This window comes from Sminthopsis crassicaudata, chromosome 6 (genome assembly GCF_048593235.1).
Source record: "Sminthopsis crassicaudata isolate SCR6 chromosome 6, ASM4859323v1, whole genome shotgun sequence".
NCBI classification, from domain to species: domain Eukaryota; kingdom Metazoa; phylum Chordata; class Mammalia; order Dasyuromorphia; family Dasyuridae; genus Sminthopsis; species Sminthopsis crassicaudata.
In genome coordinates, this window is record NC_133622.1 from 208,903,464 (window position 1) to 209,047,642 (window position 144,179).

At 36.4% G+C, this 144,179-nt stretch overlaps 2 protein-coding genes, 2 long non-coding RNA genes and 1 pseudogene across 5 annotated transcripts; 2 read left to right on the top strand and 3 right to left on the bottom strand.

Annotated features, from left to right (window-relative positions):
* Nucleotides 1-4,240: 4,240 nt before the first annotated feature.
* On the bottom strand, nucleotides 4,241-12,388 carry EIF3F (eukaryotic translation initiation factor 3 subunit F). Its single transcript, XM_074275509.1, has 8 exons — nucleotides 12,027-12,388; nucleotides 10,085-10,155; nucleotides 9,704-9,783; nucleotides 7,739-7,876; nucleotides 6,747-6,838; nucleotides 5,907-6,043; nucleotides 5,621-5,734; nucleotides 4,241-4,845 (listed from the first exon to the last, which is right to left on the bottom strand). Exons 1-8 carry the CDS (start codon nucleotides 12,352-12,354, stop codon nucleotides 4,768-4,770), a joined length of 1,038 nt encoding a protein of 345 aa, XP_074131610.1. The 5' UTR covers nucleotides 12,355-12,388; the 3' UTR covers nucleotides 4,241-4,767.
* A 3,734-nt stretch (nucleotides 12,389-16,122) lies between these two features.
* On the bottom strand, nucleotides 16,123-26,328 carry LOC141547125 (uncharacterized). The gene is made up of 5 exons (XR_012483518.1): nucleotides 26,185-26,328; nucleotides 20,253-20,305; nucleotides 17,840-18,062; nucleotides 17,170-17,240; nucleotides 16,123-16,303 (listed from the first exon to the last, which is right to left on the bottom strand). It is a non-coding gene; the product is annotated as an uncharacterized LOC141547125 (long non-coding RNA).
* Nucleotides 26,329-26,431: 103 nt separating this feature from the next.
* On the top strand, nucleotides 26,432-85,713 carry LOC141546975 (uncharacterized). Of its 2 annotated transcripts, XR_012483477.1 has the most exons (4): nucleotides 26,432-26,520; nucleotides 44,761-44,845; nucleotides 78,246-78,342; nucleotides 85,317-85,713. It is a non-coding gene; the product is annotated as an uncharacterized LOC141546975 (long non-coding RNA). The 2 variants fall into 2 exon arrangements; XR_012483478.1 differs by lacking the exon at nucleotides 44,761-44,845.
* On the bottom strand, nucleotides 60,504-72,131 carry LOC141546235 (uncharacterized). Its single transcript, XM_074273917.1, has 8 exons — nucleotides 72,040-72,131; nucleotides 70,729-70,786; nucleotides 68,727-68,954; nucleotides 64,178-64,417; nucleotides 63,221-63,394; nucleotides 62,749-62,867; nucleotides 62,298-62,378; nucleotides 60,504-60,818 (listed from the first exon to the last, which is right to left on the bottom strand). Exons 1-8 carry the CDS (start codon nucleotides 72,061-72,063, stop codon nucleotides 60,768-60,770), a joined length of 975 nt encoding a protein of 324 aa, XP_074130018.1. The 5' UTR covers nucleotides 72,064-72,131; the 3' UTR covers nucleotides 60,504-60,767.
* Nucleotides 85,714-100,011: 14,298 nt separating the features above from the next.
* On the top strand, nucleotides 100,012-103,824 carry LOC141547332 (regulation of nuclear pre-mRNA domain-containing protein 1A pseudogene; annotated as a pseudogene).
* Nucleotides 103,825-144,179: the final 40,355 nt, after the last annotated feature.

The window sequence follows — 144,179 nt, forward strand, 5'->3', positions numbered from 1 at the left end:
AAACCGTCTATTAAAGAATCCCTAATATAACACATTCACTAAATGGCCATTCATTTGCTTGAAAACTCCTAGTGAGAAGGTCACTACATCTCAAGGCAGCCAACTCCTCTTTTGGACAGTTTTAATACAAAATTCTCTTGGGAAGTATGAGGGGAATTGTGGTAGTTGTGACCCTTTGGCCCTATTTCTGGTCATCTCCCAGCCTGGCATCCAGAGTTTTTGTGTTGTCTCAGGAGTTATAGCCACTCCTGAGATACTTGTAGGCTACAAGTATCCCGCTCCTGGTTCTTCCAAAAGTTAAGTACCAGGGAGCCTAGCACCCCCCTCCTCCATGACAGCTGCCCCTACTGCTTGTCAAATGGACAAGCCAAGTAGGCTCTTAGAATGACATCATTTGGTCTCTGGACAGTTTTCAATCATCTTAAAACTGACCACTCTTACACCTCTACCAGAGGCCACCTCAGCTGGCCCCGGGAACTCTCCCATGGACGACATTCAGAAGCACAAGGTGCCACTAAAGCCCAAGAGGGCAAGAACGGGGCAGTGCCAATGTCCACAAGGAGCACCTTGAAGGTGGGCGAGATGGGAACCGTCTAGCTGTGGATACACAGGGAAATATTACTCCAAGGCTAGATCATGGCTCACTGCCACTGCCCCCACCATTCTCTGGATCAGAATTTACAAGGGCTCCTTGACAACAGCCTCCTGGACAAAGCTGGCCCATCTCACAGGCTTTAGACAACCAACATCCTTTCTACTTTTACTCCCCAACTAAAGCAGTATGGTGGGGTGGAGAGCTGAGCTTATTGCCAAGATTCGGGCTCAAATCTTGCATCTTATACTTAGGCTGTGCCACTTAGCTTTTTGGGGTTTGTTTCTTTGAGGGTAATGGGGGAAGTGCCCACTCAGGGGAGTTCCAAGGTTGAAGTGATGAAATACTAAGTACCACTTTTGTAAGAAAGACATTGATGACCTTGAGGGCTACAAGGATAGGACACAAACTGGCATCACGTGAAGAATATGGCATCCCCCCTACAAAATAGCTTGTCCAGAGAAGTGAGGGACAACCTAAAGGAATTTTTATTTGCATTCATTTACATATGGGGCAGGTAACAAAGAAAAGCAGCATGGCATCCTGATGGCTCAAGCACCAGACCCAAGTTAGAAGTTAGAAGACCTGGAGTTAAACGCTAACTCAGACTGTGAATGTCACAATTTGAGAGCAGTTTTCTTATCCATAAAATGGAGATAATAGCACTTATCTCAGAGGGTCATAAGACTTAAATGAGGTAAGTGTAAGGGACTTTTCATACCTACAAGTTCTTTATGTGAGATGACTCCTTTCTCCCACATTCCCTTTCTCTCTTGGGTCAGTCTAGATTGCATTCTTATCAGCATCCTGTATGCTCATCAAAGGTGTTCCCCTGGGATGAGACAATCCAGCAAAATCCAAGTTCAAGAGGATGATTCCCAATGCATGGTGAAGTCCTCTGTAATGTCCAGGCCCATAACATCTGTAAGAATCCTAAGTCCTCCAGATATTTGTTTGTTTAGGACATTATGTTCATTGCACTAAGTCTTGAATTGGTGCTTAGCTTCCTAGAAGAGATTTGTCACAACTCAAGAGTTTGGCTCGACTATCTGCATAGGATGAAGCAGATGAAGAATGTCTTATTGCCTCAACTAACAACTGGACTAACGTGCAAGTGGCTAACAGACACAAGAGAGTCTGTCCACCAGCATATGGAATAAAAAGTAAGGTTCAGTGACCTTCATGAAAATGCAAACCTTCTTTAGTGACCCCAATCTTCTTCCAGAAACAAAGATCTGTGTTTTTAATTGCAATATTCTACTTGTAGAATTGTATGGTTATAGAATATAGAACACAATAGTCATTAAAGAATCATGGAGCAGAAATTCATAACCAATGAAGAGGATGAAACATAAAACCAATGAGAATTAAAGGGTTCCATTAAGGAAACATATGACAGAAATTGAAGGTGGACTGGTCACAGAGCAAGTAACGACAGACAGCAGCATTGTTCCTCACAACATAAAGCCCCTCCAGCACATCAGGGGGATGCTCTGGAAAGGACAAGAGCAAGTCTCAGCCTGGGCAGGTAGGGAAGGAAGAATAAGCCAAGACCAGAGAAGTACCAGCATCAGGACAACTACTTAACAAATCTGAGATTTTAGAGAAATTCCAGAGTTTCATAAAGAATGCCCCATTTGTTTCAAAGTTGCAAGAATAGGCACTAATTCCATTTGAGGAGATTAGACATTTGCTTAGGACAATTGCACAGGTACTATACGGAAGGAAGCACATTTTTAATGTGCTTTAAATGATATCACACTTCATATTTCCAATTTGGTGACATCCCTCTCAAACTGGTCCTCAAGGTTCAGATAGCCTCCCCTGCACTTGCTGTTATAGGCATTGAAAACTAAGGGATTTCCTAGACACAAGGATTTAAGAATAAGAGTTTAAATGAAGTAAACAACTTCATATGTACAAAGAGCTAGATTCCATTATTCTGAAGGTCCCAGTTATACCAGAATTCATACCTCATATCCTGATCTAGCCAAATGTCTTGTTGAAATCCAGCTATGAGGGGGCAGCTAGGTGGCGCAGTGGATAGAGCACCAGCCCTGAATTCAGGAGGACCCGAGTTCAAATTTGATCTCAGACACTTAACACTTCCTAGCTGTGTGACCCTGGGCAAGTCACTTAACCCCAGCCTCAGGAAAAAAAAAGAAATCCAGGTATTATGTTTAAGACATCCCTCATGCTGTCAGCTGTACCTGATGAGTCTTATTTTTAATGCTCAGGTCAAAAGGTGCTCAGGATCAGAGGTTTAGAACTGGAAAAGCCCTTAGAAGTAATTCATTTAGTCCCACCTCATTTTATTCCTGAGGAAACTGAGACCCAAACGAAGAAATGATATGCCCTGAGTTACAAATGGAGTAAATGGCAGAGCTATGATTGGAATTCAATCACTTCAATTAAATAAAAATAAAATACATTAAAAATATTTCCACTGAGCCATGCTCAGTATTAAAATGTCAGAACAAATGGGGTTTTCATGATTTGACTTAATTCCTTCATAAATTAAATGCAAGAATCAAGAAATTGATTTCTTCCAATTCTAATTCTCTTTTTCTTCCTACCAACTCAACATTCCTTTATGATTGCCCACTTCTTCTCATCCTTTAAAGCTTCGCTCTCTGTACCTGTTACATTAAATCCTGGCTTTTTGTCCTCTGGACACCAACAAGCTCCACCAACGATTTTTGGGGGGTTAGCTTCACACACATGCTCAACCTTGACAAATAGAGGACAACTTCCTTGAAGGCAAAGAGTATTTCTCAGTATCCTCCACTTCTCCCACAAAGGCAGACATGAAACACAAGCACAAGGAATACATAGACAAAATAAATAATCATTTGGACTTCCCTACTATCTGTTTCAAAAAGCAAGCACTTAACATCTGTTGCAGGCTCCAAACTCACACTTAAGTATACAAGACACTTCATCTCTATTACGAAATGCTGGCCTAGATCTGAGACCCTGAAAACATTTGCATCCAGAACTGTGCTTGGCAAGTGTTAGAGAATAGCAGGGCAATAGTCACAAACTTGGTTTTAACATAATGTTCTTTTAAAATGGCTGTTTATGGGGATCCACTGTTTTGTTTTCACTTTGTATCCCTAGCACCCAGGACCTAGTGCCTTTGTAAACACTGGGAACTTAATGAAGGTGATTTCATACAATTCACTCAACACCTGTCACTGTGCATCACATAAAATAGCTAACATATGCTTGTTATAGGTGAATAGGATTTGTTTAGAACCTGTTTTATAAATACCTTCTCTGAAAAATATTGTGTAAAATAAGAAATACCATTATGAAGGGTGGCTAAGAGAAAAAAAGAAAAAAGATTTTCTAAGTCTATAAGAAAAATCTCTTAAGGGGCAAATGGGGACAAATTTTCAGCAGCAAATACAATGAGGGACACTATCCACTTGGGGAACTCAAACTCCCTGGACCAGTTTCCTTCTCTGTAAAGTAAGATTAGAGAAAGGACTTCTGAGGTACCCTCCTCCTCTAGACTCTTAGCCCAGTGTCTCCAGGACAGCCCTAAAAGATGGGTACAATGTGGTTAGAAGGCAAGGGCACAGCAAAAAAGGGGCAGGGAGTCCTACACCAGTGGCAGAAGAATTACACATGGAAAGAGACTGCTATGGTTCTCTAGCTCAATCTCTAATTTTACATGTCTTCTGGATGATATAAAGCAGGCAATGTTATAACAGGATAAGGAATAGAAGCAGTTAACCTGTCACCTTAGTCCATCAACTAAACTTGGCTGGCTGAACATAAAGACTTTGGGGCTTGGGGTGAAGGGCTGGGAAGAAGAGAAATGACTTCCCCTGCTGGTGGAGATCAGGATTTTGAAGAGCTTTCCAGTGTCCAAGATATCCTTCCTTGCCCCAACACCTCCAAAAGTACTCACTTCTTGATTTCAAGACAGTCTCCAAGTTAGTATCCCCCTCCCCCAAGGGAAAGGTCACAATCAGTCCCTTACCCAGGGGGAAAAGGGATGTCTGTGGTTTATTTGGAGTTATAAACAGCTCATCTACAGAAACAGGCAACTTAAAGATGATGGTTAAAGAAGAATCCATTTTTCTTCTACTCTATCCTGTGTTAGACCAAAGGAGGACCCATATCAGGTGGAGTTGCTGGCTGTAGCTGCTGCTCACTGGGCTTCCTCACAGGCTCACAAGTTTCTCATTGAGAGCAATCTGGGACTGCGTTAAGTTGGCAAGGTAGGTCACCATCAACAGGTCCTGTTGAGGAAAGACAATGTATTTAGAAGGCAGGAAAAGAGTAAACAAGACACAAAAGTGTTCTTCCCTAAGATGTTGTGCCTGCCAGGTAAGGAAGGATGTCTGTGGGGAAGGGGAGCCAAGAAGATTGATTAAAGAAGAAAGTGGACAAAGAACAGCTTTCTGGTTCAGCTTGTGGGGTTAGCAATGATACAGACATTAGGGAGAGGCACATTTTTGAAATTACAGATCCCAGAACAATCTTAGGGCCTCAGGAAGCAACGCTGAATTTAAATTATATTCCATTCAAATATCAGCTTTGTATGGTGAATCAGTATTAAAAAAGGCTAAAAGATCTTTCTGGAAGTCTGTTCAAGAAGTTTGCCTTGATATCAATTGCCCAGTTCTACTCAATCTCTTGCTTAGACCCTGAAGTCACAAAAGGAGCCAAGAGGAGACAAGGAGGGAAGGTAGACTGCTACACTGTAACGATCCCATAAACTCCTGAGAAGCCTATGTAAATATATGTACGTGTATGTGTGTGTCTCTGTACATATATAGCTGTCTTACACATCGATATTGTTACACAGCATATCACAATGTAGTTCATAGGGATTGAAAGGTTCTAAATGAATTATTTCCAGGCATATGGGATGCTTTACCCTGTACTCCCAAAGGGAGCGGAAGCTATTCTCATTGGGTTTTTCTAAGGAGCTACCTCTCTGCCCCCCCCCCAAAAAAACCCCCCAACATGACTAAGGATGGGTAGGCTACAAGACTTGAGAAGGGAGCTCACATTGATGTTGCTGTTCAGCATGGTCTCGAAATCCTCAGGAGCAATTTTGGGAACTTGGTTAACCAGGCCCATCAGGAAGCGGCCCACGGTATTGTCAGCTGACACCTTTCCAGACTGAATACAGAAGGAGATTTTATTACAACAGAACACATGCATTCTCTAGTCTGTGGAAAGCCTAAGTAACTCAGATGGCCTGGCCCCCCACTGGGATGCCTCTCATCCCCTTCTCTCCCATGTTACTCTCCTCTGACATCTTAGTCCCATTTTCCCATTTCCCCCCCCTCACCAGCACATCTTCGGCATACTGCAACACTGTGCTGAGGGCATCTTGTATCCGGGCAGATGCCCCACCAACTTGTTGTAGATCACTTGAAAGGCCAATCACACGGTTGGGGCTGAAACATGTCTTCATGATCAGGTCAACTGTGAGTCAGGGGGAAGGAAAGTTGATCTAGATTGGTTACCTCTGGGACTAATAAAAGGCTTGTCTCCTTCCAGCTAGGCCCCCCACAATGTCCTACAGGAAAAGAGGAGTACAGAGTTCCAGCCTCCATGAAAAATACATTTAATCCAGATCTCAAAGACTGCTACTAGAAAAGGAGGGTATAAGGAATTAGCAAAGCACATGAGAAAAGGGCCCCATTAACTTCTACCTCCCTCTGCAGAGCCAACTACCACAAAACTAGCTAGGACACCCACCAGACAGACAAACCTATATGAACTCAGAGCACTTTTTCTGACTACTTTGTATTTTTTTTTCCCTTGGTATTAAGGGATTAAAAGGGGAAGTATATATTAAAGAATAAGGAGGAACACAAAAGCTTCCTGGTACAGGTTGGGACCAGAAAGACAGTTTCTCTTTAGCATAGCCTAGTTTCCCATAATGACGGGAGATGCAGCAATAGCAACAGCAAACACAAGAATTGAAAACACTGCTAATTGTTAGATTTAGGGGTTGCCCATTTAGGAATAGTTCAGATGGAGCTGTTGTGGTAGGAACAGCTACCTATGTAATCTCTAGCACCCCACCTCACACACCTGCCAGATTAAATGCCTATGTCTGTGACAATCCCTCTGCCCTCACATCTAAGGGCTCCACAGAGACTATAGGAGAAAAGCTACTCACTTCCAATCCGCTCAGTGTCATAGTAGACATATTTCACTGTCAGTGGAGTGAACATCACTCCCATCGTTTTTCCAGGAACACCCATGGAAGCACTGGGAAGTGAGAATATCATTATTGTAAATACCTGTCAGATTTGTTTAAATCAAGCAGACTCTGGATAGTCTGGGTCCTTATAGTTATCATATGATTTTGGGGACAACCAGCAGCACCAGAGTAATTGAGAAATTGAGAAAAAGAAAGCCCTCAAGGTGTAAGCAAATCTGTGGAAACATTCAAGATTTCCCTGCTAAGGGAAGAAAAGTTTCTGGACACATTTCAATACACCAGACCTATTATAACAGTTTTTTTTTTTTTTGTTTTGTTTTGTTTTGCTGCATGTTCCCTTTGAGACTATGCTGATTTGAATGGCTCCAAACTTATTCATCAAGGCATTCTCATCCCTTCCCTTTTAGTCTCCACCAACCTCTAGGATGCCCAAATATAATGTGCCTGCTCACATCTGGATGAGCTGGGACTCTTCCTCACCACCAAGCCTTATTTTCTTATTTTCTGTCCTTTCCCCAAGCCCTCTACAATTGAGAACATTGTCAGATGACTGTCCCTTCCATGCATCTCAGGGTGGGTGCTCCTTGATTAAAGACTACTTGGCCTGGTCTATTAGTATGTTCTGCACTTAGTATAGTGCTTGGCACAAAGTAAATACTTTTTAATCCACTCATACAAGGAGTTGTTTGGTAGGTCCCAGGGAGGAGACACAAAGCCACAAGGTTTTTTTTTTAAGAAACCACATGGCTATGCAGACAATTATTTGTGTAGTCCAGCTGGGGATTCAAAGGCCTAGATGACAGATCAGGCAGCTAGTTCAAAAGCAGGTATATAAACAAAGTTAACTAATGCACAAAGTTCACACTGCTTATAACTAAGGTCTCATCTAACAGCACACTGTCTGGACTGTTTTCCAAACCGCCTCCTGGATCCTCCAAGCATCATACCTGACATAGGCCTTGATGCTCATTCGTCCATTCTGGAGGCTGGTGTCCACAGTGAGATGGATGGGGCTGTGGGCCTCTCGGCTGTAGTACTCATGAATCAGCACTGAGTGTTCTGTGATGTCATGGCCTGTGGCATACCTGGAGAAATAGGAGAGGACTGATAATTCAACAAGCATATATTAAGTCTTATTATGCATCAGACACTAGTGGGTGAAAGTAATTCAAAACAAACATTAAGAGTGTTGGGAGGAGCTTCAAATGTCATCTAGTCCAAACCCCTCATTCTATGGATGAGCAACCTGTGGCCTGTAGAAATCAAGTGACCTGCCTACGTCCACAAAGATAAGGAGCAAGGCCATGGGAAACCTGCATCAGATGGACTCTTACATCCAATGAATTGATATTAAACATATATACGTGAATTACTTTTTTTTTTTTTTTTTTTTTACTAATCCTCCCCATGAAATTAAATAGCTCTTTCCCTGTCTTGGATACCACAAGATTCTCCTGACCTGTTGATATTCCCAAGACAAGTATTAAAATTCATTTTGTATTTAAACACTTTTCAATTTCAATCCAATTTTTCATAGCCACTCTTAGCACGAGTGAGTTACACCCAGGCCCTGAACAGAATATTCTCAATTGTACACATACAAGGTCACTGGTTGTCTCAACCTAATCATCATATGATCAGCATCCGCCTAAACAAAGACCTGGCAGCAGAACTATGTTAGATGAGAAGTGGTTTTTATCTCTTCATTTTTTGGAGAAAGAGTACAGAATAGTAATTAGGGGAGCAATTCTCAAAATGTAATCCATGGTACCTTGGGATGTCTTTGAAACTAAAGGAGGTCTGAGAAGTCAAAAGTATTTTCATACTACTAAAATATTACTTGCCTACTAAAATATGCTTCTCTTTTCCAACAAAAATCTCTGTGCAGCTGGATATTTCATATCCAAGTCAATATATCATAACTGACATTGTAAAAACAGATATTAAAAACAATGCCAGTTCTATTCTTGTTTTTGTAAAGTTACTATAAATTAAAATTTTAATGTTAAGTTTTTTATTTTTAGATGCATAAATGAATATTATAAGAGTATCTGTTTTAATTTCAAATAGATATAAACCACCAAACCAGCTGCTCTTTCCCCTCCAGAAAAAGCTTAGGAATGGCTGGTATAGGAAGCTCCTGATGAAGACACTCCCTCTAAGCAATTGCCCTGCAATCAAGAAGTTAAATGACTTACAGAAACACAGAAAAAGTCTACACAAATTCAGAACTTGAACCTAAGATTTCCTGACTCCAGTAGTAAGAAAAATCCTAAAAGACCAGAAGAAAATGGAAAATGATAATACACGAGGAAATTACCTCATTCTAAACATAACTATCAAACACAGAATCCTAAAGTGTGCTGAAACTTTGGGCAAGAATCCCTGACAAGCTGGTTTACCCCCACAGACAGGTCTAAAAAATGGGTTTGTCCTTAGCCTTATCTTTACTCTTTCTTTTGGGATTCAATAGCTCCCACACTTCTCATTTCAACTCTGCCTCCCTGAGATCTGGTCTTGCATCAATAATTGTTTAATGGACACTTCCTAATTAATGAATTAAAAATCATTTAAGTGCTTAGTTTATACTTATTTTATGTATATTTCTCAAGTACTTACTTGATCCCACATTAGAATGTAAACTTCTTGAGAAGTTGTTTATTCATTCTTTCTATATCCTGAATACTCAGCACAGTGACAAGCATATAGCAGATGCTTAATAAACATTTCTTGGTTAATTGATCCTCTAAGCAAATTGCCTCAGTTTTAACTTACTCCAGGGAAAAATACAGAGCTGGGCCTAGGATATCTAAGTCCCAAAGGCAGCATTGTTCATTACCAATATTTCACCAACTAGTACTGAAAAACTTTCAGTCTTGTCCTGCCCTGCCCCAATTTGGAGCCTGACTTACCATCCGAGAATAAGCTCACTTGGAGAGACTTTCTTGTGTAATTCATACATATTTTTAGCAAATTCCATGTCCACAGCAACCTGTAGAGGACAATGTGAATTTCATGGTTAAAACCCAAGCAACCCATCCCTTGGTGATGAAACTCAGGAGGCAGAAGAATGACAAAAAGGACACCTAAAGAAGCAGTGTCTATTTTTTTAAGTGATAATATCAGACTCACACAAAAGCAATAAATCTATAAGACTATAGTTTTAGAAGGTCTAACCTTGTGTTTTACTGCAGGGAAGGTAAGAGTAGTTCCTATGGGCACCCTGATCAGAGACTAGCTAAGGTGAAGGAGGAGCGCTGCCAATCATGATCCTTGCCCAAATTTCTACTCACCTCATCTTCAGACTCATTATGTGGTACAGAAAAACAGTTGGTTACTTCTACTGAGTGTTTGTCGATTGTTCCTACAAGAGAAAGAAAACCAGTAAACTGTCAATGCAAGTGTCTGACAAACTTATGATGCTAATCCCACAACCTTCATCTCTCTTGTGACTGGGGAAAAACTGAGCACTTGCCAGTCCTGTATTAAGTATCAAGAGGGTAAGGAGTCATCCTGGCCCCAAGGACCTTATGATCTTAACTTTGAGAAGCAAAGAGAAAGCCTTAAGAATAGATAGCATTTACCTGACAGTTAAAGGTCAACTAAGTGCTTTACATAGACTACCTCATTTTATTTTCAAAACCTTCAGTCTATTATCCCAATTTGTAGATGGGAAACTGAAAGTGAGGAAGGCTAATGAATTGCCCAAGTCACAGAACAAATAAGAACCCAAGGCAGAAGACCAGCAGCTATACAAGTATTTTAATTCTAGCAGCACTATGCTCTACTGGTAGAAACAGCATGTTGAGTAAATGAAGTGAAAATTCCTATTCAGAACTTTTTGGATTTTTTTTTTTTTTCTTTTTCTGAGGCTGGGGTTAAGTGACTTGCCCAGGGTCACACAGCTAGGAAGTGTTAAGTGTCTGAGATTAGATTTGAACTCAGGTCCTCCTGAATTCAAGGCTGGGGCTCTATCCATTGCGCCACCTAGCTGCATCCACTTTTTGGATCTTGATTCTACGGCTGAATGGAGCATCTTCAAAATATTTTTTGATTGTGAATTCCTATCAACAAATTTTAAGAGTACATCCCCCCAACATGTGTATATTGACTACCATGTAATTTACATGAGATGTTGCACTAGTAATTGTGTATATTATATGAGTCAAAAACAGTTTAAAAGGCGTGGGACACAGCCAGAATTATGCTACAAGAAAACCACTTTGGCAGCCACGTATGAGATGGATCAGAGAGCAGAAAGGTGGCTAATTAGGAAGCTGCTGCAGATAGCATAAGGGTGGTGGCTTTGAGGGATATGTTAATAAAAATGACAAGATATGGCCACTAGGAATGCCTGCCATCTAGAGGAGAGGGTGGAGGGGAAAAAGGGTTTGCAAATGGGCTGAGGGGTGGAGACAGAGTGTGAGCTTTTGTTTTTGCTTTTACCATCCGGCCCTCCCACAATCTGAGGGACTGTGAACTGGCCCCTACTAAAAAAGTTTGAGGACCACTAGGAGCTCCTACCTTTCAATTCCGTCTACAAGGATGTCAAAAACTCACGAAAGGAGATCTAATTTAACCAAGGATTTACTAAGCACCTTGTATATGCCCTGATTGGGCCATAGACCCAAATTCTACTGAAAGCAATGTAAAATCTGCTAAACTGCATGTGACTTCCCTTCACCTAATAAACATGTCTAAGAAAAAAGACATGATTCATAATGTGATAGCTTCTGACTGCCCCTACACTGTGCTTTTAAAAAGGATTCTAAATTTAAGCGAGTTGAATTCGCCCAGGCTTGCGGGTTCGGATCTCCCAGCATTCTGTCACCCACGCTAAAGAGTTAGTTACAGGCTTTCCAGGAATCCGGCCCTTTGGGAAGGGGGGAGGGGAGGGAGGCAGGACAATCAATTAGTGTTAATTGAGGACTTCCTGGGCACCAATCAGAACGCAAAGAAAAGCAAAGGCTATAAGAGCTGACGGGTGGTTAGGAGGGATGGCGCCAAGGCGCGGGGAGCGTGGGGGAGGTTTGCGATACCAGGGGCTTTAGTTGGGAGTCGGAGGCAGGAAGGGGCTGGCCCGCTCCGGGAGGTCCGGAAAGATGGGCGTGAGGGAGCTTGGGCAGGGCTTTGAAGGCCGGACAAACCGGCCCATCCTTTGGGCATCGTGCAGGGCGACCTCGGCGGAGACTTGGAGCAGATGGGATCGGAGGCCGGGCCCGGGGCGCCGCTTACCCAGCAAGGTGCCGATGACGCGGCCCGCGCCCTCGTTGCGGCGCTCGTAGCTATCTACGATGGAAGCGAGGATGACCGGGTGCAGTCGGACCACGCGGCCGCCGGGGAACGGCCCAGGGAGTCCAGGCCCGAGGGGCGCCGGCGCCGGCGCCGGGGTCGGAGCTGCCGGCGGAGGTGCGGATGCCGGGGCCTGTCCCTGGGCCTGTGGCGGGGCCGGGGCGGGAGCCGGGGCGGAGGCTGGCGCGGGATCCGGGTTAGACACCGGAGTTGGGGTCGGGGCCGGAGTCGAAGTTGGAGAGGAACCCGAGGCGGCCGTCGCAGCCGCCATGTTGTCGAACCGCGAAAGGAAGGAAGGAGAGGCGGAAGTCCAGAGGGGAGGCAGGCCCAAGGAAGGGGAGCCCTGCCATAGGTTCAGCCTTGGAGACGACACTTCCTCCTCGGCTATTATTGGCTACGAATCGGCCTCGGAAAACGAAAAGACCTCAGTAGATTCGCTTGACGGCTGGGCACGGGAACTTCCGGTTCTCTCCTCCATTCCGTCCAGAATTTGCGCGCCCGGATTTTGTCTCAGCCGGGAGAGTTCCGGGGTTCACAGTTCCGGGAGTTGCCAAATTGTGACCAAACATATACTTGATAACCGAAGCTCAGCACCGAAGAGTTAAAGCCCCAGAACTAACCCTTACATGGTTGTTATTTCCTCGAAAAGTTGCTTTTGCTTACATTCACAAAACACAGTTATTAATTGCTTACTGTATACAAATCATTGTTAATATGAAATAGAACGAAAAAAATTGAGTCAAAATCACTCACTTCTCCCGGAGACCCTCTCCTTCCCACCCTTGTCTCTTTCCAAGTTGAAAAGCTGTGCGTACTTGACCCTCTAAGAACGAGTTACTATTGCATCTGCAAGGAAGAATTCTAATTACCCGACTGCGGTATTTTCCCTGCTACAATGTATCCCAGTCTATTGCTCGAAAGTCACAAGACAATCTATTTCCTTTTTTTTTTTTTTTTTTAATAAAGATGGATAATGGAGGCGTGCTTGAACTCCTTAGGAGATGACCTGTTCTTGCCATGTGACCTAGAAGATTTCAGTCAGCTTTTGTATGAATACTGCACTACCTGCCTCAGTACCAAGAGCTTTGCCCCATGAGAGAAGTCAAATAGCATTCAAAACCTCTTCTTCATTTGGAAGTTAAGCATTTTTTTTTTTTTTGCAATTACGTGTAAAGATAGTTTTCAGCATTTAAAAAAATAATTTATTTTATAAAAAATTTATTAAAATTTTTAATTTTTAATTTTTCAAAACATGCATTATTTTTTGACATTTTGCAGAATCTTGTATTCCAATTTTTCCCCTTCCCCCACCTCTTCTCCTAGATGGCAAATAGTACAGTGGTCCTCAAACTTTAGGGGGCCAGTTCACTGTCCCTCAGACTGTGGGAGGGCCGGACTATAGTAAAAACAAAAGCTCACACTGTCTCTGACCCTCAGCCCATTTGCCATAATCCGTTGGGCCGCATAAACGTAGTTTGAGAACCCCTGGTCCAATATATGTTAAACATGGTAGAAATATATATTAAATCCAATATATGCATACATATTTATACAATTATCTTCTGCACAAGAAAAATCAAATCAAACTGGAAAAAAATAAAATGCAAGCAAACAAAAAATGTGAAAATGTTGTGAATTGTACTTAGTTCTTACACTCCTCTCTGTAGGTGGCGCTCTTCATCAGATCTTTGGCACTGGTCTGAATCATCTCATTCAACATTCATTTTTGTAAGATTTTGAGTTCCAAATTTTTCCTTCCCTCCCTAATCTCCCTTCTGCTTAGGACAGCAAGTGATCTGATATAGGTTATACATTGCACTTTATTTTTAAAGAAATGCTGCCTTCTTAGAGACAGATGGACTAAATGCTGGTATTCTCTGTGGAGTTTCCATTTTTCATTTAGCAGCTTCTGCATTTCCCCATCATTTTCATCAAACCAGGTTTGATATTTTTAAGTGTTCTGGCCCAAATGACTAAATGTTGTGTTGAATACCAAACCATTCTTTTTCAGCTTTTTCTCCAAGTCAGCATCAAACTGTTCACCATGTAGTGCTTTTGTCTCTTGACTTCAAGTGTTCTGATAATCATCTTGCTTTGGGACTATTGCTTTTGTTGAATGTGAATGTTTAGCGTGGAGATAAATGATCAGTCCAGCAATCTGTGCCATACCTTGCCTTTATCATTTTCACATCTTCTTATAATGACAGTTTTTAAAAAGCCAATATATTATCATGTGATGGTATATCCATGAGTTTTTATTTTGTTTAGGTAGATGGAAGACAGTATTGGTAATGAGGTGTTGGGATGCATAAGTCATCAGTGATAAAGGACTGTTGCTGTTTCTCTCTTCCACCTAAGAACTCCCATGGTGAGTAGAATCATCTTTGCAAGGTTTTTGTACATTTTTAATATTTTGACTGCACTGTAGAATTCTCACCTGCCACAGTAAATATGCCAGAGCTAGGTTAGATAAAGGAGATGATTTTAGACACCTTTTCTGTCTCCTTCCTGATGCCAGGAGGTAAACAGTGCTGCTGCTTCAAGCCAGTGAGATGACCCTATGGTTTGGGCTGCCTGTCTGCAGGATTGTGACTGCAGCTCACAGTGGATCTGTTCCTGCTGTTTTGTCATTTGCTCTTTCACCTCAGGACTTCAAAGGTAGGTAACAATGATATGGGTGATATCTTTTGACTCACACAAATTGGATTTAAGTGAGGTGAATTGTGACGTCTTTGGCTTTACTCCCACTTCCAGAGCTATCAGAGTTCAGTAGCAAGACAAAAGACAAAATGACTGGTGATGGATAAGGACATAGTGGATGACCTTTGCATCTTTGGGTGTCTGAGCAAGCCCTAAGAGCTTTACAGCTTCTGCTTTGGATATAGTTTCTGTTATCCTTTTGGCTTATTGGAAGAAATTATTCTCATCCACCTATTCCTCCACATGTGTGGGATAGACACCCTCTTAAATTACTGACAGATTTGAGTCCTCTCTGTTACCCCGAGTCTGATTTGGTTGTCTGTTAAATGATTTACCAGAGTGGCCACTGTGCATGCTACAGCTTCTTAGAGTCATAAGTGAGAATTGAGTGTCAGTTGAACACTAAAGGTGGATTTGTAACTTTGAAAAGGGCTCAGAAAGCCCTCACACCCCAGAGGTGCTAAACTTTCCTGAATAGCCATCTAGCCCTGTGACTTGTAGTTTACTGATGACAATGTAAAGGTGATTGTTAAATAATATAGAAGAAAGAATGTCAGAGATTCTGGAAGAGAACAAGGGAAACCATTCTTCCCTTGCTCTGTGATCAGGGCCCGTGAAAGGAAGGATTCTTGATGACTCCAGATTCAGGTGCTCTAATCCAAGAGAGAAAGATCTGATAGTCACAGATGCCTGAGTTGTAGAGGCCTAGGAAGGTGCATGGTCCTAGACACAAGGAGAAAAGAACAAGTGATCTGGATACTGTCCTCAGGAATGAGTAGGAGAGGCACCCCCAGTGAAGAAGGAGAAGAGACTTTTATCATTCCCATCCTGTGCTAGGTCATCTCATCTGGAACACATTCTCAATAACTCTGATTGTATCTTAATTTTTAGTTAAAAAGGTCACCCAAAGTTGTTATAAAGCAGGACAAATTCCTGTGAAAAAATTTCAGACAGAATTAGGGTGTCTTTCACTTGGAAAGCTCTATTTCACTCCAAGGTGGAGGAGAAGGTAGATCAGAATTATGGAGAAATTCTGAACATCTGGGCTCTGATCACTTTTTGCCTTCAGAAGCATCTCCCATAAACCTTTCTGTCCTCACCTCAATCTAACCCTAAATCTCACCTCAATAAAGAGATGGTTCAGAAACTCAGATGGATCTGAGAGCTCAAATCTGAAGGATAAACTGTTCAGTCTCACTGACATTTAACACTTGACAAATTCGGAGTGTAAAATATCTTTTCCCTGATTACCTATAACCAAATGGCATTTCTTTAAGATACTGATCTCATATTGAGTAGAATTGAATGTGCATAAAAATTGAACCCAGCCACACTGAAATTATGGGAAATTGGGAGAGAAAAATAGACATTTAAAGATTGATAGAAGTTGTTAACAGGAGAATTAACATTCATTTCTGTTGGATTTGACTGAGAAAGACCCAAGGATGAAGATCTAGAACAAGCTTAGCAACTCCAGTCTCTTGGATGAAGATTTTCTTTTTCCTCCTAAAACAGTCTGCCTGGAAAAGGGAGAGAAAAGAATTATTATCAGCTCATCCCATTTAGGCACATCTTTATAATCTGCATTTCTGAGGCCTTCAAAAATGGAGGGTATGTGAGAGCTTATGTATATATTTTAGCTTAGAATCAAGCAGAGTAAGTTAGACCTAGGTAATGTTGGGAGAAAGGAAGAAATGAGGTAGGGCAAAAAATCCTCAAGAGTCTCCTGTTCTTCATTCCAAAGAAATTGATGTCATGAAAAACAAACACTTAGGATCCTTTCAATTCTAAAAGAAGTGACTGGGAAAAACAGACTCTCCAAATCATGGCAATAGAAATTGCAGATATGTTGAATTTCTCCAACCTTTTCTGGAATTTAGCACCTCTATTTCTAGATTAAGATTTCCACAGTGGAAAAAAGGACTAGTTCAGATTAGTAGCACCTGGTTATTTCCAGTCATCACTTACCCTGAATGAGGCTCACACAAATTTTTGGCTCCCCTAATTTCCATAATCCAAACTGAGCATTCCATTTATTTTCCATCATTGTGACTCAGTCGTCTTTCTTTTTTCCCTTATCCTATGGCCCTGTAACATTGCACCCTACCACCTATTATGCTATACTAGAAAAGGCTTGTTCAAAAGCAAGAAAAGACTAGAAAGGTGGTCACCAGATATAGGTCATCAGTATTTCTAAGATTAGTGGCAGCTTTACAAGGTAGAGTCCAATTATCTCCTGACATTTGATAAGATCTGAAAAATTGTCATTAGCAGGTAAGCTTTTCCACCTGAACATTTTCTCACATCAAGCTCTTGGGACATAGAGGCATTCAAGGATTTTACACATTTCTCTAGCACAATTCATGAATTCACAAGATTTTCTTACTTGGGCATTTCTTCTTATCATCCCTCACATATCTTCTTTTTTGCTCTTAGATGACCAAACTAGGATCGAACCTGTCAAAAATGAATGTTAAAGACAAATCATTCAACAAATGCTCTATTAATTTTTCATGGCCAAGAGAGTCAGCCTAATAATTATCTGAATGTGCCTGGCATTGGCTAGGTAGAGAATGAGAATATAGGGAAAGTAACGGAATCACATCTTTCAAAAAAGGTAGCTTATTGGGGCAGCTAGGTGGCTCTGAGCTGAGTCAAGAAGACTAATTTTCATGAATTCAGATCTGGCCTCAGACATTTACTAGCTGTGTGATCTTGAGTGTGTCATTTAACTGTTTGCCTCAGTTTTCCTTGTATGTAAAATGAGCCAGAGAAAGAAATGTATCCATTCCAGAATCTTTGCCAAGAAAATTGCAAATGGGGTCATGTAAAGTAAGTCATGTCTCAATAAAGCTTTTAAGGACATTTAAATCTTCCCATCCAGTCTTTTAAGTTTTAACTTAAAGGATTGGATGGGAAGATTTAGATGTAAATAAAGACATTCTGCTAAACCTAAACCAGTGACTTCATTAACCACACCAGAATTCCAAGGCATAAAGAGCTAGAAATAAACATAATCCTGAGCACATCTACAATCCTGAGCAGGACAACCATACCTGAATTGGAGTCAATTCAGCAGACAAGACTGACTTGGTCATAATGGTTTGTATTGAAATGCTATTTAAGGATTTTCAGTTGGTGTCCTGAGAACTGATTTTTTCTTTTCTTTTTCTTTTTTTTTTTCTTATTTTGTATCTAAATGCCATTCTTATTGTCTTGGTATTCTCCTTTCTTCCTAATTTGGTGATTTCTTCAAAGTTGGTGACCTGTCCAGCAGGTCTTCAACGTGGGTCAAAAAAGAAGGACATAGACCGAAATTAAGGCAAAAGCCTGCGGGGGCTAAGACAGCCCGGGAACAGGATCTAGAGAGAGAGAGAGGGGAGACTACTCAAAGCAATGGTCAAGCATGTCTCGTTTATTAGCTTACAGTTACAGAATTTATAGGCAGAAAACCGCAATGCCATGTATGCATAAGGATTGGGTAGCATGATAGATGAGTCAAATATTTTTGTAACATTTACCAGGTGCAGATTATGAGACGGTTAGGGGCCCAAGGACGGGGTGGAATAACGTAGTTTTGTCTATTCCATATCAGTTCTGGGAACTGTGGTCTTGACATTCCTCAGAAATCATCAGCCTCAGGGCCGTGGTGACCTGGGTTTGTTCAAGAGGGGGGAAGAGCAAGGGGAAAGGTTGGGGAAGGTTCCTGACAAGTTGGTAGGTTGGTAAGGAGGACCTGAGGAATAGTCATGGAGAATAAGGTAAGTAGGTCAAAATGAATGAAACTCGCATGAAGTTCCTACTACCCTAGATTGTGCTGAGACATATAGATTTTATTTTAAGTGAGGAAATATGTTATTTTAGACTATATGAACATTAGCAACTTCCAGGCACTTTAATTCTTCCTCTCAATGAACTTACTCTTAAATACTCTTAAATCCCACATATCCATCCCATACAGTCTTCTTGATTATTAGCAATCTGGAATTGTGTAAATCTGCCACATATATAGGATTTAAAACATTAAGGAAAAAAATAATCCAACTTTTTTTTTTTTTTACTCAGCTCAGATTGCACCATATTCCTTGCTGATTGAGTCACACTCCTCCCAGATTCCATTATATTAATTATCTTTTTGTTGGGCTGAGTTTCCACAACAAGTTAGTAAAGTTTTCTTGCTGAATTTTGGTTTCTTCTTGCTGAGAGGAAGAAGATTGTATTTATTAGCTTGGATTAGCTGAAATGGAGAAGAGGTACTTTCTGGGATATTCCACTCTTCTCTTTTCCTTAATTTTCAAAATGCACATTCTATGGATGGACCCAAATGAATGATGAGGAAAAAGACAAACGTAAGTATTTGAAAATTTTTGAAAATTTTCAAGATTTTTAATGAAAAGAAGTTCCAAAGAGAAAAGTACTGAATAAAGTTAAGTTAATGTTATTGCCGTAGAGCTGCTTTAGTAATTTAAGGCCAGAACTTTAGTAGCACCTTTATTCTTTGATAGTGACAATGATAGAGATTCACTGATATAGGGATAGGGAATCAGAAACCCTCAGTGTCACTCAGACAATTCTCTAAAATATCTAAGACTAGAGACTAAATTAATAAATTAAATAACTCTTAGTTATCAATAAATAAGACCAGAAATTACAGAGAAGATGCTTATTGGCATTAGTACAGGAAGATCCCCTTGCGCCAAAAAAAATCACAAGTCAAACTTTAAAAAAAAATAAGAAAAACTTAAATTGTAGCAACATTTCTGAATTAATTGCCTCAAACCCACAGCCAGAACTTGACAACTACTGAGACATGAATGTCTAAAGAAGTTTAGATAAGAACACTGATGTCTATGCTCTGTATTAAAGGTAATTATGTCTTAGGATGTTGTTGTTTTAAACAATATGCCAGAATTAGAATTTCCAAATGTATGCTTATAGTGGTCTTGCCCTTGTCGTTTCCCAATTTTACCCCAATTCTTCTTTTGTACATGTCTTAAAAATTTCTCTTGATTGGTCTGCAGAAAACAAAATAAAACTCATGTTGCAACTGCAGTTCTTACAGGAGATTTCTGATCCTGTATGTTCCTTCACACAGCCTCAGCTCTGTGTCCTAACTCTTTGGGTTTCTTTTAAAGAACTAGGCAGCATCTTAAAAACTGAAGAGACAACATCTAATTAAGGAAATAAGCTCTTGGCATCTCCTTTATGATTTTTGTTAACAAAGAGTTAACTTTTTTTTTACTTTTTTTTGTGAGCACCAAATTGTGGAGGTTTTTGTTTTCTTATTCAATGTCATTTTATTTTATTGAACTTTTTTTAAAAACTTTTTTTAAACTTTAAACTTTTTTTAAAACTTTAAGTTGCTTTTGCCTTTTAAAGAGATTCAGAGAAGTTTTAACTGTTTCCTCCAGTGAACATTGTCTTCACAACTTCTTTTCCCCTCCATTGAGTGAAATACTCCTTGCTTACCTTAGCTTGGCATCCTCAGTTATAATCAAGCCCTGTCTAAGCAGTTCACAGCTCTCCACATAAAAAAAAAAAAAAAAAAAAAGAATCAGGAACTTAACAAACATGACCAGAAACAAACATTTCTATAAACAAAGAGTAGAAAAAGATGATTTTGTATGATAACTAGCCAGGTAGATGAAACATTTATTAAGCACTCACTGTAAGCCAGTTCTAAATGTTAAGGGTACAAACATAAACAAGAAAGTCTCCATTCTTAAGAAGCTTATATTCTAGTGGGGGAAACAATACATAAAGAGGGGCTGAAAATCAAGGGACACATTTGAGAAAGGGAGGTGAAGAAATTGAATTCCAATGATACCTGGTGTGAGTGAGGAAAAAGAAAGTTGTGATAATTCCTAAAATGGTGGTTTCTGGGTGGGAGTCACTAATCAGGAAAAGGGGCAAGGCATACATTTAATTAAATCATCAGTCTCTATAAGCTTCCTTCCCCTCCCAATAAACAATGCTTTTGACATGATAATACTAAGCCAATACTGCTTAGTTTTATCCTATTTTAAATTCTCCCTACTCTCTTCTCTTAAAGCAATTAATTTTTCGAATGGTCACAGTTACTACCTACCTGATTTGCCCTACTGTTATCTTTCCTTTTAAACAAACAAATATGACTACTATCTCTCTGATAAGAGCAAGTGGGTGGCAATACTTCATCAATCTTTTGAAATCATGAACTATCCCTATATCAGAATTCTGAAAGTCTATGTTTTCCTTTTTTAATGATTATATTCATCTTCTAAATTTCTCCTGTATCCATTCGTATAAGGTTTTCCATACCAAATGGTCTCTTTTAAAATTTCTTGTAGTGTAATACTATTCCATTATATTTAAATATGAAAAATTCATAAATAATTCATAATAAAGGTCATTCATAGAAAGTGCTGCTACAAATAGTATCTATAGATTCATTCTCTCTTCTTTGATTGCTCTGAGATATATGCATATATTAGTATTGCTGGGTCAAAAACGGTATATATAGTTCAGTGACTGTTGGGATTTAGTTCCACATTGCTTTCCAGAATATTTGGAACAATTATATCACAATCAACATTGCATGAATGTAGCTATACTTCCATATTCCGAACTACAATTGCTGTTCCCCTCCTCTGCCTTTTTTTGGTCACAGTTTCCAATGTGGTGAGTATTATCAAAAATTTCAGAGTTATTTTATTTGTATTTCTTATAATTACAAACTACAAATAGTTTGTAATTCTTTACCTGGAAACAATCAATTGATGCAGTTTTTACTATTTATCTTTTGGGGAATAGTTTTTGTTCTTAGGTATCTGATTTCTCTCTTATTTTCTGAGAACTGTGTTTTTGCTTAGTTAGATTGCATGATTAATATTTTGTTTTTCCTAATCACTCAGTTTTATTGTGTATGTCCTTGTTTTTTGACTGTCTTGTGAATGCCAGATTATGGAAGTTTTGTTTTCTTATTCAATCAATCACCTTTTATTTTATTAAATTGTTTAATACATTCAAATTTAAAGTTATCAGAGTTTATATTTTGCTCCATTTTAATCTAATTAAATCTAATTTTATATTGTGATTTCTCTCTTCTATAAATATACCAGATCTCTTCAGTTATGTTAATTTTAATTTTTTAAAATTGAGGGAAATTGAGGGTGTTGTGTCACATAGCTGCATAATGAGTTAGAGCCCAGTGCCATGCCTAATGGAGGCAGCTGCTCCTGCTGCTGTATGTGCAAGTGTGTGTGTGTGTATGTGTGTCGCTCAATTCTAATTTTTAAGGAATTATTTTCTTCAGTAAGCTTTTGTGTCTACTTTTTGATTTAGCTAATTCTGTTTTTTAAGCTCTTCTCTTCAAAGAAATTGTGTTTATCTTTTTCCATTTGACCAATTCTGCTTTTCAAGGCATTCTTCTCTTTATTTGACTTTTAGTTTATTCTGTTTTTTAATGTGCTATTTTTTTCTAGCATTTTTGTACTTCCTTTACCAAGCTATTGACTGGATTTTCTTGCATCACTCTTATTTCTCTTCCCATTTTTTTTTTCCTCTGCTGTTCTTACTTGATCTTAAAATGTTATTTGGGTTCTTCCATGGCCTGAGACCAATTAATATCTTTCTTTGAGGCTTTAGATGTAGAAGTTGTTATTCTTTGTCTTCTAAGTTTATGATTTGGTCTTGCCTGTAACCATAGTAATGTTTTATAATCAGGATCTTTTCCTGATATTTGCTTATTTTCCAGTTTATAGCTTGACTTTAAACTTATTATCCAGGAGAGGCCAAAATAACCTGGGAAGGAAAATCAGCCAATCAGGATGTTGGGGAATGCCAAAGATGTTGGAGTATCAAGGCCTCTATTATGGTGCTGTCTTTGAAAGAATTCAGTCTTCAGCTCAAGCAAGGGAATTTATTTGGGGTTTAGGGTGACAGGGATGATTTATACCCTGCTGGTTGTTCTGCTTAATGGAAGGAATAGTGAATCAAGGAGGGTCTTGCCATCATTTTCCATTCACTGAGATCCTGATGAATTTCAGAATATAGCAATTTCAGGTCCTCAGTGGGCTCACAGATGGATTTTGGGGACTCTAGAAAGGAATGGAAGAGAAGGTAGGTTGTATTCTAGAAAAATTAGTCCAACTGGAAAGGCCTTCAAGTTTGATTACAGTTGGGAATGACCTAGTATGGTCCTTTTCACTTTGTGCCCAATGGATTGGTCCTTTGGGCCTTCAATGATTTCAAGTATACCATTGTCCCCCAGATTTACTAGAGTGCAGTCTGGGGATGATTACCTTTCAGTCTTGGGAAATGTTTATTTGTACATTCATAATGGACCTTCCAAATTGTGCCAAGCTATGTGGCAAATTGAATGGCTAGATTTTTTCCAGGTCTATAAGGATGTCAGAAGACTGATCACCCACAAAGGAACTTGAAAGGGCTGTGTTTAATGTTTTCTCAAGGTATGATGTGGATTTTAAGCAGTCCAATTGGGAGATTTTTTACCCAGTCTTTAAAAGTCTCTAATGAGGTGAATAGCCCTAGAAAAAAGGCCATATCCCTGGTAGCAACCCAGTGTTTAAGTAGGTAGCAGGGAGAGATACTGACAGGATTAATTTATTGGCCTTTGAGGAACTTCTTGCATTGACGAGATAATCTAGTGCAAATGGAGTTGTCTTAAACAGATGGCCACAGTTACTGTATACAATGGAAAGGCCAAGTTATAGATGTCAACAAAAGGAGTTAATTCCTTAATGATCAGTTCACTTTCTGAGGCAAGTAACTAGCATAGTTATCATACTTTGTTTTTTTTTTTTTTTTTTCTTCTATAAAAGGTCCTGTACTTTCCCCATGTAAACTAGGAGTTCTGCTAGGGAATTTAGCCTGCCTTATGAAGTTATAATAAAATCTCTATTTATTTGGAGATGGTCTAAGCCTAAAATTCTTTTGAAATACTCCATGACACATATCTGGAACCCCAATAATTTTTGGATTCCCAATCCCAGCATTTGGTGTCCCATGCTGAGGAAATATGGCTTTTCTTCTTTCCCTTCACAGTAAGCCCATTTTTTTCTTTTGTTGTCCTCCATCTGGGTCATTGATTTTAGGAACTTTTGCAATTTTGGCTTACTTTCATCCTGATTAGGAACTCCTGGTCTTGGAAACATTTGCCTGTTTTCAACCTCCCAGAAGAGGTGGGTCACATATGAATAGAAATTCTTTATAGTTTGTGGCAAAGATGAGACAGTCCCTGCTGGGGTGTATTCACTTCCCCTGGGACTCTCCTCCTTGAATAAATAGATCTGACCTACAAGATCTCAAAAAGAAGAGGGTAATTTTCTTTTGTAACACACCTGATGTTATACCCTTAAATACCCTAGTTGTTGGTTCTCTCAATTAAGTATTTTAATTGCACACTTTTTATTTGTCTTGGAAATATTGTAAGTTTTGAGATACCATTCTAGAATTTACTTTTAAGAAAAAATAAGATTAAGCTAATAGTGTCTATGTCCTAACCACTTTCAGATCAGATCAGATTAAGGAAAGAGAATGCTGGAGAACTGTAAGAAAATGTGTATTCTGCCCTATCTGATAGAAAAGTGGAAGCAGGAGCCATAGCAGGTATGTATGGGGTGGTCAGTCCCCAAGGCCAGCATTATCTTGGCTCTGACACTTGGAACTATCACCAAAGACAGATCCTGTGTAATTTATGGCAAATTATTTTTATTTCTGCTTCGGTTTCCTGATTTGTATCTTGTGAGGATCACATGACTATAAAAGAGTTTATAATAGGGCAAACATTAACTGTTTTATTGAATATAATTGCTTCATATTTGATAACTTTATAGGAATTTTAGATGTGATTAACATATAATGATACTGTTGAGGTAAATGATTTTCTGGTTAAGGTAATTTGGAAGCACATTCAACTAAATTAAGTTTGCCTGACTAATAATTAATGGGATTCCAAACCTGGATTCCCTAGATATAGTACTATAGTCCATAGATGAGAGAAAAAGTTTGTTTAATTAAGAAACAACTAAAAAGTATTGAGTTTGTTCAGAACATCTGGTTAGAATTTAGGAGTCTTATAAACCAAAGTTAAGCATTGGTCAATTTTGGGGGCAGCTAGGTGGCACAGTGGATAAGAGTACCAGCCCTGAATTCAGGAGGGAGTTCAGATCTGATCTGACACTGACACTTCCTGGCTGTGTGACCCTGGGCAAGTCACTTAATCCCAATTACTTCAGGGGAAAAAAAAAAAAAAAAAAAAGCTTGGTCAATTTTAATGAAAGCTTTTAAAATTAATGTGTATTTTAAAATGGAAAAAATGATTGTAAATTATATGATTCCTACCCATTTTTGTAATGGATTATGTTTTATAAGAATTTTTAAAATTATTTTTATTCTCCCGAAAACAAAAGGGAAATTTAATTAAGGGAATAGAAGACGGAAGCCCAAGTCCTCAGAAGAACCCCAAACCACAATAACCTGAGAAAAGGAAAAATTCTAACCAGTTGAGTCCACTACTTAGTGATGAGACTCAGTAAACACTAATAGGTAATTGATTCTTTATGAGATTGTAGAACTCAAATATGTCTTGTTATCCAGTATCTTGAATATTATTAGGATATGCTATTTATTTAGACGAGGTCAACTTTGGGTATGAGGGTGTGCAGAAGAATTAATCTATCCCTCTGAAAAGGGATAAATTTAAAGAGCACAGCCCAGAACCCATAAGGGGAAAATGGGAGTGGGAAGGCAAGAGCAGCAAGCTCAGCTCTTTCCTTGGGCTCCTTCTCACTTCCTCTCAGTTTATAAACTTGCTAGGTTTCTTTAAACTATCTTGTGAGCAAGGTCATCAGTCCTGAGAAATGATGTGTTAAGTTATGGAATTCCTGAACAACAAACATGGCTTGCTGAGGATTTGCAAGACTTTTTATTACATAGAAATGAGTTCTAATAATTAACCTTTACATTAGGATGAGTTTAAACTCAAAGAAGAAAAACAAGTAAAAAGATATAAAGTAAAATTCCTTATGTGTGTGAGTCCTGGTAAACTTTTTTATTGTGATAAGGCTAATTTAAGTGGTTGTATTGAGTCAATTTTAAGATGTTCCCATAGTTTAAATGGATTCTGAGAGCAGTACTCTGTTTAGCAAAATGTTGAACTTAAAATCATCTACTTGATATCAAAATAAATTGTGAATTCTCTGTGATGAATCTCTTACTGTTACCAATGTAAGGTCAATACCTATTATTTAAGGTATGTGATCCTTGAGACTGAACTTTCCTGAAGCTCTCATTCTGAGACTTGCCTTTGTGATAACATTTCTTGGAACTATAACTAATACTATTTTGAGTTTTGAATTAAAATAAGATTTTCTGGAGAATCATTAAGTCAGTAACCTACCATTTCAGAGAAATACCAAGAGCTCCTTAGTGTGATGTAATCCTGGTGGAGGTCTATGTCTGGACAAAAGCTGGAAGGACAATCTGAAGCTTTAGGTAGGATCCTTATGGTTCAGTTTACCAATTTATTCCTTGTGTTTTGCACCTGATTTTTTCTGAGTCTGGAAATGAGGTGGAATTGTTACTGCATAATTGATTGTCAACTGTGACTCTTACTTGAAGTCAAACAGAGCCAAGGGTTAGGTAGCTTTATCCTGCCATGATCATGTCCCTGCTTTTTTCTGATAGCGAATTTCTATAATCAGAGAAAGTAATCAATAGAAGACATGAACACAATGTAAGTATATAAGATCTTGCTGTTTTCAATCTGAAAATAGGTATTTATTATATTCTAAACAATTAGGTAAATGAATAATTGGCCTAGTCACATGCCTGTTATATATACACATTTCCAAATGATGTAAAAATAATGTGTTGATAAACTGTGGGACCCAGCTATTATTTTATTGATTATTAAAACTAAATCAAAAACATCTTCATTGTGCTTTAGAACTTTAAGTACTTAAGTATAATTGGAATAAAATCAGCCTTTTGTAAAGACTTACTTGTGCAAGAATTGCACCTATGGATGGAAGGCCTCTACCTGCAAGAATGTGGTTACTCTTGTTTCCTTGACAATTGGAAACCCCCTCAACCCACCATCCTCTCCACCTAATGTCTAACCTCCTTCAAACACTTGGGCACATGTATTCGTGGCTATGTCAGCATTCCTTTACTGTTTACAACACTACTGTCCTTATTCCCCCCCTTTCTCATTAGATTTGTTTCTTCTTGGTTCTAGCTAATCCACATTCAAATGCTGGTCTACACTGGATACCATCCGAGTTCTGATTTTGATACTCAGGACCCAGTAGATGGATACTTTGACCAGTTTCTGGTACCTCAAATTCATCATCCCTTCAAGTAAGACATGTAAGAAAGGGATAGATTACCTGTCCCATCTCATCAGGAAGCAGTTTCAAAAGATAAAAGCCTTAATCCCATATCCCTCTCAAATTTTGAGGGGGGAAATGATGGAATAAAAAATACTCCAGCAAAAGAATAGGTCCTTTGTAGCTAGGTGGGCCTTAGGGAGGGCTATTGACAGGAAAGGGCCTTTGTTGAATTTAAGTAGGCCTTAAATGGATCCTTGTTGTAGTAAGCCCTAGTTGAATTCTCATTAGGAAGCCAAACTCTAGACCTAGATGCTATTACTCTTTGAGGCAAGCAGGGAAGGGGGCAGTGACAGGATAGTCTTGTCCTTAAGTGGGCTTTGTTGTCTTTGAGTGGGACTTTGTTGACTTCCTTGACAAAATTATCTTGACCCCACAGTTATTGTATTCAATCAGGAGTTCTTCGCCTATAAAAAGTTTCCCCTTTACCTTTGTTAATTGTGAGTTCCATAGGAGCTTTGCCTGCCATGTGGTATCATACTAGAGCTTTTTGCCCCTTAACTGAAAGATCACCTGAGCCTGTGAATTCTTTATGGATGACTCAGGACATTCTAGATTTCTTGTACCTCATCAGTTTCAGGAACCTCCTAGATTCTTCATAAATGTTTAGTAATTAACTGGCATGTATGGAGTGTTTACTTCATAAACCTCTGGTGTGAGGGATTGCTGAGCCTATTATAGGGCTGTTCTTCCACCATGGTACTTATAGAAATCAAATAAAAGGAAGAGGAGCTGCAAAGGATCATTGCATATGTCATTGTAAAACTTTTTTTTTTTTTTTTTAAGCAAAATAAACATTTAATTTGGGGCTTGGGTCTCAGGGTTCTGGTATTACACCAGCATGGTTGGATGAGTGCTTATACACTGAAGGCTAAGTGGTGGACACATTGAAGGTGATACCCTCATCATGGTGTTCTTTTTATGTCTTGTATTTCATTACTATGTCCTTTTTGTGGATTTCAACTCAATAGGGACCCTTCAAAGTCATGCTCTGGTCATTTTGAATAAGTTCTCCTTACCCCTACACCTAAGATTATTTGCTAGGCAAAGAGTCCTTGTAATATCTTTCACTCACCCATTGCTGGAATGACTTTCACCACAATAGTATGGCTTTCACCAATTGGTACCCCACAGAGGGGTACAACTTTTATATGGAAAGTGGCCACTCCTAAGCAGGTAAGAGGCCCTGAAATTCGACCTAACATCTCCCTATTTCTATAGTTCCTACTCTGAAAGGGAAAATCTAAGAGAGTTAAGCTGATATTTGACTGGTTTTTCACATTTAGTGTGGGGATTTATGCACTCCAGGTGAAGTGGGCTCCAGTGGGGCCTTTGTTAAATTTCTGCATGGGCAGGGGGATGTTGTTGCCCACTCAGCCAGGTATAGGAAGTTTGGGTCCTGCCCAGTTTCTCAAAGTCTGGGGCCCCAGCAATTACTTGTTGATTCCAACCAACGTTCCTTGGGAGAAGATAACTCTTGTCTTATAAATATCAGGCAAGTCCCTTAGACCAAAAGAATCACTGATGCTGCTTGGCACATACTAGGTGACAACCCCTGAGGTTATTCCACTCCTATGCAAGGTCTTCCCTTTACCTTCGTTGTGAGTCTATTAGGAACTTTGCCTATCATATGGTGTCATAATAAAACTTTTTGCCCCTTGACTGGAAGATCACCTAAGCCTGTGAATTCTTGACACATGACTCAGGGAATTCTAGACTTGTGTGATAATAAAACCCCTTCCTCAGCGAAATTGAGTGCAGTTCTCTTGGTAATTAATAATTAAGAAATTATCACAGCCACGCCAAGCTGCAAGGAATCACTGCCTTGATCAGTCAGCAGCCATCAACAATCAAGGCAAGATCTTTTGCCAGCAAAAAACTTAAAACTTGCTGAAGAATCTAATAATGGCTAGCATTTTTTTCCATAAAATTTTTATTCATTTTAAACTTAAATACAAAATAAGAAAAGAAAAAAAGAACATTGTTATCTATACAGCAGAACTTAAGGACTGAATATAAAACAATAAATTTCTATTTCAAGAAAATATATATAATAAAAACTATACATTGTTTTCCAAGCTATCCAACTTTTCTTTGCTTCCTTCTAGGTCTTCTTTTATTTTCTGCTGTGCACCTTTTATTTTATCCCCTTCTCTAAGAAGGCTACAATTATACAGGAAGATTATTGTCTTATGAAGTAAATTTCTCTGTGGCCTATTATCATTTTCATGGAATCGATTATCTCAGTAAAAAAAAAAAAAAGGCAAAATAGTTTGATTTTAAAAGTGTCCTTAAAGCTGTGCAGAAGCTTAAATTCTTTTAAATAATGTTTCAAATTTAATTTTTAAAATTTTTTCACAATACTAGAATAAATATATACTTCTCAGAGGGACAAAATATTTATGAAAGCAGATACTCTCAATTTTTATTAAGTAGCCTTTTAAAATACTTAGAACATATACAACTTTAAACGTATGTTTCCAGCAAGTCTGAATAAGAAAACACAGTTCAAAATTAAAACTAAGTAATAAAAAACTTTGTAAAACATAAAAACCCCAAAAATTTCTTTAATAATTGACATTTCACACTTCCTCTCTCTCCTCCACCCATTAAAGTGCAGCATTTTCCCTAAGAAATTAGAAATTTTAAATTTAATGAGTTAAAAAAATATCATGACTGAAGATTTAAGGCATTGTCTCTACTTCTATTTGAGTTTGTCAAGTGAAGAAATATGCAAAAAATTAACATTAATATCTAAGAATTAATATCTAAGAATTCTGCTTTCTTATTTTTCTAGAAAACAGAACATGACCATTTACATAAGAAGTTAGTTATTAAGCAGTAATTTAGTAAGTAATTAGTAAGATTTACTAAGCTGATTAACACTTTTGGGAACATACAAACATTATTCATTTTCAAAATGATTTTGTTTTTGAGAAATCTTCCATTATCCTGACATTGTAGAATTAACAACTGAATCAAGAATTATTTCTAGTGTGCTATTAAACCAAAAGGGGTAAAAACAAAATTCATTCAGATAAATTATTATTTAGTAATTAAAATTTCAGATGTCTTTACATTTCTTGAATCTAGGTGTTTTTTCTTTTCTAAAGACCTGACTTTTATAACCTGAGTATGTTAGATACATTAAATGTCATCTGAATGTACATATTCTATGAGTGGATTTGAATTTATTACCTTTTGTAAACAAAAAAAAAGTTTGTCATTATTTACTATTTGGTTTTTATAAAAAGCACTCACTGAAAACAAGTCAAGAATTTACTAGTGTTGATTTCCAGCAGCCTTAACTAAGGTTCAACACAGTTCAACAAAGTAGTCTCTATAACTATTAATTTGTTTAAAAATACTTACTGTTTTCAATGAAAGATATGGATTTGTAGACTTCATCCATGTGGACCAAGCAACATTGTTTCTGAAATGGTCATTGATTCCATCTTTGGAATGGATTCTTCAATTATACTTGAATATAACTTCATAAAGACATTTTTGAAAAGTCTTACAATTATGGTTTCAAGGTCAGAAGGATACACTGTGGTTAGGTTTTACTTTAACTTTTTCACAGAGCCAAGTTTTACATTGTTATGCTTTTTGAATTTTTAGTATATTTTGGTATTTAGAGTTTCTTTAGGTTATTTTGATTTTCATCATTAGTTTTCGTCTGCATTCTTTGATCAGATCAATGGCAAACACACTTCTGGGTAATCCCAATGAAGAAAGTGGAAGGTGGTAGTGGTAGTGGTGGAGGAGGTAACTGTGGTGCAATTGTAGGGATGCATATGGTGGGATTCAAACCACCTTAAGTAAGACTACTATTCTTTAATTAAGATTTTTCACAATCTGGGTTCTGAGAAAAGCAAGATCAAGATTTACAATCTTTATCATTTGGTAATATTGTAATTTTGGATTATGTATCTTCATTGGAGAGGTTTGGTAAAGAAACTTGTCCCTGGGCAGCTATGTGGCTCAGTGGATAGAGCACCAGCCCTGCAGTCAGGAGGGTTCAAATGTGGCCCCAGACACTACTTCTTAGCTGGGCAAGTCACTTAATCCCAATTGCCTCAACAACAACAACAACAACAACAAAAAAAAAAAAAAAAAAAAAAAAAAAAAAAAAGGACTTGTCTCTTCAGGAGCTTTCTAGAAAGTAAAATTAAGTTCATCAGAATGGGGATGCTGTGACCCAATATCTGTATATTATCTTGAAAAACTCTTCTTCCTCTGACAACTTTAGCATTTTCTAACTTTAGCAAAAGAAGCCATTGTAATTCTCTTGTTGGTTAAGACTTTTTCTCTCTCAGATGACTGGTAAACTGAAATTGAACTTTAGATGCCAAATAAGAGATTAGTTAGTAATTGTTTACTTTCTTAAAATACTTTAAGATAAACTGTGTGGTTTATTTGATAATAATGACTTTATGCTTATTCAAATTTGTTAGTAAGTCATTCTATTTAGGCATTTAATCCTATTAGGTATCTAGATGCAAAGTCTTTACAAATTATTTTCAACATTTAAAGAATGTGGTTCATAATCAAACTTAGTGACAACTTCAACAATCATCTATGTTTTAAGTCTGAAATTATTTTGAACATATCCCTAGATCAAAATAGTCATACTCATCTCAATGACCAAAGCTTTCTTCCAAGTTTTGTTGTAGACTTTTAAATTTTTCTTTCAAATCCCTCCTAGCTACTCATTTCTTCCCCAATTCATTCTTATATAGATCAGATTACATGATTTTGAGCTCTTTTTAAAAAATTATATCATTTCTTCTAGGAATTCTAGTTGACCACATAGACAATCTACGTTTCCCCCCGAAACTTTAGTTTTTGGTGTTAACAGAATTTTGGTTTCTAAACTGGATATCTGGAGCTGCACAAAGCAAACTTAAAGACAGGTTTTAGAGATCAAGAAGCAGAGTGAAAGAACCATAAGCCCACCTCTAAAATCCCTGACCTAGTTACTAGCTTATGGACTGAATCCATATGTATCTGGGAAAATGTTCTTTGATTTCCCCTGAATTTCCTATAACTAATCTGTCTTGTGCTGTTTCTTGATCCTTTTGAACTCGTCGTAAAAGAGAGCTGAATGCTGCTTCCTATTTGGAAATGCTTTCCATTTTGGTCAATCTCCACAGTGATTGTTTTTCTTTAAGTTATTTTTTATTCTGAACATATACACTAAAAAAGAGCATTTCTATATACAGTGCTGAAAACAAAAAGGAGAATTGCTTTTGCAATTGTATATCTATTTAATGATATGTAGTGATTTTTAGCAAACATGTAATTCCTTTCAAAGCCATCCTTTTAAGTTTGTGCTTCTTTCTGAATGTCCTATTTTTTTCTGTGCATTCAAATGTGTCATTGGTTTTCTTTCAGTATCACTTTTGCTAACTTCCTTTCATTCAATACCCCATTAAAAAAAGACTAGGGAAAGAAAAACATGAACAAATAAATACAGTCAAGTGAAATCAACACATAAAAAGACCATTTTCTAAAAAGTATTTCTCTTTTTTCCACTTTGAGTCAATTCTCTACTAGAAAGCAGATAACGTGTGCTTCATCTGATAGGTACTCTCCCATCATAAATTTCAATGCAATATAATGGTTACATATTTTATTGATCAAATTTAAATCTTTCAAAATTGTTTGCATTTCAGTGTTGCTGTCTTCGTATAAATTGTTTTGTGCTTTCTGTTCATTTCAATCTATTTCAGTTCATATAACGCAGACTTCTCTGACATATTTGTCATCTTTTCCTAAAGAAAAATAATTTTCTATTACATTCACATAATAAAAATGGTTCAGCTATTTTTCAAATGATAATAACCCCCTTGCTTTCCAATTCTTCACCATGAAATAAATATATATTTATAAATATTTTTGTCCATATGGCTCCTTTCCCTTTTCCTCTGATTTCTTTGGGATTTTAATTTAGTAATATTTTTACTGGCCAAATGGTATATATGGTTTAATAGATTTATTGGTACAGTTACAAATTTCTTTTCAAGTGGTTGGATCAGTTAACATCTCCACTAGTAGTGCATTAGTGTATCTTTTTTTTTTTTTTTTTTTTTTTTTTCCACACTGCCTACAGCATTTCTCTGTTTTTGGAGGGGTCAGGTTTGGAAATCTGGTTATGAGGTAGTTTCTACCTCTGAAAATTGCCTGTTTTTATCCTTTAACTATTTGCTATTTGGGGATATGACTTTTTTCTTATCAATTTGACTCAGTTTTCTATATATCTTAGAAATTAGAGCTTTATCAGAGAAACTTGCTGTAAGGATTCCCCCTTCCTAATTTCCTACTTCTCTTTGTAAATTTAGAGACATTGCTTTTGTTTGTAGAAGAAACATAATGAAAATTTTCAATTTTATCTCCTTTGAACCTCTCAATTCCTTGTTTGATCATGAACTCTGGTCCTATCCATTCATCTGCCATTTTTTTCCTACGTCCTTCTAACTTGTGTGTGATGTTACTCTTTATGTTTGAATCATGAATTATGATTCCAATACCAATTTAGAGTATATGTTGTAAGATGTTGTGACAGGCTGCTTTCCTGTTTTCTCAACAGCTCCTTTTCCTTACTGCATTTTTGCTCCAAAAGCTAGGATCTTTGGGTGAGTAAAACATTAATTTGTACTTGTTTCTGTATATTGGGTACCTAAACTGTTCCACTGTTCTATTTCTTACCCATTGTGAAATTATTTTGATTGATTATAACTTTATAATGTAGTTTGATATCTGGTAAAGCTCTGTTCCCTTATTCCTTCCCACTTTCTTTTCACCAATTCCCTTATATTCTTGACCTTTTGTTTCCCCAGATATATTTTGTTATTTGTAAAATGATAGTTTTGATTGGAATGACACTGAGTAAGTAAATTAATATAGGATGTATTGTCATTTTTATTATATTGATTTGGCCTATTTGTGAGCAATTAATATTTCTCTAGTTTACATCTGTCTTAATTTGTGTGAAGGGTAAAGAGTGTTTTGTAATTGTGTTAATTCTTATGGAGGTCTTAGGTAAGCTCCAAAGTATTTCATAGTTTAGTTATTTTTAAGTGGAGTTTATCTCTTCCTGCTGGATTTTTGCTGGTTGTATATAGAAATCCCAATTGGTTATATGATTTATTTAATATTCTGAAGCTGAAATTGTTCATTGATTATTTGATTTTTTAGTTGACTCTTTAGGGTTTGCTAAGTACTTTTAAATATATTCTTCCAAAGTTATATTTAAACAAAGTTCCTTTGTCTAAGCTTATTCCCTCAATTTCTTTTTCTTGTGTTGTTGCTAGAGGTAGCCTTTTAATCACAATATTGAAAAGTAATGGTGATAATGAACATCATGGCTTATCCCTATTCTTTTTGGAAAGACCTTTAGTTCATCTTCATTATATATAGGGCTGGCTCTTGATTTTAAGTTGGTTCTACTTATAATTTTAAGGAAAGAAATGATATATTTATTTGATGTATTTAAAAACTTTACTTTGAGAAAGTCTACAGGTTCATGGCATACACACAAGGTTAAGAAACCTTGATCTAAGTCTGGAACTCTTTCTGTACCATTAGCACCAGGACATGATTTTTTTTTGGGGGGGTGGACTTTTCTCAAACTTAAATCACCACATTGGCAAATATTCTATAGACTTTTTAGGAGATTCATGGTAAGGCAAAGTGTAGGAAGAAGTTGCAAGTCGCCACTTTTGTCTCAATGTTTGGATTTTCTTAGGTTACTCCTCAAATTGGCTGCAATTTTTTCCTGTGGGGGAGGAAAAGAGTGAGTAAATTTATATCATTTTACAACAAAAGAAAATATTCATATTTTACCATGTTCTGCACAGTAAGAATATTGAGAGGGATAGAAAATGGGAAATTGGAAAGAACTTACCCTTTTTTATGGCTAGTTATACACATGGATCTCAATGCTCAATTTTGACAACTACATATTAAAAAAAATATTGATAAATTGTCCTGGAATTAAATGAGGGTGACAGTGATGGTGAAAAGGCTTCAGAATGTGCAGAATGTGCAGAGCTTACCATATAGGATCTCTTTATGGAAATTTAAAAAAAAAAAGGCTGAAGAAGAAAAGATGTAGAGGAGTGACACATGTATCAGATATTTTGAAAGTACATTTTACAGAACTTGGATTGGATTTGGTTTGCTTCATTGAAGAAATGGAAGTAGGAACAACAGGCATAAATTTAAGGGAAAATTTTGGAAAAGCAAATATTTGAAATATTGAAAAATGTCTTGAGTGACATTTTGCATATAGAATACAACTATAAAGCATGCCTTAAAAGTTTGGAGGGTGGATTGAAATAAAAGTTAAATTACATGCTAATATGAAGGAAATATTTATCAGCCATGCTTTCTGTCTGTATCTCAATTGTTTATTCTTTACATTCCCCATCATTGTTGAAACAACAAAAATTCTAATTCTATAGATAGCAAACATCTGCAACAGAATAATAGTTGTTTTTTGGGATATAGAATACCCACTCCAGGTCTGAGAATGTAGAGCTAAAAGAGTATCATGAAAGCATAGTTAAAAATCTATATGTAAAGTCAAGTGTTCCACTCCTAAATCTAGCTCTCCCTTGGTTAATCATTACCCTAGGAATTCTGATGAGCAAAGAAACTAGAATTTTGTTACCAGCACATAGCACAGTGACACTTTTAAATAGGTATAGGATGGAAAATTAGATTCCCTTCTCATATTGATATCATTTAACAAGCTAAATCAAATGGTATTGATGCTTATTTTCCTTATAGTTAGCATGAGATCCTATCTCCAGGATAATCTCTCATCTGAATACATCTGAGAGAACCTGAGAGAATCTGAGAGAACAATAGTTGGTCTTTTTGGCTGTCACAGATTAATTTAACTGCATCTTTAGATTGCGATATAGTTGAGTAGGAAGGCATATTGTAAGGGAGAAAAAAGGGAAAAAAGAATAACTTTCTGTACCAAAAATAAGTATGTTTTTGGCAGTAATTTGTAGCTCAATGCATCAGTCACCATGCCAAACTATCATAGATGTGCACACTGAAGTTTGCTTGCTTGATTTGTTTTCCCTAAGATGAAATATTTCTAGTAGAAGTTGAGTGATTTAGAAAATGTACTTACCATAGTTTGAACTACTTGTAAGAGGCTTTGCACTGTCCTTTGAATAGACTCTTCCTTTTTCTTTTTTTCAAGTTTTCTATCCTTCAATACAATAATAATATAGCATGTTATAACAATAGGAGAATGTTTTATTTTCCAGGTATATTATAGAATGTTTGAGGGAATATTTGGAAACAAAGGAAAATTGGGATATGTTACAGTATTTTTAAGTAGGAAAAAGTGGGCACATGTGATGATTTGCCAGAAAATATAGCAAACCAAGCTAGGAAAATTACTTGTATCTTGGATATAGTCTTACTGAAACAGATAATCCAAGAATCCTTGTCTACCTTGTTTCATAATTTCATGATTTGAGTCTAAATTAAAATCATTCCCATAGACTCTTCATGATTAGACTTATTATCAAACAATTATTTTGGATTGAGTGCAATGGAATTTTGTTCAATCTTACCTCATTCTTTTTCTTCCTCTTTTTCACTTTTGACTCTTTTTGTTGCTCATTGTATGGATCGGTTTCTGGAAATGGCAGGTTTTCTAGCTGACTGTTTGGGTGAGGTAGATTTCTATATGCTATGGATGAAAAGTAAATCAGTGAAATATGAAGTTCTGATTAATTAACTAAGTTAATTACATGTCCCTACTTGAGTGCAGTGGGCCAGAAATGAGAAATAAAAGTTTGGCAGGAATTATAAATCAGTACCATATAAACGGATGTTTGCTTCTATCTAGGGTAAAAAGAATAGAGAGAAACAAAAGCAAATATGATATCAAAACATGGGTAAGCCTAGGAAGAAAGTTTCTTCTTAAAGCTATTTAGCATTATTTGAATTGCACAGTAAGTGTTGCAACATAAGTGGAAGAATGAACAATAGATCCTTTAAGGGAAAAAAGAAAGCTGGAAACATGATTCTGTGAGAAATTACTTGGCACATCTGGTTGAAGCTTCTCTGTACTTCTATAGTCAGTCAAACTGGATCCAGGAACTCTATGCTGTTTTGACTTGCTTTCTTCTGGGCCATCGTTTTGTTGAAAATTAGCAAGATCTTTTCCACCAATTTTCTGTTTGTTCTTCATGGGGATCAATGGATGATGGGTACCTAGGGATGATAGAAGAGATCTTGAATTTCCTGGGCAAGAAGGTTATATATTAGTACTTACCTTCATTTTGGGGAAAGCCTTTCTTGTGATCAGACTTCAAAAAACTGTGTAAGTTTTCTCTTCTGTGATGCCAAGGAAAGATTTAGAAAAAAGAGTGAGCAAAATGGGGAAACCCAGACATATCTCTGAAGTATTAGTTTTGAACTGGAAGATAGAATTTTGGTGCTACTATTGCCAGGCAATTTTTGCAGAGTACTTAAGTAAGTACTTAAGATTGCTTTGGTGATCAGTTTGAGTATTGAGTGTTAATGCAAATTAATTAGATAGACCTTTATAGAAATTCATGCAAGAAATGTATTTTTCCATATGATTTAAATATTTCAAAAAACTCTTCTAAACTTTGTTCATTTTTATTTTAATGATCTTACATCCAGCAGGAATTCCTTTCTTCAAACTTTATGTGCTATAAAGTACCAAAATGGAATTAGTCTATTAACATTTGATTTTTTCAACAGAAGCATTATATTCATTACTCAATCATTTTTTACCCCTCTTTTTCTTGTAAGGTTACAATGACTGAACTTTTTTCAAAAGAAAATCAGTGCCCAAAAAAGGGAAGACTTTTCTTTTGAAATAACTGAAAGCAAAGTAAAGCAGATCTCAGTTCTATTTGATATTGACAATGCATATCCCAGCCTTATTTCTTATTCTTCTCAAATGAGGACAAAGAAAAAACAACATATGATCTATCTCTTCTTCAAAAAAAAAAAAAAAAAAAGATCTGGACAAAGACTCACCTGTTACCTCATTCTGATCCTGTTTGTTTGCTCCTGGAAATGTAGTCAGGAGGTAATGCTGATTGGTTGTTGAATCCGGGAGGTCATTGGTAATCTGAAATTCACTATGTTCTTGATTCTTAGGTTGACTTAAATTCTCCTTCTTGAACTTACTCTTCCTAGAAGTAGTATTGCTACAAGCCTCCTTCTTCATGCACTTTTCTGGAGCACCTTGGACTTGGGACTCAGAGATCACTAATCCTAATGAGGAAAGAGAAATGGCAAGCATGAAATTCTACTAGGAAAGGTGCTCTTCACAACACTTTGTCCTTTGCATTCTAGAAAATGAGGCTGTCCAGAAGGAGAGAAATAGCATATTTCATGAAAGAGCAAGTGAAGAGAAAGGACACCAAACTCTCCTTGGTCTTTTTCAAGACTTTGACATCAAAATCTTGGAAGACACATTCTTCAGAAAGGGTCTCATAGACTAGGAATTTCTACAGAATTTTTTTTCCCCAAGGAAATAGCCTGGGAGTAGCATTAATTTCCAATTTTATAGTCTTTTTTTGGAATTGCTTTTAGATCCATTTCAAGAGGGAAGAGAAAATGCCAATTACCGAACAATCTCACTCTTTTTTAGTAGACACTGTCTCAAATTTATTTGTTTTTATTTATTTTTTCTTTCCTTTTATCTTAAAATGAAATTGCTCATGAAGATTATTTTTTCCTATAATTGAAGTCTAAGTAAGTAAAGCCCTCTTCTTCCTGGTGCCAAATTATGGGAATTTGATAAACACTCTTACAGCCAGTTTTGTTCATCTTTGGACAACTTCTGATTAAGTCAGAGAGTATGAATTTTCAGGAAGGGAAGAAAAATATCTTCATCCTTCTCAATTTTATAAGGATTGAAATTCACAATGATGAAAAACCCAGATTAAAAATCAAAGAATTACTTCTATGACTCAAGAAAAAAAATTTGAATAATCTGAATAAATTTTTAGAATCCCAGAAATAATCCTGAAGTCAGTCTTGGAACTTAGGCAGAACTTGGCCACTACAAAAGCCTGAACACCAAAAGGAACCTTGAGTAAGATCTTTGGTAACTCAACTGAATTTTGTTTACATTATGGATATTTAGCAATAATGCAAGAATTTCTATTCCCTCATTACTAGTTATTTCAAGGTATTATTCTTAGAAGTTTATATACATTTTTCAAAATTGTTTTCATTATAACTATAACTTTTTCAACTTCCTCTACGATCAAAACCAAAGAAATGTTGTTCTCAATTCATGATATTGTCACTTGAAAACTTGTTTGCATGTTTCTTTGCTACTTCTTCACAACTTAGATGTCATCCTAGCCAAATCAATCTTATTTGTATCCAAAATGTTGCCAAGTTCTGTTATTTGCCACATCTTTTATCTATTTCACATTCTCTCTTCTGGAACATCATCACCTTGGTACAGGCTCTCATCACTTCAAGCTTGTAATATTGCAATAATTTCCTGATTATTCTCAGTGCCTTCAGAATACCAACTCCAGTCCATCCTCAGCTGTCATTCCTTTAACTCCACATGTTCCCACTACCGTTAGGGTCCACATATACTCTTTTATTTGGCTTTAAAAATTCTTCACAAAAGAATCCAGCCATTCTGGAGAGCAATTTGGAGCTATGCCCAAAAAGTTATCAGGCAGTGCATACCCTTTGACCCAGCATTGCTGCTATTGGGATTATATCTCAAAGAAATACTAAAGAGCGGAAAGGGACCTGTATGTGCCAAAATGTTTGTGGAAGCTCTTTTTGTTGTAGCTAGAAACTGGAAGATGAATGGATGTCCATCAATTGGAGAATGGTTGGGTAAATTATGGCATATGAATGTTATGGAATATTATTGTTCGGTAAGAAATGACCAAAAGGAGAAATACAGAGAGGCTTGGAGGGACTTACATCAACTGATGCTGAGTGAAATGAATAGAACCAGAAGATCGCTGTACACTTCAATGTTGTATGAAGATGTATTCTGATGGAAGTGGAAATCTTCAACATAAAGAAGATCCAACTCACTTCCAGTTGATCAATGATGGACAGAAATAACTACACCCAGAGAAGGAACACTGGGAAGTGAATGTAAATTGTTAGCACTATTGTATATCTACCCAGGTTACTTATACCTTCGGAATCTAATACTTAATGTGCAACAAGAAAATGGAATTTACACACATATATTGTATCTAGGTTATATTGTAACACATGTAAAATGTATGGGATTACCTGTCATCAGGGGGAGGGACTGGAGGGAGGGGGGGTAATTTGGAAAAATGAATACAAGGGATAATATTATTAAAAAAACAAATTCCTCACAACCTGAACAGTTTCTATCTTTCTTACATTTCAATGTAAGACCTTCCAAATTGAACTCTTTTTGCTTTTTTCTCAAACAACTCTTCATTTCCTGATTCTATGCTTTTTCACTATCTGTTCCTCATGTTTGGAATTCTCTACTTTGTTGTCTCTACTTCCTGGCTTCCTTTAAGACAACTCAAAACCTTCCTTCTGCATTTTCCCAATTCCTATTACTGTTGATGACCTCCAATTTAACTTTATATAATTTGAAAATTTATAGTTGTTTGCATGTTGTCTTCATCATCATCTCCCTTCCCCATCATTTTCCTCCTCTCCCCTTTTATTCTCTCCTCCCCTCAAATTTCAAAACAAAATCAATCTTTAAAGAACAATGCTGAATACAACAGAAAGAGCTCGAATATTCAAATATATGGATCCAAATTCTGCTCCTGATAATTTACTAATTTTGTGACCTTAGACAACTGTCACAAGTTGATATTTCTTTTTTCCTATTAATTTTCTTTTTTCATTGTGTAGGAACTTTAAACTTTCTTCTGGTCTCCCTCTTTCCCCTTTCTCTTTCCCTTCCTCTCTCCCAGTTTTTTTTAAACATCTTCATCAAGATTCATGTTGTAAAAGTAAAGATAGATCTCCCTAAAACCCCAAAACCTCAAGAAAAAGAATGTAAAAAGTATACTTCAATGTGTATGCAGACATAATTAATTCTTTCCCTAGGTATACATAGTATTTTTCAACATGGTCTTTTAGAGTGGTCTTGAATCATTGCACTACCAAGAATAGCCAAGTCATTCACAGCTGATCATCTTAGAATATTGTTCTTTGTACTTAGCAGATTTCACTTTGCATTATCTTGTATAAGTCTTTTGAGGTTTTTTGAGAGCATTCTTCACATCATTTCTTAGAACATAATAGTATTCCATCACAATAATATTGAACAATTTATTTGGCCATTCTCCATTTGATAGGGATTCACTTAATTTCCAGTTCTTTACCACCAGAAAAAAAAGCTGCTATAAATATTTTTGATTTTATTTTTTTTAATAGATACCTAGTAATGATGTTGCTAGGTAGAAGGGTATGCATGGTTTTATCGCCCTTTGGACATAGTTTCATATTGCTCTACAGAATGGTTGAATTGGTCTGCAATTCTATCAATAGTGCAGTACGGGTCTTATTTTTCTTATCTCTCTTCCAATGTTTCTCATTTCCCTTTTCTGGCCTATTAACCAGTCTTAATAAGTATGAGGCCATATCAGAATTGTTTTGATTTTCATTTCTCCAGTCAATAATCAATATATTTTATATGGTTATATCTTGATTAACTTATATGAATTTTCATATCTTTTAATTGGGGAACAGGCTCTTATAAAAGTTAACTGTTTCCTATATGTTTGAGAATTGAGACCTTCAGAGAAACTTCAAAATTCTTTCCACAATTACTATTGCTAAATGTATTTCCTCCTGTTTATGCTATCTTTCTCTCCTTTCATCCAGTCCTTCCTCAAAAAAATTTTGCTTCTGTTTCCTCCCCCAATCTGCTATACCAGTCTAATGAGGGATTCTGACTAAGTGCAATCCAAGATCCTTGCCATTATCAGAAGTATAAATCTATGGTTTTTCTTTTCAATTCAATTCAAAAGTAGAAAAGCAGGTAACTTCTAGATCTTGGGAGAAGTTATCATTCACCATAAGACACTTTTCATATACACATATGTACACACTGTTAACAAATTGAAGAGGAAAAAGAGATTATGGAAAATCACTAAAATTTACCCTTTCCAATAAATGAAAAACAAAAAACCTTGGATCAAGATTTACCAATCTCTTGGTTGTGACTTGGTTCAATATTTTCCTCACTTAGTTTGTCCAAGAGGGTATCTAAAACATCAAATGTATTTGAGGTATGACTGGTGGACTGCAATGCTCTCCCTTTTTCCTTCTCTTTAAGAGGACTGGATTTCTGTTCTTCATTCTGGATCCTTCCACCAGTCTTACTGGGACATATCTTCTGCACATCTTTGTCTCTGGTGGTTTTTTCTGCATAATCTGAAGTGATGAAATGGGGAATTGCTTAAGACTAATTTGTATGGGGTACTGTGCAGCTGAGAATACTTAAGACTTTCTTGTTTGTTTCTCAGGAGAGATATCTGTCTCTCCCCATCACTCTTTCCTCTTTTCTTTTCCCACCCTCCCTCTCTCTTTCCCATCCACTCTCTTTCCCACTCACTCTCTCACTTTTTCCTACTCACACTCTCACTCTCATTCTTTCACTTTCACTCTTTCTCACCCACTCTCTCATTCTTGCTCACCCACTGTCTCATTCTCTCATTCTTTCTCACCCACTTTCATTTTCACTCTCATTCTTTCTCACTCACTCTCATTATCTCATTCTCCTTTCCCACTTATTTTCTCACACTCATTCTCTCTCTCACTCTTTCCCACCCACTCCCACTCTCTCTATGTGTGTGTATGTGTTAAGAAGAGAACAAAATAAGGAAAAAATTATGGCAGTAGAAATGAAGATAAAGAAACAGATTTTTCAAAAAGCTGTCAGTTGGGCACAATCTTACCTATATTTTTGTCGTTTTCCTGACCTAAGTTTTGAATCTCTTGATCCCTTGATGGTTCCTAGAAAATAAACATATCTTATTTAATATTTTAAGAATTATACATTATTTTCCTCTGTCACCCCATCATTTCCTAGAATATTTTTCCTCTGACTTTTCATATATCAAAATTAGAAGTTGTTTAATGGAATATAGAAATCCAGAATTCTAATTCCACTAGAGGCAGAGATGCATTTTTCTTGACTTCTAGACTACTTCTTTCCTACCACAAAAGAGATGTCTTGCCACCACCTACTTCACAAAGGTCTTTGTGGTTACTGAAGATATAGTTCTGAATAAGGGTTGATCATAGACAAGTCCATGCACCTCAAGTATCTACCCTGCCCGCTATCTTTTATGGTGGGAAAGATGTTTCTACATGATAGATGAGATTTACTTTGACCTCTGCAAAACAAGTGACTACACATAAATGGATTTCAAGCATACTTAAGATCAGCAGTCCCATTGCCATGAAGCAGCTCAAATCTCTTTACTTGCTTTCTATTACTTGTGAATTGGAAAGAACTTCAACTTAAGTTTGTTCTCATCTTTCATCCTCTACAGTAATCTCTTTTGCCTCGTTTTGATGAGCAATTCTTATACTAAACTGCACAACTTTAGAGTTTGAAGAGACCTAAGTGCCCATTTTATACAACAAATACTCAAAAGGAAGCTCTACTGTAAGTACCTGAGAAGAGAGTGTATAAGTCCTTGTTTAAAGCTTTTCAAGAATTGGAAATTTAATATGAAAAACTATGCATCTGCTAGTCAAATTTTTGAAATGTTGTAGGCATTCACCATTCACCATTTTAAAACATGAAAAATGAAGGATTTTTAAGAAGAGTAAGAGGAATGGTTAAAATATTTCTAAACTCAATTATTATTTTTTGCATATTACTTCATATAGTTTTATTTCTTCCTAAAATTTCAGTTCCTGGGCTGAAAAATCCTCAGAATATAATGGCAGGGATAACTGGGTAGTACAAGAAATACAGCATTGGTTCAATAGTCAGGAGGACATAAGTTCAAATCTGACCTCAGCTACTATTTGTGTGACCCTGCAAAATTCTTTTAACATCAGTTGCCTCACAAAAGAAACAGAGACTCCCCCAAAAAACCTTCCACAACTCATGGCATATTTGTGAATATTAGCCTCTTTTCAATGAAAAACTTTGGTGAAGATCTTTAGACCATCACTTGAGAAACTATGTCTGAACAAATACCTTATTTTTCATCCCATGTAACTTGAAGTTCCTACCAAAGGAATGCAAACGTAATGAATCTGAGTATGTATCATTGAATCTTGAAATCCCAAAATATATAATTAAAAGCCAGATTTGATATCCATTGCACTCTGCTTTAATGCAGATTCATGCCTTATGTTTTTTGCTTTTCTGCTTCTGAATACCTGTGTGTAGTTTAAAACTATTACTATAGTAATGCACATGATTGGTTTGATTATGTCAAGTATTTGTTAAACAGTGTGATCCCAAATTGCAATGGAAGATGAGAGTCCTAACTTACCTTGTTCTTTGGTTCCTTCTTCCTCCTTTCCAATTCTGATTCTGATTCTGTTTCCCTTGTCAGATCTTCAGGAACTTCCTTAGCAAAAGACATTGAGAATTGGAGAGGGTCCCTTGAGAGCAGAAGACTAGATGGCTCTGAAGGGGAGGTGAGTTAGATATTAGGACTGTTAATCCAATTAACTCATTAAATGATAGAGTTTCCTACTTGAATGCTCAGCTCAACAAATGTAACCAGTTCAGCGTCAAAGAAAAACAGACAGACCGTGAAGAAATAAGAGAAAAACACAAGAGAGAAAAGGAATAAATACATTATCTAACTAGAGTGCAAAAAAAAAAAAAAAAAAAAAAATGAGACATTTCAAGGGACGAAAAAATATTCAAACAGAAAAAAAAAAGGACAGCATGTCAGGATAGTGTCTCTTTTTGAAATAACTTTTGCATTAGTGAGGAAGGTAAAGAAAATGGGCATGTGAGTGGGGGAAAAAAGAAGGAAAGGTGAAAACGTGGTTGGAGAGCACCAGAAATATTGGGAGCCTTACTTGGTAGAGTTGGCTGGAGTGTTCCTGATCTACATGGGTTTTCAGCCAAGTTTTGCTCAGGGCCTTCAGAGTTTTTTGTTTTGTCTTCTTCTGGATTAAGTACGTCTGGGAAGCATGTATTAATTTTTCCATTAATTTTCTGTTCACCATTTATAGCAGTTGGTGAGGATGGTGATAGGAACATTGAATTTTCTGGAAGGAAGAAAATAGGCTAGTTAGTGCCATCTTCTGTTTTAGAACAGACCATCCTACAAAAGAACTCAGAGCTGTAATGATGGAAATCACAAATGTTAAATGTTCATACTTTCTAATGCTGCATCCAGAAAAAAAAAGGTTTTGAAAAAAGAATAAATCTTCAAGGTGGTGATGGGGAAGATGAGAAGCTTAGACATATAAGAAAAACTTGAAGCCATATGCTAAGGTAGTCTTCTCAAAGCTTTAGACTCAAGCTATTGGACTGAGTGAATATTAATTTGGAAACTCATGGAAGAATATACATATAAACATATACACACATATAGGTGTGTGAGTTTATTTCCATGTGATATGGTTATTGAAAGTGTTTACTTTGAGAAGTCACTCATTTTTATTTGGATCATCTTTTTCTATGAGTACAACCATGTAGGAATCTCCTTTGCTGAATTGCTTTTACTTCAGGAGGCAGGGCAGAGGATAATTTTAGAATAATATCCTAATTTTTAAAGAACAGCATTCTATCTCTTGGACAAACATCTTTTTTCTTTTTTTCCCTTTCAGACAAGATTGTTCCTTTCTCTACATTTCCAATTATAAATGACTGAGCAAGTTTCTTTCTTTTTTTTTTTTTTTTTCTCCCCCCTGAGACTGGGGTTAAGTGACTCGCCCAGGGGTCACACAGCTAGGAAATGTTAAGTGTCTGAGACCAGATTTGAACTCAGGTCCTCCTTAATTCAAGGCTGGTGCTCTATCCACTGTGCCACCTAGCTGCCCTGAGCAAGTTTCAAAAAACATGAACTGCCAAATAGTGTATATTGTTCTTTTGGAGTAGGAGAATATAAAAAGAAATCTCTTTCCTAATGGAAAAGTGAAACCTCATTACTTCAACTAAAATAAAATGAACTACCTACCACCTACCACCTGACTCTGCTTCTCTTTTTTTATTTTCCATTAAGAGAGAATCTAAAATGTCAAATGAGATTGTGGAGTTGTTATTAGTTGGAAGTACTCCCCCAATTTCTTGGTTACCAGATTGGCTGGACTTCTGTTCCATACATTTTCTTCTTTCATCAATATCTTTGCCACCATCCAACTTCTCCATGACTTTTCCGAGATGTCTTTGTCTCCAGTGTTGAAAATAACTAGAGGTCAAAGAAAAGAGAAAATGGTTAAATTAAATGTATTTGAAATTGTTTATCCTTCATAATGCATTGTGTTTCCTTCTCCAAAAAATCATGATCAAAACAAAAGAGTAAGAAAATATTTAGTGAAAAAAAGGTGAACAGAAAGAAGTGCAAATGAAATGTGAATGATTATTGAGTGTGATATGGTATCAAAAGTTTAGTAATCTCTTTGAAGATGACCACATCCCAATCTTGGAATTCATTTTCTCCAAGAATATAGCAGAAGAGGCAACATTTAACTTTTAAGTCAGTTCATATTAGCATGTCCCCTCCCCATTAGTCCTTTGATTATTTTTTTCATTTATGGAATTTGATTTTTTTTCTTCTGATCTCTCTCTTTTTAATAAAGAAAAAGGAATCTTCATCATCTATGTACACTTTTGGAGACAGGACTTTTAACACCTACAATTTTCTTTCTTTCTTTCTTTCTTTTTTCCCTGAGGCTGGGGTTAAGTGACTTGCCCAGGGACACACAGCTAGGAAGTGTTAAGTGTCTGAGAGTAGATTTGAATTCAGGCCCTCCTGAATTCAGGGCTGATGCTCTATCCACTGAGCCACCTCGCTGCCCCCCTACACTGCCCCCTACACCTACAATTTTCAAACTCTAATCCTTCAAATGAAAGCCTTTTGGGGTAAGAGTGAAAAGTGGTTAAAAAATGATTCTTCCCAACTCTGATTCTAATTTTTTTTGACTACTTCTTTCAAATACAAGTAAATGTAATATAATCTTTGTGGGAAGAGTTTTGAAATTAGGTTTGGAATCTTGTGAAAGATTCTGAAAGATAAAGAGTGAAGCATTTGACTAAATCCTTAGGAGATTATTTATCAATCCCTTCCTCTTCATTCCAGGGTTTCTCCAATTGAGAATGGGTTCCCTCTGTTACCTCCTGCTGCCTCCCTCAGAAGACAAGTAGCAAATTAAGTTTAAATGCTTTTTTTTTTTTTTTTTTTTTTTTTTTTTTTTACTGTCATCCTGACATTCAAACCTAGATTCAGATAGAAGAGACATTCCCATGTCTTATTCTAGGTCACTTTTTTTTTTTTTTTTTTTTTTTTTTACCAACTCCCTGTATTCCAAGAAATGGTATGCCATTTCCTTCTTCTGTAAGACATCCTCTGGAACTTATTACATAATATTGTCTCACATCTGCTTCCAAAAAGGATGATGCACTTCAGTTATTCCAAAACTCTCCAATCAAAATTCAGAAATTGTACATTCAGCATTTTTTGGAATTATCCATAGGCTTGCCCTGCTGAAACATTGCTTTCTGTCCCTGAAGCAGCACTAATAGAAAGAATTCTTTCAGAAAATAGGTATAAGAATGCAACTCAGTCTTTGACCAAAAACCCCACAAGAATAATAATTCAACCAAATACAACTCACCTCCTGGAAAGAAAAGGGTTCAGTCTCTTTTTCAGAAAGAAGTGGCACTACTGACTGGAAAGATCCAAGAACTGTGCTCTTCTCTGTCTGAGGAAGATGTGGAGTGGAAAATTATGTTGGTATTTATAAGCCTCTTTATGAAGGTGTTAACCCTGAAGTCTGATGAGGGAGTTGAATTCACACCTTGACTCCAGTCAGGTCATTCAAAATATTAATTTCACCTTCCTCAACCTCTTCAGTTTCATCTCCTTTAGAGGACCCTAAAGAAGGTCTCTTCCCTTTTTTTTTGTTTACTACTTGAATAATGAAAGGAATCTTGACTCCTGTTCATCTTTCAATCTATAAAGATTTGTTCATTTCATCTATCTGTGAATCCATCAGGTATATGCACTTCTTTCCTTCATGGACATTTTAAGTATTATTCACATGCCAAAAATATTTCATAGATAAAAATGTTAATTTTATTTTAAACAAAAATTTAAAAGCTGATATTGCAATGACCTCAGTCAGTCCAAATAGCTAAAAGATGTCAAGACTGGGATGTGAACTCAAAGGTGACTTCAGAATTCTTTCTGAATTAACACCTTTCAAGTTTCAAACTTTATTGAATGAGTTATCAAAAATCTTTTGGAGGAAAATGTCATGAGTAGGATGTGAACTCAGAGGTGTGACTTCAGAATTCTTTCTGAGTTAACACCTTTCAAGTTTCAAACTTTATTGAATGAGTTACCAAAAATCTTTTGGAGGAAAATGAAGACTGAAAAAGAAGAGAAACTTATTCTTGTCCAGAAGAACATAGAGGCAGTGGGATAGCTTTAAATATAACTTAAACCACCATTTTGAAAATGGGGCAGTTAGGTGGCGCAGTGGAAAGAGCACCAGCCCTGAATTTAGGAGGACTGGAGTTCAAATCTGGTCTCAGACACTTAACACTCCTAGCTGTGTGACCCTGGGCAAGTACTTAACCCCAGCCTCAAAAAAAAACCCAAAAAAACAAAAAAACAAATGACCACTGCCAGGATATTAGAAATGTCTCTTTAATGCAGTTCTCTCTTTTCTCTTTTCTTTTTTTCTTCTTCTCTGAGGCAATTGGGGTTAAGTAACTTGCCCAGGGTCACACATCTAGGAAGTGATAAGTGTCTGAGACCAGATTTGAACTCAGGTGCTCCTGACTCCAGAGCCAGTGCTCATCCAATTGACCCATCTAGCTGCCCCAAAAGCATTTTTTTTCCCCTGAGTTAATTGGGGTTAAGTGACTTTCCCAGAGTGTGGCTACACAGCCAGAAGTGTTAAGTGTCTGAGACCAGATTTGAACTCAAGTCCTTCTGACTTCAAGGCTGGTCTTGTATTCACTACATCAAATAGTTGCCCCTTTCTTTTCCATTTTCCAGAGAGAAGCAGAGATTCTCGATAGGACATCTACCAGACTCAACTTCTGAGAATCTTTGCTTCCTTATCATTCCTAGCAATGAATTTTATTTGTTGCCTGTGAAATAAATAAAGTGTGAGTTAACACAATTTGATCAAATTGATTTATTGGGCAAGCTAGCAGTTGCACAGCAATTGGGATCAGATGCCTTCAGTAGGCACTAGGACACCAAATTTCTCATAATCATATGTAACTATTTGAAGAACAAATAGTTACATAATGCTGAGCAACAAGACTATTTCTTATTTTTGACTGGTCAAAGTGTGATGAAATTAGAAAGTACTAATTACAAGATATCCTATTGTCTGTCTGCAAGATCATTTTGCAGTTAGTACTTTCTGATTTCCCTGAAATCATTTGAACAAAGCTTTTACATGGATAGCTCTAAGTCACAAAATGTATGTTGTTTACAACAAAGAGTTGGTTTTGGTCCCCGTGGATTACTTATTACATTATTTGCATAACGTTTATTGTATTTCAGCCTTGGTATTTTGAACCATCATCAGATTATTAGAAATCAATTTTGAGCAGGCTTTATTACAATAAGTCATTCAACATCTAACACAGCTAAAAAACCAATCATGAGGCAGAGGATTATAAGAATATATTTGATTATTGTAGTTAATATGCATCCTCCTGTGAACCAGGAGAATGGTTAAGAACACCTAGCAGAGGGATTTCTCCATAGGCTATTTGCATCTTGTTCAGACAATTAGGTGTCTGCTATTATTTGTTAGATTTTGTGGAAATTTGTCCTAATTTCACCTGATTGGTTAATGTAGGAACAACAAGATGGTTCACATGCTGACCCCTCCCTGGAAACAGTTCTAAGATCCAAGACCATATGCTTCTGCATGATCATCTGAAACAAAGAATCTACCTCAATTTGAAGGAAGATGATGGTCTAACTAACGGACTGGGCCAACTTCTCATTCTCAAGGAAGAGATTTCTAGCTACTTTTCCTAAGGTGGCAATGCCAATGTATGGAATTCTGGATCAGAGCAACTTTATTCCTGGACTTTTGTCTTTTACAAGGTCTGGGGCATATTTAGTTTCATTCTTTTACTGTTGCCACCATGCTTCTAAATGTCTAGTGAAATGTTTTCCTAGCAGTCCTATAGAATGATTGAAAGTGAACATTGAAGGCAATAAATAAGTGATCCCACATGTTCCAAACAAGATTAGTTCTTTCCTCCCAAAAAACAAAACAAAACAAAAAAACCATATCAGGAATTCCAAACCCTAATGTGAATTGCTTTAAATTTTTGTCATAAGTAATAAAACTGGAATAAGTATAAAATTTGCAAAATTAACATATTTAGTTTTGTAATCCATCTTCTCTATTTTACTATTAATGGGTGACCTTGCACAAATAAATGATTCCTGTTAGGTTCTTACTAAGTGCTAATGAGATAATGAGATTTTTCTTTTTACTAAGTGCTAAGTGCTTTTTACTAAGTGCTAAGTCAGTACTTGACAATTCTCTAGTTCCGGCCTTTCCTGGGGAAGAGCTTGCGTGCTTAGGAGGAGCAAGTTCATTGGTTGAAGTAATTCTTCCCAGAAGCCCTTGCATTATCCCACGCCCATTCTCTGGGAGGATAAAGAGGGCAGCTCTGGAGGAAAAAGGGAGTTGTTTCTGGACCAGACTTGAGGCTGCTCTCTGCAGGAAGGGAAGTCGGCTCTCTACAGGAAGAAGAATCTGTCTGAGAGATTTGAGTTGACACAGCCGATCTCCTCCCAGAGAGGGATCGGCAGCTTCTGGAGACAAAAGCACGTTACAAATTGGCATCCACAATGTGGGGCAAGGACTTTTCCTTATCTTGACAAGGACTTATTCTGAGCCCTTTAGAGAACTAGACCGGACCATTACAGATTCCTCCTTTGCAAAAGGAAGATATTGTGTGCACCCCTAAACATTTCCCAAATTCTATTAATACCTGGGGATTATGTATCTTACAATATAGCAAATGAAATTTGGAAGAGGAGTAGTTTCTGGTAACGAAAATAGTTTTGCAGAGAACTATCATTCCATTAAATTTTGTAATTTAAAATTTTCAATAAAGATAGGAAGTCATTGGGCTTTAGTATTAATGACACAGAACTGATATAAATGATCCATGATGTCCAACAAGAGTCATCATGTCCAAGTGAAAATCATTTGGAATATCAGGGAAAGCCACCCATGGAGTAGATTCACCTTGATTAATATGGTGGTAAAGTATCCAGCCTCTAAGAGGTTCACATTGCTTTAATATGACAAAAGGTATATCTTACTTCAACCTGAAATTTACTAACAATATTACAACTTTTTCTATCATCTTGGGAGGAGTGGAACTGAATGAAAAAGACAACTGGTAATAACATCAGAATTATGCAACAAGGAAATGTGAGAGGTATACAATATATGACAAGTATGCTCATGAGGCATAAAGAAAATAGTAGGATAAAGAGTGTCTATTTTTCTTAATTAACAATTCTTCATTTCCAAAATTACTATTAGAGTTTTTTTGTTCTTTTGTTCTCTAGAGTTTTTTTTTTGTACAGAGTTAACTGGAGAAAAGAGAAGCACTAGATGATAATATTAAGGCAAAGCAAAATAAAAAAATTCTTGGATGCATTGTCATCACATGAAACAGGAAAGAGCAGGTTTTCATGGGATTAGTATATACAAGAATTTTTTCTCTGATTTTTGTGGAAGTTGGGCAGTTAGTAGTCCTTAAGATGCACCTATGAAGATGAGTTAAATTCTGTTGGTCTGTTGGAAATTCTTGATATAAACATTATCTCTAGGGTAGAAGTGTCCATTCAAAGGTATAGCCTATATTTTAAATTCCTGCTTTGTGAAGTTCCTTCTCTCGAGTTTGTAATTCCTATACACATGAAGCATAGATACATTGCCTTCCAACAGTGATGTGTGATCTGGAAAGAAGGGGTTCACTTTTATGGGAGGGTGACCAAATAATATTTAAAAGAAGAGAGGTATAATTCCAGTCTTAGTCTGCTTCATAAATAAAACAAAACAAGTCAAAGTACATCAGGTCACTTTAGGTGAGTTCCAGAGCATAATTTTTCAATAGTGATTTTAAGTTCCTTGCTCAAATATTTAATCTGACCTGAACTCTGGGAGAGATAAGTAGTATGAAATTTAGGAGCAATCCCAAAATAATAATAAGAATGAGAGAGTATTAGGTCAAGGGAGAAAACTCCTATTTCAAGATATAAAAGTTGCTAACCCACATCTGCTTATAATCTCCTTAAGCAGGATTTCAGCACAAAAAAAGTCAGCTATAGTTTTATGACTAGGAAACTCACTCCAACAAGACAATGTTGTAATTCTGTTGTTTCTGGTTTTCATCTTGAAAAAATCCCACTCATAATATAAGCAATTCACCCCCCCATCCCCCTTCTTTGGAAGTAGCACTTTGCTTGCAAGCTGTTTTCCTCTTTTTGAAATTAAACCAATTTTATTGTGACCAGCTTTAGGCATGAATCTAAAATCAATTGCTTAATTTTCAAATACTCATACTGTATTTGCAACTGTTTGGAAGGCATGTAGCTTAAATGAATGAGATGTGGGATAGATAGTACAAATATGAGCTGTTTTCTCATTGTCTAATACCTTCAATTTCCATTTTTTCTCTTATTACTAAAGTTAACATTTGTAGAATAATATTGAACAACAGTGGTGATAAAGGATGTCCTTGCTTCATTCATGATCTTATTGGGAGTATATCCCCATTTCAAATAATATTTGTTAGTGGTCTAAGATACATGCTACTTATCATTTTATGGAAAGCACCTTTAATTCCAATGCTTTTTAGTCTTTTAATAGGAATGATTGTTTTATTATGTGAAAGTCTTTTTCTGCATTTAGCAGCAGATATGGCCAACACATGATATTCTAAGTGGTTGTAGTTAAAAGTTAGCATTTTATAGGACCAGAGAAATGAGTACAATTGTCTTGATAATTATTATGAAATTATCACAGCTATCCCAAGCTGCAAGGAATCACTGCCTTGATCAGTCAGCAGCCATCAACAATCAGGGCAAGATCTTCTGCCAGCAAAAAGCTTAAAACTTGAAGAATGTAATAATGGCTAGCATTTTTTCCCATAAACTGTTTATTCATTTTAAACTTAAATACAAAACAAGAAAAGAAAAAAAAGAACATTGTTAACTATACAGCAGAGGTTAAGGATTGAATATAAAACAATAAATTTCTATAAGAAATACTATACATTGTTTTTTAAGCTATCCAGCTTTTCTTTGCTTCCTTCTAGATCTTTTATTTTCTGCTGTGCACTTTTTACTTTCCTCCCTTCTCTAAGAAGGCTACAATTAAACAGGAAGAAATATCTATATCTATCTATATATATATATATAGATAGATATAGATATATACACACACTATATATATTCATATATATGTATATATATATATATATATATATATATATATATATATATATATATATATATATATATATATATATAAAATACTGTACTATGCATATTTCTACTTGTGATCTTTTTCTCTGAAGATGGATAACATTCTTCATAGGTCTAAGCAATTCCATGTTTTTCAAAACCAACCAGCTAATCTTTTGCAATATTCCAAAACAATCACATTTTATGTGAGACTCTGCCATTGAAAGATTCCCCCCCCCCAATTTTTTGCATCCCTTCTATTCTTGGCTACATTGGTTTTATTTATACAAAAAAATTTAATTTAAAATAATTGATACAGTAATTTTGTACTTTGCTCTCATATTATAATATAGCGTAAGATGTGATACTGCTGAATCTCTTTCCTTTACATTTTTATTATTTCAAATGATCTTTGCTATTCTTTTTCTCCCTCAGTAAGATAATTTTTAGTAATTTAATTGGGATGGCCTTGAATAAATCAGGTGAATTTTTCTAATGTAAGTTTTATGTACACATGATCAATAAATATTACTCCAATTATTAAGATCTGACCTTATTTATATAAAAAGTATTCTATGTTTATGTTCATTTAGATTATATATAGATATGTAAATATATATCCTCATATACATATATTTTCATTTCTTTTAATTATAAGTTTTGAATCTTAGCTATGATATTGTTGGGAACTTTTCTTTTTTATGTTTTCGGAAGCAACTGATAGATTCTGCCTATTTTAATTTAACTCTCTTATTACATTGTTATTACAATTTCTTGATTTCTTAAAATATGCTGTATCTACATATATTACACACAGATATGTACACACACATATCCATACACACACTCACTCCTTTTTGGTTATGGCATCAAATTATCCAGTGATTCATAAATTATCTCTCCTTCTCCTATTTCCTAAGTTAATTGTTTTTGTGTGAAATCTTTCACTTCTTTTTTCACTCTTTTTATTTTCTCTTGCTATTTTTTTATTGTCTTATGAAGTAAATTTTTCTTTGGTCTTATCATTTTCATGGAATTATCTCAGTAAAAAAAAAAAAGACAAAATGGTTTGATTATAAAAGTGTCTTTAAAGCTGTGCAGAGGCTTAAGTTCTTTTAAATAATGTTTTAAATTTAATTTTTTAAAATTTACACTATTTTTTCTAAGTTCAATACCAGAATAAATAAGTACTTCTCAGAGGGACAAAATATTTATGAAAGCAGATGGTCTCTCAATTTTTATTAAGTAGCCTTTTAAAATACTTAGAACAGATACAACGTTAAATGTATGTTAACAGCAAGTCTAAATAAGAAAACAGTTCAAAATTAAAGCTAAATAATAAAAAAGACTGTAAAACATAAAAAACAAAAATTTCTTTAATAATTGACATTTTACACTTCCTCTCTTTCCTCCACCCATTAAAGTGCAGCATTTTCCCTAAGAAATTAGAAATTTTAAATTTAATGAGTTAAAAAATATCATGACTGAAGATTTAAGGCATTCTTCTATTTGAGTTTGTCAGGTGAAGAAATATGCAAAAAATTAACCTTAATATCTAAGAATTCTGCTTTCTTATTTTTCTAGAAAACAGAACATGACCATTTACATAAGAAGTTAGTTATTAATCTTACTGCTAGATTAAGCAGTAATTTAGTAAGTAATTAGTAAGATTTACTAAGCTGATTAACACTTTTGGGAACATACAAACATTATTCATTTTCAAAATGATTTTGTTTTTGAGAAATCTTCCATTATGCTGACATTGTAGAATTAACAACTGAATCATGAATTATTTCTAGTGTGCTATTAAACCAAAAGGGGTAAAAACAAAATTCATTCAGATAAATTATTATTTAGTAATTAAAATTTCAGATGTCTATACATTTCTTGAATCTAGGTGTTTTTTCTTTTCTAAAGATCTGACTTTTGTAATCTGAGTATATTAAATACATTAAATGTCATCTGAATGTACATATTCTATGAGTGGATTTGAATTTATTACTTTTTGTAAACCAAAAAAGAGTTTTTATCATTATTTACCATTTGGCTTTTACAAAAGCACTCACTGAAAAAGAGTCAAGAATTTACTAGTGTTGATTTCCACCAGCCCTAATTAAACCATAGTTCAACAAAGTAGTCTCTTATCTGTTAACTACTCTTAACTACTTATCAGTTTAAAAATACTCAATGTTTTCAATGAAAGATGAGGATTTTCATCCTTGTGGACCAAGCAACATTGTTTCTGAAGTGATCATTGATTCCATCTTTGGAATGGATTCTTCAATTATACTTTATTATACTATAATATACTATAACTCCATAAAGACATTTTTCAAAAGTCTTACAATTATGGTTTCAAAGTCAGCAGGATACATTGTGGTTAGGTTTTACTCTAACTTTTTCACAGAGCCAAGTTTTATATTGTTATGTCTTTTAGGATTTTTTAGCATATTTTGGTAACTAAAGTTTCTTCAGGTTATTTTGATTTTCATCATTGGTTTTCCTCTGCTCTCTTTGATCAGATCAATGGCAAACACAGTTCTAGGTAATCTCAATGAAGAAAGTGGAAGGTGGTAAAATACTTTAAAATACTTTAAGATAAACTGTGTGGTTTACTTGATAATAATGATTTTATGCTTATTAAAATTTGTTAGTAAGTCATTCTATTTAAGCATTTAATCCTATTAGGTATCTAGATGGCAAAGTCTTTACAAATTATTTTCAACATTTAAAGGATGTGGTTCATAATAAAACTTAGTGACAACTTCAACAATCATCTTTGTTTTAAGTCTGAAATTATTTTCAACATATCCCTAGATCAAGATAGTCACACTCATCTCAATGACCAAAGCTTTCTTCCAAGTTTTGTTGTAAACTTTAAAATTTTTCTTTCATGTCCCTCCCAGCAACTCATTTCTTCCCCAATTCATTCCTATATAGATCAGATTATATGATTTTGAGTTTTTAAAAAAAAATTATATCATTTCTTCTAGGAATTCTAGTTGACCACGTAGACAATCTACGTTTTCCCCCGAAACTTTAGTTTTTGGTGTTAACAGAATTTTGGTTTCTAAACTGTGGATATCTGGAGCTGCATGTAGCAAGCTTAGAGACAGGTTTTAGAGATCAAGAAGCAGAGTGAAAGAACCATAAGCCTACCTCTAAAATCCCTGACCTAGTTACTAGCTTACGGACTAAATCCATATGTATCTGGGAAAATGTTCTTTGATTTCCCCTGAATTTCCTATAATTAATCTTGTCTTGTGCTGTTCCTTGATCTTTTTGGAGTCGTAAAAGAGAGCTGAACTGTACTGCTGCTTCCTATTTGGAAATGCTTTCCATTTTGGTCAATCTCCACAGTGATTGTTTTAAAGTTTCTTTTTATTCTGAACATATACACTAAAAAAAGAGCATTTCTATATACAGTGCTGAAAACAAAAAGGAGAATTGCTTTTGGAATTGTATATCCATTTAATGATGTGTAGTTATTTTTAGCAAGTGTATAATTCCTTTCAAAGCTATCCTTTTAAGTTTGTGCTTCTTTCTGAATGTCCTATTTTTTTCTGTGCATTCAAATGTGTCATTGGTTTTCTTTCAGTATCACTTTTGCTAACTTCCTTTCATTCGATACCCCATTAAAAAAAGACTAGGGAAAGAAAAACATGAACAAATAAATACAGTCAAGTGAAATCAACACATAAAAAGACCATTTTCTAAAAAGTATTTCTCTTTTTTCCACTTTGAGTCAATTCTCTACTAGAAAGCAGATAACATGCTTCATCTGATAGGTACTCTCCCATCATAAATTTCAATGCAATATAATGGTTACATATTTTATTGATCAAATTTAAATCTTTCAAAATTGTTTGCATTTCAATGTTGCTGTCTTCGTATTAATTGTTTTGTGCTTTCTGTTCATTTCAATCTATTTCAGTTCATATAACGCAGACTTCTCTGACATATTTGTCATCTTTTCCTAAAGAAAAATAATTTTCTATTACATTCACATAATAAAAATGGTTCAGCTATTTTTCAAATGATAATAACCCCCTTGCTTTCCAATTCTTCACCATGAAATAAATATATATTTATAAATATTTTTGTCCATATGGCTCCTTTCCCTTTTCCTCTGATTTCTTTGGGATTTTAATTTAGTAATATTATTACTGGGCCAAATGGTATATATGGTTTAATAGATTTATTGGTACAGTTACAAATTTCTTTTCAAATGGTTGGATCAGTTAACATCTCCACTAGTAGTGCATTAGTGTATCTTTTTTTTTTTTTTTTTTTTTTTTTTTTTTTTTTTTTTTTTTTTCCACACTGCCTACAGCATTTCTCTGTTTTTGGAGGGGTCAGGTTTGGAAATCTGGTTATGAGGTAGTTTCTACCTCTGAAAATTGCCTGTTTGTATCCTTTAACTATTTGCTATTTGGGGATATGACTTTTTTCTTATCAATTTGACTCAGTTTTCTATATATCTTAGAAATTAGAGCTTTATCAGAGAAACTTGCTGTAAGGATTCCCCCTTCCTAATTTCCTACTTCTCTTTGTAAATTTAGAGATATTGCTTTTGTTTGTAGAAGAAACATAATGAAAATTTTCAATTTTATCTCCTTTGAACCTCTCAATTCCTTGTTTGATCATGAACTCTGGTCCTATCCATTCATCTGCCATTTTTTTTCTACGTCCTTCTAACTTGTGTGTGATGTTACTCTTTATGTTTGAATCATGAATTATGATTCCAATACCAATTTAGAGTATATGTTGTAAGATGTTGATCTAGAGGTACTATGTGACAGGCTGCTTTCCTGTTTTCTGAACAGCTCTTTTTCCTTACTGCATTTTTGCTCCAAAAGCTAGGATCTTTGGGTGAGTAAAACATTAATTTGTGCTTGCTACTTGTTTCTGTATATTGGGTACCTAACCTGTTCCACTGATCAATTTGTTTTATTTCTTACCCATTGTGAAATTATTTTGATTGATCATAACTTTATAATGTAGTTTGATATCTGGTAAAGCTCTGTTCCCTTATTCCTTCCCACTTTCTTTTCACCAATTCCCTTATATTCTTGACCTTTTGTTTCCCCAGATATATTTTGTTATTTGTAAAATGATAGTTTGATTGGAATGACACTGAGTAAGTAAATTAATATAGGATGTATTGTCATTTTTATTATATTGATTTGGCCTATTTGTGAGCAATTAATATTTCTCTAGTTTACATCTGTCTTAATTTGTGTGAAGGGTAAAGAGTGTTTTGTAATTGTGTTAATTCTTATGGAGGTCTTAGGTAAGCTCCAAAGTATTTCATACTTTAGTTATTTTAAGTGGAGTTTATCTCTTCCTGCTGGATTTTTGCTGGTTGTATATAGAAATCCCAATTGGTTATATGATTTATTTAATATTCTGAAGCTGAAATTGTTCATTGATTATTTGATTTTTTAGTTGACTCTTTAGGGTTTGCTAAGTACTTTTAAATATATTCTTCCAAAGTTATATTTAAACAAAGTTCCTTTGTCTAAGCTTATTCCCTCAATTTCTTTTTCTTGTGTTGTTGCTAGAGATAGCCTTCTAATCACAATATTGAAAAGTAATGGTGATAATGAACATCATGGCTTATCCCTATTCTTATTGGAAAGACCTTTAGTTCATCTTCATTATATATAGGGCTGGCTCTTGATTTTAAGTAGGTTCTACTTATGCTTTTAAGGAAAGAAATGATGTATCTCATATTTTAAACAGGAATTGGGTGATATAGCATTTTCTACATCTGTTGTTTTTATTAATAAGTTCAATTATGTTTATAATTTTTCCAATAATAAATCAGTCCTATATTCCTGCAATAAATACAGCCTTGTTATGTTATATAATCCTTATGATATTCAGTTTTAGTGTACTTAATATTTTATTTAACTTTTTTACATCAATAATAATTGGTGATATTGGTCAATAGTTTGCTTTATTTTATTTTTTATTCTGTTTTCTTTAAGTATCAAGAGCATATTTATAACTTAAAAGGCATTAGATAGATCATTCCTGAGGTATTGGAAGTAATTCTTGAAATGTGAGTTCTATGTTTTATTCAATTTATTTTTTTCTAAGATAAAAATCTAAATACTATTTCCTATTTGCTTAATATGGAGATTTGATAATTTTGTAAGTATTCATCTATTTTATTTAGATTGTCAATTTTGTTGGCATATAATTGAATGAAATAGCATCTAATAATTGCTTTTATTTATTCTTCATTCATTGTAAATTCATCTTTTAATTTGTGATGCTGGTAATTTGGGTTTCTTTCTTTTTTTTAATCTAACTAATCACATCTATTTTATTTTATTTTATTTTTCAAAAACAAAACAAAACTGAAAGGCTGTTTTTAAGGAAAAAACATTTAAAGTATCAATATTTATATGAAGAAAATGGTGCAAATAACTAATAATTGGAGAAATTCAAATAAAACTCAGTTTATCTTCACAAGAATCCTGTGAGGTAGACATTGTAGATATCATTTTACAGATATAGAAACTGAAGACTTGAACTTAGTTCTTGCTTTTAAATCAAGGTTTCTTAATCTTGAGTCCATGAATTAAAAATTACATTTTTGATAGCTGTTTCAATATAATTAGATATCTCTGTAATCTTTTCTATTTTATTTGATGTATTTAAAAACTTTACTTTGAGAAAGTCTACGGGCTCATGGCACACACACAATGTTAAGAAACCTTGATCTAAGTCTGGGACTCTTTCTGTACCATTAGCACCAGGACATGATTTTTTTCCGGGTGGACTTTGCTCAAACTTAAATCACCACATCGGCAAATATTCTATAGACTTTTTAGGAGATTCATGGAGGATATGGTAAGGCAAAGTGTAGGAAGAAGTTGCAAGTCGCCACTTTTGTCTCAATGTTTGGATTTTCTTAGGCTTCTCATCAAATTGTCTACAATTTTTTCCTGTGGGGGAGGAAAAGAGTGAGTAAATTTCTGTCATTTTACAACAAAAGAAAATATTCATATTGTACCATGTTCTGCGCAGTGAGAATATTGAGAGGGACAGAAAATGGGAAATTGCAGAGAAGTTGCCCTTTTTTATAGTTAGCTATACACATGAATCTTAATGTTCAATTTTGACAACTACATATTAAAAAGAATATTGATAAATTGTCCTGGAGTTAAATGAGGGTAACATTGATGGTGAAAAGGCTTCAGAATGTGCAGAGCTTGCCATATAGGATCTCTTTATGGAAATGGGAAGATGTTAACGCTAGAGAAGAAAAAATGTAGAGGAGTGATACATGTATCAGATATTTTGAAAGTACATTTTACAGAACTTGGATTGGATTTGGTTTGCTTCATTGAAGAAATGAAAGTAGGAACAATAGGCATAAATTTAAGGGAAAATTTTGGAAATGTTGTAAGCCAATATTTCATAAGCAATTGGAATATTAAAAAATAAAATGGCTCTCTAAATAGGTATAATGAGTGCCCTCTCTATCAATTAAGTACCTTCATTGGCCAAACTGCCTATATTTAGAATATTGAAAAATGTCTTGAGTGCCATTTTACATATAGAATACAACTATAAAGCATGCCTTAAAAGTTTGGAGGGTGGATTGAATGAAATAAAAGTTAAATTATATGCTAATATGAAGGAAATATTTATCAGCCATGCTTTCTGTCTGTATCTCGATTGTTTATTCTTTACATTCCTCATCATTGTTGAAACATACAACAAAATTCTAACTCAATAAATAGCAAACATCTGCAACAGAATAATAGTTGTTTTATGAGCTCATCAGATCTGGGGATATAAAATACCCACTCCAGGTCTGAGAATGTAGAGCTAAAAGAGTATCATGAAAGCATAGTTAAAATCTATATATAAAAGTCAAGTGTTCCACTCTTAAATCTAGCTCTCCCTTGGTTAATCATTACCCTAGGAATTCTGATGAGCAAAGAAACTAGAGTTTTATTACCAGCACATAGCACAGTGACACTTTTAAATAGGTATGAGATGGAAAATTAGATTCCCTTCTCATATTGATATCATTTTGCAAGCTAAATCACATGGTATTGATGCTTATTTGCCTTATAGTTAGCATGAGACCCTATCTCCAGGATAATCTCTCATCTGAATACATCTGAGAGAACCACAATAGTTGGTCTTTTTGGCTGTCACAGATTAATTTAACTGCATCTTTAGATTGTGATATAGTTGAGTAGGAAGGCATATTGTAAGGGAGAAAAAAGGGGAAAAAGAATAACTTTCTGTATCAAAAATAAGTATGTTTTTGGCAGTAATTTGTAGCTCAATGCATCAGTCACCATGCCAAACTATCATAGATGTGCACACTGAAGTTTGCTTGCTTGATTTGTTTTCCCTAAGATGAAATATTTCTAGTAGAAGTTGAGTGATTTAGAAAATGTACTTACCATAGTTTGAACCATTTGTAAGAGGCATTGCAGGGTCATTTGAATAGACTCTTCCTTCTTCCTTTTGTGAAGTTTTCTAACCTTCAATACAATAATAATATAGCATGTTATAACAATAGGAGAATGTTTTATTTTCCAGGTATGTTATAGAATGTTTGAGGGAATATTTGGAAACAAAGGAAAATTGGGATATGTTACAGTATTTTTAAGTAGGAAAAAGTGGGCACATGTGATGATTTGCCAGAAAATATAGCAAACCAAGCTAGAAAAATTACTTGTATCTTGGATATAGTCTTACTGAAACAGATAATCCAAGAATCCTTGTCTACCTTGTTTCATAATTTCATGATTTGAGTCTAAATTAAAATCATTCCCATAGACTCTTCATGATTAGACTTATTATCAAACAATTATTTTGGATTGAGTGCAATGGAAGTTTGTTCAATCTTACCTCATTCTTTTTCTTCCTCTTTTTCACTTTTGACTCTTTTTGTTGCTCATTGTATGGATCGGTTTCTGGAAATGGCAGGTTTTCTAGCTGACTGTTTGGGTGAGGTAGATTTCTATGTGCTATGGATGAAAAGTAAATCAGTGAAATATGAAGTTCTGATTAATTAACTAAGTTAATTACATGTCCCTACTTGAGTTCAGTGGGCCAGAAATGAGAAATAAAAGTTTGGCAGGAATTATAAATCAGTACCATATAAATGGATGTCTGCTTCTATCTAGGGTAAAAAGAATAGAGAGAAACAAAAGCAAATATGATATCAAAACATGGGTAAGCCTAGGAAGAAAGTTTCTTCTTAAAGCTATTTAGCATTATTTGAATTGCACAGTAAGTGTTGCAACATAAGTGGAAGAATGAACAATAGATCCTTTAAGGGAAAAAAGAAAGCTGGAAACATGATTCTGTGAGAAATTACTTGGCACATCTGGTTGAAGCTTCTCTGTACTTCTATAGTCAATCAAACTGGATACAGGAACTCTATGCTGTTTTGACTTGCTTTCTTCTGGGCCATCGTTTTGTTGAAAATTAGCAATATTTTTTCCACCAATTTTCTGTTTGTTCTTCATGGGGATCAATGGATGATGGGTATCTAGGCATGATAGAAGAGATCTTGAATTTCCTGGGCAAGAAGGTTATATATTAGTACTTACCTTCATTTTGGGAAAACCTTTCTTGTGATCAGACTTCAAAAAACTGTGCAAGTTTAAGTCTTGAGCATCTCTTCTGTGATGTCAAGGAAAGATTTGGTAAAAGAGGAGTGAGAAAAATGGAGAAACCCAGAGATATCTCTGAAGTATTAGTTTTGAACTGGAAGATAGAATTTTGGTGTTATTATTGCCTGGGAATTTTTGCAGAGTACTTAGGTAAGAGCTTTAGTGATCAGTTTGAGTAGTGAGTGTTAATGCAAATTAATTAGACCTTTATAGAAATTCATGCAAAGATGCATTTTTCCATATGATTTAAATATTTCAAAAAACCCTTCTAAACTTTGTTCATTTTTATTTTAATGATATTACATTGAGCAGGAATTCCTTTCTTTGAACTTTATGTGCTATAAAGTACCACAACTGAATTATTCTATTAACATTTAATTTTTTCACAGAAACATTATATTTATTACTCAATCATTTTTACCCCTCTTTTTCTAGTAAGGTTCCAATCACTGAGTTTTTTTCAAAAGAAAATCAGTGTCCAAAAAAGGGAAGATTTTTCTTTTGAGATAACTGAAAGCAAGGTAAAGCAGATCTCAGTTCTATTTGATATTGACAATGCATATCCCAGCCTTATTTCTTATTCTTCTCAAATGAGGACAAAGAAAAAACAACATATGATCCATCTCTTCTTCAAAAAAAAGATCTGGACAAAGACTCACCTGTTACCTCATTCTGATCCTGTTTGTTTGCTCCTGGAAATGTAGTCAGGAGGTAATGCTGATTGGTTGTTGGATCCAGGAGGTCATTGGTAATCTGAAATTCACTATGTTCTCGATTCTTAAATTGACTTAAATTCTCCTTCTTGAACTTACTCTTCCTAGAAGTAGTATTGCTATAAGCCTTCTTCCTCATGTACTTTTCTGGAGCGCTTTGGACTTGGGACTCAGAGATCACTAATCCTAATGAGGAAAGAGAAATAGCAAGCATGAAATTCTACTGGGAAAGAGTGACATATCTACTATTCACACTTTGTCCTTTGCATTCTAGAAAATGAGGCTGTCCAAAAAGAGAGAAATAACATATTTCATGAAAGAGCAAGTGAAGAGAAAGGACACCAAACTCTCCTTGATCTTTTTCTAGACTTTGACATCAAAATCTTGGAAGACACATTCTTCAGAAAGGGTGTCATAGACTAGGAATTTCTACAGAATTTTTTTTTTTCCCAAGGATATAGCCTGGGAGTAGCATTAATTTCCAATTTTATAGTCTTTTTTTGGAATTGCTTTTAGATCCATTTCAAGAGGGAAGAGAAAATGCCATTTACTGAACAATCTCACTCTTTTTTAGTAGACATTGTCTTCAATTTGTTTTCATTTTTTCTTTCCTTTTTTATGATAAAATGAAATTGCTCATGAATGAAGATTTTTTTTTTGCCATAATTGAAGACTAAGTAAGTAAAGCCTCTTCTTCTTGGTACTAAATTCTGGGAATTTGATAAACACTCTTACATCCATTTTTGTTCATTTCTGTACAACTTCTGGTCAAGTCAAAGAGTATGAGTTTTCAGGAAGGCAAGAAAAATATCTTCATCCTTCTCAATTTTATAAGGATTGAAATTCACAATGATGAAAAACCCAGATTTAAAATCAAAGAATTACTTCTATGACTCAAGAAAAAAATTTGAAATAATCTGAATAAAATTTCAGAATCCCAGAAATAATCCTAAAGTCAGTCTTGGAACTAAGGCAGAACTTGGCTGCTACAAAGGCCTGAACACCAAAAGGATCCTTGAGTAAGATCTTTGGTAACTCAACTGAATTTTGTTTACATTATGGATATTTAGGAATAAATGCAAGAATTTATATTCCTTCATGATTAGTTATTTCAAGATATTATTTTTAGAAGTTTATATACATTTTTCAAAATTGTTTTCTTTATAACTATAACTTTTTCTTAACTTTTTTCATAACCATAACTTTTTCAATTTCCTCTATGATCAAAACTGAGGAAATATTCTCCTCAATTCGTGATATTGTCACTTGAAAACTTGTTTGCATGTTTCTTTGCTACTTCTTCACAACTTAGATGCCATTCTAGACAAATCAATCTTACTTCTATCCAAAATGTTGCCAAGTTCTGTTGTTTGCCACATCTTTTATCTATTTCACATTCTCTTTTCTGGAACATCATCACCCTGGTACAGGCTCTCATCACTTCAAGCTTGTAATATTGCAATAATTTCCTGATTATTCTCAGTGCCTTCAGAATATCAACTCCAGTCCATCTTCCAATCAGCTGTTAAAGTGATTTTTTAAAGCTTAGGTTTTACTATGTCATTTTTAATTCCACAGGTCCCCACTACCATCAGGGTCCAACATATACTCCTTTATTTGGCTTTAAAAATTCTTTACAACCTGAACTGTTTCTACCTTTCTTACATTTCAATGCCTTCCAAATGCTACTCTTTTGCTTTTTTCTCAAACACCATTTCCAGATTCTAGGCTTTTTCACTCTCTGTTTCTCATGTTTGGAATTCTCTACTTTCTTGTCTCTAGTTCCTGGCTTCCTTTAAGACAACTCAAAACCTTCCTTCTGCATAAGTATTTTCCCAATTTCTATTACTGTTGATGGCCTCTAATTTAACTTTATATAACTTGAAAATTTATAGTTGTTTGCATGTTGTCTTCATCATCTCTCTTCCCCATCGTTTTCCTCCCCTCCCCTCTCCTTATCCTCTCTTCCTCTCAAATTTCAAAATAAAATCAATCTTTAAAGAACAATGCTGAATACAACAGAAAGAGCTCGCATATTCAAATATATGGATCCAAATTCTGCTCCTGATATTTACTAATTTTGTGACCTTAGATAACTGTCACAAGTTGATTTTTCTTTTTTCCTATTAATTTTCTTTTTTCATTGTTTTCATTTCATTTTCATTTCTTCCAGTCTCCCTCTTTCCCCTTTCCCTTTCCCTTCCTCCCTTCCAGTTTTTTTTTAAACATCTTCACCAAGATTCATATTGTAAAAGGAAAGATAGACCTCCCCAAAACCCCAAAATCTCAAGAAAAAGAATGTAAAAAGTATACTTCAATGTGTATGCAGATACAATTAATTCTTTCCCTGGGTATAGATAGTATTTTTCAACATGGTCTTTTAGAGTGGTCTTGAATCATTGCACTACCAAGAATAGCCAAGTCATTCACAGTTGATCATCTTAGAATATTGTTGTTACTTTATACTTAGTATGTTTCATTTTGTAGTATCTTGTATAAGTTTTTTCAGGTTTTCTTGAGAGCATTCTGCATGCACATCATTTCTTAGAGCATAATAGTATTCCATCACAATCACATAGCACAATTTATTTGGCCATTCTCCAGTTGATAGGGATTCATTTAATTTCCAGTTCCTTACCACCAGAAAAAAAGCTGCTATAAATATTTTTTTATATATGGGTCCTTTTCCTTTTTTTTAACTTTTTTTTTTTATTAATAATAGTTTTTATTTACCAGATATTTGCATGGGTAATTTTACAACATTGACAATTGCCAAACCATTTGTTCCAATTTTTCCCCTCCCCCCCATGGCAGGTCAACCAATACATGTTAAATATGTTAGAGTATAAATTAAATACAATATATGTATACATGACCAAACAGTTATTTTCCTGAACAAAAAGACTTGGAAATAGTGTACATTTAGCCTGTGAAGGAAATCCAAAATGCAGATTTGGAAATTCTATATAGTGGAACATAGTCATCTCCCAAAGTTCTTTCGCTGAGTGTAGCTGGTTCGGTTCATTACTGCTCTTTTGGAACTGATTTGGTTCATCTCATTGTTGCAGAGGGCCATGTCCATCAGAATTGATCATCATATAGTGTTTTTGTTGAAGTGTATAATGATCTCCTGGTCCTGCTCATTTCACTCAGCATCAGTTCATGTTAAGTCTCTCCAGGCCTTTCTGAAATCATCCTTTTGGTCATTTCTTACAGAACAATAATATTCCATAATATTCATATACTACAATTTATTCAGACAATCTCTAATTGATGGGCATCCACGTAGTTTCCAGTTTCTGGCCACTACAAATAAGGCTGCCACAAACATTCTTGCACATACAGATCCCTTTCTCTTCTTTAATATTTCTTTGGGATACAAATCCAGTATCAAAGCTGCTGGATCAAAGGGTATGCACAGTTTGATAACTTTTTGAGCATAGTTCCAAATTGCTCTCCAGAATGGCTGGATGTATTCACAACTTCACCAACAATGTATCAGTATCCCAGTTTTCCCACATCCCCTCCAACATTCTGCATTACCTTTCCCTGTCATTCTAGCCAATCTGACAGGTGTGTAGTAGTATCTCAGAGTTGTCTTAATTTGCATTTCTATTTCTCTGATTAATAGTGACTTGGAGCATCTTTTCATATGACTAGAAGTAGTTTCAATTTCTTTATCCAAGAATTGTTTGTTCATATCCTTTGACCATTTATCAATTGGAGATTGGCTTGATTTCTTAGTAATGGTGTTGCTAGGTCGAAGGGTATGCATGGTTTCATAGCCCATTGGCCATAGTTTCATATTGCTCTACAGAATGGTTAAATTGGTCCACAATTCCATCAGTAGTGCAATAGGGTCTTATTTTTCTTATCTCTCTTCCAATGTTTCTCATTTCCCTTTTCTGGCCTATTAACCAGTCTAATAAGTATGAATTGTTTTGATTTGCATTTCTCCAGTCAATAATCAATATATTTTATATAGTTACAAATAGCTTGATTAACTCATATGAATTTTCATATCTTTTAATTATTTATTGATTGGGGAACAGGCTCTTATAAAAGTTGACTGTTTCCTATATGTTTGAGAATTAAGACCTTCAAAGAAACTTCAAAATTCTTTCCACAATTATTATTGCTAAATGTATTTCTTCCTGTTTATTCTATCTTTCTCTCCTTTCACCCAGTCCTTCCTGAAAAAAGTTTTCCCCCAATCTGCTGCCAATCTAATGAGAGATTCTGACTAATTGCAATCCAAGATCCTTGCCAGTCACAGAAGTATAAATCTATGGTTTTTCTTTTCAATTCAATTCAAAAGTTAGAAAAGCAGGTAACTTCTAGATCTTGGGATGTTATCATTCACCATAAGACACTTTTCGTATACCCATATGTACACACTGTTAAGAAATTGAAGAGGAAAAAACGATTATGGAAAATCACCAAAATTTATCCTTTCCAATAAATGAAAAACAAAAAACCTTGAATCAAGACTTACCAATCTCTTGGTTGTGACTTGGTTCATTATTTTCCTCACTTAGTTTGTCCAAGAGAGTATCTAAAACATCAAATGTATTTGTGGTATGATTAGTGGACTGCAATGCTCTCCCTTTTTCCTTATCTTTAAGAGGACTGGATTTCTGTTCTTCATTCTGGGTCCTTCCACCAGTCTTATTGGGACATGTCTTCTGTGCATCTTTGTCTCTGATTTTTTTTTCTGCACAATCTGAAGTGATGAAATATGGAATTGCTTAAGACTAATTTGTATGGGGTACTGTGCAACTGAAAATACTTAAGACTTTCTTATTTGTTTCCCAGGGGAGATATTTGTCTCTTCCCATCACTCCTCTTTTCTTTTCCCTTTTCTTTTCCCACCCTCTCTCTCTTTCCCCCACTCTCTTTCCTACCCATTCTCTCACTCTCTTTCCTACTCACACTCTCATTCTAATTCTCTCATTTTTTCTTTCACTTTCATTCTTTCATTCTCACTCTCATTCTCACTCTTTCTCACCCACTCTCACTCTCATTCTTGCTCACTCACTCCCTGATTCTCTTACTCTCACTCTTTTCTCACCCACTCTTTCCCACCTACTTTCTTTCTTTCTCACCCACTCTTGCCTCATTATCTCACTCTCCTTTCCCACCTACTTTCTCACTCATTCTCTCTCATTCTCTTTCCAACTCACTCCCTCATTCTCTCACTCTCACTCTTTTTTCACCCATTCTTTCCCACCTACTTTCTTTCTCACTCTCACCATTCTCACTCTCATTCTTTCTCACCCACTCTTGTCTCATTATCTCTCTCTCTCCTCTCCCATCTGCTTTCTCACACTCATTCCCTCTCACACTCTTTCCAACTCACTCCCTCATTCTCTCACTCTCACTCTTTTTTCACCCATTCTTTCCCACCTACTTTCTTTCTCACTCTCACCATTCTCACTCTCATTCTTTCTCACCCACTCTTGTCTCATTATCTCTCTCTCTCCTCTCCCATCTGCTTTCTCACACTCATTCCCTCTCACACTCTTTCCAACTCACTCCCTCATTCTCTCACTCTCACTCTTTTTTCACCCATTCTTTCCCACCTACTTTCTTTCTCACTCTCACCATTCTCACTCTCATTCTTTCTCACCCACTCTTGTCTCATTATCTCTCTCTCTCCTCTCCCATCTGCTTTCTCACACTCATTCCCTCTCACACTCTTTCCAACTCACTCCCTCATTCTCTCACTCTCACTCTTTTTTCACCCATTCTTTCCCACCTACTTTCTTTCTCACTCTCACCATTCTCACTCTCATTCTTTCTCACCCACTCTTGTCTCATTATCTCTCTCTCTCCTCTCCCATCTGCTTTCTCACACTCATTCCCTCTCACACTCTCTTTCCAACTCACTCCCTCATTCTCTCACTCTCAGTCTTTTTTCACCCACTCTTTCCCATCTACTTTCTTTCTCACTCTCACCATTCTCACTCTCATTCTTTCTCACCCACTCTTGTCTCATTATCTCTCTCTCTCCTCTCCCATCTGCTTTCTCACACTCATTCCCTCTCACACTCTCTTTCCAACTCACTCCCTCATTCTCTCACTCTCACTCTTTTTTCACCCATTCTTTCCCACCTACTTTATTTCTCACTCTCACCATTCTCACTCTCATTCTTTCTCACCCACTCTTGTCTCATTATCTCTCTCTCCTCTCCCATCTGCTTTCTCACACTCATTCCCTCTCACACTCTCTTTCCAACTCACTCCCTCATTCTCTCACTCTCAGTCTTTTTCACCCACTCTTTCCCATCTACTTTCTTTCTCACTCTCACCATTCTCATTTTCATTCTCACCCACTCTTCTCTCATTATCTCACTCTCCTTTCCCACCACACTCACTCTCACTCTCTCTTTGTTTATGTGTTAAGAAGAAAGCAAAATAAGGAAAAAATTATAGAAGTAGAAATGAAGATAAAAAAACAGATTTTTAAAAAAGTTGTCAGTTGGGCACAATCTTACCTATATTTTTGTAGTTTTCCTGACCTAAGTTTTGAATCTCTTGATCCCTTGCTGATTCCTAGAAAATAAGTATATCTTATTTAATATTTTAAGAATTATACATTATCTTCCTCTGTCACCCCATCATTTCCTAGAATACTTTTGCTCTGACTTTTCATGTATCAAAATTAGAAGTTGTTTAGTGGAATATAGAAATCCAGAATTCTAATTCCACTGGAGGAAGAGGTGCACTTTTCTTGGCTTCTGGACATCTTTCCTACCACAAAAGAGATGTCTTGCCACCACCTACTTCACAAAGGTCTTTGTGGTTACTGAAGATAAAGTTCTGAATCAGGGTTGATCATAGACAGGTCCATGGCACCTCAAGTATCCACCCTGCCCACTATCTTTTGTGGTGGGAAAGAGGTTTCTACATGATAGATGAGATTTACTTTGACCTTTGCAAAACAAGTGACTACACATAAATGGATTTCAACCTTGCTTAAGATCAGCAGTCCCATTGCCATCAAGCAGCTCAAATCTCTTTACTTGCCTTGTATGACTTGTGAATTGGAAGGGACTTCAACTTCAATTTGTTCTAATCTTTCATCCTGTGCAGTAATCTCTTTTGCCTCATTTTGATGAGCAGTTCTTATACTGAACTGCACAATTTTAGAGTTTGAAGAGACCTAAGTGCCCATTTTATACAACAAATACTCAAAAGGAAGCTCTACTGTAAGTACCTGAGAAGAGAGTGTAAAAGTCCTTGTTTAAGCTTTTCAAGAATTGTAAATCTGATTCTTTCAAAGGCAGCTTATTGCACTTAAGAGCTCTAATTATTAAAAAAAGGTTTTCTGGTCATCAAACCAAAATTGCCTTTGGGCAACTTCAACCATTTGCTGCATCATACATAGTCTTACTGCTGGTCTGAGCCAACATGTCTTACAAGTCCTAAATTCAGGTTCAGCCTCAGACTCAGTGTACCTGAGAAAAGTCATTTAATCTCTATCTGCCTCAGCTTCTTAAACCATAAAATAGGGATAACAATAATCCTACTTAAAGAAGGTAGTTGTAAAAATCAAATGAGATGATATTAACAGCACATAGTATAGAGCTTAGTGTTATAAGTATTTAATAAATAATTGGTCCCTTTTCTTACTTTCATTTTATTTCTGCAATATATAAGTGGTGCTTCAGCCAAATTCTGCTAAATTCCCACAAACAAGCATTTTCTATTGCCCTTCATTCTCTCATAAGTTTAAAGGTTAATTTGTTTTCATGTCTGCCTTCTGAACAATGCCACAAATAACTCTCTTCCTATTGCTCACTTACCTGAGAGTGAAAAGTCGACTCCATATTCAAACTAGCAAACCCAAGGCCTAGTTCCACAAGATCTGGCCCTGAAGGGTGAGGAAGCCTCTTATATTTTTCTGAAAGATCAATCAACAAACTCATCAAAAAATGATTATGCCCTTTCAAGTTCCTAATTAAACGTCATTAACACCAAGCTTAACAACACTCATCCTTGAATGAATGTTTGAAATATTATTCCTTAGATTGGATAAAGGTCCTCAGTCACATGGCTTTTATGGCTTTTATGCCTTTTCAAGCCATTCCAAACCACCATGCCCAAAGCCTATTTACAAGTATGTATGGGCTTTAAATACAGAATAAAAGATGTAGGAATTTAGAATAAAAGTATAGGACAGTTAGACATTTTGTTACTTTAGTAGAATAAAAACATCTTGAAGATAATAATGACTGCCTCAATTTTGTTATTCTGATCTCATAGACCAACCTATTTTGAAAACAAAGCTTTGATTGAAAATTAATTTATTGACTAGCTACTAGATGCTCTCTTTTGTTTCTTCATAATTACCTTTCTGGGAGAGTGAGGATAGGAAGTGGCAAAAATTGAATCAACAAATACTTGTTTGGGGAAATTTTATAGAAGGAAAAATTGGTGCCTCCTCAGTTTTCATCCAAACCACCATACTCTCAAAACTTTATCATTTTAGAGCTGGAAAGATCTAATGGATCATTGTAGTGAGACTTCATAAAGAAGAAGTGACTCACTCAACTCATGATGAGACTGAGCTGATGTAGGCTCAAATAGGGTTCAAGATGGATTAGAGGATACAGTGAAGGACTGTTGCATACTTTTGCTCATTCCACCAGTTACTTTGTCACACTCCTTTTCTAAGATGCCTTTGTCTTGAGTGTTGGAAAGAGCTGAGTGAGAACAAAAAAGAGAAATGGTTGGAATTAAATATATTTGGAAAGACACAAGGAGAACATTTAGTGAAAAAGAAGAGGCAGAGAAAGGAAGAAGTGCAAAGTGAAATGTGAATAGTCATTGTGTAGGGCATAGTAAAAAAAAAAAAAATCTCACCTATTTTTTTGGAGATTTTCACATCCACGTCTTGAGATTCACGATTCCTTGGACGTTTCTGCAATATATGAGAGACATGCAAAATCCAATGATTTCATCACTATTTATTACTCTGCTTTCCCACCTCATGATGCCAATAATTATTCCTTTATTTCATGGGACTGATATTACTTTTCTTCTCTGATCTCTCCTTTTTATACAAAGTTATGAAAAACTATGCATCTGCTAGTCAAAATTTTGAAATGTTGTAGGCATTCTCCATTTTAAAACATGAAAAATGAAAGATTTTTAAGAAAAGTAAGAGTGGCTAAAATAGTTCTAAACTCAATTATTATTTTTTGCATATTACTTTATATAGTTTTATTTCTTCCTAAAATTTCAGTACCTGGGCTGAAAAATCTTCAAAATATAATGGCAGGGATAGCTAGGTGGTACAAGAAATAGAGCATTGGTCCAATAGTCAGAAGGATATAAGTTCAAATCTGACCTCAGCTACTATTTGTGTGACCCTGCAAAATTCTTTTAACACCAATTGCCTCACAAAACAAACAAAGAACACTCCCCCAAAAAACCTTCCACAACTCATTATGGCAGATTTGTGAATATCAGCCTCTCTTCAATGAAAAACTTCAGTCTTTAGACAATCACTTGAGAAACTATGTCTGAACCAACTATCTTATTTCCCATCCCATGTAACCTGAAGCTCCTACCACAGGAATGCAAACATAATGAATCTGAGTATCTATCATTGAATCTTGAAATCCCAAATATATAATTAAATGTCATATTTGATGTTCCTTGTGCAGGAATATGCCTTATGTTTTTTTGCTTTTCTGCTTCTGAATACATGTGTGTAGCTTAAAACTAGAATTTTACTAGAATAATGCACATGATTGGTCTGATTATGTCAAGTATTTGTTAAACAGTGTGATCCCAAATTGCAATGGAAGATGAGAGTCCTAACTTACCTTGTTCTTTGGTTCCTTCTTCCTCCTTTCCAATTCTGATTCTGATTCTGTTTCTCTTGTCTGATCTTCAGGAATTTCATTAGCAAAAGTCATTGAGAATTGGAGAGGGTCCCTTGAGAGCAGAAGACTAGATGGCTCTAAAGGGGAGGAGTGTTAGATATTAGGACTATAAGGATGAGGTTCCCGCAGAACAAGAGAAGGGAATTGTAAGGGTCCTTTAAATGGGCGGCACAGTGCAACAGGAGATTTGAGTGGCCCAGAAGTAATCTCTGTGGATATAGAACTGCCCTGTGGGTGGGATCCTGGCCATATGGAGATAGCTTCGTAATGGGTGACAGCTCTCTCACTGGTTGGCTGTGTGTGTGAGACCTCACAGGCCCTTTATAAGCCCACTGCAGACAGCAGTGGCTCTCTTTAACCTGGCTCCCTAGCCTGGGGTAGCCAAGCCAAGCCAAGCTGATGGATAGCTGAGAGAATTAAGAAGTTTGGTAGTGAACACATGGGTCTTCAGACCAGGTGTTTACTAGGGAACTAACAAGTCAGGGCATCAAGTCAGGGTATTATGGGAGTAGGTATAATAAAGGCTTTTAAGATTATACGTGGCTGTTCTTGAGTGCGCTACCGGTTATTAAACTATAGATTCAAGAAATCATGGCCAGAGGCCTTTGAAGGCCTCAGAGGAGGTGAGCCGAGTAGAGTTGACACTGCAAAGGTCAGTGGTCAAAGGTACTCTCTTGGGCCTAGGACAGACTAGTAATTGTTACTGCCAGGAGAGCATATTACAAATGGCGTGCAATGTGGGGCGCCAAAATGCTGGAACTCTGTCTTCCCAAAAATCAGCCAGAGTCAGGATCACTAAATGTCTTTATTCTTGATCTTTTACAGTCAAGGTCAGGGGATTAGGCCTAGCAATCTCACACACACCTTGCTCACTCAAATGCCAGGAGAGACTGAGTCAGTGTCAGCATCTCAATTCTTCTTCCTCCTCCTCCTCCTCCCACACACGTCACATCCCCCTCTTTGTCCCACCAATCTAGTCAGCACAGAACAGCTAGGGAGGGTCAACCTTCAAACAAGTTAATAAGGAACTGTCCAATTGGCAATTAGTCTCACATGCTTCATTATCCAACTGCATTGCTCAGTTGTAGCCCTTTACATTAGGAGTGTTGATCCAATTAATTAATTGAATGATAGTTTCCTACCTGAATGCTCATCTAGACAAATGTTACCAGATCAGAGTCAAACAAATAAAAAACAACAAAAAATAGACAGACCTTGAAGAAATATGAGAAAACACAAGAAAAAAGGAATACATTATATAACTAGAGTGCAAAAGAACTGGAGAAATTTCAAGGGAAGAAAAAATACTCAAATAGAAAAAAGAAGGACAGCATGTCAGGATAGTGTCTCTTTTCGAAATAACTTTTGCATTAGTGAGGAAGGTAAAGAAAATGGGCATGTGAGTCGGGGGAAAAGAAGGAAAGGTGAAAACGTGGTTGGAGAGCACCAGAAATACTGGGAGCCTTACTTGGTAGAGTTGGCTGGAGTGTTCCTGATCTACATGGGTTTTCAGCCAAGTTTTGCCCAGGGCCTTCAGAGTTTTTTGTTTTTTCTTCTTCTGGGTTAAGTACCTCTGGGAAGCATGTATTGATTTTTCCATCAATTTTCTGTTCACCATTTATAGCAATTGGTGAGGATGATGGTAGGAACATTGAATTTTCTGGAAGGAAGAAAATAGGCTAGTTAGGGCCATCTTCTGTTTTAGGACAGACCATCCTACAAAAGAACTCAGAGCTATAATGATGGATATCACAAATGTTAAATATTCATAATTTCTAATGCAGCATCCAGAAAAAAAGGTTTTGAGAAAAAAAGAAGCTTAGACATAGAAGAAAAACTTGAAGCCATATGCTAATGTAGCCTTCTCAAAGCTTTAGACTCAGGCTATTGGACTGTGTAATGATCTCTTCTCTAAATTATAATCATTCTCTGAGAGCAGGTTTCTTGGAGGGCTTTTGGAGGCAGCCTTTCTTTCAGTTCAGTTCAATAGCAGTCCAAATCCATTACTGTCTCTTTCCAAATCTTATCTCCTTCACTTGGGACTCGGCTAGTTTTCTGGAGGCTTTCTGAATCTTGGTTTCAGTGTTCTTCACAGGACATCCTGCCACCTGCCTTTCTTCATTCTGCCCGATTTGTGAATCTCCTTGACTGAATCCTGACTCTGAATCTCCCGAAAGCCTCTTTGGCCCTGAGAGCTTCTTGCTTATATGCTGCATACTGAGCACACGCTAATTATTACATTACTAGGAAACCATTATTTGTTGTAGGATTAAATCAATGTTAAATTAGATTTAACCTCAATTCCACTCAGTACCTTGTTTCAAGTTCTGGCCCATAACATTTCCTTGTAGAATCAGATCAATGATACTGAACCATGCTAAATTAGATATTGCCTCTATCCATTCCAGTGATTTAGCACCTTGTAAGAATCCTAACAGGACTGAGTGAATATTAATTTGGAAAGTCATGGAAGAATATACATACAAACATATACATACTTATAGAGGTGTGAGTTTACATCCATGTGATTGTTATTTAAAGTGTTTACTTTGAAAAGTCACTCATTTTTATTTGGATCATCTTTTTCTATGGGTACAACCATGTAGAAATCTCCTTTGCTGAATTGCTTTTACTTCAGATGGTAGGGCAGAAGGATAATTTTAGAATCTTATCCTAATTGTTTTTTCATTTTATTAAAACTTTTGATTGACAGAACATATGCCTGGGTAATTTATTACAACATTATCCTATACACTAACTTCTGTTCTGACTTTTCCCTTCCTTCCCTCCACCCCCTCTCCTAGATGGCAAACACTCTTATGCATATTAAATATATTATAGTATATTCTAGATACAATATATGCGTGCAGAACTGAACAGTTCTCTTGTTGCACAGGGAGAATTGGATTCAGAAGGTAAAATTAACCCAGGAAGAAAAACAAAAACGCAAACAGTTTACACTCATTTCCCAGTGTTCCTTCTCTGGGTGTAGCTGATTTTGTCCATCATTGATCAATTCAAACTGAGTTAGATCTTCTCTTTGTTGAGGATATCCACTTCCATCAGAATACATCCTCATACAGTATTGTTGTTGAAGTGTATAATGATCCCCTAGTTCTGCTCATTTCACTCAACATCAGTTCATGTAAGTCTCTCCAAGCCTCTCTGTATTCATCCTGCTGTTCATTTCTTACAGAACAATTATATCCCAATCATATCCTAATTTTTAAAGAACAACATCCTATCTCTTGGGCAAACATCTTTTTCTTTCTTTCAGACAAGATTATTCCTTTCTCTAGATTTCCAATTCTAAATGACTGAGCAAGTTTCAAAAAAAAAAACATGAACTACCAAGTAGTGCAAGTTGTTCTTTTGGAGTAGAAGAATACAAAAAGAAATCTCTTCTTTTTCCTAATAGAAGAGTGATACTCATCACTTCAACTAAAATAAAATGAATAATACCTACCTGCCACCTGACTCTGATTCTCTTTTTTATTTTCCTCAAGGTATTCCATTAAGAGAGAATCTAAAGTGTCAAATGAGATTGTGGGGTAGTTATTAGTTGGAAGTACTCCCCCAATTTCTTGGTTATCAGATTGGCTGGACTTCTGTTCCATACATTTTCTTCTTTCATCAATATCTTTGCCACTATCCCACTTCTCCATGACTTTTCCGAGATGTCTTTGTCTCCAGTGTTGAAAATAACTAGAGGTCAAAGAAAAGAGAAAATGGTTAAATTAAATGTATTTGAAATTGTTTATCCTTCATAATGCATTGTGTTTCCTTCTCCAAAAAATCATGATCAAAACAAAAGAGTAAGAAAATATTTAGTGAAAAAAAGGCGAACAGAAAGAAATGCAAATGAAATGTGAATGATTATTGAGTGTGATATGGTATCAAAAGTTTAGTAATCTCTTTGAAGATGACCACATCCCTATCTTGGAATTCATTTTCTCTAAGAATATAGCAGAAGAGGCAACATTTAACTTTTAAGTCAGTTCGTGTTAGCATGTCTCAGTTCATGTTAGCATGTCCCCTCCCCATTAGTCCTTTGATTATTTTTTCATTTATGGAATTTGATATTTTTTTCTTCTTATCTCTCTCTCTTTTCAATAAAGAAAAAGGAATCTTCATCACCTGTGGACACTTTTGGAGACAGGACTTTTGACAACTACAATTTTCAAACTCAAATCTTTCAAATGAAAGTCTTTTGGGGTAAGAGTGAAAGGTGGTTAAAAAATGATTCTTCCCAACTCTGACTCTTTCTAAATTTTTTTGATGACTTCTTTCAAAAACAAGTAAATGTAATATAATCTTTGTGGGAAGAGTTTTGAAATTAGGTTTGGAATCTTGTGAAAGATTCTGAAAGATAAAGAGTGAAGCATTTGACAAAATCCATAGGAGATTATTTGTCAATCCCTTCCCCTTCATTCTAAAATTTCTGGGATTGAGAATGGGTTCCCTTTGTTACCTCCTGCTGCCTCCCTCAGAAGACAAGTAGCAAATTAAGTTTAAATGCTTCTTTTTTTTACTGTTATCCTGACATTTAAACCAAGATTCAAATAGAAGAGATATTGCCATCCCTTATTTTAGGTCACATTTTTGTTTAAGCAACTCCCTAATCTCCAAGGAATGGTATTCTATTTCCCTCTTCTGTAAGACATGCTCTGGAACTTATTACATAATATTGTCTCACACCTGCTTCAAAAAAGAATGATGCACTTCAGTTATCCAAAAACTCTCCAAATCAAAACTCAGAAATTGTGCAATCAGCTTTTTTTCAAATTATCCATAGGCTTGCCCTGGTGAAGACATTGCTTTCTGTCCCTGAAGCAGCACTAATAGAAAGAATTCTTTCAGAAAATAGGTATAAGAATGCAACTCAGTCTTTTACCAAAAACCTCACTAGATTAATAACTCAACCAAATACAACTCACCTCCTGGAAAGAAAAGGATTCAATCTCATTTTTTTCTTTTGGTCAGAATATATTTATTTTTATTTTTACTATAGCTTTTTATTTACAGGATATATGCATGGGTAATTTTTCAGCATTGACAATTGCAAAACCTTTTGTTTCAACTTTTCCCCTCTTTCCCCCCACCCCTTCCCTTAGACAGCAGGTTGACCAATACAATGTTAAATTATAAATATAAGTTAAATACAATGTATTTATACATGTCCAAACAGTTATTTATGCTGTACAAAAAGAATCAGGCTTTGATTCGATCTCTTTAAAAAAAAAAAGTGGCACTGCTGACATGAAAGATCCAAGAACTGTGCTCTTCTCTGTCTGAGGAAGATGTGGAGTGGAAAATTATGTTGGTATTTATAAGCCTCTTTATGAAGGTGCTAACCCTGAAGTCTGATCAGGGAGTTGAATTCCCACCTTGACTCCAGTCAGGTCATTCAAAATATTAATTTCACCTTCCTCAACCTCTTCAGTTTCATCTTCTTTAGAGGACCCTAAAGAAGGTCTCTCTGTCCCTTTTTTTGTTTACTACTTGAATAATGAAAGGAATCTTGACTCCTGTTCATCTTTCAATCTATAAAGATTTGTTCTTTTCGGTTTTGATCCAACTGTAGCCTTCCTTATTCCTACATTCATTTCATCTATCTGTGAATCCATCAGGTATATGCACTTCTTTCCTTCATGGACATTTTAAGTATTATTCACATGCCAAAAATATTTCATAGATAAAAATGTTACTTTTATTTTAAACAAAAATTTAAAAGCTGATATTGAAATGACCTCAGTCAGTCCAAATAGCTAAAAGATGTCAAGACTGGGATGTGAATTCAGAAGTGTGACTTCAGAATTCTTTCTGAATTAACACCTTTCAAGTTTCAAACTTTATTGAATGAGTTACCAAAAATCTTTTGGAGGAAAGTGAAGACTGAAAAAGAAGAGAAACTTCATGTCCAGAAGAACATAGAGGCAGTGGGATAGCTTTAAATATAACTTACCTAACTATTTTGAAAATGAAATGAAAATGAAATTGATGGGGAAGCACACCTAAAAGAAAGGTGGATGTATCACCAGAAAACTTTAGGCAGTGAGCCTCTAAGTACCTCACTTAATATCCCTGTGTCCTGAGAAATAATAAACCTTGGCTATCCAATCTACTTTGGTGTGGATGGAGAATGAGTATTTGTGGTCTTTTGGGCAGTCTCTGCTTTGACACCAACCAGATACCAATGAATGATGGCACAGATTGGTTGATGTATTGCTGAAGGCTTTGTTTCCCATAATACAGAAACTCATTCCCCATAACTCTCCCAAGAAGTAGATGAGCAAGCAATGGCTTCAAGCTCTAAGATATTCTATTTTGCTGTTTCTAAGTATAGTGCTATGTTAATTTCTGAGTAGTAGAATCTGTTTCGTTTGCTCAATGATGTTTTCAAAAAAAGAACAACACATTTCTCATTGCTGGCCATATTTGACTAGGAATGGATTCCGATTGGTTTCTAAAGCTAGAAATGATAGAGAGGGAAAGTTGTCAGCCTATGTGGGAGAGACTTTTTCTTTGTGAAACTATAGCAATAGAAACAACCACTGTCAGGATATTAGAAATGTCTCTTTAATGCAGTTCTCTCTTTTCTATTTTCTTTTTTTTCCTCTTCTCTGAGGCAATTAGGGTTAAGTAACTTGCCCAGGGTCACACAGCTAGGAAGTGATAGTGTCTGAGACCAGATTTGAACTCAGGTGCTTCTGACTTCAAGGCTGGTCTTGTATTCACTACATCAAATAGTTGCCCCTTTCTTTTCCATTTTCCAGAGAGAAGCAGAGATTCTCGATAGGACATCTACCAGACTCAACTTCTGAGAATCTTTGCTTCCTTATCATTCCTAGCAATGAATTTTATTTGTTGCCTGTGAAATAAATAAAGTGTGAGTTAACACAATTTGATCAAATTGATTTATTGGGCAAGCTAGCAGTTGCACAGCAATTGGGATCAGATGCCTTCAGTAGGCACTAGGACACCAAATAATAACAAAGTTTTCTCATAATCATATGTAACTATTTGAAGAACAAATAGTTACATAATGCTGAGCAACAAGACTATTTCTTATTTTTGACTGGTCAAAGTGTGATGAAATTAGAAAGTACTAATTACAAGATATCCTATTGTCTGTCTGCAAGATCATTTTGCAGTTAGTACTTTCTGATTTCCCTGAAATCATTTGAACAAAGCTTTTACATGGATAGCTCTAAGTCACAAAATGTATGTTGTTTACAACAAAGAGTTGGTTTTGGTCCCCGTGGATTACTTATTACATTATTTGCATAACGTTTATTGTATTTTCAGCCTTGGTATTTTGAACCATCATCAGATTATTAGAAATCAATTTTGAGCAGGCTTTATTACAATAAGTCATTCAACATCTAACACAGCTAAAAAACCAATCATGAGGCAGAGGATTATAAGAATATATTTGATTATTGTAGTTAATATGCATCCTCCTGTGAACCAGGAGAATGGTTAAGAACACCTAGCAGAGGGATTTCTCCATAGGCTATTTGCATCTTGCTCAGACAATTAGGTGTCTGCTATTAGATTTTGTGGAAATTTGTCCTAATTTCACCTGATTGGTTAATGTAGGAACAACAAGATGGTTCACATGCTGACCCCTCCCTGGAAACAGTTCTAAGATCCAAGACCATATGCTTCTGTATCATCATCTGACACAAAGAATCTACCTCAATTTGAAGGAAGGTGATGGTCTAACTAACGAACTGGGCCAACTTCTCATTCTCAAGGAAGAGATTTCTAGCTACTTTTCCTAAGGTGGCAATGCCAATGTATGGAATTCTGGATCAGAGCAACTTTATTCCTGGACTTTTGTCTTTTACAAGGTCTGGGGCATATTTAGTTTCATTCTTTTACTGTTGCCACCATGCTTCTAAATGTCTAGTGAAATGTTTTCCTAGCAGTCCTATAGAATGATTGAAAGTGAACATTGAAGGCAATAAATAAGTGATCCCACATGTTCCAAACAAGATTAGTGGACAAGTGGTATAAGTTCTTTCCTCCCAAATTAAAAAAAAAACAAAAAACAAAAACAAAAACAAAAAAACAATAAAAACAGACAAGGAATTCCAAACCCCAATGTGAAATTTAAAGATGAGAATTGCTTTACATATTAATCATAAGTAATAAAACTGGAACCAGTGTAAAATTTACAAAATTAACATTAAGTTTTGTAATCCATCCTCTCTATTTTGCAATCAATGGGTGACCTTGCACAAATAAATAATTCCTCCTTTGCAAAAGGAAGATATTTTGTGCACCCCTAAACATTTCCCAAATTCTATTAATTCCTGGAGATTATGTATCTTACAATATAGCAAATGAAATTTGGAAGAGGAGTAGTTTCTGGTAACGAAAATAGTTTTTCAGAGAACTATCATTCCATTAAATTTTGTAATTTAAAAATTGCAATAAAGATAGGAAGTCATTGGGCTTTAGTATTAATGACACAGAACTGATATAAATGATTCATGATGTCCAACAAGATACTTTGGAGTCATCATGTCCAACTGAAAATCATTTGGAATATCAGGGAAAGCCACCCATGGATTAGATTCACCTTGATTAATATGGTGGTAAAGTATCCAGCCTCTAAGAGGCTCACATTGCTTTAATATGACAAAAGGTATATACAAAAGGTATATATTACTTCAACCTGAAATTTACTAACAATATTACAACTTTTTCTATCATCTTGGGAGGAGTGGAACTGAATGAAAAAGACAACTGGTAATAACATCAGAATTATGCAACAAGGAAATGTGAGAGGTATACAATATATGACAAGTATGCTCATGAGGCATAAAGAAAATAGTAGGATAAAGAGTGTCTATTTTTCTTAATTAACAATTCTTCATTTCCAAAATTACTATTAGAGTTTTTTTGTTCTTTTGTTCTCTAGAGTTTTTTTTTTTTGTATAGATTTAGCTGGAGAAAAGAGAAAAACTAGATGATAATATTAAGGTAAAGCAAAATAAAAAAATTCTTGGATGCATTGTCATCACATGAAACAGGAAAGAGCAGGTTTTCATGGGATTAGTATATACAAGAATTTTTTCTCTGATTTTTGTGGAAGTTGGGCAGTTAGTAGTCCTTAAGATGCACCTATGAAGATGAGTTATATTCTGTTGGTCTGTTGGAAATTCTTGATATAAACATTATCTCTAGGGTAGAAGTGTCTATTCAAAGGTATAGCCTATATTTTAAATTCCTGCTTTGTGAAGTTCCTTCTCTCGAGTTTGTAATTCCTATGCACATGAAGCATAGATACATTGCCTTCCAACAGTGATGTGTGATCTGGAAAGAAGGGGTTCACTTTTATGGGAGGGTGACCAAATAATATTTAAAAGAAGAGAGGTATAATTCCAGTCTTGGTCTGCTTCATAAACAAAACAACACAAGTCAAAGTACATCAGGTCACTTTAGGTGAGTTCCAGAGCATAATTTTTCAATAGTGATTTTAAGTTCCTTGCTCAAATATTTAATCTGACCTGAACTCTGGGAGAGATAAGTAGTATGAAATTTAGGAGCAATCCCAAAATAATAATAAGAATGAGAGAGTATTAGGTCAAGGGAGAAAACTCCTATTTCAAGATATAAAAGTTGCTAACCCACATCTGCTTATAATCTCCTTAAGCAGGATTTCAGCACAAAAAAAGTCAACTATAGTTTTATGACTAGGAAACTCACTCCAACAAGACAATGTTGTAATTCTGTTGTTTCTGGTTTTCATCTCGAAAAAAATCCCACTTATAATATAAGCAAGTAACCCCCCTTCTTTGGAAGTAGCACTTTGCTTGCAAGCTGTTTTCCTCTTTTTGAAATTAAACCAATTTTATTGTGACCAGCTTTGGGCATGAATCTAAAATCAATTGCTTAATTTTCAAATACTCATACTGTATTTGCAACTGTTTGGAAGGCATGTAGCTTAAATGAATGAGATGTGGGATAGATAGTACAAATATGAGCTGTTTTCTCATTGTCTAATACCTTCAATTTCCATTTTTTCTCTTATTACTAAAGTTAACATTTGTAGAACAATATTGAATAACAGTGGTGATAAAGGATGTCCTTGCTTCATTCATGATCTTATTGGGAGTATATCCCCATTTCAAATAATATTTGTTAGTGGTCTAAGATACATGCTACTTATCATTTAATGGAAAGCTCTTTTTATTCCTAAGCTTTTTAGTCTTTTAATAGGAATGATTGTTTTATTATATGAAAGTCTTTTTCTGCATTTAGCAGCAGATATGGCCAACACAAATTAATCTAAGTGGTTGTAGTTAAATTTAGCATTTTATAGGACCAGTAGTGAATTTTTTTTTTTTTTTTTTGCTGCTCATATGAGGGCCAAAATGTGGTGTCAATCTTCCAGTACACACAGCACATTCCCACTAGTGCTTGAAAACTGCTGCTGTCTTTGGTCCTAACTCCATCTCCCCAGTCCCTAGATGTCTTCCTTTCTGTAATGTAAATTAGTAATTCTAAAATGAATCTCTTTTTCCATAACCATGTTCCCAAGGAATTTCTTCCCCTTACTTTTATCTAGCCTCACATTTCACTCCATTTTCCATATCATTTTATTGTTGATTCATTGATTCTCTTCCTTTTCTTGAGGAAGGTACCCATTTCCCTCCTTTTCCCTTTCTTCTGTCAATCAGAAGCCTGTCTCTACCTGTACATGAGGGAGCTAAACAGACAAGGCTAAAGGCATATGAGTGTGGAATCAAACTGAAGTTTAATTTTAAAAAGGAAAACAGCTTCAAGCAAAGTTGTACTTCCAAGAGGGGCTCACTTGCCTATGGAAAGGGATTTTTCCAGAATGAAAACCAGAAACAGGTGTATCACAACATTGACATTTTTACATCTTGTATGGAAAGTCTTCAATTCATTAGCATTGTTGACCTATTGGATCACAGAACTAGGCATAGTGTGGTTGGGAACATCAACTATTCAATTGACAATTCCACAGCTGGGGATTGTTAGCATGTCAGGGTATCTGATTGATTGTTTGAGCCATAACCTCAGCTTCCAAATCAAAGTTTCCTGGAAAATAGGGAAACTCCATGAATAGAACTTCCTTATTTTCCTTACACTTGCATACAAACTGACATAGATATTATAGGTCTCACTACTTCTACATTCTCTCTTTTCAGCCAAAGACTGGGACAGCCTTGCTGAATAAGGGACAATAATCACCTGAAGATTGATTTTATACAGATAGGCAAGAAGCAATACCACAATGAATGTCAAGACAGAATGCAAGACTAATGATAAGAAGAAACATTAGATCAAAGAAGACAGTAGCACAGAATGCAGCCAAAGTTTTCAGGAAATCAGAAGAACAAGTCAAAGAAGGTGATAGAGAAGAGAGTTATATCAGGATATGGCATTGAGAATAAAAGTGGAATTACATTGTACAAGGTTTAGTGTTCTGAAGTGGATCCATGTTCTCACTTGTGCCTGAAATGTAAACCAGAGCCTGAGTTTCCAGAGAGATTCCCAGGTGTAAGAGATCCTTCAAGTAAGGGAAGAATATAATAAAGCCCCTAAAAGCTGCATTTGGCTTTTTTATTTCTTGATTATGTTGCCCCATTTCCCATGTGTGGTTTTGTGGGCTCCAGGAGAATAGAGGTTATAACTGAAAGAATAGGTCCTTTGAGCTTCTATGCTTTGAAACAGGTCAATTGGCCTTTCACCATAGGATGGAATAGAGGGTTTTGGAGTATTCTGATTGGTTTTCCAGTTTGGGAGTCAGTGAAGAAGAACCCTCCCATCAGGTTCAGGATATAGATTTCTAAATGATCAGCTATCTCCATGACCTCTTGAAATCAAAATCACGAGTAACAAGTCCAACGATTCATTAAATTAAATATCTTAGAGAAGCATTTGAGTTAGGATCTTAAGTGCCTATGCCTGTTGACTGGAGTAAGATGTCTATATTTCAAGTTTGAGATAAGAACAGGATAAAAATAAAAGAAAGAAACCCATAAATATGAGAAGCTAAAAGCTGTCACTTATATGAGTATTGTGATTGCTAAAAAAACACAAAGATAACAGTAACAAGAAGAAAGAAAAAAAAACTTAGGCTATAGACATGGTCTCATGTTTATGGTCTAGATCTAGAGGAGAAGAGTGGAGAAAAGAGATGACAGGAGAGAGAAGATGGACAGTTTTAGAGAACAAAAGAGGAGAGAATGAGACTCGAGACACAGTATGAGGGAAGAAAGAAGGATCCAGGAAGAGATAGGGGTTTGGGGAGGAGTCTATCATCTATACCATAATGCAGACAGATATAGTACAGGCTGTTATAAGTAAGAATGTGGGGAAATTAACCCCAAGGACAACACTGGGAAAAAGTGCCCACAATTGGTCCAAGTGAGTTCTGGCAGAACAGAAGCACATCACTCAAGCTAGAAGAGTCACCAACACCAGATGTGGTCCTGAACTGCACAGTCCAACCTGAAAGTTGGAAATTGGAGTTCTTATAATGGTCAGTGTGTGTGTGTGTGTGTGTGTAAAAGAGAGAGAGATGGAGATATCATAGTCTACTAGATTATAAGATAAATGACAGTCATTTCCCTTATCTATAACTGTTCCTCTCTTTAATCCTATTTCATTTACTACAATAAATCAGCAGATTTATTCTTTTTAAATTATGTTGAAGTATAGAGATAATGACTTCCATGGTGTCAGTTGTGTGCCTCAATTTATTCTTTTACACTTTGTTATCAAGTTATTCTAAAAGCACTTACTTTGAGCTGAGGACTATGCTAAGTACTTATGAATACTTAGAAAAAGACAGTCTCTTACCCCTAGGAGCTGATACTGAAATGGCAGAAAATAACACATAAAAAGAAATTTTAAAAATGCAAGACCTGTAAAACTTGAAAGGCTTAAACATTCTGAGTTTAAAGATAGTTACTTGGTTGATAAGGCTTGGAAGCATCATTCATTATGTTCACTAGATTATTCAGCTTCAGTTTTGACTAAACAAGAAGGTGAAAAGTGACCAACATTAAAGTGCTGGAATTAGCTGATATATTGAAATCCAGACCACACTGTATCATTGGAACCATGGAAAATTTTCCACTTAATATAGCATTAAAGATGTATTTGAACCCTACAAAAATAGTGAACCTGTTCTGAAGGAATGTGGACTTCCAAAGTAGATGACCTTAAAACAAAGGACAATAGATTTTAATCATGGGAAATCATGAAGTAGGTGCTTAATAAATGTTTATTTATTGATGACCAGTGATCACCTGATCATCATAGGAATATGCACCTCGGGTTCAGTAATGATCTTCTGAGAGATTACCTTTAGATTTCATACACCTTGGTCTTTATATTATTAATATATTGTTAGGCAATGATGATTTGATTTTCATAGTTGCTCTACTAGAAAACATGGGAATGGACAAGATTTTTACCAGAGGTGGAAAACTATAGTCTCTTCCTAGATCAGACTTCTTAGGTAAGGGAGCTATCCAAGGACAATTGAATGTCTGGTCCCCTTTTCAGACATTCAAAGGAGAGGTATACTATCAATTGCTCAATAGAAAGTGACAGTAGGGTGAGGTGAGATGAAGACAAATAACATTCCAGATATCATGTACAGTTAGGTCAAATATATAACTTCTGGAGACAGAATGTCTTGTGTAAAGAAGATGAGGGCCACCAATGTAGCTGTGGAAAGCAGTACATTTTAAGGAGAATAGAAAGATATGAGAAGATGTTAAATGACAGAGAATTTATAGTGTCAAAAAGATGATTTTGTCTTTGATCCAGGTAGTAATAGAATCTCACTGGTGTTTGTTTAGCACAAGCATAGTTTGATCATATATGTGTCTATATGTACATATATATATATATTTATATAGATTAAGATATAGTGCACATGTATATGTATATGGAGAGAGGAGGAAATATACATTTTCATCACTGAATTTTTCTTTGTATGATTTCTGGAATAGTTTAACCAATTCGCACTCTTACCAATAAGAATATTAAGGTATCTGTATTATAATAATACCTACAATTCTCAGCACACTAAGGTATCTTTATAAAACATGGTAATGTACTAGCAAATAAAGAAATTATAATCAAATGTTAAAAGATTGAAATAAATGAGTCATTAATATATAACTTGTCACACTATTTAATATTTCATAGCTATTAAACAATTTGTACCTTTCTAATTGAATATCAGCTATTTACAAGTTGATGATCCTATTGACAAAATATATTCACCCCAGCCCCGGATAAAGAAATTGGTCTTGTGAAGCACAGAAGCCACTTCCTTGCATTGACTGATAATACTGGGAGGGTAAGTTTACAGAAGAATGAGTATCCATCTTGCATTATGATGGTCATAGAATGAAGAAATAGCAGTAACCATGGGATTCTGGGAACTTGGATATGAGAAAACAGCTCCTGCACATCTGACACCCTATATAAGAAAAAGGAAAAAAAAAATACTTTCTTTAGTGACGGGTTTCTAAAGACATGACATTGTCAGCTTAATTTACAATTTTTTCCACTTTAGAGGGAATAAAATCTGTTGTATAAAAACATACATGTAAGGCTGTCAAGAAAAATAATTTAAAATTTTCAAAGTCTCTTTGGAGAAGTTCTGGAATTATCTACAAAGTGACAAACAAAGCAGGGAAAGCTCAGGAGGTTTTTTTCTCCCAATTTAAGGTCATTTATTGGAAAAGTCTGACAATTAGTAGAGAGTACAATAAGAGAACAGTTTACTCAAAGGGAGTGTAAGGACACATCACTCAATATAAAATCATTCCCATCTTTCTGGATCAAAGACTTTCTCTTCTACTTCCCTACAATAATGGGTCAAGGACAAGGTCATTTCTAGGTACAGAGATATGAAGTTGAAGAGAATCATTCTATTTAGTAATCACTATCAACTACATACTTCTGTTTCCTTTTCCCATAAACTTCCCTGGTAAGCTTGAAGTGGAAAAGCACTCCCTATTGCAGATGGTATTCTTACACCCCCAGATGTGCTGTCCTGAAAGACCTGAGTCCTTGACAACCTGATAAGCTAATACTCCTTGCTGCTGCCTGAGAATGACCCCCTTAGAGTGATAACTTTTTTTGCCTCCTGTTTAGAATAGAAATTCCTTTATTATGACAAATGTATCAAGGAACATTTTGATGTCTCTCTCTTCTTTCTATAAATATGTGGCCCTAAGACCACTCATTTGCTGACTCCCCTGTTCTGGTGGGGTCCAGTTGCTAGCTAATAATAAATGCTCTTAAATTTTCATTATTTTGGCTGCCTTGTTTTTCTCTTGCCTGAGTACTTCAAGCTAAGCACTGAACTTGGTGGGCTAAGGCCTAGATGCCTCCCTGAATCAACAAAAGACATTTTTCCTAGGAGTGGAAGGAAGTCTGTTCTTCAGACATGAGAAATTTTGGGGGAAAATCTCAAGATCCCAAAGAAAACTAGGGTACTCTTTTAGAATGTAATAAATTAACTTCATGACATCAGAGAGGAGATGATATTCCTTCTAAATTCCTGAAGCCAAATAGATTTGAGTGATCTATCTAGGTCTCCTTTCCTAATTTCCAAAAGAAAAGAGTAACTTTATAATCTTCCCAGAACAGAAGAATTTTGGTGTTTCTGTCTTTTCATTAGCCTACTGATACTATTCATAATATAGCTCATGGAGGCTTCTGTCTGCATCAAGACATAATGGAAGACTCTTTGCAAAGTCAGGGTTTTACAATGTTCTAAAAAGAAAAGGCTACATCATACCTGAGAAGAACATTCTGAGGACTCCAGAAAAATGATTTTCAGGAGTTTCCAGTTATCCCTTCACATGCATTTTCTAGACTTGAACTGACTTTCCACTGACTCCAGAAACTCTGGAGGAAGTCTTTATCATAGACTATTTTTTATGTTCCTTTGAGTGAATATTCATTTCTAAAAAGTTATAGTCTGGGTAAATAATTGATAATAAATATAGACATAAGCATACTGGTGGGGATTTGCAAGCTAAATAACATATTATAATAATCATCATCTCCTCGAGTTTAACACTAGTGCCTGACAGCACAGAGCAGTCTTGATCAAAACTACCAAGAAGCCATTCAAAGAACAAAGTAAAACTAGAGCCTACATATGTGACATGGTTATTAATCTTCCAAATAAGTTAAAGTTCTTAAACCATTGCTTTCATCTGATATAATTCATGATATTAAAATGTTTTCAAATACTATTACTTTACTTATATTTATTACAAATGACTAGTATGAGTCAAAAAAAGCGATGTGAACACAGCTATTTGTGAATCTGTGACCAGCTTAATTAAAAAAAAAAAAAAAAAAACAAACCTTAGCCTCTTTGCTTTAAACTTTTTAATTAGTTTTTTAAAATACTAAATGTTTACTAGATTGAACTCGTGAAACCTACTTACTTCCACATTTCATGTGCTGTTAGGTGTGCCCATCTTCTTCTTCTTTGCTCTCTGGTTACCAAACCAGAATTTGATCTGCAGGAAACATGAAAGTTGTAAAATTTTGTCTTGTATGCAGTTTTTTTTTTTTTATAATTCTACTTGAGTATATTTTCTTTGAAAAATATGAACATCTGTCCTCAATTTAGGCAGAAGGAAAGAATATGCTTTTAACAGTTTGGAAGGATGTACATCTAATCAGGAGATAATTCATTTATACGCAAACAATCGTCTTAATGATTGCATATCCCAAAGCAGACATTTTAAAGGGGAAGAAATTGAGGTTCAAAATGCTAAATTGTCTCAAGATTCTATGGCCAATTAATGTCTGAGCTAGGATTTGTATCTTTCTGATTGCAAACTCTTTTCTTTTTGCTACTCATTCTAGGATCTCATTTCCCAAAGTGCTAAAACTTCATGAAACTTCAAATCACTCAGACATTTACTAGTTGTGTGACCCTGTGCACATGATTGCCTCAAAAAATAAAATAAAAAGAACATAGTCCTAAGCATTTTTACTCAGGAGATGAAACATACCCGCTGGGGTGAGACAGCCAATATCTTAGAAAGAAAGTTGATTTCTTCAGGTTTTATATATTCATTTCTGTGAAAGTGTTCACTGAGAATCTGTAATTGATATTCTGAAAATTTGTATCTCATTTTCTTTTCTTCTTGTTTAGAAGCTGGTTCTATGTTCTCTTCATTTTTTCCTTCATCCTCATTTTTGAATCTGTTCAAAGGTGGAGTCTGGAGCAAGAAATCTGAGGAACAACAGAAATAACAAAAAAGAGGTTGTTTTTTTTAACGAGCTAAAGGAAATTAGACCAAGCTTCCTAAAATTACTAAAAATGAAGATGATGTCATCCCATGATGGCCATGGTGGATCAGAAAGACTGCATGTTTTGTAAGAGAAAGAAAACACAGAAACTTAAAGTAGTCACATGAGACCTGAGCAAATTCTAGCTGTGCCCCAAGGTCCATCCCACAAAAATATAATCAGACCTGTCAGGCCCACAGTCTCCTCTAACATGATATCTGATTAAGCAACCTTCACTCATTTTCTACTCCATTGCCATTTTGTGGCCTAAAGGCAAACCTTGATTTCTTATTGATTATGTTTATAGTACATAAGTTATAGCAGATCCTTCTAGGAAGAAAGGTTTGTATTTGGGGCTATATATAATGTCTGAAGCTCAGCCTTATCCATTTGGGGAGATTGATCATCAGATTGTCCAGAAGGAGATGATTTATCAGGTATAGTCATTCATAAATACCATGTCCTTCTGTAGAGGGATCATATTCTGGGGATGGTGAGGGAGTAAGCCATATTAGTGAAGAAAAGTACTCTGACCCCAGATTCAGAAGGATCTGAGTTCAAATGTGGATTCAGCTAGTGAGTCCAGCTAGTGAATTCCACAGCTAGTAAGTGTTAAAATGTCTATTTTTTAAATTCTCTGATTCATAAGTGTAAGAAATCCCATTCTTATCTAGAAAAAAATCCTTGGAATATTTTTGTGTATTATTTATCCCGTTCTTACCCATTTTCTCAGGATTCTCAGGATTAAGAATTACATTTCTCTCCTTATGGAGTCCTAACCCCCGTAAGATTCCTTTCTGTGGAGAGAAGTTGTTCATGCTGGTGGTTGGAATTTCATCAGTTGCCTGTGGGGATAAAAGGGCCTAAGGTTATTCAAGTCCCTGACTTTGGTGTCACAGACAGATTTTAAATTATTTTTTATCTATTGTGATTCACAGATTAGTTTCCAACTCTCACTTTGCACCACGACAAAGAAGATTAAGTCTTAATTCTCTATACTCCTGAGCACTCAGAAAGTCAAATCTACTAGGAACTAAAAACTAATTTTTTCAAAGATAAAGCTAGTCCAATGCAGATTAAAATTCCCTGCTGTTTACTCTTCATTTATATATCTGTATGTCTATTTGTATTCATGATATAGCTCATGGAGGCTTATGTTTGTCTGTGTGTATATGTACATACATGTGTGATTTTCTCAATAGAATCATGGCTCCTGAGGCCAAGGACTGTTTGTTAATTTTCATCATTAGCTGCAGCATGTTGCAGAGTATTTTGAGTAGTAACCAGACCCATATAAAGATATCTTCCAAAGACAAAACATCAAATATTAATGCAGATATTAATTAATATCTAAGTACCTTAGGTGACTGAGTTAGTGAGATGTACTATGTGTTGTCCAAGTTCAAATAAAGATAATATTGGCCAGAGAGGACTTAATGATTGACCAGCTCTCTATATGTTATACCATGCTGACTCTATATTTGGCAATGTTAAGTACTTATTGGATTAAATTTTAAGAATTGATTTGCATATATGATGCTGTTTTTTAAATGAGTCTACACATTTATTCCATTTAGATCTTTGATTTCAAAATCAGTGTTGGATCCGCAGAAAATTAAAAAGCTTATGATATAATAATGCTTGTTAAGCAATTCAATTATAAATACTTCAATTGTCTTCTAGAAAACATTTGCATTTATTCTGGAAATAGTCAATGTTTATAATAAAGAGTCCTAGTGTGAAGGAAATATAATCATCTTTTAAAAATGTAGACACCCTGAGTGGTGCTAAAACTTCAAAGACTAGAAAATTTTAAAATATAATCTAACAATGATAAATCTTAAAGAAAAAACTTAGGTTCAAGAGGAGCAACAGTTTTCAAGAATTCTTCAACATTAAGTAAAGAATTCTTCAACAGTAAGTAAAAAGTATTTCAGTTTAAGCATTCTATAGCCTAACCCAGGACTCTTTCTGCTATCTAAACCAAGGTCTGAATCTATTGTCACAATTGCTAAGAGCTTAAATTTGGCAACCTTCTTTTGACCCCAAATTTTAAGATGTTTTGAGGGGAAAACAACATGAATGTTAGAAAGGCAACACCAGAAATGTCATCAACTATCCAAGAAGCACCAAGACTAATAAGAGAGGAATGCGGATTTCACCCTGTGCATTTCTACTCAAGAGATGAGACATACCTGCTGTGGAATCAAGTTCAATGTCTTAGAAAGAACCTTGACTTCATTAGGTGAGTTATATTCTTTTCTATGAAAGGGCTCCTTGACAATTTTTAACTGATTCTCTGAGAACTTGTTTCGTACTTTCATTCCTTTTTGATCACCAGATGCCTCTGTATTTTCTTTCTTTTGTTCTTTATTCTTATTTGTTGGTCTGTTCAGATCAGGAGAGTCAGGTAAGAAATCTGCGGGGAAACCAAGAAAAGGACAAATTCAGAATAATGAGCTAAGCAAAATTAGAACTAACTTTTTTAGATTACTGAGTTGGAATATTGTGTCACCCAATAAGGATCAAGCTCAGTTAGGCTGGCCATATGTATTATAAGAGACAGAAAACACTGAAGCCCTACTTTCTGTGACCCATGGAATATCCAACACTGCTTAAAGGAGGAGCCACAGGTGACGTCTCCACTGACACAATGGATGCCTGGCCACCAGGAACTACCATCAATCTCCTACTGCATTGTCATTTTGTGACACAGAGGTCATCCTAATTTCTTGAGAGCTATGTTGGTAGCATTCCAATTTCCCCACATACTTCTAGCTGAAAAGGTTTCCAAGGAGGAGTATGGAAAACTAACTACCAGGTTTGACATAATGCCATGATTTTCCCGGTACATCTACTCTCTAATCAATATACTGAATTATAAGGGTTCTGAAATTTAGTGAGGAGGAGTAATCCACACCAGTGAAATCATAGATTCTGGGAATATTATAGTTAATTGCCTGGAATTAAAGTATTCTATTCTAGCTCTCATGTATGTGAAAACAACATGTCTTTTCTGGAAATAAATAAACAGTGCTTTATATATTACTATGTACTACATACTCCTTACTTACCGGACTCATTGATATTTAGTACAAATTCTCCCCTCATCAGGGCATCAAATTTGTCACTTCTGCCTAGATTCTGGAAGATTCTTTTCAATGGAGAAGCTTCAAGATCAAGGAGTGCGTCCGGGATCAGGGTTTCATAACTTTCAGATGTATTTGGGGACTGATGGTTAATGTTAAATGCTTTCTGATTTTCTTGGTATTCTAATTGGCTGTAATTCTGTTGTATACTTTTGCTCATTCTACCTGTAACTTTGCCACTCTCATTTTCTGAGATGTTTTTGTCTTGAGTATTTGGAAAAACTGGGTGTGAACAAAAAAGAGAAATGGTTAGAATTAAATACATTTGGAATTATAAATCTTACCTAATACCATTTTGTATTTTCTCCTCCACAGGAAAGAAACAAAGAGAGAAGAAAAATATTTAGTGAAAAAAGGAGAGGTATGGAGAGGAAGAAATGCAAGTGAAATGTGAATGGTTATTTTGGAACATAGTAAAAAGTCTCACCTATTTTTTTGGAGATTTTCACATCCATATCTTGAGATTCATGATTCCTTGGACGTTTCTGCAATATATGAGAGACATGCAATATCCAATGGTTACATCACTATTCATTACTCTGTTTTTCCACCCCATGATGCCAATAATTATTCTTTTATTTCAGGGGTTTACTATTTCTTGTCTTCAGTTATCTCTCATTTTTATACAAAGTCATGGAAAACTATGCATCTGCTAGTCAAACTTTTGGAATGTTGAAGGCAATCACCATTTTGAAACATGAAAAATGAAGGATTTTTAAAAAGAGGAGAGGTAAAAGTCATTCTTTAAACTCTATTATTAAATTTTTGCATGTTAATTCAAATAGTTTTCTTTCTTCCTAAAATTCCGGTACCTGGCCCTGAAAAATCCTCAAACTATAATGGCAGGGGGTGGCTAGATAGTACAGGAAATAGACCACTGGCTCAAGTCAGGAGGACCTGAGTTAAAATCTGATCCTAGAGACTATTTGTGTGATCCTGCAAAATTTGCTTAACACCAATTGCCTCAAAAAACATGCAAAGAGGACATCTCCCAAATAGCCCCAACTCATTATGACAGATCTGTGAATATTAGTCTATCTTCAATGAAGATCTTTAGAAAATCACTTGAAAATTTATCTCAAAACAAATACCATATTTGGGTCCATTCCCCCCCCCCCTTAAAAGTCTTTCCCATTCCAATAAACCTGAAGTTCCTGCCACAAGAACATACACATAATAAACATAAGCATCTGTCATTGAACCTAAGATTTTATGTTCCTTGTGCTCTGGTTTGATGCAGATTCATGCATGGCTTATGATTTTTGCTTTTCTGCTTCTGAATACCCGTGTGTAGTTTAAAACAAGACTTTACTATGCACATGATTGGTCTGATTAAGTTAAGTATTTGTTAAACAGTGTGGTCCCAAATTGCAATGGAAGATGAGAGTCCTAATTTACCTTGCTCTTTGGTTCCTTATGTCTCCTTTTCGATTCTGATTCTGATTCTGTTTCTCTTGTCTGATCTTCACGAACTTTATTAACAAAATACATTGAGAATTGGAGAGGGTCCTTTGAGAGCAGGAGACAAGATGGTTCTAAAGGGGAGGAGAGTTAAATATTAGGACTGTTAATCCAATTAACTCATTTAATTCAATTAACTCATAGTTTCCAACCTGAATGCTCAGCTCTACAAATGTTATCAGATCACAGAGCCAAACAAACAAAAAACAAAAAGAGACAGACCTTGAAGAAATATGAGAAAATGTAAGAGAAAAAAGAATACATTTCAAAATAACTGAAGAAATTTCAAGGGAAGAAAAAATACTCAAGCAGAAAAGAAGAGAAGGACAACATGCCAGGATGACTGGGGAGTGCCAGAAATACAGGGAGCCTTAATTGGTAGAGTTGGCTGGAGTGTTCCTGATCTACATGGTTTTTCAGCCAAGTTTTGCCCATGGCCTTCAAAGTTTTTTGTCTTCTCTTTTTCGGAGTTAAGTACGTCTGGGAAGCATGTATTGATTTTTCCATTAATTTTCTGTTCACCATTTATAGCAGTTGGTGAGGATGGTGATAGGAACATTGAATTTTTTGGAAGGAAGAAAATAGACAGTGCCATCTTCTGTTTTAGAACAGACCATCCTACAAAAGAACTCAGAGCTGTAATGATGGAAATCACAAATGTTAAATGTTCATACTTTCTAATGCAGAATTCAGAACAAAAGGTTTTGGAAAAAGAATAAATCTTCAGGGTGGTGATGAGGAAAATAAGAAGCTTAGACAGATAAGAAGCCATATGCTAAGGTCTGATTATCATATATCATCCTTTCTCAAAGCATTGGACTCAGGATATTGGAATGAGTGACTATTAATTTAGAAGCTCATGATAAAATACATAAAAACATACACACACACACACACACACACACACACACATGGGTGTGTCAGTACACTTCCATGTATTATTTAAAATGTTCACTTTGAGAAGTCACTCATTTTTATTTGGATTATCTTTTCTATGGGCACAATCATGTAGAAATCTTCTTTGCTGAATTGCTTTTGCTTCAGAAGGCAAGACAGAATGATGACAATTTTAGAATCATATCGTACTTCTATCTCTTGGGCAAGCATATTTAAAAAAAAAAAAAAGATTATTCCTTTTCCTATACTCTATACTTCCTATACCTATACATGACTAACTTTCAAAAGAACATGAACTGTAGTGAATATTGTTCTTTTAGCATAGAGCAATGCAGAAGAAATCTCTTCTTTTTCCTAACAGAAAAGAAGATCACTTCAACCAATGTAAAATGAACCATGCTTACTTGCCACCTGATTCTAATTCTCTTCAAGATATTTGTTTTCTTCAAGATATTCCATTAAGTCAGAATCTATAATGTCTAATAAAATTGGGAGCTGGTTATTAGTTGGAAGTGCTCCCCCAGTTTCTTTCCAATTTTTTGGTTGTCAGATTAGCTGAACTTGTTTCGCAGATTTTCTTTCTTTCACCAGTATCTTTGCCACTATCCTACTTCTCCACGACTTTTCTTTGTCTCTAATGTTGAAAATAATTAGATGTGAATGAAAAAAAGAAAATGGTTTGAATGAACTATATTCAAAATTGTTTATACTTCATAATGCATTTTGTTTCCTTCTCCAGAAATCATGATCAAAACAAAAGAGTAAAAAAACATTTCGTGAAAAGAAATGAACAGAAAGGAAGAAATGCAAATAAAATGTGCATGATAATTGAGTGTGATATGGTATCAAAAGCTTAGCAATCTCATTGAAGATGACCACATTCCAAACTTGGAATTCATTTTCTCTAAGAATATAGAGGAAGATGCAATATCTAACTTTAAAGTCAGTTCGTAGCAGTATGCCCCACTCCATCAGAGTTTTGATTGTTTTTTCATTTAAGGAGTTTGAGATTTTTTTCTTTTGATCTCTCCCTTTTCAATAAAGAAAAAGGAATCTTCACACCTATGTAAACTTTTGGAGACAGGACTTTCTGATACCCACAATTTTCAAACTCAAAATCCTTCAAATGAAAGACTTCTTGGGTAAGAGTGAAAGAGAGTTTAAAAAAGTATTCTTCCCAATCTTGACTATATAATCTTTGTGGGGAGATTTTTGAATTCAAGTTTGGAATCTTGTGAAAGATTCTGAAAGATAAATAGGAAACCATTTGATCAAATCCTTGAGAAATTATTATTTTTTTTCCCCCTGAGGCTAGGGTTAAGTGACTTGCCCAGGGTCACACAGCTAGGAAGTGTTAAGTCTGAGACCAGATTTGAACTCCAGTCCTCCTGAATTCAGGGCTGGTGCTCTATCCACGGCGCCACCTAGCTGCCCTAAGAAATTATTTAGCAGTCTCTTCCTCTTCATTCCCACAAACCCTTCATGCTTTCTGAGAATGAGGTTCCCTCTTATTGCCCTCCCCAAAATACAAATTGCCAGCTAACTTTAAATGCCTCTGCTTCTCCTCCTGTCACCCTGATACCTAAACTTGCTTTCAAATGGATGAGACATTGCCATCTCTTATTTTAGGTCCCATTTTTCTTACTAACTCCCTATCCTCTCAGAAAAGGGAATCCCACTTTTCTATTTTGTAAGACCTCCTTTGGAACTGATTATGTAATATTTACTCATACCTGGTTCTAAAAAAGTTTGATGTACCTTAGTTATCCCCAATCTCCCCAAACCAAGACCCAGAAATTGTATAATCAGCTTTTTTGGAATTATCTATAGACTTGCCCTGCTGAAGACATTGCTTTGCTATCCCCGAAACAGCACTGATAGAAAGAATTCTTTCAGAAAATAGGTATAAGAATGCAACTTAGTCTTTGACCAAGAACCCCACAAGATTAATAACCAAACCAAATACAACTCACCTCCTGGAAAGAAAAGGGTTGAATCTCTTTTTTAGAAAGAAGTGGCACTGCTGACAGGAAAGATCCAAGAACTGTGCTCTTTTCTGTCTGAGGAAGATGTGGAGTGGAAAATTATGTTGGTATTTATAAGCCTCTTTAAGAAGGTGCTAACCCTGAAGTCTGATGAGGGAGTTGAATTCCCACCTTGACTCCAGTCAGGTCATTCAAAATATTAATTTCATCTTCCTCAACCATTTTCATGGTTTAATTTCATCTTTCAACTTCATTTTCATCTCTTCTAATCTCTCTGACCCTCTTTTTTTTGTTTAGTGGTTATGTTATTTAATTAAAATTAAAAGAATCTTAACTCTGGTTCATCTTTCAATATATAAAGGTTTGTTTTTTCTAGTTTCCATCAAACTATAGGTTTCAGAATGGCTTTTTTATTCCTACATCCATTCATCCTTTTCTTCATGTACACATTCTTTCTGGTTTTTTTTTATTTTTTAATTAATTTTTATAATTATAACATTTTCTTTGACAGTACATATTCATAGGTAAATTTTTTTTTACAACATTATCCCTTGTACTCCCTTCTGTTCCAAATTTTTCCCCTCCTTCCCTCCACCCCCTCCCCTAGATGGCAGGCATCCCCATACATATTAAATATGTTATAGTATATCCTAGGTACACATTCTTTCCTTTAAGCATTCATTGACATGCCAAAAACATTTCATAAATAAAAATGTGAATACCAAACTAAATATTTTAACCAAAAAAAATACTTTAATCAAAATATTAAAAGCTGATACTTGCAATGATTAAGGCCTCAAGTCACTTCAAATACCTAAAACCTGGGGTGTGAACTCAAGGGGTCTTTCTTAGTTAACACCTTTCAAGCTGCAAACTTGATTGGGTGAGTTACCAAAAGTCCTTTAAAAGAAAATGAAGAGTGAAAAAGAAAAGAAACTTATTCCTGGCCAAGAAAACATAGAGGTAATGGGATAGTTTTAATATAAGTTAAGTTAATATAAGTTAAGTTCTCAGTTTGAGAATGAAACTGATAGGGAAGGACACCTAAAAGAAAGGTAGGTATGTCACCAGAAAATTTCAGGCAGTGAGCCTGTAAGCTCCCAGTACCCTCAGAAATGATAAACCTTAGCTAGAAATCTTACCTATTTTGGTGTGAATTGAGGATAAATTTTTGTGGTCTTTTGAGTGGTCTGTTTTGGGGGTCAACTTCAGACACCAATGAATGATGGCAAAGATTGGCTGATGAATTGCTGGAGATTTTGTTTCTCATAATACAGAAACTGATTCCCCACCAATCTCCCAAGAAGTAGATGAGTAAGCAATGCCTTCAAGGTCTAAGATATGATATTTTGCTGTTTCTTAGTATAGTTCTATGCTAATTTCTAGGTAATAAAATCTGTTTAGTTTGCTTAATGATGCTTCCAAAAAATGAGCAGATTATCCCCCATTGCTGACTATATTTGACTAGGAATGGATTCTAGTTATTGGTTTCTAACACTAGAAATGCCACAAATCTTTCAGGAAGTATGGGGGAAAGACTGTGTAAGAAAGACTTTGTGAAACTACAGCATTAAAAAAAAAAAAAAAAAAAAAAAAAAAAAAAAAGACACTACTAGGATATTAGCAATCTCTTTAATACAGTTCTCTCTTTTCCATTTTCCATAGAAAAGCAAAGATTCTCAGTAGGGCATCTACCAGGCTCTACTTCTGAAAAACTTTGCTATCTTATCATTGTTAGGAATATATTTTCATTTGTTGCCAGTGAACTAAATAAAGGGTAAGGAAACACAATTTGATCAAATTGATTTATTAAACAGGCAAGCAGTTGCACAATAAATTGTATCAGATGCCCCTCACTAAGCACTAGGATACCAAATAATTGATTTAAAAAAATCTTTCTAATAATCAGTAATGCAGAAAAAATAAAGTTACATAATTCTGAGCCACAAGGCTGTTTCTTATTTTTGACTGGTCAAAGTATGACAAAATTAGAAAGTATCTATTACAAATTGTACCATTGTTTTCAAGATAATTTTGTGGTTAGTACCTTCCAACTTCTCTGGAATCATATGAACAAAGCTTTTACAGGGATGCAGAACTTTTTTTCTTTTTTAATTCTTTTTATTTTCAAAACATTTGCATGGATAATTTTTCAACATTGACCCTTGCAAAACCTTTTGTTCCAAATTTTCACCCTTTCCCTAGATGGCAAATAATCCAATATATGTTAAACATGTGTAATTCTTCTACACATATTTCTACAATTATCATGCTGCACAAGAAAAATCAAATCAAAGAGGAAAAAAAAAAAAGAAAACAAAATGCAAACAAACAACAAAAAGAGTGAACATGCTATGTTGTGATCCACATTCAGTTCCCATAGTCCTTTTTCTGGGAGTAGCTGGCTCTCTTCATCATAAGATCATTGGAACTGGTCTCAGTCATCTCATTGCAGAACTTTTTAGTCACAAAATGGATACGTTCACAAGAAGGAGTTGGTTTGGTTTCTTCAATTTCCTCCCTGATCATTGAAAAACCTGGTTCCCATGGATCATTTATCCAAATTTATCGATTTGCATAAGGTTCATTGTATGTTCAGGATTGATATTGTGAATCATCATCAGATTATTATCACAATAAGTGCTTCAACATCTAAAGCAAATTTAAGAGATAACTATAAGGCATAGAATTACAAGAGCCTATGTGATTTTGGTATCCATATGCATCCTCCTGTTAAGCAGGAAAATAGTTAAGAACACCTGGAAGAAGGATCTCTCCATGGGGCATCTGTAATTGGGTGTTTGCTATTATTTGTTGGGTTTTGTGGAGACTTGTTCATCTGATTGGTTTCACCTGGTTAATTTGGGAACAACAAGATGGTTAACATCCTGATCTCTCCCTGCAAAGTAGTTATATGATCCAAGACCATATGCTTCTGCATGGCCATCTGGGATAAAGAATCTACCTCAATTTGAAGAAAGGTGATGGTCTCATGGACTGGGCCAACTTCTCAGTCTTAGGGAGAGATTTTTAGCTACTTTCTCTAAGGTGGCAATGCCAATATCTGGAATTGTGGATCAGAAAAACTTTATTCCTGGACTTTTGTCTTTTACAAGATTTCTGCTATATTTAGCCTCATTTTTTCACTTTTCCTACCATGCTTCTAAATGTCTAGTGAAATGTCGCTCCAGCAATCCTATAGAATGATTGAAAAAGGATGTTGGAGGGAATAAATAAGCAATCCCCCGTGTCCCAAACTAGATTAGGGGAAGAATGGTATAAATTGTTTCTACACAGATAAAACACAGACCAGGAATCCCAAACTCCTGATGTGAAATTTGAAAGTGGGGTTTGCTTCAATTTTTTTTCTCATAAGTAATAAAACTGAAACCAGTATAAGATTTGTATTATTAATGTATAATTTTATTAATCTACCTTCTATATTTTGCTGTACACGATAATAAATGATTCTTTTTTTTTTTTTAAAGGGAAGATATTGTGTGTACACTGCAACATTTCTCAAATTCTGTGTTTTTCTGAGGATTATGTTTCTCATAACACAGAAAATTAAATTTGAACGAGGCTTCTGGTAATGAGAGTATTCTAATTTAGCAGAAAACTATAGTTCCATTAAGTTTTATAATTAGGTGGGGTTGGGTCTGCTAGGGCGGTGCGCTGGGACCTGGCCAACCCCTCCTCCCAACGGACGCCGGGCGAGGGGGGCGAGTGGCTGGGGGTTTGTCCCCCTTCCCGGAGAAGTTATCGGAACTCGCAGCAGAGCGTGTAGACGTTGTTGGTGTGGCTGATCCATCACCTCAAGCGCTAGGGGCCCATGGTGACCGTGTGGGAGCCGGAGCCACGCAAAGCATCTTGGAAGAGTGCTGTCTATTTGGGAAGAAAGGTCTGTTTATGAAAATGATGTATTAGAATAACTTAGGCAAGCTCTCTACGGCGTTAAGAAGTCTAGAAAACGATCATATGAGCAGATAAAAGTGGATGAGGATGGAAATTGTTCAGTACTAGGATCACCAAGTGAACCCCCACAGACTCTAGATCTCAGTAGAGCCTTACAAGAACTTGAAAATGCAGCCTTTCATATCTTCAACATAAAGAAAATCCAATTTACTTCCAGTTGATCAATGATGGACAGAAACAGCCACACCCTGAGAAGGAACACTGGGAATTGAATGTAAATTGTTTGCACTATTGTCTTTTTACCCAGGTTACTTTTACCTTCAGAATCCAACCGTGCAACAAGAAAATTGGATTTACACACATATATTGTATCTAGGTTATACTGTAACACATTTAATATGTATGGGATTGCCTGTCATCTAGGGGAGGGAGTAGAGGGAGGAAGGGGAAAATTTGGAAAAATGAATACAAGGGATAATGTTGTAAAAAAAAAAATTACTTATGCATATGTGCTGTCAAAAAAATTATAATTATAAAATTAATTTAAAAAAAGAAAAAGAAAAAGAAAATGCAGCCTTTCATCAGAGAATAGCTTCTTTGCCTATTGAAGTCCAAGATGTATCTCTTCTGGACAAAATAACAGAAAAAGAATCAGGAGAACAGCTTTCTAAGGTGGTAGATGATGCACGCATGCTATTGGCGGATTACAAGGGTCGATTGGCAGCAGAAATAGATGATAGGAAGCAACTCACTCGAATGTTATCAGATTTTTTTCATGTCAAAAAGAAGCCCTTGCAGAGAAAGAACATAAGCTGGGAGAATACAAGAGCAAGTTAGCCAGAGTATCCCAGATTCAAAAAGAGCTCAGGTCTCGAATCCAGAACCTGTCTCAGTTGCCCAATGTCACAGGCAGCCATGTGCACCTGCCATTTACTGGAGACATCTACAGTGAGGATTGATGACAACAGCTTTTTCCAGGACCTCAGGAGTTTGCAAGGGCTAGAGAGGTTAAGTGGATAGTCTTGTAGTATTCTTTTTGTACATTGTTGAGAAAGTGACACAACACAGATATCCCCAACAAAATACAAAAAATAAACAATATTTAAAATGTTGGTTTTTTTCCTATTTTATTGGCAAGTTAACATGATAATCTAAAAATTGCCATCCATGTGTTAATATGTTCACAAAGAAATGATTATTTTTAAAAAGATCTTTTTATATATAATTTTTGATCCAGGGCCCTGTGAGAAACTAAAACCTTTCTATTTTTCTTTATGTAATTTTGAAGGTTCCTCTTTATGTTTCTGTATTAAGATGTGAATGTAACTTCAATATCTAATCACTGTATGATATGTAATTTCTTCTGAAAAAGAACTAATCAGGAGGTTGGAACATCATACTCAAATATTATAGGGATTTGATGATAAAGAGGACATAAATTGGCAGATTAAGACTAAGCTTTACCCTGATCTATCAACTCCAGTGTTACCTTGTCTGTGCCTCTCAATACTTTTGACTCAACACACATGAAAATGGAAATCATTTTGTGAGTCAAACTGAGGACATTCACATTCTTAGGGCAATATTAAGTTGACAAGAGAGTAGATTTTTTTTTTTTGTACTTACTGGAAACTTATTTAATATTACAAGAGGAAACAAGTTAAAGTATCCCAGGATAGACTTCAGTTTTCACCTTACTCACTGTGTCCCTGAACACATTGATGTTCCATTTATGGTCAGTGGGACAGTAGAAGAGTCTAATTTGCTTATTGCCTATTAAAAGCAATACTTAGTTTATCTTAATTCACCAACTCTCAAGGTAGAAAAAAAAACAAAAACATGGCATGCTTAATTGGGTATATGCATTGAGTTTGCCACTACTTATAATTACTTGAATAAACAAACTTGGAAATGCTTTCTAGGAATTTGTCAATTCAAAGAGTTGGTCCCTCCAATTATTCTTGATTCTGGAGCTAATTTCAGATGATATAAATCTTTATCTCCTATCCATGGAGATAAATCTGTGCTTTATCTTAAGTATAGTTGATCTCATTAATGTGAAGACTCTACAAAATCAATTTGAGTATAAAAACACATTTTGTGACTTTTCCTAACTATTTGCCCAACTTCCATTTATTTTTAGTTCCAATATCCAGATAGCACTACAGATAGAACATTGTAGATGAGTTGTAGTGTTCTGTGTAGTCATTTGGAACACTTTTAATGTCCCCTCAAAGTTTTTGAATAAAAAGCAGTGCTACAGATCTGGTATAGTACCTAACCCAACTTTGACTCTCTTCATTTTTGCAGTCCTCTACTTTCCCTTTTTCTAATATAGGAATGTGGTTAGATTTCGCTTTGTAATAGTCATGATAACACCACCCTTGGTAGTAGGGAAGGGGCTGGCTCAGGGACACAGAATTAATAATTGTTCAAGGTCTTACAACCTGGGTTTGTTATCTCCTTCCCTCATTCCATTTTCTATTCCCCATGTTTGTAATAGTCTCTCTGTATTCATTATCAGTTACATTTGAAAAAGTTTTAGCCACAATAGCTATATCCCAAAGTGGCTTTGCCCCCAATTCTTGCCCTCAAATTCTACATTTTCCTATGTTTTGGAATTTCTCTTATAGATTGGCTGCTGAGTGGGGTGTAATGGTGCAGTGGGGAATAGGAGTGTGGAATGAAGCAGGGAAGGACTTGCTAATGAGGGTCTAGTTCTAGGAATTAAAAACGAGTTTTAGAACTACACATATTTTTGAATGTGATCTATTGGTCAAAATGACAATCAAGTGCTTTTTAACTTAATTTTCATTATTGAAAAATCACAGATTTAATCCTTCATTATCAAAGGCCATCCCTGCAAATGTTTTTGATCATGTTTATTGTCATTTTCCTTATCATGCTATTTCATTTAGTCATATGTATTGAATTGACATTACATTTCACTTAGAGAAGTATAAATTTGGAAATAAAAGGGTTTGTTTTTTTTTTTCCCCCTGAGGCTGGGGTTAAGTGACTTGCCTAGGGTCACACAGTTAGGAAGTGTTAAGTGTCTAAGACCAGATTTGAACTCCAGTCCTCCTGAATTCAGGCCTGGTGCTCTATCCACTGTGCCACCTAGCTGCCCTCTGCCCCCTGCCCCCCTTTTTTAAAAAGGGTTTTTAAAGTACATTTAAACAAGTGTTATTTTCTTGTTTTCCTAGCTGTTAATATTTTAAAATGTAATGATATTGCTCTCCACCACATTATAGTTAGATGTGCTAGCTCAGTATTCAGAGTCTGTTTATTTCCTCTCAGTTGCTTTGTTTGTGATCAAGATATGCTCTGGCCATGTGAGCAGTAATTTTGGCCAAACTATTGTCTTATGCTTATGCTTCCTGGGACTCATCTAAGGTGATTGAGGGCTTTGTGCCAATATCCTTGTGGCATTTGTACACAAAGATCTTTTCCATTTAAGAGAGAATAAAGTTCCATCTTTTAAATGAGAGATGTTAGGATTTTTTACTCTCCCCCAACTAATGCTAATTGGTCCTTATTCCTAGGCCTATCAGAGAAAAACTAGCAAATATAATATCATCAATCTCACCTCTATTTTGAGGTCCTCAGAATCCTCCGACTACTATCTCATAGAAAGTAGTTGAGCATCCAAGAGTTTAAATCACATCTACTCTATGACCTCCTGCACATACCTTAGTAGCAACCTCCCAGTCCAGTCTCCAGGTGGATAGAGAGGAAGAAAAAAGGAAAAGAGAAAAAAAGGGAAGGACATTTCTTGTCCGGAGCTTAAATAGGCTCAATGACATCACAGACACAAGCCAATCAACGATAAAGTTTACATCCCGAACTTGACCGAGACTTCAGAGGGAGATCTAGGTTCCCACCCATGTGTGGAGGTCCCACCCACAAAGGAAGTCCCTAAGTACTCAACTCTTAAGCACCTATGGAAATAAAGACCATTGGTCCACTTACATCTCAATTGTGCTTGCTTGACCTTTCTTTGGACCCTTACAAATCCCCTTTCTTTCAAAGTGGGGACCGCTCATCTCGTGTCAAGCTACTCAGCATCAGCTATAGTTGCTTGATCAATGAGATCATGCTCAAGGAGGCAGGAAGCAACACCAATAACTTACTCAACAGAGTCATGTCCAAGGAGAGAAAATTCCAAGGAGGCAGGATGTCAATGAGATAAGATGTCACCACAATAGGATGTTACAATTATGCACAATTCTCACAATTCTAGTTCACAATTCTAATTTGTCACAATTCTGGTGCACTTACACACATGACACTTGTCACAATTCTATTGCACTTGTCATGATTCTAGATCAATTCTAGTTTCACAAATAAAGGTGCACATAAGCAAAGTCATGTCCAGTAACATTGTCTCAATAACAATGGCAGGTGGGTGTGTTGGTTTTTCACCCACTAATTTAAAAGCATAGTCCTTCAATAGAAAGCATAGGGCAAAGCCTCTCCATAGGCCACCATATGGCAAGTAGTCATGGGAGAAGCAAGCAGGCCCATTGTCCATTTACAGTCTTTATATTGCATATAAGTATGACAATGAGAACTAGGCTCAACAGTGGCCAAGTGTTCAACCCATTCATTAAAGTCATACTCAAGGAGATTTACAGTCTTTATATTTCATATCACCCAAGACAGTCCATTTCAGCTGCTACACTGGAGCTGTGTCTGCTGTCTCTAGTGTCACGGTCAGGAGGGACATTGCTGCCATCAGCATCTGGCTGGTCCCTCTGGACTGTTGTCTGGTCCTTCTCTTGGATCCCCAGTTCACAAGTGTCTCTGGTGGGGATCAACTCCTCTGCTGTTTGAATCTGCACCTAGAATGAAAGGAATGTACCCAGGGCCCCAAACTTTGACCCAACCTGGGCCTTTTCAAATGCCATCCAGGCCTTTCCACATCACAGTGGAAACAAAGTTCTTGTCAAAAAGACAAACAAAAGTCAGACAAAAGCTAGTCAGTCTGTCACTTAACTGCACTTTCTATGTATGCCAGAAGTGCATTGCTAAGGTCAAATGCAAAGAATTTAAAAATGTAAAACCGAAATAATGTAAAATGTAAAACCAAAATAATTTAAAAATGTAATACCAAAATAACTTAAAAATATAAAATCGAATATAAACTCAAAGAGTTTAAAAATGTAAAATCAAAATTTAAAAATTGCAAGCAATCACATATATGTATTGCCACATCTTGTGCATATTCCAAAATTTCCTTCTCTTTTTAAAAGAGAAGATCTCGGAGATATAGTCTGCCCAGTAATGACTTAGCTAGTAGGGTTATAAGAAATGCCAATGGAATGGGCAAAATCAAATTTAATGCAAAAACACCTGAAGGCAAAATATTTGCTTCTCCAGATTGGAGTGAAGCCATAATGTCCATTGGTCTTAAAACATTAAATTTCAAACCATAAGTGTTTTGTCCTATAGGGAGCATAGAAGAGTAAAGAGAAAGATAACCTATGTAGCCTTTTGCCATGCTCCTAGCTTCCTCTTTAGTTATCACAATTTGCAAATATAAGACTCTAGCAGCCTGATTATAAATGATATGATTTGAAGGTCCACTCTGAAAATGGACATGTAGGGTATAATATTTATCTGAGTACTTTCTCACTCACTCTTGAAGTTCTTTAAAGAGCTGATAATAAATATATTTTTAAACTACAAATTTTATTTGGGCTGTGGCAATTCTTTGTACCACATCTATTGAATAAGCGGAATTAAATTTTATTTTTACATACCCATGTGCAAGGCTTAGAGCTGTAGCCAATACATTTTTTACACGCTGGGATGGTTTCACAACACATATCAATTTGTGCACTGATATGAGAGATATTTATTTTACCAGGTCTTGTCCCAGATAATTTCACTACTTTCTCAATGGCTTTTATTAAAATTTTTACCACAAGCACTGGGTAAAATTTAAATTTTTTATCTGATCACCCACTTCATATTGTCTCCTTGATGAAGAATTTCTATGGGTGCCCTTTTTGTAATCAAATTTGGTATTTCCAATACTTTTTTAGTTATTTTTTCAGCCATATTAAATAAAGCCAATTCAATCTCTCTTAGAGCCTTTAAAAAGATGGTATTGTGAAGCTAAAATGCTGTTTCCTCTTAAAAGTAGTACCATCTTAACTCTTGGAGATACTTTCCTCACAGGAGTAAGGTCATCTGCCACATGCCTTTGATTCAAATGCCATGTGATGAGGTCGTCCATTCAAATCCTCTATAAGGCTCAGCTGAATTAATGCTGGGCACTGAAAATATAAATTCCTTCATATCCTTATCAGAGAAATACAATTTTCAACCCTAAAAGACCATTCCTCAAGCAATTGAGGAGATGGATGCCCAAGCTGAAGAGCTTCTACTGTCTCCACATGTCCATTTACTTTTCTCAGATCAATAGATATTCTCCATTCCCCAAACTTAACAAATTTAGGGGAATCCCAAGGACTTAGAGAAGCTTGTAAATGTCCTTGGTTAAGTCTTTTCTGTCCTGTGCTTAATGAAATTTGAATTTTTTCATTTTTTTAAAGAAGTCTCTTCCCCACTGATTAATAGGGGAACCTTTCCTCTGTAGAATAAATTTTACTGTTTTAAATTTAAATTTCCATAAAAAAAATTAAATTTGCATTTCCAAGAGGCAGTACTAATTTTAACTACTATAATACCTTTTATACCTGACACATAGGTATTTGCTGTGATTTTTAACCAATTACCATTCCTGCTGGCACATCTAATAGCTATCTTACTTACATCTGTGTGTCTACCAACCTTTTCAATGGTCTGCCACTCACACAGATAATGAGAAAAGGACACTCGGCTATGAAAGTTTCAGTCAATGATATCCCTGAATTCTTTTGCCTAAAATCAAAGTTTGAATTACTGAATTGTACTTCAGGAGTGTGAATCAATACATTTGATGTTACTTTTCCTCCTGGGTCATAGATCACACACTATTTATTCTAGTGATTAAAGCAGCAATTTTCCAAACCATTCTAAAAATAAACATTGCTTTATAAGTACTTGAAGGGGGTTGGGCAATCAAGCCCACCTGTGGAAGTGGAAAATCCACAGGTAAGAAAAGGGGAGTTCCAACTATCCAAGAACTAGAAGTTTTATTGGAATAAAACTCCATTTTCTCTAACTGCAATGTCTGCTTGGAAACTATCTGAGCTGTGCTTTTTAAAATTTTCTGAATACTGTAGCCATTACTGTACTCAGGACACCACAAGTATTTTTTGGCTCTGTTGATAAAGCCTACTTCCTTAACTGTTACTATTTGAATTTGAATCAGCCATTCAGGAGCCCAATCAATTTTTTTCTGAGTTAATCATTCTTAAGAATGGCTTGTTTTCTGTACAAATAGTACACAAGGGTTTTTCTTGCCCAATCATCTGAGTAAAATTCACCTCACCAAAAGAATGTAATAGGAGTGCTTTAGGGATTAAATGATCTCCCTTTAAGTTCACAGGTTCCATATATTTTAATATCTTTGTATGTATAATCATGGGTGCATAGTCTGAAAGTCCGATTCTATCTCCTGCCTTAGGTTGTACCTCAACACGTGCAGTAGTCCATGGGCTAATGTTAAAACCCTCAACTACATTCACCAAATACTGTAAATATTTCCCATCAAAGCTTGATCTTAATCTATTTAGTATGTGTTTGGGGTCCTCAAGGGACCCCCATGAGTTTCCCTGAATGGCAGTCTTACTTTTCTTCCTGATCCTACAAAATTCTACCATGTGGCCTATCTTGCCCCAAGCAAGATCCCCTTTTGGCCGTTTATGGCATTGAGCTTGGAAATGTCCCTTTCTGCCACATTTATTACATTTCTTTCCTTCTATCTTCTCAGAGTCCCACAGCTGCCTTCATTAACCCTTCCTGTAAAGCTGTGAGGGGGTGGCTTTTTCTGTGCTCAATGGGAAAAACAGCTGGACTTTCCAAAGCAATCTCCGGTCTCTTCTCTAGCTCAATCTGTAGCCAGGGCTCTGGCTTTCTTTTTTTGTTCTAGTTTTGCTCTTTCTCTGTCTTCTACCTCAGTTCTCCACCTGAGCTGTTGCATTTCCTGGTCTAATTGCTGTAACAAGGACTTTGTTTTATCTCCTGCTTGAAGGCCCAATTCCCACAACTTTGGTTCTATTTGCTTAACTCCTTTGAAGCTGTACTTAAAGGGTGGGGAGGTGATTTTCTTTATTATCTCCATCACCTGGAGGCACATATTTTGATAAACCTTCTAATGAAGTATAAATACTTTTTAGTACTGGAGAGCACTGCTGCTTTTCTTGGGGTGTGTTTTCTGTTAAAGAATCACCCGTTCTGATTTGTAATTCATAAGCTTGCTCTTCTTTCACAACTCTACTCTCGGGTCTGGTCACAGATTGACCCATAGTATCTCTACCTTCTCTTCTGGATGAGGAACTGTTATATCTTCCTGGATATTAATTTTAATAGTTAATAATTAACATCTCAAGGCTTAGCATTTTAATTATTGTGTCTCACGTCTAGCACCATATGTTAGGGTTTTTTTTACTCTCCCTAACTAAGGCTAATTGGTCCTTATTCCTAGGCCTATCAGAGAAAAACTGGCAAATATAATATCATCAATCTCACCTCTATTTTGAGGTCGTCAGAATCCTCCGGCTACTATTTCATGGAAGCATAACAGAGCATCCGAGAGTTTAAATCACATCTACTCTATCGATAGGGGTTGAGGTCCCTTTAAGATTCCTTTCTGACTGCCCAATCCCCATGGCTGACCTTGATTCACAAATCCTGGTTAAAAGCACCCTTTTGAATATCCAGGCCCAGCCCCCACTATCAGCTCAGCTTCCCCCAGCCCCCACCGGATCTGAGCTATCTGAAAAGCCTGCCAAGAACTTGGGGGTACTGCTCACAATCCCCTTTTAGGTACAAGAGAGCCATGACTGGAGCTCTCTCTCTCTTTTTTTAGGTACAAGAGAGCCACGACTGGAGCTTTCTCTTTCCCCCCAACACATGGTATCCTTCCAGCCATGTAAGGGTTCCTGCCTGCCCAGTGGCCACCTCTGGCCCTGGTGTCTTTTTAACTGAACTTTACTTCCAAATTTCTACAATAAATCTTTATTTATCAATCTAGGTTTTCAGGCCTGTAAATTCATTTACAGGGGACACTGCGCCTCATGGGATTATCTTACTATCTTTGTGCTGGCAAACGGGGTTCCCACTTTCCTTTCCCTCATTACTATGACATCCTGCACATACCTTAGTAGCAACCTTCTAGTCCAGTCTCCAGGTGGTAAGAGAGGGAGAAAAAAGGAAAAGAGAAAAAAAGGGGGGGGAAAGGGAAGGGTCAATGAGGTCACAGACACAAGCCAATCAACGATGAAGTTTACATCCTGAACTTGACCGAGCCTTCAGAGTGAGATCTAGGTTCCTGTCATGGGTGGAGGTCCCACCCTTGAAGGAAGTCCCTAAGTACTCAACTCTTAAGCACATACAGGGATAAAGACCATTGGTCCACTTACATCTCAATTGTGCTTGCTTGACCTTTCTTTGGACCCTTACAGAGAGAGGAACTTTACTCTCTTCCAATGGAATCTAGTTGCTGCTCTTTTCTTCTTTGTTTAATATAAGTGCAGGGTAGCTCAAAAGTCTTTGAAAGATTATTATGCATTAAAGAATTAAAAACTGTCCTCACATGTAATAGTTCCCTAACAATTATAAAACTTTACAACAGAATTTGGTTATGGTTCTTGGAGTTACGAATATTGGAGTTTTTAGCCAAAAAAAAAAAAAAAAAATTCTTCCTCTTCCTCAGAGGACCTAAATTATTCCAGAGCAAACTATTTAAAAATAACATTGGAAAATAAACTTGACTTGGTTTGTAAATGTATTTTTACCACACACAATGTATGTAATTTATATTAGGCTTAAGATTATATTGTATAAAGTCTTCCTCCAGTGCCTCATCGTGGTGGAATTGGTCCTGGATTGTTGAAGGCTATGTTAATAGTTCAGAAGTTCTAGCAGCTTTCACCAAACTAGATAGACTCTCAGTACTTCCCTGGTGATAGACTGCCATTCAAGGGCCAAGCTAGATGTGCAGAAGGGCCCATCAGTAAATGAAGGATTAAGTTAGTGACTTTGGATAATTAAGAGTAAGCTAACAAGAACTTAATTGTCACTGTCTAAATGTCTTTCAGGTGTTGAATTTTGGTTAAAAAATTTTTATGAAGTCATGTACTAAGACATGAAAAGTCTGCCGTGTTGGAGGATGTGTACCCTCATCACTGGAATCAGGAGTATTTCAAGTGATTTAAATTATTATTGAATAAGACAGTTTGTTTGTTTTTTTTTTTGTTGTTGTTTTCCAAGACAATTTTTAAAAGAAGAGGTATCAAGTTTATATGTTTCATGCTTCTGGCTTTACCTGATGGCACTCCTATTAAAATAGGAGTTCTCTAAAGAGAACATAAAGAAAAACAAATGACAGACAATGCCCTTGTAGTGATTTATTATAATCTAAAAATATTAATGGGATCAAAGAAGATGAAGTGGTTTCTAAGAGCTTGTTTTCTATTGCTATAGAAATTATGTAGTTATTAGTAAAAGTGTTTTTATCAGTTTTAATTTGTTTTTAACCAAGAGAAACTTTCCTCCAATTTTTAATTAAAAAATCATAACTTTATTTTGAGATGAGTAATCATATTATGAGCATCTTTTAACAATGACTCTTCATCCTCATTGTGATGGTTTGGGGATTTTAGTATATTTTTGACCTTTATTACAATAATTCCCTCCTTACCGCATGGCTTTTAGGTTGCACTCTACAGAAATAATGCAGCATTTTATAACTTCTTTGTAACAAATGTTATTTGTTTCAAATTGTTAAAAAAAAAAAAAAAGGAAATACACTATTAAAAATGTACAGACTATTGTTTCATCATATGCTATTCCCTGGATTTGTGATTCTTGTGTATTTCATGTCTTTAATATGTAATGGTTTTTCATATTGAAAAAGAATAGGGGACAGCTAGGTGGCGCAGTGGATAGAGCACCAGACTTGAATTCAGGAGGACCGGAGTTCAAATCTGATCTCAGGCACTTAACACTTCCTAGCTGTGTGACCCTGGGCAAGTCACTTGACCCCAGCCTCAGAAAAAGAAAAAGAAAAAAAAAAAAACAGAAAAAAAAAGAAAAAGAAAAAGAATAAAATACATACACACACTAAGAAAAAAAAAAGGTCTTGTAATTAAATAATTGCAATAAAGGTGGGAGAAAATCATTAACTTTAGTATAGTATCCTCTATAGACCTATTGGGACATAAAGTCAATATAAATAATCCAAATGGTCCAATAAGATTCTTTGGAGTTGTCTTGTCCAAGTGAGAATCATTCAGAACACCAAGGAAAGCTACCCAAAGATTAGATTCACCTTGATGGATGTGGTGAAATATCCAGCCTCCAAGAGGCCCAAATTGCTTTAATATGACAAATTTATGTCTCACTTCACCATGAAATTTATTAATATGTATTACAGCTTTTTCTATCATTCTGAAATGAGTGGAGCTAAGTGAAAAGAACAAATGGCAATAATATCAGAATTATGCAACAAGGAATGGTGATATGTATATATATTATGACAAGTATGATTTTTTGAGCCATAAAGAGTAAAGAAGATGGTAGGGTAAAGAGTATCTATTTTTGATAGTTAACAATTTTTCTCTTCCAAGATTACTGTTGAGAGTTTTTTGTACCTTTGTTCTCTAGAGTTCTTTTGTGAAATTAATTGGAGAAAGAGAAACACTGGATAATAATATTAAGGCAAAGCAAAATAAAAATATTCTTGGATGCATAATGAAACAGTAAGGAGCAGGTTTTAAATGGATTCAATGTATACAAGTCTTTTTATCTGGTTTTTATTGAAGTTGGGACAGTTAGCAATACTTGCAATGCACCTCTGAAAATGGGTTAAATTCTGTTGGTCTATTGGAAGTCCTGCAGAAAATGATAACCAGGAGATATGAGTGAATGTAGTTAAGGTAGCAGCAGACTCCAGGATGGAAGTGTTTAGTCTGTATTGAAGTTCTGCTTTGTGAAGTTCCTTCTCTTGATTTTGTAATTTATGTATATAAGAAAAAATAGATGCATCTCCAAACAATGATATTTAGTGTGGGGAAAGGGGGTTCACTTTTATGGGATATTTAAAATAAGAGAGTTATAATTCCGGCCTTGGTCTGTTTCAGAAATAAAACAAAGCAAGTCACAGTACATCAGGCACTGTTCGCGGCACTTCTCGTGGTGGTCTTTGTGGCACTTCATGTGGCACTTCACGGCACTTCACGTGGCACTTCATGGCACTTTTCATGGCGATCGTGGTGAGTTTTAGAGCATAATTTCCCAATAATCACTTTAATCACTTTAAGTTCTCTGCTTATATCTTTAACCTAACCTGAACTCTGGGAGAGAGAAGGAATATGAAATTTAGGTGTAATCCCAAGAAAAGAATAAAATTGAGTCAGTTAAGAACTAGATAGTTTTGGAACTTTACAAGTGGTTCTACCAGGAAAAGTGGTTTGGGATTCAGGTGTAGCTAATCATGATCTTCTCTGACAATTAAAGAATGTTAATTGTTTTATAGGATTCATCTGCCTCTTGTAATCTTTTCTAGGAGACCAGAACTACTGAGTTTATGGTCCTCTTCCAGAAGATCAAACTACCTATCCATAATTGTACAAGCACAGGAAAGGATAGATGAAGTATTTTGGGGAGGCCTGGCAACCGATTAAAATGGTTAAGGCTCACAATCAGCAAGCAGACATCCTATTTGACATTCTGTTTCAATCACACCATTAAACTCCATTAAAAGTTTGAGAGGTGGAGATAATATGGCAAACTAATGGCAAAGACATCCATGAGCTCCCCTGAATTAGTCTGCAAACACTTTAAAATAATGCCTCAAAAAGTTCTGCAGTGTATTACCAATAAAAGGTGGGTGAAATAATTTTCCAGCCCAAGATGACTTAGAATGTTGACAGAAAAGCTCTTTCCCACTGGAATGACAGTGAAGAACAGGGTAGGGATTTCTATATGCCCTTGAGTGCATGTCTATTCTAAGTTCTTCCATTTATTTAGTGGAGCATAGTTCAGTGAAGAAATATCCTCAAAATCCAAGAATAGGTCTTAGGTCTATTGAATCAACACCTGAAGCTTCAAGAGTTCTCAACCACAGAAAGGGGTCAAACAATTGATCAGAAGGATAATATAGAGGATGCTTTGCTAGTACTGGTTGCAGGAATGATCTGACTGGGAGCCCTGGGTCACAGATCCAGAGCAAGTGGGATCACTAGGACATGAAAGCATATTGCTTCAGGGAAGCAAGGACTCTAGAGGCTCATATATCCAAAGTTTGTTGTTGCTCAGAGATCAGACCATGAGCTGAATGAGTAGTGATCACACCTCTTTTACATCACACCACCTTGGAAGACCCCTCAAATTAGGCTGATAAAGCTATACAAACAAAACTAAAGCTTTGTACAATGCCCCCTTCACTCAGCAGCAGAACCCAAATTAACATAAAGTTAAAAGTCAAGAAATAATCCAGGGAAGTGATAAAACAACAAAAAGGAACCTAATTTTAGAAAATTTCTATAAGGATAGGAAAGATCAAAACACAAAGTCAGAAGAGGACAATGATGCCAAAATAGCTATATGAAAAGCCTTGAAGAAAACTGCGAATTGGTGTCAAGACAAAACAAAAACTCATTGGAAGTCCTCAGAAAATTTTAAAAATCAAATAAGGTAGAGGAAAAGTTGGGAGAAGAAATGAGAGTGATGCAAAACAATCATGAAAAAGAAGTCAATGACTTGGTAAAATAAAGTACAAAAATGGGAAAAGATGTACAAAAATTCATCCAATAACTCTTTCAAAAATAGAACTTGCCAAATAGAAAAGGAAGTAAGATCTCACTGAAGAAAATAATTCCTTAAAAATAAGAATTAAGCATGTGGTCAACAAGACACTAAAAAACAGTAAAAGAATGAATTAAAAGAATGAGAACTGTCACAAGAAGTGCCCGAAGACCGCCATAAGTAGTGCCACGAGAAGTGTCACGAACAGTGCCACAAGAAGTACCATAAAGACTGCCACAAGAACTGCCGTGAAGTGCCACAAAGACCGCCATGAGAAGTGCCATGAAATGCCACAAAGACCGCCATGAGAAGTGCCATGAAGTACCACAAGAAGTGCCACAAAGAGTGCCACGAGAAGTGCCGTGAAATGCCACATGAAGTGATGCGAATGACGCCAAGAGAAGTGCAACAAGAAGTGTCATGAAGAGTGCCACAAAGACCGCCGCAAGAACTGCCGTGAAGTGCCATGAAGACTGCAATGAGAAGTGCCGTGAAGACCACCACGAGAAATGCTGCAGAGTGCCATAAGAAGTGCCATGAAGTGCCACGTGAAGTGCCATGAATACCATCATGAGAAGTGCCACGAGTGGTGCTCGTAGACTGCCACAAGAAGTGCCATGAAGTGTCACAGACAGTGCCATGAGAACTGCCGTGAAGTGCCACAAGAAGTGCCAACAGAAGTGCCGCGAAGAGTGCCATGAGAAGTGCCACAAAGACAGCCAGGAGAACTGCTGTGAAGTGCCACAAAGATTGCCATGAAAAGTGCAATGAAGTGCCACGTGAAGTGCCACGAGAAGTGTCAGGAACAGTGCCACGAGAAGTGCTACAAGAAGTTTCACGAACAGTGCCACGGGAAGTGCTGTGAAATGCCACATGAAGTGTCATGAAAAGTGCCACAAGAAGTTTCACAAACAGTGCCATGAGAAATGCTGTGAAGGGCCAAGTGAAGTGACACGTGAAGTGACGCGAATACCGTAACGAGAAGTGTTGCAAAGAGTGCCACGAGAAGTGCCACGTGAAAAGATGCAAACAGTGCCACGAGAAGTGTCGCTAACAGTGCCACGAGAAAGTGCTGTCAATAGCACCACGAGAAGTTTCACGAACAGTGACACGAGAAGTGTCACAAAGACCTCCACGAGAAGTGCCATGTGAAGTGACTTGAACAGTAACACAAGAAATGCCACGTGAAGTGACATGAATACCACCACAAGAAGTGTTGCAAAGAGTGCCATGAGAAGTGCCATGAAGTGCCACGTGAATTGATGTGAACAGTGCCATGAGAAGTGCCATAAATTGCCACGTGAAGTGACACAAATACCGTCATGAGAAGTGTTGTGAAGTGTGCCACAAATACCGCCACGTGAAGTGATGTGAACAGTGCCACGGGTAGTGCCACAAAGACAGCCACGAGAAGTGCCATGAAGTGCCAGTGAAGTGCAACAAGAAGTGTTGCAAACAGTGCCACATGAAGTTACGAGAACAGTGCCATGAGAAGTGCCACAATAAGTTTTCATGAACAGTGCCACGAGAACTGCTGTGAAGTGCCATGAAGACCGCCACAAGAAGTGTCACGAACAGTGCCACAAGAAGTGCTGCAAAGACCGCCACGAGAAGTGCTGTAAAGTGCCATGTGAAGTGACGCGAACAGTACCACTAGAAGTGCCACAAGAAGTGTTGCAAACAGTGCCACGTGAAGTGACTTGAACAGTAATACAAGAAGTGCCATGTGAAGTGACGTGAATACTGCCACAAGAAGTGTCGCAAAGAGTGCCACGAACAGTGCCACGAGAAGTGCTGTGAAGTGCCACGTTAAGTGATGCAAACACCGCCACGAGAAGTGCAATGAGAAGAGTCGCAAACAGTGCCACGTGAAGTGACACAAAGAGTGCCACGAGAAGTGCCATGAGAAGTGTCACAAAGAGTGCCCCGAGAAATGCCACGTGAAGGGATGCAAACAGTGCCACGAGAAGTGCCATGAAGTGCCACATGAAGTGACGCGAACAGTGCCATGAGAAGTGTCACAAAGACCGCCATGAGAAGTGTCGCAAACAGTGCCATGAGAAGTGACGTGAACAGTACCACGAGAAGTGCCACATGAAGTGATGCAAACAGTGCCACAAGAAGTGTTACAAACAGTGCCTCATGAAGTGAGGTGAACAATACCACGAGAAGTGCCACGTGAAGTGACTTTAACAGTAACACAAGAAGTGCCATGTGAAGTGACATGAATACCGCCACGAGAAGTGTTGCAAAGAGTGCCACGAATAGTGCCACGAGAAGTGCTGTTAAGTGACATGAACACCGCCAGGAGAAGTGCAACGAGAAGTGTCGCAAACAGTTCCACGTGAAGTGACACAAACAGTGCCATTAAGTGCCATGAGAAGTGATGCGAACACCGCCACGTGAAGTGATGCGAACAGTGCCACGTGAAGTGACACAAACAGTGCCACGAGAAGTGCAGTGAAGTGACGAAAACAGTGCCACGAGAAGTGCCATGAAATGATATGAATACCGCCGTGAGAAGTGTTGCAAAGAGTGACACAGTGCCATGAGAAGTGCCATGAAGTGCCATGAGAAGTGTCGCAAAGAGTGACACAGTGCCACGAGAAGTGCCATGAAGTGCCATAAGAAGTGTCGCAAAGAGTGCCACGAGAAGTGCCAAGTGAAGGGACGCAAACAGTGCCACGAGAAGTGCCATGAAGTGCCACGGGAAGTGACGCGAATACCACCACGAGAAGTGTCGCAAACAGTGCCACGTGAAGTGATGTGAACAGTACCATGAGAAGTGCCACGTGAAGTGACAAAACAGTGCCACAAGAAGTGCCATGAAGTGCCACAAGAAGTGTCGCATTGAAGTTATGCAAATACCACCACGAGAAGTGCAACGAGAAGTGTCGCAAACAGTGCCATGAGAAGTGCCACGTGAAGTGACATGAATACCGTAACGAGAAGTGTCACAGACTGCCACGAGAAGTGCCACGTGAAGTGACACAAACAGTGCCATGAGAAGTTACGTGAACAATACCACGAGAAGTGCCATGTGAAGTGGCACAAACAGTGCCACAAGAAGTGCCATGAAGTGCCACGGGAAGTGACGCGAATACCGCCACAAGAAGTGCCATGAGAAGTGTCGCAAACAGTTCCACATGAAGTGACGCAAACAGTGCCACGAGAAGTGCTGTGAAGTGCCACGTGAAGTGCTGTGAAGAGTGCCACAGGTGCCACGAGAAGTGTCGCAAAGACCGCCATAGGAAGTGCCAGAAGAAGTGCTGTGAAGTGCCACCAGAAGTGCCGCAAAGACCACCACGAGAAGTGCCACAAGAAGTGCTTCAAAGAACACCACAAGAAGTGCCACAAGAAATGACATGAAGAATACCATGAGAAAAGACAGAAGTACCACAAAGATCACCACAAAGAGTCCCACGAGAAATGATGTAAAGAATGCCACGAGAAGTGACATGAGAAGTTCCGTGAAGAGAGCCACATGAAGTCTGTGAGAAGTGCCACAAAATTTCCACAAGATGTGCCTCAAAGAGCGCCACAAGAAGTGATGCAAAGAGTGCTACGAGAAGTGCCGCGAAGAATACCATGAGAAATGCTGTGAAGAGAGCCACAAGAAGTGCTGCAAAGAGCACCACAAGAAGTGCGTGAGAAGTGGCAAAAGGATTTAGACAAGAAGTGACATTAAAAGTGCCACTAAGAGCACCATGAGAAGTGATGTTAAGTGCCACAAGAAGTGCCGTGCAGAACGCCACAAGAAGTGTGTGAGAAGTGCCACAAAAATTTCCATGAGAAGTGACATGACAAGTTGCAAACAGCTCCACAAGAAGTGCCACAAGAAGTGCTGCAAAGAGTGCCACGAGAAGTGCGTGAGAAGTGGCACAAGAATTTCCATGAGAAATGCAGTGAGAAGTGCCATGAAGAGTGCCATGAGAAGTGCGTGAAAAGTGCCACAAGAATTTCCATGAGAAGTGCAGCGAGAAGTGTCACGGGAAGTGCCATAAGAAGTGCCACAAGAAGTTCCATGAAGAGTGCCATGAGAAGTGCCTTGAAGAGCACCACAAGAAATGCTGCGAAGATCGTCACGAGAAGTTCCACAAGAAATGATGTGAAGAATGCCACGAGAAGTGCTGTGAAGGGCACCATTAGAAGTGACACGAGAAGTGCCACAAAGAGCGCCACAAGAAGAGTGCCATGAGACATGCTGCAATAATTGCCACAAGTGCCATGAGAGGTGCCACGAGAAGTACCATGAAGAGTGCCACGAGAAGTTCCACAAAGAGCGACATGAGAAGTGCCACAAAAATTACCATGAGAAGTGACACGAGAATGCTGCAAAGAGTAACACAAGAAGTACCACAAGAAATGCTGCAAAGAGCACTGTGAGAAGTGTGTGAGAAGTGCCACAAGAATTTCCATGAGAAGTGACACAAGAAGTGCCACAAAAAGTGCCAAGAAAAGTGATGTGAAGAGTGCCATAGGAAGTGCCATGAAAAGTGCTGAGAAGAGTGCAAGAGAAGCCTTGAAGAGTGCTGCAAATGCTCGATCTGGTGGCAGCTAAGCTTCTCATCCAGTAGCAAGCGACTTCCATGTTCCTCTTGTCAACAAGGCCAGCTGGTTGTAGGGCTGCGGGTCTGAGGGGTCAAGCTGCAGAGCTTGCAGGTACCAGCTCCGTGCTGGGCCAAAGTCCGCGGAGCCCTGGGCTTGCTCCCGGTGCCGGGCAAGATCTCCCAGGCAGAGGAGCAGCTTCTGGCCACAGGCCAAGGCAGACTTCAAGGGTTCCTGGAAGGGCTGCTGGCCAAGGGCCGAGGCCCGAGTGGTGTGCTCCCGCAGCTGGAAGCCGTATTGCTTCTGTAGCCTTTCCAGCAGACTCTGGAAGAACGGGGTGCCCTCGTCCAGGACGGCCCAGAGCCTGGGGGCGATGTGCTCTGGGGGCAGAGCCCTGGCATGCTGGAGGAGGTGCCTCAGCTTCTCGATCACCTGATGGAAGGCGTGCTTCCAGAGGAGCTGGCTCACGCGCTGCCCCTCCGAGAACACCACGTCGGCGACGATGACTCTTCGGTAGTGACCCAGCAGCTCGGCCCTTTGCCGAGCTGCCTCGTCCAGGTCGTCCCGACTGAGCGCGGGGCCAGACAGCAGGCCGGCCAGCTGGGCCTGGCGCTCGGCGGCCAAAGAAAGAATGTGACGGAGCACCTGCGTCTTGCAGTCGCTTCTACGCCCTTCTGGCTTCTGGGGGAAAGGAGGGCGGTGGCATCTAGGCTCTGGTGCTCCCGCGGGGCTCCAGGGAGCCCAGGGCGTCCATGCCGGGGAAGCTGCCGCGTTGGCTAACAGGGCTTGGCCCTGGCCTGCGTGGCCGCCTATTCCCAGGCCGAGCCCTTCAAACTGGCGCTGCCATGCCATTCTCTCCCTAGGCTCCGATGGCCCTGCCTCCATGTCTCCCGCCTCCCTGGCAGCCTTCCCTCGGGCCTTAGGTGCCCGCCTCACCCTCCCCCCCAGGCCAAGAAGCAACAGGCTAAGTGAGAGCGCCCGGGGACCGGGGCGCGGGAGTCTTCCTGCCGGGGTTAGGCAGAAGAGTGCTCCCCCAGGATGGGAAGAGCAGGCAGACAAGGCTCCCCAAGCGATCTGGCTACCAAGGGGGTGGGGGTGGGAGGTGGGGGGTCCCCGCAACTCACCCAGAGATTCGTCGAGGTCGCTTCTCCGCTGCGCTGGGCTCCAAACGCCGAAATACCGCAATGCCGACAGAGCGAGCTTGGGCACGTCCGCTCTAGGCGCTGTCTAGCTGGCTCTGGCAGGTAGCTGGCCCAGCAGCCCTACTCCTTTTATAGGCAGCCCAGGGGCGGGACCGCACCTGATTGGCCTCAGCCAGCTAGCTCATTCACCCCGCTGCTCCCAGGCAATTTCGTGGAATCTCTATTTCTTCCGGGTCAATATTATAGATCATTTTGCTATGTATGATTCTTTCCCGCCTCAGGCCTGTTCCTTTTGATTGTCAGGAGATATGATTCCATATCCAGATCAAAGACATCTGAGATTTTCAAAATTTGCTCACAATAATCCTATGGGTTTCCTTCCACAAAGGATGTCCTCGAGGTGGTGATGGGTGAATTTTTTCTCTTTCTGCTTTCTCCTCATGTTCTATTGCTCCAGGACCATTTTCTTGGATTCCCACCCCCTAAATCGACTCCACACTTCTCAGAGTCCCTTCCTTACCCTCTCCCTCCCTCTTTGGGTTGATCTGCCACACTTTTAAGAATCCTCCCATACCCAGTCTCCTCACCTTACAAGGTAAGAAGATTTGAATACTTTTCCAGATATATCTGTGATTTCCTCTTTAACCTAGTTCCGATGATAATAAGATTCTAGCATTACCAGCCCTCCTCCACCTCCTGCTTTCACTGTAGCAGCTCTTCCACTCAATTTCGTTTGAATGAGGTGCTTGTTTGATTTAACCTGTTTCCCAATTTTAATTTTTGGACCATTTCATCATCCTCTACTCAATCCCAAACCTTCTATCTATGTATGTTCTTTCATACTCCCTAAGTAATGATAATATTCTTAAGAGTTACACTATGTTTTTTCATGGAATTTTAACTAATCAAATTGTTTGTGTGTGTGTGTGTGTGTGTGTGTGTGTGTGTGTGTGTGTATATATATATATATATATATATATATATATATATATATATATATATATATATTCTTTTGTAATCGGCATTTATATTTACCTTCTTACTGTTCACTAGAGGCATTTAATTGGTCTTCCTTTCTTGTCTTTCCCAATATAATGTATTGTCCATTGTGTTGACCAAAATACTCAAAACATTTTTTAAGTTCAAAACGCATGCATAGTGTTCGACGTTCTCCCTGACAGAACCTTGTGTTGCACATTTTTTCACTCTGCCTTCCCCAACCTTCTCCCCAGATGACAAGTCATCCAATATATGTTAAACATGAGTAATTCTTCTATACATATTTCCACACTAATCATGCCGCACAAGAAGAATCAGATTCCTTTTGTATAATCTCTTGGGGATACAGTTCCAGTAGAGACACTGTTGGATTAAAGGGTATGCAACGTTTGATAGTCTTTTGGCCATAGTTGCATATTGGTCTTTTGAAGGATGGGTTAAGTTCACAACTCCATTCATAATGAATTAGTGCCCCCTGCCTTCATCATTATTTTTTCCTGTCATCTTAGCCAATCTGAGAGGCGTGGGGTGGCACCTCAAAGTTGTCTTAATTTACCTTTCTCTAATCCCTGGTGATTTAGAGCAGGCAACATTATTTTCTTAAAGTGCAGGAGAGACTGCACAACCCTACTCAGAGCTCCACAAGCTCTATATTGTCTCCATGATTAAATACCAACTTGTGTTTGGAATTCCAAGCTCTTCATGGCTTTCCCCTTCCTACCTTTCCAGTCTTTGCTTACTTTCCTAGATGGAATTGGGAATTTCCCCCTTCTTTAGCTTCTATTGCTTGGTTTCCCAGGCTTTCTTCTATGCAGTTGGAATCTCAGCTTCTGCAGATCTTTTCAGTCTTCCCCTTCTCCACCCCAATAGGGCTTTCCCTCTGAGATTAGCTTCAATTTACACTGCATTTACTTTTTATGCACAAAGTTATTTGCATGTTAAATCCCCCTTTAGAACACGAGCTCCTTGATCTGGGGAATGGTGCTTTTGTTTCCCTCCCCCCCCCAAAAAAAAAAATGCCTACCTTATAGTAAGCATTTAAGACTTACTGACCAGGTTGTACTATGTTGACAGTTTAAAAAGACACTTTCTTCTTTAATTTTATAATTTTTATCATTATAGTCTAGCACATCATGCACATATGTATATACACATTTTACACAAATGTGTGTTTCTTATGTTTTGTGCCTACATTGTGGTAATGTGTGTACATCTTGGTTTTTTGTCATTAAAAATACCTGGTTTCATATTTATTTTTATCTACCAGGGAGAATGGCCTCTGCCTTTATAGAGGAAGTGTCAGAGAAAAAGTTGTCAATGGAGTTGATGCTCAGTAAGGAAAGATATAGACAAAGAACTTTTTGGCTGCAATTAAGAAATTAAAATCAGTGGCTCACAGTAAATATTTCATGAGGGCTTTGAACTTAGGTCTTTCAGATTCCAGGTATGGCACTCTATACTTGACATCACACTTTTTTCTTGTGTCAATTATATCCCATGAAAAGCTTTAGAGTTGTTCTTATGGAAAATATCAAATGCAGATTACAAATGGAAAGGAGATTTCTTACACTGGTACACATAATTCAAACAATACTATCTCTACCAATAACAAAAAGCAGAAATCAATGAAAAAAAATCAAAACAAAACTAAAGGCAAAATTATCCTTGCATGAGAATTTACTTTGGGTTCCAAAGTACACAAAGTTCCAAAGGGTCCCTACAGCACCTCCATATGAGTAAGTAAGTTAAATAAGTCTATACAAAAAATTATGCAAAAACAGTTACAACATTTCCAAACACTACTAACAAAATCCAGAAGGAATTTAATTGAATGAGAAATTATATGTCAAATGATTACCAAAAGACATAATCTATGTAGACTTTAAAGTATCAAGTCAGAAAAAAATTATAAAGGAAAATTTAACAATCTCAGAGAAATGAAAGGAAAACCTCTATATCTGGGGACATATTTATTGTTCAAGATTGACTTGCAAATATAAAAAAAATGAAGTCTTAGTGGCTATTAAGAAGATGTAATTATCAAATGCAGTTCCCAGTGAGGGAAGTCATTTATCAGTGAATATCAGTGACTGTTTTGCAATTTATATTTCTAGATAGTTGTTTAGGAGTATGGAGAGGTTAAATGACTTGTTTAACGTAATTGACAGAGACTGGGTCTTCATTGATTTCTTCACATTATCTTAAAATGATGAGACTCTCCAAATTGATTTGAAACTTCATACTTATTACAATCAAAGTATTGGGAGTTAACTTTATAGAAATATACAAAATAACATTTTCCATAACAAATTAAGATTTGAAATTTCATGTCACAATTAATTTTAAGAAAGTCTATAACCCCAAGAAAAATTTAACATAAAAAAAAACAATGACCAGATTTCAAACTTTATCACAATGCATTAGTTATCAAAAACTATTTTATATTGGTGTTGATAGGGTAAAGAAAGTGGAATTGTTTAAATAGACTAGCAAAATCAGATACAGAGTCAATAGAATATATTAGCCCAGTGTTCAATAAGTAAAGAACACAACTCACTGGGAAAGGTAGAAAAAAGTTGTATGGAAAATTTAGATTTAAATTATAATTTTTCACTTTAGACCATGTTATGCTTTTAAAGGATACACCTTCTAAATAAAAAATGCAACATCATTTTTTTTAAAAAGTAAAAGGATGGAAGAAGATGTCTTTTAAGTCCACAGCTAAGATAACAATTGCCAATATAATAAAAGAATGAGTGTCATAAAAGATAAAGTGAAAAATTTTCCAATGTAAAGTTAAACATTTGCATCAATAAACTCAGTGTGGCTAAGAAGAGGGGGGAGGGGATAATTGGCAGAGACTAAGGGACATTCCATAATGTAGAAGTGTTGAAATAGCATAAACCAAATCCTTTTTATTTTAAACAACAAAGACAGATGATCAATAATGGGCTGAAAACAGAAATGCAAATTATCATACTGTTTAACATAGCAGAAAAGGAAAATGATAACTGTGGAGAAATGGAAAAATACACTAATGACTCTTGGTGGAGTTGTGAACTGGTCCAATCATTTGGAGACCAATTTGGAACTGTGGCCAACTTTGGAATTATAAAACTATGCATGTTCTTAATGCAGAGATATTATTACTAAGTCTGTATCCTAAAGAGATCAAAGAAAAAGTAAAAGGATCCACATATACAAAAATATTTACAGCAGCTCTTTTGTGGTGGAAATTAAGGGTATGCCTATCAGTTGAGGAATAGTTGAAAAGCTGTGGTATGTGATTTTTTTTTTATTTATTTTTTATTTTATTTTATAATTATAACTTTTCTTTGACAGTACATATGCATGGGTAATTTTTTACAACATTATCCCTTGCACTTACTTGTGTTCAGATTTTTTCCCTTCCTCCCCCAACCCCCTCCCCCAGATGGCAGGCAGTCTTATACATGTTATATATATTACAATATATTCTAGATACAATATATGTGTGTGTAGAACCAAATTTCTTGTTGCACAGGAAGACTTGGATTCAGAAGGTAAAAATAACAGTTTACATTCATTTCCCAGTGTTCCTTTTCTGGATGTACCTGATTCTGTCCATCATTAATCAATTGGAATTGGATTAGCTCTTCTCTATATTGAAGATATCCACTTCCATCAGAATACATCCTCGTACAGTATCATTGTTGAAGTGTATAATGATCTTCTGGTTCTGCTTGTTTCACTTAGCATCAGTTGATGTAAGTCCCTCCAAGCCTCTCTGTATTTCTCCTTTTGGTCATTTCTTACCGAACAATAATATTCCATAACATTCATATACCATAATTTACCCAACCATTCTCCAATTGATGGACATCCATTCATCTTCCAGCTTCTAGCCACTATGAAAAGGGCTGCCACAAACATTTTGGCACATACAGGTCCCTTTCCCTTCTTTAGTATTTCCTTGGGATATAAGCCCAGTAGTAGTAGGGCTGGGTCAAAGGGTAGTGTGGTTTGCGATTTTAATAAAATACTACAGTGCTGTAAGAAAAGATGAAAGAGATGGTTTGGGAAGGGCAACTAGGTGGCTCAGTGGATAAAGTGCCAGACTTTGAACCAAGAAGAATCATCTTCCTGAGTTTGGCTCTGGACTTAGACACTTACAAGCTTTGTGACACTGAACAATTCCCTTTACCTTTTTCTTCCTCAGTTTCTTTATCTATAAGATGAGGAGGAGAAGGAAATGGCAAACCCTTCCAGTTTCTTTGCCAAGAAAACCCCAAATAAGGTAACAATGAGGTGCGCATGACTGAAACATGACTGCACCATAGTTTCAGAAAAATCTGGAAATGTTTTTTCACAAAAATGTTTCGTTATCATTTGGTATTGGCTAGTAAATAGACTAGTTGATCAGTGGAATAGGTTAGGTCCAAAAGACAAAATAATTAATAACATTAATAATCTGGTGTTTGACAAATCCAAGGACCCCAGCTATTGGGATAAGAACTTAGTGTCTGACAAAAATTGCTGGGGAAACTGGAAATTAATATGGCAGAAACTAGGCAGTGATCGACACTTAACACCATACACCAAGGTCAGGTCAAAATGGGTTCATGACCTAGACATAAAAAATGAGATTATAAATAAATTAGAGGAACATAGGATAGTTTCCCTCTCAGACCTGTGGAAGAGGTCCAAAGAAGAACTAGAGATCATTCTTGAGCACAAAGTAGAAAACTTTGATTTTATCAAATTGCAAAGTTTTTGTACAAACAAAACTAATGCAGATATGATTAGAAGGGAAACAATAAACTGGGAAAACATTTTTACAATCAAAGGTTTCAATAAAGGCCTCATTTTCAACATATAGAGAGAGAATTGACTCTAATTGATAAGAAATCAAGCCATTCTCCAATTGATAAAGGATATGAAATTGATCAAAGGATATGAATAGACAATTCTCAGATGAAGAAATTGAAACTATTTCTAGCCCCATGAAAAGATGCTCCAAGTCATTATTAATCAGAGAAATGCAAATTAAGACCACTCTGAGATACTACTACACACCTGCCAGGTTGGCTAGAAGGACAGGGAAAGATAATGCAGAATGTTGGAGGGGATGCAGGAAAACAGGGACACTGATACATTGTTGGTGGCATTGTGAATACATCCAGTCATTCTGGAGAGCAATTTGGAACTATGCTCAAAAAAGTATCAAACTGTGCATATCCTTTGACTCAGCAGTGGTATTACTGGGCTTATATCCCAAAGAGATCCTAAAGGAAGGAAGGAGACCTGAATGTGCATGAATGTTTGTGGCTGCCCTCTTTGTAGTGACCAGAAACTGGAAACTACGTGGATGCCCATCAATTGGAGAATGGTTGGGTTAATTGTGGTATATGAATGTGATGGAATACTATTGTTCTGTATGAAATGACCAGCGGGATGAATACGGAAACGCTTGGAGAGACTTCCATGAACTGATGCTGAGTGAAATGAGTAGGACCAGGAGACCGTTGTATACTTCAAAAAGAATACTATGTGATGATCAATTCTGAGGGATGTGGCCATCTTCAACAATGAGATGAACCAAATCAATTCCAATAGAGCGGTAGTGAACTGAACCAGCTACACCCAGCAAAAGAACTCTGAAAGATAACTGTGAACCACTACATTGAATTCCCAATCCCTCTATTTTGGTCTGCCTGCATTTTGGATTTCGTTCAAAGACTATTTCAAAGTCCGATTCTTTTTGTACACCAAAACAACTGTTTGGACATGTATACATATATTGTAGTGGATTTAGACTTTAACATATTTAACATGTATTGGTGAACCTGCCATCTTGGGAGCGGGTGAAGGAGGAGAAATATTAGAATAAAAGGTCTGGCAATTGTCAATGTTGTACAATTACCCATGCATATATCTGCTAAGTAAAAACTACTATTATTTTAAAAATACTCAGTTATAACTTCAAACAGAAAATACTATAAATTACAATAGGTGCACAATAAGAAGCAATAGAGTTCTAGATAAATTATGATGGTAATGTTTGGGAGAAAGCAGTCATCTGGTAAAATGGGGATATAAGTATGGTAGATGGACAATATAGGATTTTTGTGTCACAAATCAAAAGATAATTCGTTTGTGTCTACCCAGGCAAAAGAGAGATGTGGAAATTTTAATGTAATCAAGTAAAAATTAGTTGGGATCAAGATTCGTTTTAAGTACTGATTATGTTTAATGATTTCCAAGTCTTCATGTCACCTTTTCCCTGGACACAAGCCCTGTGCATGATAAGAAGAAATGGGAATTTTATACATCCACTCTTGACTAGCAAGTCTCAAAGTGTAGTCTAGAGAGCCTCTAGACTCTTTCAAGGTTGCCATGTTGTGAAAATTATTGTCATAACAATGCCTAGATACTATTTGACTATTAAATTATTCCTCCATTTTCCAACCTACCAAACTATATGAAGCTGAAATTTCTTCATTTACTTCAAATAAAGCAACACACCACAACAAAATAAATGCAGAAGCTGATATGAGAATCTTTTTGTCTTCTATTAACCAAGACCTTTCTTTTCATTTCTTTTCTGTTTAAATTTTTTCAACCAAGACATTTAAAAGGTTTTCAAAAGTTTCTAACCAAATGCCATTTATTTGATTCGTTTTGCTCTGGAAAATGTAATTGTTGCTGTTGTTTTCATTCAAAAGGCTATATTAACATGTAAAAAGAGTTTGTTGTTTTTTAAAGGGAATAATGAATATTTTAAAATTTTGGTTTTTATTCTTGATGTGGCAAATAATGATGTAACTGACATCCATAAAAAAACGGACATCCACAAAAGATCTGTAACATGTCTGAAGATATCTAAAAGTTTAACGTTTGAAAATCATTGTTGTAGAGAAAGTGGGACAATTCCTTTGAAGCTTTCTAATGTTATTAATTGCCACTGGATGGCGTTAATGCCATTAGGGTAGCTGAGTCCTTAATCACAATGCTCAATCAGCAACTGTCAGTGTAGAGGGCTGGAGCTCTGAAAAGGTGTGCTTGAGTCTTAGACAGCAGAGCACTTAAGGCTAATTGCCTACTCATTGTGAGATAATGGTTGTATAGGCATATACTTAGATATGTGATGCCTCTCCTCACCACTGGTCTTGCTGAATGCATGGTGGTGAGATAATCTTGGGCAAAGATTGGAGGTCTGGGAGGGAGAGATCATCTCTCTGAGAGCACACTGAGTAAAGGAGACTTCAGGCTCCAGACTCCAGAATCCAAGATTCATCTTTGATGAGTCCTTTAGTAGCTTACCTGCCTCCTTCACTTCTCCATCTAAAGACCAAGAACTTTGGCTGACCCTGACCCAGACTCATCCTGAGGACCTCCAGAGAACTAGCCCAGATAATATATAATGGCATCACCATGGACCAAGGACCAGCACACAGCTCAGTGGTAATTTCAGTGAAGAAGTCCCTGGGACTTGTGACCTGGAAACAGGGTTACTGTTAAAATGGACAAGCAGGAAACTTTGTTGAGGGCTAAAGGAGTAACTTTCCATTTCTGGTTGAAATAGGGTAGATACTAGGAAAAGAGCCTCCTCCACACCCCCTTCCCCACATCCACTCCCACTCCCACCCCAAGGGATGTTTATACAAAGCATATGTAGGTAAATAAAGAGGCAAGATTTGCTTGTAGCTTGCAGATTGGTGGACTCTTGGATACATTAGAATGCAAGTCCCCTTGGTTCTCCAAGGAAGATGAATTAGAGGCAGATCAGTGGAAACTAGTAGAACAACTAATTGAATATTACAATGATAATGGGTCTGATTCAATGTCTAAGGAAATAGTCTATATATACAACATAATACAATTGGCCTTAAAAAATCCCATAAATTCAAAAGAGAAAGAAAAGTTTTCATGATAACAGCCAGACAAGGAAATATGAAGAGAAAGAAGAGGAGAAGGGGGATGATACTGACAAAAACGATGAAAGGGATGGAGAGTTGAGTATACTTAAAGAATGTGGTGATTGTCACTCTCACAGCTCAGCCTACACCCAAGCAGGCTTTTGACCTCTCTCCACCAATGTCACTTTTCTGGGAGGAAGGAAGAAGAGGAGTGGGAAAGGCAGTGACATCACCAACAATGTCCTCCAGCAACCATCCCTACCCTCCATGACTTGTTACAAAAGGCACTACTTAAAGCCCAAGAAAAAGGGTAGAATCTAGCTGATGTGAGAATAGAAACTTATCCTATGATTGAAGAGCTTAATTCTTCAGATGAATTAAAAAAGAGATACAGTCCTTTTAACCTAGAAATTATCAAAGATCTACAAAAGGCTTGCACTCTTTATGGCTCTACATCACATTAGAGGACTTGGCTTATGAAATTTTAACCCCTAGTGACTTGAAATCTATAGCAAGGACAAGTTTAGAACCTGGGCAAAACTTGGTGTGGCTTTCTGAGTATAGTGAACTCTAGGATAAAAACCCAACAAAATAGGCAACATGGAGTTGATATACCAATGACCTGTGCACAATTAACACATGTAGGTCGTTATGCCAACCTTTTGGCACAGATTAATTGCCCCATAACAGCATGTGTGCAAATTGATGCTGCTGCTGCTCTTGCTGCTGCTGCTGCTGTCAAAGCATGGGGCACCCTCCCAGGAAGGCAAGATAGAGAGAGGGGAAACCTTCAGAAAGTTGCACATACTCCAAATGAACCCTTTAATGATTTATTGATATCATACAAACTATTGTTGAAAATGCAACAACAGAAGTTATGATAAGATAACTTGCAAAAGAAAATGCTATAGAGATTAATAGAAGAAGTATACTAGGAGTACACTAGGATACTCCTTTAGAGGAGATCATAAGAGGATGTGCCACAGTAGGCACAAATACCTTTTATACCCAGGCTGTGATGCAGATTTCCCAAGATCTGAACATGGGAAAACAGTGCCTCTTTTGGCAAGAAACTTCCAGAGAGACTCGTCAATGCTTTCAATGTGGTTAAGTAGGGCAACTGATAGCTCAATGTTGGCATAAAGATAGAGTGAGAAAACATGGTAGGAGAACAAGACCCAGAAGCCCACATCCAAAATGCAACAGAGGCTTTGTTTTGCAATAGAATGTAGATTGATTCAGGCAAACAGGATGCCAGGCCATTCCTTAGAGCCCCAGGGTGGAAAAATATTTGGGGCATGATGGCATCCGATGCTACATCCAAAGAGTCATTAGAATATCAGTACTCAGATATGACCAATCAGCCAAGAAGCAATATGATGGGAGAAAGGAAGTACATAATCAATCAAGCTGATTTACAAGAGCGCCATGAAGAGGGCCACGAGAATTGCCACAAGAAGTGCCACAAGGAGCACCATGAGAAGTGCCACAAGAAATGACATGAAGGGCACCATGAGAAGTGACAAGAGAAGCGCCACAAAGAGTGCCACAAGAAGAGTGTCACGAGAAGTGCTGAGAGAAATTTCACTACAAATGCTATGAGATGTACCACAAGAAGTGCCATGAGAGGTTCCACAAGAAGTCCCATGAAGAGTGCCACAAGAAGTGCCCCGAAGAGCACCATGAGAAGTGCTACAAAGAGTGCTATCAGATGTGCCACAAGAAGACCCATGAAGAGCGCCACAAGAAGTGCCGCGAAGATCGCCAGGAGAAATGACCTGAGAAGTGCCACAAAGAGAACCATGAGAAGTGCATGAGAAGTGCCACAAAGAGCACCACGAGAAGCGCCATGAGAAGAACGTCATGAGAAGTATTGCGAGAAATTCTATAGGAAGTGCCATAAGAAGTGCCATGAGAAGTGCCTTGAAGAGCGCCACAAGAAGTGCCATGAAGATTTCCACGAGAAGTGCCGCAAAGAGCGCCATGAGAAAGGCTGTGAAGGGCACCATGAGGAGTGACACAAGAAGTGCTGTGAAGGGTGCCATGAGAAATGCCTTGAAGAGCGCCACAAGAAGTGCCGGGAAGACCGTCATGAGAAGTGACACGAGAAGTGCCACAAAGAGTGCTGCAAAGAGTGCCATGAAAAGTGCCACAAGAATTGCCAGAAGAAGTGCCGCAAAGAGTGCCACTAGAAGTGTCACGAGAAATGATATGAAGGCCACCATGAGAAGTGCCACAGAAGTGCCACGAGGAGCAGCATGAGAATTGCTACTAGAAGTGCCACAAGAGGTGCCACGAGAAGTGCCACAAAGAGTGTGGCGAGAAGTACATGAGAATTGCTACTAGAAGTGCTGTGAAGAGCAATTTTTATGCCCTAATATATGGTTAATTTTTGTATAGGTTCCATGAACCACTGAGAAGAAAGTAAATCTTTTTCTGCCTCCATTCAATTTTTTTTTTCAAAGATCTATCATATCTAAATTTTCTAACATTCTATTTACCTCCTTATCTTCTTTCTTATTTATTTTGTGATTTGATTTCTCTAGTTCTGAGAGAGCAAGGTTGAGATGCCCCACTAGTATAGTTTTGCTGTCTATTTTTTCTTGCATCTCTGTTAACTTCTCATCTAGGAATTTGGATGCTATATCTCTTGGTATATAGAGGTTTAGTATTTATATTGCTTCATTACCTATAACACCCTTTAAGAAGATATATTATTCTTCCTTATCTCTTTTCATTAGATCTATCTTTGCCTTGACTTCATCGGAGATCAGGAGTGCCTCCCCTGTTTTTTTTTTTTTTTTTTTTTTTTGTTTTTGTTTTGTTTTGTTTTCTTTTGTTTTTCTTCTCTGTGAAATCTTTTATGTCTGAAGTTTCTCTGTGAAATCTTATATGTCTGATATTCTCTCTTTGAGCCAATGGTGGTGAGAGTAAGATTCATAAGATGCTCATCCCCCTTCCTTCCTTCTCTCATTTATAATAAGTCTTATTTGCCTCTTTGTGCAATTTAATTTCCCTTATGTTATCTCCTTTTTCCTTCCTTTTCAGTTCCCCTTTCCACTTCTAGTTTCTTATTCATATTATCATAAATAAATCAAAATATATGCAGACTTTTAAGTATACCCATAATAGAAACACAGTTCTGAAGAATTCTTTCTTTTTTTTTTTTTGTAGCCTTCCCTTGAGTTCTGTATGTGGAGATCAAAATTTTTTCATTCAGCTCTGGTCTTTTCCTCAGAAATAGATGAAATTCACCTCTATCATTGAATGTTTATTTTCTTCCCTGAAAGATAATGCTTTCTTTAGCTGAAGAACTTATTGTGTATTCCAAATTCCTTTGCCTTTTGGAATATCAGATTCCAGGCCCTCTGATCCCTTAAGGTGGAAGCCAGGGTACTTGTGCCAGGGTACTTAAAAATAAGTACATACTTAGGCTAGGGTACTTAAAAGTAAGTGCACACTTTTTCCTATTTCTGGTCAGAGCTTTCAGGTAATTCCATTATTCTTAAATTTTTTTTCTGTCTTGATCTGTTCTCCACACCTGTCCTTTTTCTTATAAATTCCTTTCACATTCACATTCTGGTTTATTTTTTCATTCTTTAAAATCTGTTTGGTTATTTCTTGGTCTCTTGTAGCTTCACTGCCTTCCTTCTGTCCAGTACTAATTTTCAGAGAGTTATTTTCACCTTTGAGACCATGTATTTCCTTTCATAGTTCCTTTCACAACTTTAAAAAATGATCTTCCCATTTTTCTTCAATGGTTTTCATTTTATTTTTTAATTTCCTTCAATGTTTCTGATTTGATTTTTAAATTCTTTTCTAAGTACTTTATCTCTCTCTCTAATATGTATATATATATATATATATATATATATACAAGCACATATATATATTAATATATATATATATATATATATATAGATAGATAGATAGATAGATAGATAGATAGATATATACTTATGCCTACAAATATTTTAAAAGGAATGAGTGCTATATTTTGCCAAAAGTCTTTTCCCCATCTGTTGATACAATCAAATGATTTTTATTATTTTATTGCTGTTATAATCAATTATGTTAAACTGTACTTATATTAAATCATCCCTGTAATCCTTACTTAAATTCCATTTAAACACAACATATAATCTTTATTATATGCTGCAGTCTCCTGACTAGTATTTTATTTAGAACTTTCCCAATCATAATCATGAGTGAAATTTGTCTGTAATTTTCTTTCTCCTTTTTATTCTTCCTGATTGGGTATCACCATCCTAGTTGTTTTATTAGGAAAGTTTTTTTTATAAGATCCCTTTTTTGCTAGTAGTATAAATAACCATTTAATATTGGAATTAGTTATCTCTAATGTTTAGCAAATCCATCTGATCCTGATGCTTTTTCTGGAGAAGCTTCTTTAAAGCCAGTTCAATTTCTCTTCTAAAAATAGCTTTAATTGTATTTAACATATACTTTTCTACCTGCCATGTGTGGGAGGGGGTGGGGAGAAGGAGGGGAAAGATTGGAAAAAAAAGATTTTGCCAGTATCAATGCTGAAAAATTACCTATGCATATATCTAGCAAATAAAGAGCTATAATAAAAAATAAAAAGTCAAAATAGATTTATTCTATTTAACAAATAGTCTATATTGAAATATAGAAAATATCTCATTTCCTCTTCTATTAACATAGGAAGTTTTGATCTTTGTGAATATTGTTCCCTTTCACTTAAGTTGTAAAATTCATTAGCGTAAAATTAGGCAAAATAGCTCCCCCATAATAGCTCTGATTTCATCTTCATTAGTTAGTATGTAAGTACATACTTAGGCCAGGACACTTAAATGCAAGTACACACTTATGCCAGGATACTCAGAACTAAGTAGATACTTTTTCCTTTTTCTGGTCAGAGCTTTTAGGCATTTTGGTTATTCTTCTATTTTTTTCTTTCTTGATCTGTTCTCCAGATCTGTCTTTTTTCTTATAAATTCCTTTCAAAATGTGAATACATTCTGTTTATTTTTTCATTCTTTAAAATCTGTTTTGTTGTTTCTTGGTCTCTTGTAGCTTCACTGCCTTTCTTCTGCCCAGTTCTAATTTTCAGAGAATTATTTTCCTCATTGAGACCATGTACCTCCTTTCATAGTTTCATAACTTAAAAAAAATATGATCTTCCCATTTTTTAAGGGTTTTTATTTTATTTTTAAATTTTCCTTCAATGTTTCTGATTTGATTTTTAAATTCTTTTATAAGTACTTTATCTCTCTCTCTCTCCTTTCTCGCTCTCTCTCTATACACACACACATATATATTAGATAGATAGATAGATAGATAGATAGATATAGATATATACTTATGCCTACAAATATTTTTAAAGGAATGAGTGCTATATTTTGCCAAAAGTTTTTTCCCCATCTATTGATATAATCAAATGATTTTTATTATTTTATTGCTGTTATAATCAATTATGTTAAACTGTTCTTATATTAAGCCATCCCTGTAATCCTTATTTCAATTCCATTTAAACACAACATATAATTTTTATTATATGCTGCAGTCTCTTGACTAGTATTTTATTTAGAATTTTCCCATCCATGTTCATGAGTGAAATTTGTCTGTAATTTTCTTTCTCCTTTTTATTTTTCCTGATTGGGTATCAATATCCCAGTTGTTTCATAAAGAACGTTTTTTTTTTGTAGGATCCTTTTTTTGGCTATTATTCTAAATAACCATTTAATATTGGAATTAGTTATCTCTAATGTTGAGCAAATCCATCTGATCCAGATGCTTTTTCGAGAGAAGCTTCTTGAAGGCCAGTTCAATTTCATTCTGTAAAAATAGATTTAATTGTATTTAACATTCTTTAACATATTTAATGTGTATTGGTCTACCTGCCATGTGGGGGAGGAGGTGGGGGAAAGGAGGGGAAAAATTGGAACAAAAAGTTTTGCAAGGGTCAATGCTGAAAGATTACTTATGCACATATCCTGTAAATCAAGAAGTATAATAAAAAATCAAAAGTAAAAATAGATTTATTTTATTTAAGAAATATTCTATATCGAAAAATATAGAAAATGTCTCATTTCCTCGTCTGTTAACCTAGGAAGTTTTGATCTTTGTGAATATTATTGCATTTGACTTAAGTTGTAAAATTCATTAGTATAAAATTAGGCAAAACAACTCCTCCAAATAGCTTTGATGTCATCTTTATTAATGATGTATTCTGCCTTTTCATTTTTGATGCCAGTAATTTGGTTCTTTCTTCTCTTTTTAAAATGATATCACCAAATATGCAATCTATTTTGTTTTTTTATTTAAAATCAATTTCTAGTTTTATTTACCAATTCAAAATTAATTCATTTTAATGGCAGGAAATACAGAATTAGTAATTTTAACTGTAAATGTAAATGGGATGAACGATCCCATCAAACGGAGACGGATAGCAGATTGGATCAAAAAGCAGAACCCTACAATATGTTGTCTACAGGAAACACACTTAAAGCAGGGAGATACATACAGAGTAAAGGTAAAAGGTTGGAACAGAGCTTATTATGCTTCAGGTAAAGCCAAAAAAGCAGGGGTAGCTATCCTTATCTCAGATCAAGCAAAAGCAGAAGTAGATCTCGTTAAAAAAGATAAGGAAGGAAACTATATCCTGCTGAAAGGTAGCATAAATAATGAAGCCATATCAATACTAAACATATATGCACCAAGTGGTATAGCATCTAACTTTCTAAAGGAAAAGTTAAGAGAACTGCAAGAAGAAATAGACAGTAAAACTATAATAGTGGGAGATCTCAACCTTGCACTCTCAGATTTAGACAAATCAAACCACAAAACAAACAAGAAAGAAATTAAAAAAGTAAATAGAACATTAGAAAAACTAGGTATGATAGACCTTTGGAGAAAACTGAATGGCAATAGGAAGGAATATACTTTCTTCTCAGCAGTTCATGGATCCTATACAAAAATTGACCATATATTAGGACATAAAGATCTCAAAATTAAATGTAGGAAGGCAGAAATAATAAATGCCTTCTTCTCAGATCACAATGCAATAAAAGCTACATTCAGTAAAAAGTTAGGGGTAAATAGACCAAAAAGTAATTGGAAACTGAATAATCTCATCTTAAAGAATGACTGGGTGAAAGAGCAAATTATAGAAACAATTAACAATTTCACCCAAGATAATGATAATGATGAGACATCATATCAAAATCTTTGGGATGCAGCTAAAGCAGTAATAAGGGGAAATTTTATATCTTTAGAGGCTTATTTGAAGAAAATTGAGAAAGAGAAGATTAACGAATTGGGCTTACAACTTAAAAGGCTAGAAAAAGACCAAATTATAAACCCCCAACCAAAAATTAAACTCGAAATACAAAAATTAAAAGGAGAAATCAATAAAATTGAAAGTAAAAAAACTATTGAATTAATAAATAAAACCAAGAGTTGGTTTTATGAAAAAGCCAATAAAATAGATAAACCTTTGGTAAATTTGATCAAAAAAAAGAAAGAGGAAAATCAAATTGATAGTCTTACAAATGAAAAGGGGGATCTTTCCACCAATGAAGAGGAAATTAGAGAAATAATAAGGAGTTACTTTGCCCAACTTTATGCCAATAAATTTGATAACTTAAGTGAAATGGATGACTTTCTCCAAAAATATAGGCTCCCTAGATTAACAGAGGAGGAGATAAATTGCTTAAATAGTCCCATTTCAGAAAAAGAAATAGAACAAGCTATTAATCAACTCCCCAGGAAAAAATCCCCAGGGCCAGATGGATTCACATGTGAATTCTACCAAACATTTAAAGAACAATTAGCCCCAATGTTATATAAATTATTTGAAAAAATAGGGGATGAAGGAGTCCTACCAAACTCCTTTTATGACACAGACATGGTACTGATACCTAAACCTGGTAGATCGAAAACTGAGAAAGAAAATTATAGACCAATCTCCTTAATGAATATTGATGCTAAAATCTTAAATAAGATATTAGCAAAAAGACTTCAGAAAATCATCTCCAAGATAATACACTATGATCAAGTAGGATTTATTCCAGGAATGCAGGGCTGGTTTAATATTAGGAAAACTATTAATATAATTGACCATATTAATAATCAAATTAATAAGAACCATATGATCATCTCAATAGATGCAGAAAAAGCATTTGACAAAATCCAACATCCATTCCTACTAAAAACTCTTGAGAGTATAGGAATAAATGGATTATTCCTTAGAATAATCAGGAGTATATATTTAAGACCGTCAGTAAGCATAATATGCAATAGAAATAAACTGCAACCTTTCCCAGTAAGATCAGGAGTGAAACAAGGTTGCCCACTATCACCATTACTATTCAATATAGTACTAGAAACGCTAGCCTCGGCAATAAGAGCCGAGAAAGAGATTCAAGGAATTAGAGTAGGAAATGAGGAAATCAAACTATCACTTTTTGCAGATGACATGATGGTATACTTAGAGAACCCCAAAGACTCTGCTAAAAAGCTACTAGAAATAATTCAAAATTTCAGCAAAGTGGCAGGATACAAAATAAATCCACATAAATCCTCGGCATTTTTATATATCACTAACAAAATGCAACAGCAAGAGATACAAAGAGAAATTCCATTCCAAACAAATGTGGAGAGTATAAAATATTTGGGAATCCATCTACCAAAGAAAAGTCAGGAATTATATGAGAAAAATTACAAAACACTTGCCACAAAAATAAAATCAGATTTAAATAATTGGAAAGACATTCAGTGCTCTTGGATAGGCCGAGCGAATATAATAAAGATGACAATACTCCCCAAACTAATCTATTTATTTAGTGCTATACCAATCAGACTCCCAAGAAACTATTTTAATGACCTAGAAAAAATAACAACAAAATTCATATGGAAGAATAAAAGGTCAAGAATTGCAAGGGAACTAATGAAAAAAAACTCAGAGGAAGGTGGTCTAAGTGTACCTGATCTAAAGCTATATTATATAGCAGCAGTCACCAAAACCATTTGGTATTGGCTACGAAATAGACCGGTAGATCAGTGGAACAGATTAGATACAAAGGACAAAAAAGGGTACATCTATAGCAATCTAATCTTTGACAAACCCAAAGATTCCAACATTAGGGATAAAAATTCATTATTCGGAAAAAACTGTTGGGAAAACTGGAAATTAGTATGGCAGAAATTAGATATGGATCCACACTTAACACCATATACCAAGATAAGATCAAAATGGGTCCATGATTTAGGCATAAAGAGGGAGATAATAAATAGATTAGAGGAACAGAGGATAATCTACCTCTCAGACTTGTGGAGGAGGAAGGAATTTATGACCAGAGGAGAACTAGAGATCATTATTGATCACAAAATAGAAGATTTTGATTACATCAAACTAAAAAGTTTCTGTACAAATAATACTAATGCAAACAAGATTAGAAGGGAAGTAACAAATTGGGAAAATATTTTTAAAAACAAAGGTTCTGACAAAGGTCTCATTTCCAAAATATATAGAGAACTGACCCTAATTTATAAGAAACCGAACCATTCTCCAATTGATAAATGGTCAAAGGATATGAACAGACAATTCTCAGAGGAAGAAATTAAAACTATTTCCACTCACATGAAAGAGTGTTCCAAATCACTACTGATCAGAGAAATGCAAATTAAGACCACTCTGAGATACCACTACACACCTGTCAGATTGGCTAAGATGACAGGAACAAATAATGACAAATGTTGGAGGGGATGTGGGGAAACTGGGACACTAATACATTGCTGGTGGAGTTGTGAAAGAATCCAGCCATTCTGGAGAGCAATCTGGAATTATGCCCAAAAAGTTATCAAACTGTGCATACCCTTTGACCCAGCAGCGCTACTACTGGGATTATATCCCAAAGAAATACTAAAGAGCGGAAAGAGACATATATGTGCCAAAATGTTTGTGGCAGCTCTTTTTGTTGTAGCTAGAAACTGGAGGATGAATGGATGTCCATCAGTTGGAGAATGGTTGGGTAAATTGTGGTATATGAAGGTTATGGAATATTATTGCTCGGTAAGAAATGACCAGCAGGAGGAATATAGAGAGGCCTGGAGAGACTTAAATCAACTGATGCTGAGTGAAATGAGCAGAACCAGAAGATCACTGTACACTTCAACAACAATACTGTATGAGGATGTATTCTGATGGAAGTGGAAATCTTCAACATAAAGAAGATCCAACTCACTTCCAGTTGATCAATGATGGACAGAGGTAGCTGCACCCAGAGAAGAAACACTGGGAGGGGAATGAAAATTGTTAGCACTAATATCTGTCTGCCCAGGTTGCATGTACCTTCGGATTCTAATGTTTATTGTGCAACAAGAAAATGATACTCGCACACATGTATTGTACCTAGACTATATTGTAACACATGTAAAATGTATGGTATTGCCTGTCGTCGGGGGGAGGGAATAGAGGGAGGGGGGGTAAATTGGAAAAATGAATACAAGGGATAATATTATAAAATATATATATATATATAATAAAAAAATTAATTCATTTTATGGAATACATATAGAAAGAGGCTAACTTTTGTTAGTCAGATATGGTAATATCCAATGATAGCTCGTTTATTTCCCCTCCCACTGCTTGCAACTGAATCCCAAGAAATCTTGCTGAGATTTCTTTTAGAATTTGGAATAGGATACGGTTGTAAATTTGGAAATAATTTTGTCAATTCATGTGTTTCCTAGTTCAAATAGTTTTATTCAATTAATATCCCTCATTAATTCCTGACAATCATTCAAAGTAACCAGATCATCCCCTCCAATTTCCTTCTACACGCAAAATCCTTCAACAGCCCCACTTTTTAAAAAATTTCATATGCATATTTAAAAATTGTTTTTTTTGTATTTTTTCAATTTTTTTTTTTGCAAGGCATTATTGCGCTATGTTTCTCCCGTTATGTCTGTCAGAAAAATCACCATGGTGAGAAGTGGTATAACACAGAATATATATTTTCTGAACAATTCAAAATAACCTTAAACTTTGGCAAGTCTTGTAAACTGCATCCTAAAAGAGGAAGGAGGTAGACTCCAATGGGTCTCTAGTGGGAAAATTATATTCCATGTTCATAACTTAAGTATCTAGAAGAAATTGAGGAAATGTTAATAGTAAGGTTTTCTGATTTTTAAGCAGTCCCTTGAAAGTTGGAAGTAAGTTATTTGGATTTTTCAGCACCTAATGCCCTCTTAAGTTGGCATTAGCATTTTCTAAAGGCAGGTTGTTTCCATGTAGTTTAAAATTGTCTCCCAAACAAAACAAAAACTGGCAAGTTTCTTTTAATTTCCGTTGGATTATTTAGGTCAGGACCTGGAAAGACTATTTGTATTTCAATAGCAATAGCCTTTTCTCTTTCTTTTAGGAATCTAAACATGTCTCTTGAATTAGTTCCCTAGGTGTAAGCATTTAACTTATTTTCCGGTGTGAGCAAAATGCAAACACTACTCTTTGGATTGAAAGCTAAACCTTGGGACTTAGGACAGGAAAGAATGTCCACAAGGAGACTAAAGGTATTTAGGAGAAAGATACGGGAGACAACATATAATAAACTACTCTGAGGCAGATCTCAACTACTTACCTCTCTAGCTATAGAAGCAAGTTCTGGGGCTTCAAAGGTTGAATCGTTGACATCATGGTAGATTTTGTTAGGCTACAGGAATTTTAAAAGAGTGTTCTCTGTATCAAAACTGAGCATTTGAGGTCTATCTATAGCTATATCGATATTTATATTTACATCTATCTATAGATATATGTATATATATATATATATATATATATATATATATTTGTCTCTGATCAATAAACGTCCAGGCATCCATAAAGAGGACTTCTGCTGGGCCTGGTATTTTGTCACATCCTCCATCTCACTACAGATGCTGGACTGCAAGAGCCAATCATATCTCTCCTGTTAATAAGGTTAATAAGCTGGTGAAGCTAGTTGTGGTAAAATGAAAAACCTGGGGTGCATTCTTCCCTGCTGGCCCTCTACAGAGGAGGAGGCTGCAATGGCCCCATTTCTTGGAGGAACGTCTCCTTGTCCCACACAGGAACGTTGGAGGCCATGGCCTTCACGCGAAGGGTGCGGTCGTCTGTGAGCAGAGCCAGGTCACCCGGACGGAGCTGGATTGGCGGGTCGTCCCAGGAAGGCATGTTGTTGTGGGTCTGAGCTCTCTGGTAGTTGAGGCAGCAGGCGAGGATGTGGTCGTCGTAATTTCCTTGCAGCCAGAGGATGTCCTTCTGGTCACAGTCAATGGTTGGCAGCTCCTGTCCTTGGCTGCTGAGGATCTTGAGCCGAGGGTTAGAGAGTTGCAAGTGGCGCTCCAGCAAGTCAAGGGCCCTCTGGGCCCTGGGCCCAGGCCCAGAGGAAGCGGTCCTGGCCTCCGGGTTTCCCTGCTCGGCCTTGGCCAGGCTCTTGAGCTCCTGGATGACAACCAGGGGCACCAGCACTGCGAGGCTCGTCTCGTTCAACAGCTGGCTCACGTTGTCCAGCTGCAGAATGAAACTGTTGGTGTCCAGGACCAGGCAGCTGGGGCGGGGCTCATCCCCCAGCTGCCTCTGGTGGTTCGCGGCGTCCAGAATAGCCTGGATTCTGGCGCGCCGCCGCCGCTCTGCTGCTATCTCGTGGGCCAGGAGCAGCTTCTTCACCTTCAGCTCCTCGGGAGCGTGGTCAGGAGCTTCAGGGGCTTCGTCCAACGCGTCTCCCGCGAACCCTTTCCCGGAATCTTCCTGACTCGGTGGCCTTTGCTTCTCCTCGCCGGCTG

Coding starts and splice junctions, on each gene's coding strand:
- EIF3F (XM_074275509.1), bottom strand. CDS start 12,354: ATGGCGGCTGCGACGGCCGCCTCGGGTTCCTCTCCAACTTCGACTCCG. Junction 9,784..10,084: donor ATAATGAGTCTGAAGATGAG/GTGAGTAGAAAT, acceptor TGTCCTCTACAG/GTTGCTGTGGACATGGAATT. Junction 7,877..9,703: donor AGTGAGCTTATTCTCGGATG/GTAAGTCAGGCT, acceptor CTATTTCTCCAG/GTATGCCACAGGCCATGACA.
- LOC141546235 (XM_074273917.1), bottom strand. CDS start 72,063: ATGGAGTCGACTTTTCACTCTCAG. Junction 63,395..64,177: donor GGATCAGAATGAGGTAACAG/GTGAGTCTTTGT, acceptor TATCATGCCTAG/ATACCCATCATCCATTGATC. Junction 62,379..62,748: donor AGAGGAAGAAAAAGAATGAG/GTAAGATTGAAC, acceptor ATTGTATTGAAG/GTTAGAAAACTTCACAAAAG.